The sequence below is a fragment of the Sturnus vulgaris genome, chromosome 2, assembly GCF_052056855.1.
Source record: "Sturnus vulgaris isolate bStuVul1 chromosome 2, bStuVul1.hap1, whole genome shotgun sequence".
NCBI classification, from domain to species: domain Eukaryota; kingdom Metazoa; phylum Chordata; class Aves; order Passeriformes; family Sturnidae; genus Sturnus; species Sturnus vulgaris.
The window spans coordinates 50,405,307-50,549,485 of NC_142244.1; the positions used below are offsets into that span (position 1 = coordinate 50,405,307).

The 144,179-nt window shown below is 42.6% G+C and overlaps 3 protein-coding genes, 1 long non-coding RNA gene and 2 other non-coding genes across 8 annotated transcripts; 5 read left to right on the top strand and 1 right to left on the bottom strand.

The window, feature by feature from the left end:
* Positions 1 to 44,948: 44,948 nt before the first annotated feature.
* On the bottom strand, positions 44,949 to 77,131 carry USP12 (ubiquitin specific peptidase 12). The gene is made up of 9 exons (XM_014879692.2): positions 76,982 to 77,131; positions 66,495 to 66,575; positions 61,004 to 61,217; positions 57,792 to 58,018; positions 52,741 to 52,817; positions 52,471 to 52,554; positions 49,996 to 50,193; positions 48,144 to 48,222; positions 44,949 to 47,595 (listed from the first exon to the last, which is right to left on the bottom strand). Exons 1-9 carry the CDS (start codon positions 77,027 to 77,029, stop codon positions 47,494 to 47,496), a joined length of 1,110 nt encoding a protein of 369 aa, XP_014735178.1. The 5' UTR covers positions 77,030 to 77,131; the 3' UTR covers positions 44,949 to 47,493.
* Positions 77,132 to 77,332: 201 nt separating this feature from the next.
* Positions 77,333 to 82,085, top strand: LOC148224773 (uncharacterized). The gene is made up of 2 exons (XR_015801395.1): positions 77,333 to 78,720; positions 80,532 to 82,085. It is a non-coding gene; the product is annotated as an uncharacterized LOC148224773 (long non-coding RNA).
* An 8,334-nt stretch (positions 82,086 to 90,419) lies between these two features.
* On the top strand, positions 90,420 to 95,288 carry RPL21 (ribosomal protein L21). Of its 3 annotated transcripts, none has more exons than XM_014879698.2 (6): positions 90,420 to 90,520; positions 91,890 to 91,968; positions 92,574 to 92,635; positions 93,631 to 93,743; positions 94,404 to 94,554; positions 95,158 to 95,288. In XM_014879698.2, the coding sequence occupies exons 2-6, from the start codon at positions 91,902 to 91,904 to the stop codon at positions 95,245 to 95,247; spliced, it is 483 nt and encodes a 160-aa protein (XP_014735184.1). In that variant the 5' UTR covers positions 90,420 to 90,520; positions 91,890 to 91,901; the 3' UTR covers positions 95,248 to 95,288. The 3 variants fall into 3 exon arrangements, with proteins under 3 accessions (XP_014735184.1, XP_088015645.1, XP_088015646.1); XM_088159519.1 differs by having other exon boundaries at positions 90,485 to 90,558; XM_088159520.1 differs by lacking the exon at positions 90,420 to 90,520 and adding an exon at positions 90,522 to 90,694.
* Positions 93,346 to 93,426, top strand: LOC148224774 (small nucleolar RNA SNORD102). The gene has a single exon (XR_015802020.1). It is a non-coding gene; the product is annotated as a small nucleolar RNA SNORD102 (small nucleolar RNA).
* LOC148224775 (small nucleolar RNA SNORA27) lies at positions 93,803 to 93,935 on the top strand. The gene has a single exon (XR_015802025.1). It is a non-coding gene; the product is annotated as a small nucleolar RNA SNORA27 (small nucleolar RNA).
* Positions 95,289 to 99,498: 4,210 nt separating the features above from the next.
* On the top strand, positions 99,499 to 101,069 carry RASL11A (RAS like family 11 member A). The gene is made up of 4 exons (XM_014879697.2): positions 99,499 to 99,674; positions 99,757 to 99,813; positions 99,891 to 99,970; positions 100,173 to 101,069. Exons 1-4 carry the CDS (start codon positions 99,554 to 99,556, stop codon positions 100,623 to 100,625), a joined length of 711 nt encoding a protein of 236 aa, XP_014735183.2. The 5' UTR covers positions 99,499 to 99,553; the 3' UTR covers positions 100,626 to 101,069.
* The last annotated feature ends 43,110 nt before the right edge of the window (positions 101,070 to 144,179 follow it).

Genomic DNA, 144,179 nt, shown 5'->3' on the forward strand with positions numbered 1-144,179 from the left:
ACTTTGGGACAAAGTTATCTCATCCTCTCACATCCCAGCAGGGCAGGGATGTAACACAGGACATTCCTACCAAGCTGGCATCAAACCAAAGGTGGGCACTACTCAGCCACTTTCTCAATAAATTTAGAAAAGAAATGGTTATTTGGATTCAGCCCCAAACTTCACCTGCCTCCTGCTCCAGCAGATGTTTTTAGTGGTGGATGAAGGGGAAAGACAAATGACACACAAGTGCCTGCAGTAACTTCTCAGGAAATATGGTCCAGTCTTTGCTTGAAAAAAATTGCAATAAAAAAAATCTGACAAAACTTGAACTGAGACAACAAAATACATCGAATGTGTTTCAAAACATTTTTCATCATAAGACTTCTGCTGAGTCACAGTGATCAAACCTGAAACCTGTTCTCTTTTGCATGACATTTTCGATGTGCAATTCTTTCCTTTTGATACATGTGAAAGCATTTTTTGGGTGTTTTAGATCCCTTCCCCTACCAAAGAAACAAGCAGTGGCAGGCATCCTTCCAAACCAAACAACACATAGTAAGGTTCTGATGAGAGAAGACTCTTCCTCTGTGTTTCCTAATCCATGTGTAGATGCCAGGGATACAGAGACAGAATGAAATGACCCAAGAAACTCGTCATTATGAGGGAAGGACAGACTGCAACGCTCTCTTCCAGCTTCTCTTCTTACCCATGGCTGTCCTGATTTGGCTCGTGGATGACAAAAGCAGTGGGGCATTTGGGCTGCTGCAAAGCTCAGTGGAGACACAACGAAACCTCAGCCAAAGTCTGAGAGCTTCAATTCCCAGATGTCTAGTGCCAAAGTAGAAGCCAAGAAAGGACAACACAAAATTATTTGCTGTCTGCCCCAACAGCAGGGCAAGGCTATTTTTTCTCTCTGATAAACTGAATGGCTTTGACCCACATTGTAACCTCTGGTTTGAATTTAGAGATAAATATCATCATAGCAGCCTTGTGCCAAGGCTCAGAAGCGCCTTGTGGCAGCAATGAAGTGATGTTTCACAGGGCTGCATGGGCCAGAGGAGGCTGCAGGATCTGGGCAATGTGGTCAGACAGATCAGGGTCAGACCCTCCCTTCCATGTTTGGAGGGTCCCCGCAGCAGGGGACAGTATAAATTCTAATGAAGCCGCATTGCCAGTGGCAGGAATAGAGCTATTTCCAGATACTCTGGAGTTTACAGCTCAAGAGTGGATTTAATTATCACTTTACTGGCTTTAAGTGAGCTGTAAGACTAATCTAAATTTAACAGGGTCGGCAGTTGCTTTACAAGCTTCCTCAACAGGCAAGTGTCAAATTAGGGCTATACCAATAGATAAAGGGAGAAAACTAAAGCCATTGATGGCCATAGATTTCCCAGCTGATATCTTTATACTCTGCTATAAAAGCTATCACCCTATTTCATTTAAAGAAAGTGAAAATTATTGACATCTCTTTCAAATGTTAATCGTTAGGAAGCAACTTGAACTAAATATAATTAGAATCAAATTGTGTTCACCTTTTATTGAGGACTAACAGCACTCAGTATCTTCTGCTATTTATGTTTCCAGATAACTAATGTTATGTGTCATTAGTTTGGGATCAAATGTTGGAGCCCCTCCAGCTGCTGCACGACTGCGACTCTGAGCATTGACAGTGCCATTTGACAGACCCAGAGATGCATCTGGGAGCTTGTTTTATAGCAGGTTCTGAAAACCACAATGTTTTGCTTGGCCACAAATGCTCCACCTGGAGCTAGGACAGCCCAGGCCTTGCACTTGGGTGCAGTGGAGCCGCCCGGATGTGGCGGCAGAACTTTGTGTGCCATAAAGGACTGAACTTTGGCAAAACTCTGCCCTTGGACTTTTAAGCACCTGCACCTGCTGACCTGCCTGAGAGAATTTTTCAGGTCACGGTGCCCTGGAACAAGCCAGACATGGTGCTCTGCTGGAGGGTTTCTCCAGGCTTTGGGGGACAGCTCTGAACGGTGAGAGGCCATCAACATCTTGGAAAAACCCTTCTCCTGCTCTGCTGACCAGCCCCACATGATGTCCCTTCCCTTCCTGCCCAAGGGAACAGGAGCCAAGGCCTCTCTGCTTGACCAAAATCCCTGGCAGGCAGCAGGAAATAGTGAGTTGCCCACACCAAATGCAGGAGTCTTGCACAGTCATCCTTGTGTTTTCTTCTCACAAGTTTATATTTTCTGATAACTTCTTTGCTGGACAGGACTCACTATATGTTACCCAGAGGATCCATCAGAATCATTGAGTCCACCTCCTGGCTATACACAGGACACCCCAAGAGTCACACCATGTGTCTGAGAGCATTGTCTAAATGCTTCTTGAATTCTGTCAGGCTGGTGCTGTGACCATTTCTCTGGGGAGCCTGTTCCAGTGTCCAAACACCTCCTGGGTGAAGAACCTTTACAAAATATCTAGCCTAAACCTCTCCTGACTCAACTTCGGGCAGTCACTGCTCATGAGAGTGAAGAAATTGGTGCCTACCCCTTCTCTTCCCCTCCTGAGGAAGCTGCAAACTGCAATGAGCTCTCCCCTCAGTCTCCTTTTCTCCAAGATGAACAGACCAAGTGACCTCAGCAGCTCCTCATGCAGTTTTCCCTCCAGACCCTCCACCATCCTCATTGCCCTCCTTTGGACACCCTCTTTTTATATTGTGTGTGGCTGCACACAGGACTCAAGGTGATGCTGCACCAGTTCTATAGTCTTCTACAAGAATAGCTCGGCCTAACACATATCATACCCAAACTAATCTGTGCTTTTATTCCCATCACTCCTACCCGTTGTACCCTCCTCATCACTTCCTCCCCTTTGCAGAACGTAGAGATGACCCCTGAACCACCATGGCTGTTTATCTACAGGGCTGACACAGAAAAGAGACGCTGGTGTTGCCCTAGATCTTTGCAGAGGGGCAAGCCTCAAGGGTTGGAAAGAGCTGAGATAGAATTTTTTCCTGAGTTATCTGAGACCTGAAAAGGTGAGCACAGCCCAGGCTGGAGAAACAGTCTGGGTGAACTCCATGCTCTCTGTCTATTTGCATTACTGAGAAGTACTTCTTATCTTCTGGACTTTCAAACCAAAGAGTTTGAAGAAATACTGGAATGAAATTATAGCTGCTGATGATTAAAGCACTATATTTAGGCTTAACTGTAACTTAAATGCCAGATTATGAACTCTGAAATATTTTTTACATAAACTCTCTCCCCCATAAACAGTGAGCCAAAGTAGTAAATTTGTTCCATTGACTTCAGCCAAGTGCAGCACAATTCCAGTTTTACATTAGTCCTAAGGGACAACCTCAAACCTTGAATTAACCAGGAAAATACAGTCAGAGAAAGCAGCCTGCTGAGGCCTTTGTTAGAAGAAGCCTAACAGCATTCAGATTGTTAGGGAGTTGCTGTTTGTTTCTTTTCCAGGAGGATGCCACAAAATTTCAGTCATGTGGGAACCACTACCTAAAGTGAAGTGCCCAAGTAGAAATCTGGCTTTGAAGGGATTTAGTCCTGGGTTGCAGGTAAATATCCTGGGTAAAACCATATGGATAAAGCCCTGCTGAGCCAGCTGACCTTGGGGAAGACAGACAGTGTGCCTATCTGCACTTCTCTTATCTAAAGTCTCCTCCTGTTTGAGGTGGGATTATTTTGTCCACCTCATACCAAGAGAGGGAATTCTGTGTGCCCTGATCAACTCAAGGTGCATGACCCAGCATCCACGGTTACACCTTGGGAAGGCAGGTGTCCTCCCCATGGAAAAAAAGTAGTTTGGAGATTAAAGGGCTGTATGATTCAGGCTGTACAGCTCACATGCAGTCACAAAGAGGAGGTGCACACAGAGAAAAGAAAGATGAAATAATTTTGTGGAGATGTTGAGGTACAGCAGTGGGCAGAATAGACACTGTGAGAAGCAGAGGTGCCTTGGGCAGAGGTGTCTTAGTTCAGGCAGAGCAAAAAGGGAGTGAGAGACATCCCCAGCAGCCACTGCACCAGGGAGGGACGTGCAAAGCCTACTGCAGGCTGAACAGCTCCAGTTACTACATCAGAATGGCATACACAGTCTTGTTATGCTACAGGCTCCCCATTCAGGCTGTTCACCTCCTCCCCATGCCCAGCTCAGTCACAGTCCTCACTAGGAAACCAGAAGCAGAAAATAGTCAATCTTCCCTGTCTAATAAATTGAGGAAAAATTAAAACTGATGACTTAAGGTGGAATTCCCAGGATCTCCAAAACAGCAGTGTACCTTCACTTGTAGGCCTGATGATCTCTTGTGTTGTTAAGAAGAGTTGCATGAAAAAAAGCCCAAAACAAAACTCTGAAGAACACTGAGGAATTATTTCTAATCCCTTTTGTTTGACAAAAAAAAAAAATCCTCTAAAACCCCAAAACTAATAAAACCATTTTACACAAACCACAATGAAAGAAACTATATGGTGTATTTACAATTAATTTACAGCTTATGAAATCACCTCTTGAATGAAATGTGTGTCTAAGTTGTTTAAGAGCCAAGAAGAGAGAAAAGAGAACAGATTTTTATAGTATTTGCTGGTTGCCTTTCATTCTCTGAACAGCAGGAGTAGATTAATGATACTGTCACAACAACATTAATGATGCTGTAAAATCATAAGGACAGAGAGAGCCAGGATTTGATAAAAGTGAGATTTACAGCTGCATCAGTCAATTTAATTATCTTTCACTAGGCTTAAACTAAGCAGTAAGACTAATCTCCATTTAACATGTTTTACAGGGTCTGCAGGCGCTTTACAATCCTCCTCCATTCAGAAGTGTCAAATTATGGCAATATTGATAAAAGAGTGATGTAAATGGTTGTCTAGTCAATCCCCAAACCAGTTAATATCTTTCTTTACTGCATTGTAAAAGCCAATTACTCTGAAGTTTTGGAGTGAAATTTGTGAAGGGCAATCTGAGTTGATAATGTTTAGAAAACGAATTCGAAGAAGATAAAGATCCGTGTCCAGCTGCCTGAGTTGGCTATAAAAGACGGTGCTGCTGCCTCGGTGCTGGCTCTGCTGCCTGTCCTCCTGCCCTGCTGGCAATGATCAACATTGTCTAGAGATGAGTGGTGAGCAACATGAAATATTTCAAACAAGGTATTCTTCTTCTCTGTAATTTTCTCAGCTCCTTTCTTAGCCACCAGCAGCTGCTTCTCCACATTCTGTTATTTGATGTTGTATTACTGGACCTGTAATATAACACAGTATTTGTCCTTACCAAGTCCAGCAAAAATATGACAGATTATATATATATTAATTTTCCATCTGTGTTTTTTAAAAAACAAGTCCCTCAGGTACTTCAGGTCCCTAGGCTTGATTTTTGTTCTCCATTGCTTCATGGAGTTACTTATACTTCCACAATAGAGGGGTAAACCCAGTCATCTCCACTTGATTGGCTACTTCATGGTCAATTAGCCCTACCCTTTAAAATAAGTATCTTCCTTTGATCTCTAGAGAAGCAAGTTTCTGGCATCAGGGACAGAAGCAAAATGCTTAAACTTGCACTTTTTTTAAGACTTTGATTTTCAGTGAGACTGAAGAAAACATATCACTCAAGCCAGACGGCAACTCTCAGCAAATTGCATGTTTCAAGCCTGGGAGAATCCCTTGTTTAGCCAACTGTTGTCTGACACGGCAGAATGAGAAAATCTAAATCTTTCCTAGTGAGTTCAGATGGTCTTTTCCTGCTCTCCAAATAGAGGAACACCAGTGTCTCTCAGGCCAGGTGTGTCTGGAAGTGAAGAATCCAATTGAAGGCAGGGTCTAGCTCTGAGCACCTGGTGATCAGAATTTCAAGCCCACTTCGCCTCTCTTTATTTTTTACTCTTGCCTGTATTTAACTGCTGTGGGCAAGCCAATTCTTTGACCCATCTCTTCTGCTGGTCAAAGTGGCTCTGAAGACAATTTCTGTGATACTTTAGTCTCACTAAGCCCTATTATTGAACATTTTTTGAGTCAGTAGTCAGGCTTCCTGGAAAACAAACTTCACAGCACAGGCATGCCCTATGTAATTCAAAGACAGTTGCTCTGCTCTTGCATTTAAAAAAAATCAACAAACAGAATGATTGAGCCCAGTGTTTCCACAGTATCTTATTTTTAGCTGCCTCAAAATGTTTTTGACTAATAATGAAATAATGCCCTGACAAGAAACTAAAAATATTTCTCTTCCCAGGCTTGGAAAAGAGAGATATATTTTTTTGACAATTACCTAGAAAGCTTACAGCAAAAAATAGTAACAGCAGTCAACTCTTAGGACATGCAGTTCTGTTTGAAGCACACTGCAGTCCTACCTTGTCACCCACTTTCTTTAGCTTGCTAGAATGTCTGACACCCTAAAGCTGGGAGTTAATGTGCTGAGTGGCCCTCTCACCTTGCAGCCTTCAGGTCCTGGGACCACAGTGTCCAGCTGGGCTGACAGTGCTCCTGGTGCAGGGGGTGCTAGCAGACATGCCTAGGAGAGACATCTTTTGTAGGACAAGCACTAACTCAAACCATGGCTAAGACCAACCCAGGACCCTCCCAGGGGTCTGCCTGTTAGAAAGTCAGATGTGCTAAACTCAGATGCACTAAACTCAGATGCTTTGTGTGTGACAGGCTTGGCTGGCCTCTGTCATGCAGCCCATGTTCCCAGTTGCTGCATCCACTGTTCTCAGCTGGTGGTCAGCAGACCCCATCCTGGAGGACTGCAGATGGAAGCGAGACAGGGCTCGGCCACGTGTGGAGGGACGCCTTATGCACAGTTGGGAATTTGGCATTGCATTGGGGATCCTGTCAACCCGACCCCATCAAGACCAATGATCCCCTTAAGGTCCCTCTATCAAGGGACTTTTGGAATAAGGGTTTTCAGTCAAAGTGGTGGCTCACCTTGTGGTGAGACAAGGGTCTCAAACTTACTGCCCATTTCATGGAATTTCCACTAAGCCTAGGGGAAGGGGTGTAGAAATTGGCAGGAATTTTGTCCAAACAAGGTCTTCAGGACTGAGCCTCTGTCAATAAATCCTGCAACGTGTTTGTTCATGCAGGAAACGGGGAAAATGTCAGTTCAGGATTCTTATCCATCTGATCTTATCAGGGTGGTAAATCTGGTCTTTGATCCTTTGTCAATAACGCACAAAGTTGGAGGCAGCTGCCACCACCCAGCTCAGCCATGCAGTCATCAGGGTCTCATAAAACATTTATGAAACCTGTCATAAACCAGCCTGATAAGGAACAGGACATCAGGTTTCAGGAGTCAGCAGCTTCTTGGGGAAGACCTTCCCTCTAACTCCAAAGCTCCTTTGTCTAAATAGCAAACACAAGCCACTGATTGTACCCTGCCATAAATGCTGGGAGCAGGGAATTTTCACCAGCCCTGCTGCCTGCTTAATTTTAGTGGCAGGTACTGGCCTTCATCATTTGCCTTTCCATTTGTCAGTCCTAGGGAACGAGGGAAAATATGGGGGAGGAGAGCAACGGAATAAAATTATAACCGAATATAATTATAGGAAGAAAAAATAGAAGAAAATTTTAACCAAAATCATGAAACCCACATTCTGTTCCCACATTCCCCAGTTACTGCAACTATGACTCATGTCACAGTCTCTGCCTCACTTCCTTTATAAGAAAATCAAATTGATCTGCCTTGTATCTCTTCTGTGCTCCTTAACATTTTTTCCCAGAAGACTAAATCCCCAATAGAAAATGAGGGGCCTCCACTATCCCCCAAGACACACAAAGCTCAAGAATAGGGCCATGCCCCAATGCTGTGCAGTGATTTGTGTTTCCTTCAGCAGCACAGTGTCCTCAGCAGCTCCATGACCTTTCTGAGCTACAAGTTAAGGAGCTGTGCCACATTGGAGACCATTCATTGGGATATTTCTTGTTCTTTGGAAATTTTTTGGCCTAGGGGATGTAGTTGGAAAAGGAAACTGTGGCTAGGAGCAGGTATTGCACAGGTATTGTTATTTACACAGAGGATTCAAACCCTTGGTTTTCTGAAAGCAGTGGAAGGTCAATGTCAAAATACAGCCTATGTTTGCAACTCAAGCCCTGGTTAACAGCAAGATCAAGTCCTTCTGCCATGAGGCCACATTTTCATGCATATTCTGCCATCTTTGATTGTGTTTTTGTTTTTTTTTTAAAGTAATGACACAAAATAGAGCAAGAAATACTACTTAGAACTTAGAATCACAAAATAATATCTCATAAATCACCAGTCTTATATTTTCCTTTTATTTGCTTATGTTTTTTGTGGTGATGTTCTCACAATGTTGAGACACAGGCCACTGTTTTTTTCTGGTGCCTGGCTTCACAGAAAGCTTAATTATTTCTTGAAAGTATTTTAAATCATGCAAACTATACTGCACCATAACAAGATATATTTATAACTACGTATTTATTTTATAATCTCCATGAGATAAGCAGCTGTTATATTTAATTGGTATTACTGTATTATTTACTAATCAAACTACTTAGGAGTTTAGTGGTGCAATCACAACTTCTCTAGCTGTTAATTTAGTCCTGTTTCAGTCACTAATAATAACAATTGTTCAGTACTGACAAGAGCTTGGTGTCGGAACAGTTCCAAATAGAGATAGATACAAAGATACCTTAATTGGGTGAGGGTTATCAGTTGCTTATAGTAATAAAGCACTAATTCAACACTGGTGTATAACCACAAAGCAGCTGTAATAAATTTCATATTTGGCAATAAAATACTACTATATAGCTTGATTAGGTGATAAAATAGTAGTTACATTTTAGAAATATATCAAAAATACAAAATGCTTGTTATCCTGAGCACTTCTTTGCAGGCAGCCTCACAGCTAAAGGTTCCAGGACTACCAGGGAGCATTTTGGATTTTCCCATCATCTGCGAGGGTGACTGAGAGAAGCAATTGATTGCGTTGGGTAGCCTGTGCCCCAGGCCATTTAAGCAACCCAGTTCTCTTTCTTGCTTCATTGCAAGCAAACACAGGACAGAAGAATCACTACTTGCTGCAGTCAGATGCAATTAGTCAGTTGATTGATCAACTACCGTCACTTTTTGGTACCTCTTAACTGTGTGAACTTGCTCTGCTCTGGTTTCAGGTTGTGTTATTCTATGGAAATATAGAGATGTTTTAAGTGTTTGCATTTCATGTGACACTCCTCAGATATGGGCAATGCACTTACCCTGTTGTGTGGCAGTTTATGGAGAATGCAACACCACGGGTGGCATTTTGTGCACACCACTGCCCAAACCCTGCGTGGGTGGCCTTTTAGTGAGCCTCAGCACTCTGGAGGTGACTGTAGGTCATGAAATTGCTGTTCCAGGGCTTGCTCTTTGAAAGGATTTGAATCAGCTAAAGTAATGAGAAGGAAAGGAATCTCCTGCTCCCAACTAGGGACCTCCACAGGGGAGATAATTAGGATGTGGGAACACGACATCATATCAAACTACCTGCACGAAAAATTCTGTGCACCTGAGTGGCAACGCATACACAAAGATCTGCAGACAGAGCAGGATGCTTGGAAAACTTAATTTAAATAGGTCCAAATTCTGGACTGAGCATGCCTGCAGCTTGTCTTTTGGCCACAAGACAAAGAGTGGTGCTGACAGTGCTTGTTCTGTAGAGGTGTCCAGAAGGCTGCACCCTACACCAGGCACAAGAGGCATCCTGCACAGGTGTCTGCTGCACCATGACTTGGGACTTCTGGAAAATGAAAGTGCTGTGTGACTAAGGGTTTATATGGGTCCTATAAATCAGACAGCTGGAGACTGCTGTCTGTTCTTCATTTCTATGTTCTTATTCAGCTCTTCTCTCCATCCCTGTTCTAAGAAAACTGCTACCAAAGTTAACCCTTATGCTTTCCTCTGTTTCTTTTCCTCTCTAACTTTTCCACTTCTATACATCTCATTTGTGTTCTTCTGCACTATGCCCTCCACTAACAAACATCAATTGCATCATTGCCTCCTCACAGATCTGTATCAAGGGAAGAGCAAACCTGCTTCACCTACACCTTCAGATGTCCAGCACAGTGTAAATTATCTTCTAACCTTCAGGAAGACCCCAAAAACACAATCCACAGAGAGCACATGGCAGTCAACACCTTTGGTGCACACTAATACCCTCGTCCCATTCATCAAGAAGGTCTCTTTTCAAGATTTAAAGACAGCTCCAGGGACAGCTAGGGGAAGGTTTTGTACCCTTTGTGTCCCCACTGGACACATGCTGCCTTTTCTAAGGCACCAGAAAAGCCACAGAACAGAGAGCTGCTGGAAGTGAGCTCTGTTCTTGCGTTCATAAAACAACTCCCAATTACTGTTCTTTTCTGGGCATAAAGTGTCTTTATAACTTATTGACTGCACAAAAATAGTCCTTTGCTGAACATATACATTTTATACCTTAAAGATTACTGTCTGGGATTTAGTTGGTAAAACTGAATAGAACCACAAGTGAATTACGATCTTTATCCCTAATGAGTAAAATTTGCTCACTGCAAACTCCTGAGTAAGGCCGAAGAAGATTACGGATACGTGATTACAAATACGCGACCAAAGTAATTCAGTCCCCAAAATTTCAAAGGATTTTGGGAATATTCACCCAGAGAGCTGGCTGTAAGTGATGAAAAGACTTTTGTCAATAGTATGTAGCCTTCCTTTTCACATCAATTTCAAGTTCCTGCACAGAACTGTCATTTCTGCAAAGTGCAGGGATTTGAACTGGTGAGCCAGCAGGGGAGGCTCAAAATTGTATTGGTCTTCCACACATGCAAAAAACCCCCAAAACAATACAGCCCTTTCCTGGTCCTGTGAAAGTCATACCTTTCCATGATTTGAAGAAAGAAAGATTCCCTCCTGACTGCAACACAATTTTCAGCAAGTGCTCAGCCGCCTCAACCAGAAAAATTTCATTGATCTGTCTCCCACGTAATGTGTCTGGTGCCATTCCTTAGAACTGGTGCAGGGGATCTTAATGAGTTTCTGGTACTGAAAATAAGGAACCATTTTCTTCATTTGTGCCCTCTTAGGAACAAAGACAAACTTCCCTGAGTGACTGCATGATCATGTACTTATTGTAGATTCACAGATCCATAGGATGGTTTGGAAGAGATCTTTGAAGAGTATCTCTTCAGTAGCAAGGCTACTGGGTTTGAATTCCTAATTCCACTTCTTTATGAATTTTTTTAGTGTGACACTTTCATGGGATTGGAAGCAGATGCCTACCCTGAAAGTCACCAGCCAGAAGTGACACACAGGATTCAGCAAGGTACTGGCTAATCAAAATGTTTGACAAAATGGTTCTGATTCTTCTTTGTTTTCAATTATTCACAGTTTAGGAGACCATGAATAGAACAACACTTAAATTCTTGAATTAATTCAAGCTTCAATTCATTTCTTGCTGAAGTTCAAGGCTTCAGCAAGTCATAAAAGACTCAGGAAAAGCTTCCAGAGACCTGAAAAAAAAATTCAAAAATAACTTAAAGACCTGTGGGAGAAATCTTTTCTGTGTGCATGAATCCTGTAAGATTTGGGGCTGAGATTTCTTGTGTTTGGCACAGCTCACTGAACACAGGACCTCTCCTTGCACCATCCCCAGTAACCTGCTTTTCAGTCCTGAATCCACGTCCTTGCAGATACCACATCCACGTGACCTCATTATCACCCAAGGGAAATTCACCTGGCTGCTTCCTCCTCACCCTGTGTCCCTGGGCTGCCCACTTCCCCTTGGCCGATGGAAGCAGGAGTTGCTCCCTTTTCCCAAGGAGAACAAATGTGCGGCAGTGCAAGGCTGGGTCTCGCGGAGCTCTGAACCAGGGCCAGCTGGCTGGATGTCAGCACGCAAACCAAACACTGGCCAAGGCTGTGCTGGCTGCAATAAACCCCTTCAGGGCTGCAAAACAGGTCAGAGATCTCAAAGAGTACAGCTCTGCTTGGATAATGATTAACAGCATGGTGGCAAAAGTCCCTGAGGCTTTGGCTGGCCCTGTGTGTGTGCAGGCACACACGAGCCTACGTCAATGGGAAACTTTATCTGTCCTGAGCCCAGAGAACCCTTTGCAGGGGCAGAGCCTCTCTCCTGGTGGGCTGCTCACTCAATCCTTATGATGGCCCAGTATTCCTGATTGTCTCTATACTGGCAGAGAATTCCCTGCTGCAGCATTTTAAACCAAGAGCAGAAATAATCCCGAGGGACAAGTTCAGTCTTCTTATAACTTCTGTAATGAACAAATACAGAAGGCCATATTCCAGTCTCTGATTCATGGGCATAAATCTGAAAATGGAGGCAAATGTAGTTTTCTTTCAGACCCCCTGAGAGAAAAATCTTCAAAACTGACCTGAAGAGCTAGAATGTAATCATGAGTTTGTTCTGTGCCAGTGAATGTCTTTCAATTCAGCAATGCTGTTAAATTGCTACTTTCCAAAGCAAAATAACTTTGAAATTACTTGTGTATCCTGTACAATTTCCCCCGTTCTTAATTTCTACTTGTTATTATTTAGAATCATAGATTGTAGGATTTTTCCCCCTGTTTTACAAAATACCTTATCATAATTTTTTGAAAAATAGATGTTTTTTTAAAAAATCCAGCTTTACTATGTAAGCTGATGTATAATTTCGTGCGTGTCTGCACGTATTTATATACTCATGCAGTGGATCTCTAATGGTATGTAAATGTGTTCTATTGCTAGATAGACAACTCTTTTTACAAAGAGTAACACCAATCATACTTTGGTTGAGGGGACCAGGAGTACCCAGAAGGGACAGTGCTGTTATTCATCATGAGCTCTCTTCTGAAGCTTTCTGCAGTAGAAATTTTCCAAGCACGGTGATAATAGTCAGTCTGCAAGTCACAGCAGACACCTGCTGCCAGCCTAAAGCACCTGAAGCAGCCAGTGAGAGGGCAGCAAGCCCTGCTGAGGGACAGGGAGCTCTGAGAGGAATGCCAGATCAGGTCCCTGGTAATCAAGGGCCGTTTCCTTCCTTTGTCAGGATCTTGACAGGCAATCTGATTTTAACGTGAATTTCCTCTATCCCAAGCCAGTGTCAATAGAAAAGCAAATGGATCAAATGTGAATGGAAACCACAAAACTCATGGGTAATAGCAGATAACACTCCTTGACCTTCCCACTCATAAAGTTACATTACTTCCTCCTCCACAATGAAGATTATTTTTTATGTAGTATTTACATTGGTTTATATGGCTACAACCTCAAAACCTTTATTCAGCTATGTAAGGTTCTGCCAGAGGCCAGGTGTGGGTTTGCAAAGGCAGTGAGAGCTGTGGCCTCCAGTTAACACAGCCAGCTCTGGTTTGTGCTCTTGCTCATGAGCTCAGGAGAGAGACTGGAAGGCTGCAAGGAAAATAAATGCCCAGTTCGTAGACAGGGATTGCAAACTTGGGTGAATTCAGCTCTGGGAAAGACCACTTCACTTAGCTTAAGCACAGTGAGTGGGGGGAGCAGAAAAGCAGCTGAACCCAATTTGAGCATCAGAATATTTTATGCATATTGTTAAAGTCTTCTTTTGTATTCATATGCAAGAGGAAGAAGACCAGAGCTGATGGAGCAATCACAGGAATCAGGACTCCAGCTTTCCAGGTGCTTTTGCCAGCTGATGAAAACCAATGCTCCTGAAAACAAGGGCTGATGTTGGTATAACATTGGAGGGAAAAACATGCTTTCCAAATGAATTTCCTTTTATTCTGTGCTCATCTGTTTCAGGAATATAAGGAAACTTCTTTATTCTGGAGAAATAAATTAAACACTGTAAAAGTTTCCCCTTTAAAATAACCATTCTACTAGGGACCCGTTTTTTTTTTTTTTAACTCTGCTGACCGCTTTATCTCTGAGGAGATAAATGGTTTAATTTGCTTTATGATGTTACTTAAATTAATTAGCTAGTGTTTACATGGCTCACTAATATATTTAGAGCTCTATAAATGCTCATACCCTTCAAATAAAAATGGCTCTGGGATCTTCCTGAAAGCCAGGTTTTAAACCTTGCAGTGTCTGATGCTAGGGAGCTGTGGGTAAGTCTCCTCCTTCCTTCCACAGCACTGCTTGTGTTTTCCTTTGCTGCCTGTATTTCACATTTTTCAGCCTCTTCTTAGCAGAACATTTTCAAGCCAACACTGTCTACACTTTTGTCACTGAGCCTCAATATTCATCACATAGAGACAAAACCACACAGTTTTGGGTTTAGCTGATCTCAGTGCCATGGTGAAGGAAGCAGCCAAGGGGGAAATATGAAGGGAGTGAGGCTGGGCCCCAAGGACCAGAAACCACGTCCCTGGCCTGTCTGATTCCTACCAGGCATCTATAATGGTGACCTTTTCCTCTGCCTTCCTTGAAGTCAGTCCACTGGGGCTCTGGGGAAGTGTTTGCCCTGTGAGATGAGGATCCATGTCTGAACCAGGGGTCTTGGGGCTCCTCCTGCAAATGCTTGAAGAGAAGCAGTCTCACCTGCAGTACAGCATACAGGAGACATCTGCAACAGGTCAGAAAAGTCATTCCTATGATGCCAGAAGATTTTTACTTTTTATATATTTTTCACACATTTGTAGCTCTGTAGACTATTATTGTATAGTTATATAGTTTCTTAAGCTAACTCCAGTATTTTGCTATACAAACACATTGCTGTAATCCTATCCTAGTCTTGCTTCTCCAGTGAACCAAGGCTGTGTCACTTTCCCATGTATTTAGACATAAACAGTGTGAGGCTAGAAGCAAGGTGGGAGGCTTCAAAGAGGTGAATTAGTTAATTGAATGTACTTCTAAATGGGGATTTTTGTCAATTATAATTTGCTAAACTTATCAAACTCTATATCATCAGCGCATTCTGTCATAAGTACACCTGAAGGACAGTCAATAAACAGTAGCCGCTTTTTATCATTTTAATCTTGTTTGGCTTGTGATTTTAGAGCTGAAAAGGCAGCACCTAAAGAAGGCTCTTTCCCCTTTATAATGGTCAGGTGACCTAGAACTGTATTTTGCATTCTTCTCCCCTCTTATGTACCCTGACTACTTGCACAGCAGGCAATACAGACCTCTCCTGGCAAGAAGGAGATGTGAATTGTTAAGACATGTTAAGACAGGGACTGGACTCACTTCTCTATCCTCAAGGTGTGTGCTAGCCATAGAACTGGGCAGGAAAACTCAGGGAAAGTATTAGAGGAAGGGACTGTGAGGACTTTGTAGTTCATTAATTCTGGTGTCACCAGCATATGGGGTCTGCAAAACCACCCTGAGCAGAAGATGTCACCTCTAGCTCTAGGAGGGAAAAAAGGGGCTATGATTTGTGTCAGTTTTTATAGCTACATGTTTCAGTGATGGATATTAAAGAAGAAGGTCACTGTTCCAAGGACTGTGCTAAGAATCTAGGAGGACCTGATGTTAGGATCTAGGCTGCCACATTATATGAACAGTGACACCAGAATCCACATATCTGCAGACATTTCCATGTACAACTCAGACCCTCTGTGAATTTAAGAGAAACACTCGAATGTTGCATTGTCCTGTAGCTTCCAGCACAGACTCTTTGTATTGCATTGCACACAGCTGGATACTGCAGAGTGGCTTAGCTCTTTGACTCAAGCTATGTCCATTGCTTGGTTCAAGGGAGACTCAGAAGTGTGGTTTGTTACTCTAAGGATGTGTCCAGCCCTTCCAGCGTTTCAGACATCTCCCTCCCGGGATTCAGCAGGCATTTTCCTGTGTTCTGTACAGAGAATTTTGTATTTGTTATCAAATTTGTTATATTTGTTATATTTGTTATATTTGTTATTTGAGAATGTTGTGTTTCTGTAGGTATGAGAATTTGCTCAGTCTCTGGTGCTGCAGATTTTCCACCTTCCTCATTCTGGTTCCCATTGTGTCTGTTTGCTCTGAATCCACCTCAGTGAGATACATATGCCTCCAAAGATTTCCCTTGTGCTTAATGATTGGCACATGTTGGCCTTACTTAGCATTTACACAGTGCTATTGACAGGTGACAAGGCATATTACTTTATGGCTGGAGAGATATGGAGAAAGCTGACAAAGGGGAACAAAGGTACAGAAAGGCTTCTGTGTGTGGAAAAAAAGCCCAGGTAGAGAGAACTCTTTAGCCCCTCAAAAGACAGGAAGTTATTCTGGCAGGTTGTAAATTATAAACAACAGGAAGAAGGTGAAGGAACCACCCATCAGCCTTTTTTAACACGGGAGCCACTCACACAAAACCAGCAGGCTGCAATTTCAAGAAAAACAAAATGAGATTTATTTTTATACAGTGCAGAATTTATGGAGTTGCACGGTGTTTACATCTGTGATGTTCCCTGTAAGAGGACTTCATGGGTGTAAGGTAAATGTGCATGGGTTCACATATGTTTTGGACACCCTCGAGGAGGTGAAATCCACTGATGTGTCTTAGGTCCCTAAGCCATAGATCACTGTACAATAGAAAAGATATTTTCGAAATTTCTCAGTATACTTGCTTAGTGCTTCTATTTTCCCTTGAACCACTTCCGTTGGTTTTCTCTGCCAGAGATGGGCATCAACACAACTTCAATGAGACTGAATTTCCTTCTTCTCTCTTCAGCCATCTGCTGGGGACAAGGTGCTGGGCTGGCTTGGTACAGCTGCTCCTATGAGCTCACCATCATCCTTGTGCCATCCTGGTTTAGTGACTATATGAAGGGCACTCTCTTCATATACTTTGAGAACTGCTCAAGAGATGGATCAGGTAACTCCCATCATACTCCAGATGCTGGATTTACACAAAGCTAATTGCAAACAATCACACAGTTGAACAGGAGACTGAGGTGTACTCTTGGAGCTGCTCTGCTGCCAAGAGCCTGGCAGTGCTCCTTGAACTCAGAGATGCTGAGGATTAGGAGGAGGAATGCAACCCCATCAACCTGCCCTTCCACTTCCTCACCTCAGGAAAACAAAGGGTGAATTTCTGACTGTGCCCTTTCATTTTTGCCACTCAACCATCTATTTTTCTCTTTCCTTCTTCCCTTCTTTCCCATTTTCCCTCAAAGCGAACAAGTCCTTACAATGCCACTAAACTGACGTGGTAATGCAGTTTTGGGGGGGCCCTGGCTGCAGTTGGTCCCCCAGCATGACAAGGTGCCTCAGCACAAATGCTGAATGCTTTGACTGGACCATGGTGGGCACAGACATGCTCAGCTGGAGAGAGACCAGATCTTCTATTTGAAGGGGTATAAGAGCCCTTCAGTGTCCCCCTTCAAGGGACACCCTGGCCTTTAGTTCTCATTCATTCACTTGGGCATCATATCTCAGGAGCAGCGAGTCATGGCTGTGGAGCTGGGTTTGCTCCCTTAGGATTTGCTATTGTTTGCACTGCTGACCACCCAGCAGCACACATGCCCTGTCCAGCAGAGCCATCTGCAGCATTGCCTCGCTACAGAGTGACACTTGCTGCTTTCTCTTCCTCTGGACCGGTGTGCTGCTTCTCACCCTGACTGAGCTGGGGTTAACCTGGCAAAGGAGGCAAAGTGGTTGTGAGACAGATTTGGGGCTGCTTCAAGAGCTGTGCTCAGCCCTGTGCCTCTCACAGTCTGCTCGCCTACAGACCTGCCTTGTGACTGACTTCAGCATCAATGGCAATAAGCCTGGCTCCAGCTCTGCTTTTGTCTGGAGGGTTCACAAGAGCTCTCACTTGTGCTGGTTCCTCAGTGTCTGACAAGCCACAAGCTCAGCTACAGCTGTTTTCTCAGAAAAGCTGCTGAAAAGTGTCCTTGTCTCTGTCTGGCTATATCTACTTCTATGACATTTATACAGACACAATTTTCTTTAAAAGCTCTGTCCCATTGCCAGGTCAGACTGAACTCAGCCAACATTTTACACTCAACATGGAGGGGACATTGCCAGCTCAATCTCTCTGTGCTCAAACCAAAGAAGGGAATAAGTAGCTGCCAACAATTAACTTCCCATCTTGGAAGGCAAGTGAAGAAAAGCCCAATATGGGTCTGCTCCAATTAGATAGATATCATTCCATTTATAGGACAAGGGGTAACAGTTTTAAACTAAAAGAGGGAGATTCAGGCCAGATACAAGGAAGAAATTCTTAACTGTGACGGTGGTGAGGCACTGGAAGAAGTGACAGGGATGGAGATGTCACAAACTCCAGTGGCTCCTGTGGAGAGGGCCCTGGCCTCACTGCTCACACCCAGTCTGGTGCACAGCGAGGCTTTGCTGCAGAGCAATTTACTTTTGAAAATAAGACACTTTTCCTCAGCATAGTGATGACTCCAGGGAAATTGTAGAATCCATTTGTATGTCAATTGCAGGCCCTTGAAAAACAGGTGAGACAAAGTTCGGTCAGAAGGCAGACAAGCCATTCTATCCAAACAGACAAATTATACCAATTAATCTACTTCAGCCTATTATTCTTGACCTTTGATCGATAAAAAATAAAAATCTTCACTTTTTTTTTCATAAAAGGACATAAGAACATCTGATCCCACCTCTTTCTACTTGACTTTGACTTCAGGAAATCATGATCATGCTGGGAACTTCTCTATTAATTCTATCAATGCTTGGAAACCAAATACCCTGAGGCCTTAAAAATGCCAACATCGGGCAGGATAAATAGGTAAACATGCATTCATGAATCAGAGAGCTGGGAGGATGCATTGGGTAGAAAAGTCTTTAAGGGAGATTCTCCTTTATAAAAGACAATTATAACAATGTGTGACCATAGCAACAGCAAAGCTGCATGCAGAATGGAAGAGGCAAATATTTCCTTTAGCAGATGGATGTCTCTCCTGCCTCCCATTGAAATGATGTGCTGAAAGGCTAACATCAAAAGTTTGTTCAGAAAATTGTTATCTCTGATTGCTCTGCGCATACACCGCTCCCCTGAGCCTCGGGAAAGCCTTTTTTTTTTTCATTTTGCAGTGCAAATGCTGTTTCATGGGATGGATTTGGATTAGTTGTTAGAGAGCAAGCCTGGGAAATCTATAGAACAGCAACGTTCTCTCCTGCTGGATCTCCTTTGGCAGTAATGTTGGATCTCCCCATCATCCTTGAGCTGATCCCTGCATTTCACTCCTTCAAGTAGTATGGCACCTCTAAGCTGGTGTAAAAAGAGGAAGGCTATGAAAACAGGGAGAGAGAATTCTTTGAGAAATAAATAAATAACTGCCTGTTTTTCTCCATGCTGCCTTTGTTCTTGGGGTGACAGAGGGCATAGGAGTTCCCCTTCCCTCTAAGAAGCAGAGCCACCAGCCCTGAGTCTGTGTCCACCATGGCCACACAAGCAGAGAAAAACCATCCCACTGGCAAAAGGAGGTCCTGACAGCCTTTGATTTTAGTATTTACTCTTCCCTTTCGATTCCCTGCATGAAGTATTTCCAGGTGACCCCGTGTGAGTCAATAAATAATATATCATCCCCAGGTGAAAAAAACCTGGCTACGTCAAAGGCGCCTCTCAGTCTGAGGCTGGCTGTAGTTTATCTCTTACCTTCAACTGGCAGTTTAGAAACATTACGACAATCAGATAACCAGAAATGAATAAGCACTTCGATGGTTCAATATCTCACTCCACAAGTGACAATAAAAAGCTCATAACTTTTCCAGTGGCACATTTGTGTGTGCAGCAGGCAGGGGAGGCAGAGTGGCAGGGGGTGCTGACGCCAGGGGTGTGGCACACACTGCCCACCCATGGGTCACACATCTGCTGCTTAAAGAAGAGCCCACATGTCCGGCTGTACACGAAATATTTCTCTCTCTCCTGTAGAGCATCATACCATGCCCCTGCACAGACTAAAGTTGTTTTTTTTTCCGTGGGAGCTCATTACACTGCAGACGAAAAGGGCTCCCTTGCTCCTACTGTTTTGTAAGCAGAAAAAATTGGGGTGACGTACAGGTGTGGCAGGACAAGGCTCGAATACAAAATTTATGAGCCCTTCCCCATGTCGTGAGCTTTCCCCTCCATTTGATCGGCCTGACTTCCGCTGGGATGCACAGCAGAAGTTTTACAAAACCTCAGGGAAAATGCATGTCTGCTTCTAATGGAAATGGGAGGTGGTGAAGTGCGTCCCTGATATAAACAATGGAGCAGATCTGCAGCTCTGCCAGTGGTGACTTCAATTTGCCTCCGAGTGCAAATGTGCTCCTTACAGACAGCAAGATGGGAAGCAGAGGGGATGGAAATCCTGCTACTCTTCAAAAAGTCTTCTCCAGGATTGTGCAGGATGCGACTTCAGACCATTTTTCTGTGGCGGGAACTTCGTTAACACCTTTTGGGTGCATTATTGCTAATTCCGTGCTAATCCTCCACCAGAGGAACCACTGTGCATGTCCTGTGAGCACAGACATTGCTTTCCAAGGTTTTTCAAGATTTCCAACCCTTTTCAGGCTTGAGGGAGTAGGACAGGTTAATAACCGCTTGGGCGGCAATGGGGACCGGATTTTGCCCATCCAGGGAGGGTTGAGCAAGCAGCTCTGCAGGGCTTGGTTGCCCTCCCGGGGTGAAGCCACGGCACCTGCCAGGCGGCTCCGGGAGGGGTTCAGCCGTGAGGTGACAGCGGGAGGTGGCAGCGGGAGGGGACAGCGGGAGGGGACAGCGGGAGGGGACAGCGGGCAGCAGCAGGAGCCGCGCTGTCCCAGCAGGTGGAGCTGCGACACCGGGCGAGCCCTGCCGGGGCCGGGCGGACCCCGCGCTCCCGCCTCCCCTTCATCCATGGATAGCCCAAAGCCTCCTGCGACGGAGGGCGTGCAGGACTTCCTGGGCACCCCCGGTTGTTTCCCCGGCTGGGCGGTGGGGATGGAGTTGGCTGTGGCCATCACCCAGGCCAGCCAAGGTGCTGTGGAAGGGACGGGATGTCCGGGACTTCATGGTTACAATTTGCCGAAAGGGAGGACAGTTAGGAAGACGGGGGGAAAAAGGAATTAGGAAAATATGACCATAAGGGGAAGGCAGAAAATGTTTCCTAAAACCGTCGGCTGGGGCCAAGGCTATAGGTGGGCATGGAAACATGCAGGAAGAGCAAGAGCTGGAATTGTTGAAGAGAGGTTTCCTAAGGCATGGGGGCAAAGCGTGTGGCTGTTGTTGGTAGTTTATCCCTCCTCTTCCACCCAAAAAACTTTATGCTCTGTGATAGTTCTTAAGCAAAGCAAAGTGCCAGGGCATTGGTATAGTCTGTAAGGGTTGAGATACTCTTCTTCCCGGGACACATGTCCCCGTGCACCCATCTAGGCTGCATCAGCACAAAATTAGACAAACACAGCTACAAGTGGAAGTGATTGAGAGCCCTCGTTTTTATTCGCAGAGACTGTGAGTCTTTTCCTTTAAAATTGAAAAAATTAAAAGACATTGAGAGCTGGCAGAGCTGCTGCAGATCTGCTCCATTGTTTATATCAGGGAGGCAGCCTATTGCACCTCACCACCTCCCATTTCCATCAGAAGCAGACATGCATTTTCCCTGAGGTTTTGTAAAACTTCTGCTGCACATGTCGAAAAGATGGCACATAGATGTTATAATCTGTTTTTCTGCCAGTGCTGAATTATTCTTAGTGAACACTCTTATAGCTTTATTTAGTTACATTTTATATGGCAAATAAATTCACTATCTAATCCATCTTCCAGAAAGCTCTGCAGATATAGAGCTTAAGCTCTCAAAAGCACTTCTTGTCTTGTCTTCTTTGAGATGATTTGGGCAAAAGTTAAAAAAAAAAAAAAAAACAAGAACAAAGAAGAGTAGGCTCATAGATCTCAGTCAGTGTGGACTTTCAATATTGGCAATAGACTGCTGCTGTTTAAGTTCAGTCTGGCGCAATAACTACCTGGCATACAGCAATATCTCTAAAAACATTCAGTGTTACAAATGCAGCCAATAGGAGAATGAGCAATCAAAGAAATAATCCTACTCTGACTGTCAGGTTGGTACTTCTTTGGGAACTTGCTTATTAGTGTAGAGATTGCCCTTTCTGTAGTACATTATGTACTTTGAAAACTTTGAAAAGCCTGAGAATAAATGGACTTAAAATTGATATGCTGAGGAATCCGAATTTGAAGAGTGATGTGAGAACTGAGAGCCTGGAACAGAACCTTCCTGGACAAGCAGACCCAAGCTAATGACTTGAATGACTTGTAGAGAGGATGAGGAGCTTGGCAGCTGCAGCAGGAGGGGATGTGCTCTAGGACTCTGCTCCTGGAGGCACTCAGGCTCGCCAATTAAAGCATGGGGTTACTCAGATGAGGAAGGAAACCATAAAGGGCTGTTCATTCTCTCTGAGGAATGGAGAGGAGGTTGCACGTGTGGTGGCATTTCCCAGGTGCTCTCAGTATTCTCAGCAATGTCTACTTTGTCATAGCAGAGGTCTTGTAGCATAACAGTGTGTATACAGCGTGCTCCTTCCACTCTCCCTTCCTTCCCTTTCCAGAACGTGTATGAGCAGTAATTCCCCTCTGCTGAAGCCCAGGGGACTCACTCAAGCTTTCTTTGGGCATGTGCCGCTGACTGCAGGGATCTGTGGCCAACAAGCTGCTGCAGGACCCACAGGAACACCCGTGTGCCAGTACCCGTGTGTCCTGACTGCTGCCCCCATGCCATCTCCTCTGGCTGATGGCAGAGATGTTGCTGGTTGCACAGGAATGTGGAGAGCTGCCAGTGCTGGGTCCTGTTCCAGGTTTCAAGAAAGGAGTGTGCTGTGCCTCTTACAGGCTGTTCTTCATCTGCTTATCCCCTCCGAGGTAACGTGACCCCTTCTGCCCCTGCTGCCTCCAGTCTGTCTGTCTCCTCAGGCCCTACTCCTCCTCCCTCCTACCTTTTATCCTTGAATGAACTTATTTCTGTTTGGCATTCAAACAAAGATATTTCCTTTCCCTGCTTGCTTCTCTGTGCCAGTGGAAGAAGTATCAACAGCAGAGGGCAGAGAGGCTTTCTGGCCTCTGGTCCAAGTCATCCAGGAGCTGAAATAAACTATTGCTGAGGAAGTCCTGCTCTGGCATTGCCCTGTGAAGGAAGCAATGAGTCACTGTCCCCTAGAGATGGCCAATGTGGAGGGCAGGCAGTGCACAGGGCACAGCAGGCCCAGTGTTGGTGTAAAGCATCCTCAGAGGAGCTGGGTCTGGAGAAGTCTCTGGGGAGCACACAAGATCTGAGAAAGCAGAGGCTGATACGTTTCAAAAGCATTAATGTCGTGTGGTGGTGTTTCGAGACCAGAACCTCTACTGTTGTGTCCTGTGATGTATAAAACAGTGATCTTCAAAACATTTCCACCTAATTTAGCTCTCAGAAACAGCAGAAACACCACAGTCCTGTTACTAACAAGGAGCTCAAGGCAGACTACCTGCATGGCAACACTCCGTTCAAATGGTGCCCACTTGGCAACATTGTAAAGCCACCAAAATCACAGGGATGGCATCAATGGAAGCCTGAGATACAGGTGGCACCACATGGAGCATGTTTTGAAGTGGTAGCCACAAGTCTGCTAGATAAGCTAGTACCATCATGTTCCCTTTTCCTTGATATCCACTAGGAACGAATCAGTAATAGCAATTATTTAAACCAAAAAACCTAACAACTAAACGATGTTTCATTAGGTCATCCAAAAAGCACATTTTCCCAAGTTGAGTCCCCAGCATGACTCTCCCTCTGACTAACAAGGTTCTCAGGCCACAGTCCCTGCCACAGCATCCCTGCTCCACTGATCTCTGCTGCCTTGCTCATTCCTGCTTTATCCTGTGCCAGCTTTCATGTGCAGTGACGACTGAAGCAGGGCCGAGGGAGTGATGTGCCTGCTTTTAACACCAAACATGGTGTGCTTTGGGGAGGCTCCTATCAGCCGGATGAGCTGCATTTTCTGGGCGTGACTGAGAAAGAAACAATAGAAAGAAAAGGCACCTAGTGCAAGCCTATGTCTGGATACTTCTGCAAATGCAGCACAGCTGGTGACTTCACCAGGGAGACGGGGCAGAGTGGCATTGCTGCATCTGCAGCAGTGCAGTTTTCTTCTCTCCCTCCTGTTATTTATGGACAGATGCTCCCCAGCTCAGGATAGTCCGTTTAGGCAAGGCTTAGGGACTTTCCCCACTGCATGGATATTTGTTGCAACTGAGGAGGTTATTTTTTGTCTAAATTTATCAGATTTAACTCTGTGCTGACTTTTCCAGGATAGGTATGAGGTTCAGTTGGACTTGGAACCTGAGCCAAAACAGCTGTACTCCTCTTGCAAGCATGAAATAAGGGGAACTACAAGAGTTTTGAGCATTAGTGGCTTCGGAGGACCTGCCTCTGGAGAAAGGTTTGCAAGGCTGCTGGCTGATATTTGGCATTCTCATGATGCTTTTAAACCCCATGCAGCCTTGGCCAGCTTCTAGGCCTCGGTTTGCTCTTGCCCCCATCTCCTCCTTTCCTGAGCCAGCTATGTTCAGTCACTTCCTGAAGCACAGCATCCCCACACACCAACTCACAGCCCAGTCTCCATCCCACAGGGCTGAGCTTGGTCTCTGAGCCAGCAGCTCCTCCCCTGCCACCCACGACTCTCTCAGCTGCTGCTGCTGCAAGAGTGAACTGTGCCAGCACTACCAAGGGCTGCAGGCAGTGATGAGAGGACAGCCCTGGGGACTGGGCAGGTGGAGGGGTGAATTGGCTGAATTCAGAGGCAGAAAATGCTGGAGACGTGAAATGGAATCACAGAATCATTTAGGTTGGGAAAGACCTCTAAGATCATCGAGTCCAACCAATAACCCAGCACTGCCAAATCCACCACTAAACCATGTCCCTAAATGCCACCTCTAAATGCCTTTTAAATACTTCCAGGGATGGCCACTCCACCATTTCTCTGGGCAGCATGTTCCAATGCCTGACCACGCTTTCAGGGAAGAAATTTCTCCTAGTGTCCAATTTAAACCTCCCCTGGTGCAATTTGAGGCCATTTCCTCTCATCCTGTTGCTCGTTACCTGGGAGAAGAGGCTGACCCCACCAGGCTGCCCCCTCCTTTCAGGCAGCTGTAGAGTGATGAGGTCTCCCCTGAGCCTCCTTTTCTCCAGACCAAACACCCCCAGCTCCCTCAGCTGCTCCTCACAGCACCTGTGCTCCAGACACACTTGTGCTGTGGGAAATGGTATCAAAGGCTTTACTACAGTCCAGAGAGACAACATCCACCTTTCCCACATCCACTGGGCTTGTCACCTTGTCACAGAAGGAGATCAGGTTGGTCAAGCAGGACCTGCCTTTCACAAACCCCTGCTGGCTGGACCTGATCCCTTGGTTGTCCTGCACATGCCTCATGACAGCCTTCAAAATGATTTGCTCCATGACCTTCCCCAGCACTGAGGTCAGTCTGACAGGCCTGCAGTTCCCTGTATCCTCCTTCTAGGCCTTCTTGTAAATGAATGTCACATTTGCTGACCTCCAGTACTCTGGGACCTCCCCAGTTAGCTAGGACTCTGACAAATGATGTCCCGTGATTGGACATATTCCAGACCAGGCTGGGTGGGCTTTTAAGCCATCTGATTAATGACAGATGTCCCTGCTCATATCAGGGGGGTTGGAACTAAATGCTCTTTAAAGGTCCCTTCTAACCCAAATCATTCTGTGACTTTATGATTCTATGAAAGTGGCTCAGTGAGCACTCCTTCCAGCTTCCTCAATATCTGGGATGGGCAGTGAGTATGGCAGTGCCTGGTGGCTGTGGAATACTGACAAGGATTGAGAGGCACAGGAGGAGCAGGAGCTGCCAGAAGCTGTTGGTACAGACAGCCGTCAGGATGATGGCTGCTGACTTTGTCAGGAACCTGAATGTCCTTTACCTTGAGTGGATTTTGGTACATGTTGTTTTTGTATAACAGTTTTTCCCAAATGGCCACTCAGGGTGTTTTCTTTCAGGCCTGAGTGTGGTGAGCTGAGTGCTCTTTAACAGGACCAGCTTTTTAAGGGACAAGATGTACTTTCAACTAATTGCCTCTGTGCTCAGGTTCTCTCTTCATTTCCCAACTCCCTGAGCAGTGCCCTTATCAGGAGGGCAGAGGTACTTGTTAGAGCTTTCAAGGAAATGATACAGAGAACAGACTGTCAGTTACCATCCACAGAGAACAATCTGTTTAAAATAATATCACTAAAGGCCCAGATTACTTATTACACTTTATTAGTTGCTTGATATGAATTTTCTGAAGAAGCAGCTTATGTAAAGGCACTGTTTATATCAAATCCAAGCATGAAGGGTTACTATAAATACAGTGTTATCAGATTAAATGTAAAGGTTGTCAGTGGCTACTGAAAATATGGCCTTTTCTGAAGACAGATAAATCTCCTTATTAGTTTTCACCATCTTTTTCCCCATTCAGTGGATACATCAATAGCAGTTAAAGATACAGGCACTGGGGTCTGCCTATGGAAAACCTTGACTGGTGAAAAGGAGATGGCTGGTTACTGAGGGTGCTAAATAAGCCCAGCATCTCATAAATAAATCTCTGTCCTTGTATGAATTAGTACTATTTTCCATATGAGTGAGAAGTGTACATCTTCTAGTAGCCTGTCATGCAATCCCAGAGACTCCTCTTTGTCTGGCTAAGGTCTGGGAGTTATGGAATGTCTGCATCTCATACCCTTCTTAGGTCTGTTTGCCTGTGGAAGTCTTTTCATCTGTTTACCTGTGGGGGCTGCATTCCCTGACTCCTTGTGCATCCCTTACCTTCCCCACATAGGCTGATCCAGCAGGGAGATGGGAGGCAGCAGTATGGCCATAAAGGTGGCTCTGGCTCCCAGGAGCTGGGAGAACCTAAATGGGAGGTATTCTCTTCCCCAAGGAGATGAGATAGAAAGTGGTGTGGGATGAAAAGCCCTACCAACAGCCCCTGAAAAGCCCAGCCCTTGCCCCCTGAAGGCTATTCTCCATCCTCAACCCCCTCAAATATGTGCCCCAGCATGTCCCCCACACTGCCCCCTCCCTGCTGCCTGCAACAGAAATGGATTTGCCTGCACAGCTTTGAGCCACCTCTCTGATTTCCAGAGCTACTGAGAAACCATTTCTTACTGAATAGATGTGCTTATGAAAATAAAACCATTACCTGAATCCCCAAGAGGTGAGAGACACAAGCACAGTTTGAAGTCCACTGGCTTGTGCGTGATGTGCTTCACACCTCCACAGAATGTGACTCTGAGCTTATTTCTGAACCCAGGAAGCTCAAGGGACTATTTTCTATGGCACCATATTCTTGCAACAGCTACATGCATGCTCATCCTGGTCTTAGCTAATTCTCTTTCGCCCTGCTGGTGAAAATCATTACTTAAAACACAGTTAAAAAAACCCTCTAAACAGATGAATGGAAGAAAAAGCTACCCATGACATCAACAAGACAGATACTAATAGACAAATATCAAAGGGATATTGCCTTCAGCTATACACTTGAAATACTCCTGACGTCAGTCTGGGGCACAGTTTAACCTCCTATGCTTTGCATTTAGGAAGCTGAAGTACATTATATATAATTGGTTCCACCTACATAGAATTTGTTGAGGATAAAGGCAACAAGATTGCAGGTTCTCACCACGTCTGTAGGCACAAGACATATTCCTGACACCCCAGCAGCCATCCTGTGCCCACGGGGAAGTACAGGCAGGAGCTGCCACAACTCCCAGCCATCACCTCCTGGTCCTTCCCCACCCGAGCTGCAGACAGGGACGGATTTAGGTGTGTGCACAAGAGGGACCTCAGCCCCATACCCTCATACCACATACAGCAGATGGCAAGGGGGACATAATGTTTTACAACAGCCTGTAGTGACAGGACAAGGGGAATTGGTTTTAAACAAAATTTGTTTTAAAACAAAGAGGAGATGTTTAGATTAGATATTAGGAAGAAAATCTGTACTGTGAGGGTGATGAAGCACTGGTTCAGGTTGCCCAGAGATGCTATGGATGCCCAATCCCTGGAGGTGTTCATGGCCAGTCTGGATATGGCTTTGATCAGCTTGCTCTAGTGGGAGGTGTGTCTTGTCTGTAGCCTGTCATGGACTAAATGAACTTTCAGCCAACCCACTCTGTGATCCAATGTACTTTCACTCACATTTTCAGCCCAGGAGCTGAGTGGGTGCTATCCTGAACACTACAGACTGCAAAAGAAGATAGTGATACTACTTCAAAGGGTATTTCTTCATACCTGTCCCAGTGCTGATGGCACTGACATGCTGACTCAGCTGGGCAGCAGGAAGCATCTGCAGGGAACACAAGACTGGGAAAGGAGCAAGCCCAGACACCTGAGCACTTGGATCCCAGGTTCCTGTGGGACCTCAGCTGGCAGCATTAGCCACTGAAAAAGTATGCTGAAGCCACTTTCTATGTGTGACTGCTGGCTTGATTGCTCTAATCAGAAAACAGGCTAATTGAAATAAATAATAGTGCTATTGTATTTGTAGCTGAACTAATAAAATCCCAACAGGCAGGTCAGGATCCCACAGGAGCTGGTGGGAGGAAAGAACCCAAGATGAGCTCTGTTGTTTGGAGCATGGTGCTAATAATGCCAAGGTTGCAAGTTTGATCCCTGTATGGGCCATTCACTTTATATTTGGACTCAATGATCCTTGTGGGTGCCTTCCAACTCAGAATATTGTGTGATTCTGTGAAAGGGAGGCAGACAAGAGCATGTCACTAGTCAGGTGGACAGGAGTAGCACAGCTGCTTGGCAAGAGTCTTGCTGCAAAAGTCTTCATCTGTTCACGGGCTGTGTCTGGCTTGCCAGAGCCCCCACCCTCCTAGATCAGGGCATGGATGTTTTTGCACCCCTCTGGCACCCTGTAACATCTCCAACCCTGATCCAGCAGCAAATTCGTGTAGCAAGTATTGTCCCTTTCTTGCTGTGCTGCCCATGCCCCTCTCGTGAGCAACATCAATGGGTTTCACAAAACCCTTCGTGTTTATCTCTTGACTTTAAAGAAACAAACACTCGGTTGTCTGAGTCAGTCCAACTGAAATCATTCCTCTAGAGAGGCAGGGGGTGCTGAAGGACGCTGTAGAGAGGTGGCATAAAGACTTCCTGTCTTCCCACTGCTCTGCTGCTCCTCTGGGAGGATATTCCACCTGTCCACGGTCTCGTTTTAATACACCTCTTCTCTCTTTCCTCTTGCCACTTGCAGTTTTTTCCCAAGAAGGCTTCTCCAAGCTCCCAACAGCCTTTCTTGAAGACACAAGCGAGGTGGTTAAGGGAACCCAGCAGGTACCAGGACTGAGCAGACAGACCCTAGTGCTCACATGCTGTTTGTTTCTCCAAGATACTCTGCAATCCCCACCAGAAATAACCCCAAAGGCCCACGACTGCCTCTCACAGCACCCACACCAGCAGAGCCAGCTGCTCCTTCCCTTCCCACTGCCCCTCCAAGCAGCAGCACATGGATGAGCACTCCTACACCCTTTATACTCTTTAGTGTGGCACAGCAAGAAGAGGAGGAGAACAAAGGGCAGCTCTGAACCAGTCACTGAACTGGATGAGCCTTTGCTCTGTAGGGATCTCACATCACAACTGATTCCAGGCTCTTGCAGACCTGCAGGGAAAGGCTGTGTGCCATGTGCTGGCACTCTGGTTCTTCACACACCCCAGGAGCTCCTGAACTTTGCTGGAGGCAGCAGGTGGCACAGCTAGGTTGGGCCTTTGGAAATCAGTTTCTTTACCATTAGACTGCATCTAAAAAGAAGCTGGCCTATACCTGAGGACAGCAGGCAGAGGAGGGACAGACAAAATTACATTTATGCTCAACCTGACCTACTAAATCAAACGAAATTACATTTGTGCTCAACCTGACCTACTAAATCAAACAGCCCAGTATGAGCGTTGCAATGTAACATTTTTGGTTCCTACAGACTTGGATTTCCAGAAAAAAAGAGGCATTTTGGAAACGTTCCTGTAGGTCTTACTGAATCTTTTACTTGGCTGTGCCTTAAAATGAGTGTGATGCTTTAGGACCCAGGCTGGGTTTGGCTGTGTCTTTGGGGAAATTCTGGTTGATCCTCCACATTAGCACTGCCCTGTCTGCTGGGGACATGAACATTCTTGTCCAGATGAGAGCTTGGCTACTGAGTCCTGGTCAGCTGGGGCTCTGCAGAGGCACAGGGGAGATGCCAAACAGATCCAGCCATGGCTGTCCCCAGCTGCCCAGCACTCAGCTCCTCAGGGCTTCTGTGGCTGCAGGCAGCACCTCCTGCCCTCCCACAGGGACTCATTGCTGCACTGTCAGGTCTCTCATTCTTTAATTGCATCTCTCACATTACATACCTGAAATGAGAATGTTTCATATGAGGTAAGAATAATTCACTGGAAGGTCTGCTAAGTGACTGAGGCGCTGCAATGAAGATTTCCAGCATCCCTCCCTTTTTATCTCTCATCCCCCTTTGGAATAAAATATACTACATGGTAGCACAGACAGAGCAGGGAAATAACTCTAAAAACCAGTCTTGCCATCTGAGAGTGAGGTGCAGAGAGAAGGGGACTTTGAGATGGAGGCCCTCTTCATATTCAAAGCCAGGGACTTTTCATCTCATTCCAGAGCAAGCATATCTCTGTTGAAGTTTCAGTGTCACTGTTAGGACTGCTTGCAAGCAGGTTTTAGCATTTTTAGTGCAACCTGAGCCTCAGAGACGCCCGAGCTAACATGAGAAAACACGGCTGGCAGCTGCTGTGCTACCCATACACCCACTGCTCATTGCAGCTACATGTACACCCACTGCTCAGCACAGCCCAGAGGCCTCTTCCCACTTTCTCTCTAGTATTACTGCCTTGAATAATAGCATCATCTTGGGGTCTACCAGTCTGAAAAACATCCATTATTATGTAAGAGACTGGTTAACCACATGGACCTGAGCCATCCTGATGCCAGTGTGCCTCTCTACTAGGGAGACTCTCACCTTGCTGCCTGGAGATTTTCTGGAAGCACTTGCCAGAAGAAGAGGTTATAACTTCCAGAGTTAAGGAAGAGGAGGACAACAAGCAGCATGCAGTCCTCAGCTGCTTGGGGAGAGGGGAAGAGCCCCAGTCCCCACTCCCTGCTCTCCAGGTACCCCTCCTCACTGCTGATGACAGTGGGATGAGAGACCAGCTGGCTTTCCTTGCCTTGTCAGACCCACTGGAGGGGCTGACACCAGCACTGTCCCCAGAATGGCTGGAGCAGACCGTGCTGGGAGAGATCCTCCGAAATGGAGAGAGGATTTGTTACTGAAACTCCAAGTCACTGCCTACTCCAGACAAGCAAACTGTGGCAGAGTGGGTGAATAATTCTTATTAAGTGGAAGGATATTCACAACACAACCACAAAACCTTTTCCATGGGTTTATCATCAGCTCTAAAAATAAACCGCTGCCTACTCAAGTTCTTTCTTGCCTTTGATGACAGCTGAAATATTTGCGGGACTTCAATACCTGTGTCTAGCCTCAAAGCAGCAAGGGCTATTTAAGGGCTTTGACGAGCACCTACAGAAATGCAAAACTGCCGAGCTCGGTGGATTTGGCTGAGCTGGCTCTGGCTTTGTGCGGAGCTGGAGCAGGGCAGCACAGCCTTAGGGCTGCCCTAGGGCAGGCTGCTCCCAGCCCAGGCATCTTATTTAAATTCCAAGGACATTGTCCACAGCAGAGGGCTTGGGCACCAAGCCAGTGGCAAACTCCTGGGGTATTTGTTTATACCAAGACTATGCTTTAGTTTAGGAGGTTTCTTAAGAGAGTTGCACACCAGGTAAGCACTGCAAAGTACATTGGCCAGAACTAAGGCCCTAGCACTGATACTGGGATTAATGCTTCCTATCATCCGTGGAATTAAAACATCCTGCCATTACTTAACCCTGCCCCACCTCTGGCCAACCTCCTTGTGCCAGGCTTTGAGGGTCCCTAAAGGAAACTTCAAATGCACTGAAGGACTATAAATAGCTAGGAAAAATGAGCCCTGATGTGTGTTTTGATAGAGATACTGGAAGAAGAATAATTTTTAAAATAGAAAATACAAACTAAGATGGAAAAAGAAAGATATTCAGCATAGAAAAATAAAGAGTCTCCTTGGTACAGGAGCAGTGCTGTTATAAAAACCTGAAGTCTCTGAGAAGCTTGGGAGGGTAGTAGTGTGAAGGAGACGTCCCTGGGATTTGGGCAAAGTCACTGACACTTGGCAGGGAGCTTTTTTTCCCATCTTCAGCTCTCAGAGATGGTTTTCACTTCTCAAGAGTGAAAAAACCTCAAGAAAACATGTTATGAAAAGTTTAAAAGAGACAACTAGTGGAAATAATTATTTGAGTCTTCTCTTTCACCCATCCAACATCACGAGTGAAGGTTGGAGAAACTTGATGACCTTTGAGACTGCTGAGCCTGGCATGGGCTTGGCTCAGAAGCTGCTGGAGAAAGAGCACAGGGGAAGGCTGTGGGTAAGGCACAAAACTGGGGCAAAGCTTTTTCACAGGATGGTCTCTCAGATGAGGAAATCTGCCTTGCAGTGAGGAGGAGGGTGAGGAGAGGATCCTGTGGAGCACACTGGGGCAGAGCTGAAAATCCAGCACGTCTCTGGGGATTGGGAGCACAAATCTACTCTCCCTGAAGCTAAAGAAACCCATCTGCTTGTCTCATCCCAGGTTCAGCACCTCCTGCCACCGCTGGGTTTTATTGTTACTTCTATGGTGAATGTCAGGTGAAGAAGTAAACAACTCCACCTCTGGTTTCCCAGCCTTCCAAGCTCTGGGCAATGTCCTTCTGCCCCAGGGCATTGCTGGCAGCAGAAGTGACAAGGGGAAAGGGTCCTGAGCCCCTGGCAGTGCACAAGGGAACCACAGGCAAGGATGATGAACATCCACACTCCCTTGTGTCTCCCAGTTAATCCAACCTGTTACTAGGAACAGGAATGCCAACTATCAGGATTTTCATCCTAAATTCCATTTAGGGATTTTTGAAAGACGAGACTGTGATCTAGAAAAGTGAGGATTTTCTAAAGAAAAGCAGTCACTTTCTCTTCCTCCAAGATCTCAGCAATAAATACAGCCTGCAGCCTTTGCAACATGGCCTGCCAAAAGGAGTTTACAGGGGTCTCCCCTGAGATGGAAGATAGGGATGAGGAGCAGAATGAAGCCCCTGGATTCCAAAAGGAAATGTTTAGTTATCCTGACTTGCTACACCACTTAGACACAAATCTGTGGGGCTGGACAGGACTCATCCAAGGGTACTGAGTATAAAGGGTACACTTGACCTGGTTCAAATGCATCAAGCCACTTTCCATCAGAGCATAGGTTTAAATTAAATATTAGGAAGAAATTCTTTACTGTGAGAGTGATGAGGCACTGGAACAGGTAGCCCCAGAGAAGCCATGGATGCTCCATCCCCAAAAGTGTTCAAGACCAGGCTGGGTGAAGCTTGGAGGAATCTGGTGTGGTGGAAGATGTCCCTACCCATGGCAGGGAGGTTAAAAACTAGATGATGTTTATGGTGCCTTCCAACCCAACCCATTCTACAGTTCTATGATTTACCAGCAATCCTGGCTCCCCGGGGATGTTCCAATTGACTGGAGGTCAGCAAATGTGATGCCCATCTATAAGAAGGGCTCAGGGAAGAAGGATTCAGGGAGCTACAGGCCTGCCAGCCTGACCTTGGTGCCAGAAGAGGTCATGGAACAGGTCATGTTGAGTGGCACCAGGCAGCACCTGCAGGACAAGGAGGGGACCATGACAGCATGGGTGTGTAAAAGGCAGGTTGAGCTCAATCAACCTGATCTTCTCCAGGCTTAGTAGATGAGGGAGAGGCTGTGGATGTCTGCCTGGACTTTAGTGAGGCATTTGACGCTGTTTCCCACAGCATTCTCCTGGAGAAACTGCAATGATCATGGCTGGGATGTGTGCACAAAAGGCTGTTAAAGATAGGACCAATGTCCAACATCTTCATCCCACCTACAAATTAGAAAGTGAAGTTTGCTTGTCTCTGCTTGAATTAATACAAGGTAATTAGCACATCCCTTCAGTAACACTGCACAGGCACCAGCTGGAGGGATAAATTACAGCTTTGGAGCTGATTTCCCAAGCAAGCCATGGCAGGCACACGGGTCAGGCTGGGGCTGGATTCCAGCCAAGCGAGGAAGCAGCACTACTGCCATAAGCTGTGGGGAAATAACAAGTGCAGTTTGCTGTAGCTGTTTATAAAAAAGATAGCAATATATTTTTTGTTTCAGTAATTGGAATGAGCCCTCTTGACTTTGCCAGAGACTGTTGGATGTTGGACAGCTTAAAGTGAATAGGTTTTGCTATAACTTTTTGTGATTATAACTGAATGTCACTTTATTCATCAGGGAGGAACTGGAAGGGGAGGGATACCACATTTTGAATTATCACTGGAGACAGAGGTGCTGACAACTGTGCTCAGGTTTTTAGTGCCTAATTAGCAGCATGCTGGAACTGCACCTCCTCTCATTACTCCTGATTACAGCCTCACTACATTTTGTAAAAAAATAGTTCAATGTTTATAAAACACTTTCCTCAGAGTTTGTGTCTGAGGGTTTTTGTGTTGCTGCCAAGCTGTTCACCTCCCCTGGGAGCACAAGAGCTCGTATATTGGCCAGGAAAAGGGAAGGGGGTGCTGGGGAGCCATATCCCCCCCTCAAGGAGTTGGTGCAGCTGTGGTGGGGGAGTCACTGGAGCAGCAGCTGGAGAAGCAGCTGCCACCAAAGGTGGGAGCAGCAGCGTCCTCTGCTCAGCAAGTGGCTGGGAAAACTCCATTGCTCTTCATCAAAAACCAGTGTGTCAAACCAGACTGTTGTTTGGAGGGATGGTTAACAACTTAGTCGCCACCAGAAGCACAAAACACAACTATCCCAGGGGTCCAGGTCCATCCTGCAGCCACTCATTACTTATGGACAGAAAATCAGAAATTCTCAGGGCTGACACGAGATCTTGGCTAGGCAGAAAGCAGCCCTGCAAACTTGGTTTGTCATTGCAGAACTGAGGAGTTCTGGACTTGCTGGTAAACCCAGGAGCAGGAAGACAGCTGAGGGCAGAAAAGCTGTTGTAACACAGTTTTATCTCAGAACTTCCTTCTTGCCTTACCTGGCAGCTGCTGGGTTTCAGGGTGGTGCAGTTTGGGCAAGTTGCCCTGTCCTGAGGCTGGGGGTCACAGCAGGGCAGCTGGAGCACTGCACCCCACTGCTGCCTCCCTGGGACCCCCTCATGTTCCCAGCTCCACTACTGTGGCTTAAACACAGCATCAGGAAAGCTCAATGTGTCTGCTGTGCAGGAAATTAAAATGGCAATGCATTACATGCAGCTGAGAATGAGGAATCCTATGGCAAACAGTAATTAATGTCTCCTGCCACAGATGATTACTGCTGTGGTTTACCTTCTCCAGCATATAGGGACCCAGCCCACTGGACTTAGGCTGTATAAACTGGTGGAAATAGCCCTGACTCCTCTACAATTTCAGGATAACACAGTAACTCACTGGGAGATATAAATGGATATGAGCAGTGCAAATTTAAAATTAGAAAATGAGAAAAAAAAGGATATTGTTAGCAGCAGACACAGTATCACAGATAATTTACCAGTGTTCCAAGGATAACCTTTCTTAAGAAGGAGATCATAAAGTGAAGTCATCTTTCCAATGCTTTTAGTTTACAAATTATTAAATCTTAGGCAGAGCCCTCATGTTACTTATAAAAGGAGATGAAGAAAAAGGTATTGTGACTTTGCTGGGAAAATGAAGCTGACATGGCTGCCCGAGCCAAAGTGCAGCTGGAGATGAGGAGCAGACCCCTGACAGGTAGGAGACCTTGGAACTGCAGTGTGTAGCTTTGTACAGAACAACAAAAGCACTGCAGAGCAGTTTCCAGAAAGCAGAGTAAAGGGTAATGTCCCCTCTGGCAAGCAGCATTGCCCAGTCTCTGGTGAAGGCTGCCCCCATGTTATGTGGACTACCTGGAGCCTTTGGATCTGCAGCTGTCAAAAGGCAGAATTCACGAGTCACTAATTAAATTCTGGGGTTAGGTTTGAATCTGCAGCAGAAATATCCTGCTGCTGAGCCCAGGCAGGGAGAGGTAAAGAACTTCCAGTCTGAATGCAAAGGAGCCAAGTCTCAGATCTACCCCAGAGGAGAGGCGAGAGAATAAGAGGAGAGCAGGACTGGAGCTGGTGGGATGAGTTAGGCTGGGAGTTGAGGCTGAGGAAGGCAGAGGGAGGAACAGAAAGCAGAATCGTGTGGGTGCAGACATCTGCCCTGAGAGGCAGAGTTCAGAGGTGGGGAGCAGGTCATATGGAAAATGAGACTTACACACAAACAAAGAAATTTGGAGAGTTAGGGAGAGTGAGGTGAGGGCAAATATGAGGAAGGAGAATTAGTCATATTGGGGGGAGGAAATCACTGGTTCAAACTGACAAGCTCACATGAAAATTCTGAAGGCAGGTGAACAGAGCTGCAATAAGTAACCTTGTAAGAAAGCCAGCAAGAGGCATCTTAAATGTGGAGACATTTGCCACTTAGAGGTGCCCCCCAGGAGCAGCAGGATGAAATTTATAGCTCTGTGATACACAGGGGTCACATTAAATAATAATAGGTCTTTGATTTTAGAACACAGAAGATGAAAGCCAGGCTATTCTCTGTAGTAAACAGTGGGAGGATGATTGATCATCATCATAAATTGAAGAGGGAGGAGTTCAGACTTGCAAGGAGAAACTTTCACAGCAAGCACAGTCAGGCAATGACACAGGATGCCCAGAGAGGCTGTACTATCTCTGCCCTGGGCATTTTCAAGATCAAAATGGACAAAGCCCTGAGCAACCTGGCATGACCAGAGACACTGTTTGAACACAGATTTGGGAAGGGAATAGCTCCTGGTGTTTCACTAACCAATTTTAATTCATCACAGTGAAAAGCAAACAAGAGGATGGCATTGAAAGAGAATTCCAAAAACTTGCCATGTGCAGACATGCAAAAGAGGGTTTAAGTGGGAAACAATCTCCTCCAGCCTGGGGAGTCAGAAGATCACTCCAAGGTCACGTATTTTCTTCAAAAGTCTCTGTGAAGCTCCCTTGCTATCTCATATGATTTTTTTATTCCAAAGTCTTCAGAAGCTAACCATCCTATTTCTCGCTCTATTAGCTCAAATGACAGGTTTCTGTACATATCCAAAGTTTTCAGTTCTTCTAGATACTGATAAATTATCAGCACAATAAACCACCTCTGCTTCTCCCTGCTATGTTTCAGTGAAATTCAGAAAGCCACAAAGTCAAGCATGCAAAGGTAGCCAAGGGAGGAAGGCAGTCTCAATCCAGCCTCTTAGTGCATGCATGTTATCAGGCTTATCAAATGTTTTGGCTGAAGCCACTGTATCTTGTGGAGAACTGAAACAAGCACAGCAGACTCAAGATATTTATCTTGTCTGAAACCCTCATGACTACCTTGTAGTGCTCCTGAAATTTAGACTCCCCATAAACCTGTCTGATGAGTTGGCAGGCGAGTGAATGGATGGCTGTCTTCATTCTGCAGCTATTTCACCAAAAACTGGTGAATTACACTCCCACAAAACATTTCAGTTTTCACAAATCATCGATTTCTAACAAAATGTTCTTTGCTGGAAAATTCCTACCCCGTTACAGCTCTGAAGACATAAGTGCACAAATACAACAGGCGTGGACCCTCTTCAGAAAAGGCCATACCCATTAGTGGATTTTACCCTGGCTTTTCATGGTTTGGTGATCTCCAGTCCATCCTGATTCAGGGAGAGACGGATGGGCTTTGAGGAAGTTGAGGCACATTCTGTTGGTGCTCTGAACACCAGGAAAAGCACAGTGGGTCTAAACCAGTGTCCTACTGGAAGCCAGCACAGGGCTCAGCGTGCTGGGGTGTTATGTTTGCTGTGACAAGTGCTGTGTGGTAGGTGCCCACTGCATGCTCAACAAGCTGGAACTCCTTCTACACTCCCTTCTGCAGTCCCACTGTCTGCCCAAGCAAATTGCTGGATTTTATTTTGATGTGGAAAGAGAAACATGTTTCAACAGAACCAGATTCCCTTTTCTCAGAAAACTGCTCAGGCAACCCTGCTTTTAAAAGCACGTATTTACTGGCATGAACACAATTGCTTTTCCTCACAACAGCACTCTAAAGCAAAAAATCCCTAACACACCATTAGTCATCGGCAAAATTCCTGATGACATTATTTAGTACATACACATGGCACTGCCTTGGCAGGACTGGTTTAATGTGTATGAATTCTGCAGCACAGTGCAATGTTTATCCTTCCACAAAAGAGCCAGAGCCACTCCCAGGGTATCCTGGGGCCCAGGTCCCAGGGTATCCTGGTGGGACACTGCTCTTCTCAGTCACAACCAGTGTTTCAGTCTGCCTTGCTCTTCAGCAAGATGGGGCAACACTAATGGCTGCTTCTATTATCCACAGTGGCCACTCTGCCTCCTGGTTTACCAGTCCCAACCCAGCTACAGGAACATCACATTTGGGTTTTAATGTCAGGGCACAGCAGAGGCATAGGGGTAGGCACATGTATACATCCAGCAACCAAAGAATGCCTTACAAAACAAAAAATCCAAACCCTTCAGTCAGTTGGTCATTCTGTAGCTTTGAATTGCACTTTATTAGTCAACATCACCATCATCATAATCAATGTTTATTCCAGTATTTTATGAAAGATATACAGTTTCACAGAATGGCACATATATATTACATAACTTTGTCATTTAGTTTATAACATATTCTAGGAGAGGGCTGTTCTTCTCAAATACTTGATTAAAAAAACCTACAAAAACTTCAGGTCAACAATATAAGAAAACAGACTAAGCACAATTTTCCAAGGCTTATTAATTCAGTATTGAAGGTTTAAAATTCTATATGGGATAAGTCAGCTATAATTGACAGGTGAATAAAATAATTATAACTATGTTTGGCTGCATACTTCGCTCAATTTTAGGCTGAAACTTATTCACATGAATTTATAAAAACATCCAAATTTACTGCAAATGTTTTTTCCAAGCCCCAAAGAGTATCTGAACAAGACTGAAGTTCTGGAGAAAGAATAGTTCATTAACTGAGCACACTAAAGTTATTTGCAAAGACTGCTTTCAAAAGCTTCTTTAAAATTGAACAGCTTTTTCACACATAACATGTGAAAGCTTCACTGTTGATGTTAGTCTTTTTGTATGAGTAGTATTGATCATCCATAAACACAAGCCTTTGCTCACACAGGTTTAAATACACTACAGGTAAGACACCCCTAACACTTTAACCATTGCTATTCCTAGCTCCAGTGATTTTAAAAAGACAAGGATTTTATAATGCAAAAATTTTTTCCATCACCAGGCACAAAATGGATTCTTTACCTTACGGAAAATTGCTGACAATTTCTATTAAAAACTAAGGCCAAAATTGCCAACTGTATAAAAATTTAAGCTTCCAACTCCACAGTAGGCATCTACATTGTAATGACCTTTCCAAAGACACTCAGATTATGTTGCTCCTTTTCATTTCAGAGGACTTTTACTGTTGACACTGAAAAAATATTCAGAAGATAAGTAGGATCTTAAATCATATTGAAACTATTAGTTTCAGGCACTTACATTTCAGTAGTTTTTGTTTTTAAATATGCAGCCTGATTTCCCCTATAAAAGTAGCAGTCTGAAAACATCCACGTTTAGATACATTTTAAGCATCTGCAGGTCTACATTCAGCTTACGTTTGCATGAATATGTCAAAATGTTTTTTTAATTCCTCCTCACACTTTAGGAGAAACATTCAAGAACTGACAGATTTGTGGGAAAAAACCCTCAAGTTGGCCATTAGCAAGAAGTCAGTGATTTACATATAATTATATAGACATCCACAACAGAGCAATCAGCCAAATAAATGGAATGCTAATGTGACAGCTGAATTCTAATCTCCACATCTTCCTTAATATAATTTAAAAATTAACAGCAACAATGGGAAACCAGCCTTGATACAAGGAGACTCAGAACTTAAATTCACCCAGCTTAATCATCTGTAAGGGTTCCAGTAAATCATTAATCACAAAACATCAAAATGATTTTCAATGAAAAAGACCTCAAGCCTCCAAAATTACTGTAGACCTTGCCTGCAGAGTAGAAAAAAATACTTCATTGCTCTTCATTTCACCAGAAAAGCATGTCATCTGTGCTGAATCAGCATATCAGATAATGCTCAGAGAGAGATGTTGCTTTTTGAGGGTCTATGTGCTCTTAGGGAGCACTTGAAAGGTTTGCTCTCTCAAGGCCACAAACTTTCATCACTCCTCAGTTCCACATGAATCATGCCTGATCTGTTGTCCTCATTCACAAAAAATATTTAAAATAGGTAACTTGCATCAAATTTAATGATTAAATGTTTTTTTGTAACCTTCCAGCATGTTGACTCCTAAAATCTTACCCAAACCTTAAGGGAACTAAACAAAAAACACAGTTCTGCTCTCAGTGCTTAGGTAAACAGCCACAAAACATCAGGAAATGTTTTCTATGCATGCCCAGCCAGGAATGGAAATTGGAGTCAGATCAAGGTTTAATGAGATAATCGCCGTGGGCAGATGCTAAAATGCCCCTCAGTTAAAAACCACTGAACTGAGCAAGTTAGAACAAGATGTCTTGACTATGAAAACCACTGAGCATATGCTAAGCCCTTGAAGCTGCTGTGCCTGTTGCACACAAGAGGAAGAGCAGGCAACCAGCTCAGGCAGCTTTCTATCCAGGCTTACCACTCATTTGGCAAGGAGTGTTTTAGAAGATGGAATTTTTATCGCACTTCACGGAGGTGGCTGCAACACCAGAATACAGCAGGACGAGTGCCAGGCAGGCCAGATCTCCTGAGATTTGTGACAGCTGTTTGAAGCACATTTTCTTGATGGAAAACACTGAAGTGGGACTGGATTGCTCAGGACTCAGCATCCCCATGTAAACCCAAGATTTACCTTTTTGTGAGGGGCACACTTGGCAGCTGCATTCTCACATTCTTCCTTCTCAGTTTCCAAAATGGAAGTTGGCATTTGTGCACTTAGAGACAATATTGCAGTGCTGGCACTGTTATCCCAGGTATGTTCCTTATGGAAGTTTCCAGCTGAACACACTGCTGTCTCTTCTCGTGTGTGTAGATGTATCTGCACAGCAAAAACACCAGGAGATGCCAGTTTTTGGACACACAGACTCACAGTGGAGGCTGATAACTGGTGTAATACAGACTGCCCCATCAGCCAGCCTGTCACTCTTTTCAGAGATTTCAAGGCTCTGGGGCTTTTTTCATCTCACTATAATCCCTATTAACAAGCTTTTGGTACGCTATTATTTTTAACATTTACCAAATTTGTCCAAAAGCAGTGTATCACTGCTTCATATTTTTCAAAATTTTCCTTACTCACTGAAACACAAAATTATCATGCAATCTACTTTTTTTTAATGGCCAAGTTATTTTTCAATTTTTTTTTAACCCCCACAAATATAGATTACCTTGCACACAATCCAGTAATGAATAAAGACAAAAGACAACTTAGGAACTATAGTAATTTTGTCTCCTTTCTCCTTTGGTGAATTATGAATTCTTCTACATGCAAAATATGGGGAAAAAGAGGCTAATTGGTGTTGTGGTATACATGTGCAACACACTTCTTGATCTCAACCTGTAGTATTTCCCTTTAATTCTCTCAAATTCAGGAAAATTTACCAGAATTAAAAACAAATAACACCCCCCCCCCAAAAAACCTACCAAAAAACCAACCCAAGAAAGAGTGAATACACAGCCTATATATTGAAGCTGTACATTTAAAATTATTTGTCTCTCTTTTATGGAAAAAAAAAAAGAAAATGAGCAGTGGTGAGTCTCAGAGTTTTGCATATGCAGCAAGTACAGCCCTGGTGAATGCAGTTTTCCTCCCAATATTCACTGAACGTTCGTGGTGGCTCCTCTGTAAAATTTGGGTCCTGTTAGACTGGGGTTAGCAATTACAGTGATATTTCTTTGGCATCTAGCTCCTAGATGCAGGTCTTCTCATAACCTCCTTCTGACAGACCCCTCTGTAACATTGCTATGTCATGCCATGAAACTCTAAACAAACTCAAAAATAATCGAAATGGCATCTTCTGTAAAACAAAGATTTTGTTTTTCAAATATGTTTCTGATTATGTAGCCATCCTAGGGAGAAACACTGCATGCCTTTCATAGTTTCCTTAAAAAGAAGAGGAAAAGGGTACACCAAGCTTGCATTTGTTCAGTCCCATTATTCCAATTCTTTTTTATACTGAAGAGTACTTTAACAACAGAGACATGACAATTTAGAAAACAGAAAGCATCAGATATTTTCAGTACAAATACCTTATATCTCATCTCTGGCATACAACCTAGTGATTTACCAAACATTGTCTGAGGCTGTGTATCAGCAATCTTCCTTGACACAGAAGATGCAGAGAAGACAGATGTGACATAACATTGGGATAATGAGCCTCCAGAAAGCCAAATAAATGTGTAAGCATGGAAGAAGGCAACTCGAGCTGAATTTTGTTAGCACATCTTGTAAGAGCTGACCATGGCAGCCACTGCAATGAAGCAACACCCAGTGAAACAGAGTTGAAAGAACAAGACAACCACACCTCAAAGCAGCTGATGGACATCAAGTTGTGTTAGGATGTGATGACACTCAAATTCAGCCAATGAACTCAAGAGCAGAGGCATCCCCAGATACTGAATCACTTAATAATACAACATGCTAATAAAATATTTTGAGATCTTCACTATTTTTTTTCCTAAAATCAGTTAGAGAAAATACACAAATGGCTCCTAGTGAAGAGTCAGAAAATCTTTGTAGATCAGACCACTAAAATATTTCACTCCATATATGCATAAATTGTTTCTGGAGGAGCACTCATTAATACAATCATATCAACCTTAGAAGTCTGTGTACAGACAGAAACTTCAAATAGATTGAAATAGCAAATTAAACAGACACACAAAGGCACAAAAAAGCCTAGAACGGCAGGATGTTTCGAGCACCCCTAAATTCTCCAAATACCAGAAATTTGCACTAAATACAATATTTTGTCTTTTGGGGGAATGCTGCTCTCTTATCTGCTGTGTCAGATAGATTCCTGCTGTTCATTCTCTCTCCTGCATTATATAACCTGTGGAATGCAGATCAAGGACATGACTGATGATCCTTCTGTAATCATCCTTAATGATGCCAACATGGGCTCCGTAACAAAGACCTGGGTACAAACTACCTTGCTTTCTTCTGAGCCCTTACAATCTCTTATGCAGACGGCAATCACAAGCCACTAGAGAGAAAGAATATAATCTATTTGTACTTTTATTAAGAAACTCAAATATATTATTCCGTTTATTTCAAAACTGGTGATATCTACAATCTTCCTTATATATCCCACACATTCTTACAGAAGTTCCCCAAAGAATATATTTTAACAAAGACCAAAGAAAGTTCATTACTGCCTCACCACACTGTCATTAAAACTGGAAACAATGGATTTCAGGGATCTCTGTATTTAAGAGATGAAGCTTGTGTTTGTTTGCATGGTAGTTGACTTGCACAGTCCATTTATAGCAATCAGTCAGTGGCAAAGCTGCTGCAAAGTGAACCATCTATGAATACAGATTATGTAGAATATTAATTCAGTAATAATTGAGTACTTGGAGGCTCACAGGTAAAGAGACTAATGCATTATACATCTCACATTATGCTGTGAGAGGTTAGAGGACTTTGAAGCCTAACAAGACCAAATCCATTAATACTGCATATTGCATTGTCAAGAGGAAAAAAAACCCCTGAACTCTTAAGACACACAAGCTTAAGATCAACTCAGACAAACGTGGGGGAAAAGTGGAAACCTTACACAGGAAAGCCACTCTTTGGAAGCAAACAGTCAATACCTGCACTGTTTAAACTTTTAGAAAAGTCACAAAAGTATTGCCAGTGTAATACTGCAGCCCACAGATAATGAACATGGACTGAAATGTTTTCTTCTTTTAGAGACAAAGGTAATCAAAGAGATGGTTTCATCTACGGATACAATTTCCAGAAACTGCTCTCAGACAACTTTAAAAACCCAAAACCAACAACAAAAGGAAGACAAAAAACCAAACCCACAAATGCAAACCAACAAACCACCACCCTGTTCCACAGGGAAGATACCAGGATGTCTTACCCAGCTTGAAGCTGTTGCTCCAGAAGGATACAGATCTGTGAATCTCATGTTAATCTGCCAGCCCTAGGCAGATGTCACAGACTGTAGTGGGGGATCTGAAGTGGCCCCAAATCCCTATTGTGCTACCACCACCTGAATGCCAACCAAGGAGATGCAATTTGATTTATGACTAAATTCTGAAAACACAGCTTGATTTAACCATTCATACATGTACCTCAACACCTAAAAGTCACCATTTCTAGGCAATGGAAGGCTACAGATACAGTCACAACTAAGAATATGGCAGGGTCTGAGCTGTTTGTGAAACCTCAAGTTTATTTACTTGCATTGCAAAGAAAGAGTGGACTCAAGTGAAGAATGATCCCAGATCATCCATGGATACTGTAACCAGCTACAGCTTGTATTTCTGATGCTGGACTCCTGTCCTTTGTCAGTCTCTCACATGTTAATGCTGTAAATACTCCCATTTGTCTTTCCTTCTGTTTTCCGTCCCACAAGGCGGTGAGCCAAGAAATCCCTTGGGTAACTTGGACTCATATTTTGTGGCAAGGTACACATTTGTTTTTAAGGGAGAAGAAGTCCAGGAAGAACAGTATTTAAAACTCCCTTCTCTTCTACCTCAGAGACCACAGACTTACCAAAAACTATTCCTAAAGAAGCACATCACCCAAAGCACAGCTGCCACCCTTTGATTTCCCTAACAACACATGGAGTGAGATATTTAATGCAGTGTATTTAAACACGCCTTTCTGCTCGGGGTTAATACAGCACGTTCTACATAGTTTTGTTGTCTGAAAACATTATAAAGTACAAAAGGCAATTGACTCACCATCTGGGCTCCACAAAGGATACAGTATGTATCTTTAGAGAACATAACTTTATTTAATAGAAGTTTTTTGCTCCAATATACAAAATAAGGGACTGCAATCCCAATTAACATTTACATAGTTACACAGCAAATAAATTCCACCATTTACAACAACTGACAACTTTCCCACACTCCTCACTGTATTACAGTCAAGAAAAAATCCTATAATGTTTTACATACCAATCAGTTATATTTCGTATTTCTGTCTCTTTTAATTCTGTTTCAAGTTGCAGTTTCTGACATCAGTTTAATTAAGAACTTACAATTATTTCAGCTGCGCTAAAAGAAAAACGAAATATATATAATTTGGAATACTACCTCAAAACCCCTATACAAAATAAAAGTCAGTATCTTATAAAAATACATAGCAGGAGTAAAACCAGTGAAACAACAAAAATGTTTTGAGTTTTGTTAAGGTATAAAACATTTATCAACTAGCCTCAGCTTTTAACTACATTAAAACAAAAGAAAAAAAAAGAAAAAAAAAGAAGAAAAAAAAAGAAGAAAAAAGAAGAAACAAAGACCAAACAACTTAGCAAAAGGTAATATGACAGTTGTTTTGCAATACTGTACCTTTAGTATGCAAAGGACTTCATCCTTCTGACATGCACCATTATTCAACTGATTTATCCCTTTAACCCTTTTTCTATTGAAAGCCGAAAATAGATGTTAACATTATTTGAATCCTTTCAGAAAAATCCAATCATATTTTTCTGCACCTCCCACAATATTTAGGCCTTACTTTACAATGCTGGTAGTTTAATCATGATACATAATCTTCTACAAAAGAATTCCAGCCAAACCAAGGCATTAGAAACTCTGCATCTTACAAAAGCGATTTGTTATAGTATGACAGCTGCTAAATAGCCCAATTTATTTAGTGACCCTGTTAAAGATTTGTTCAACTGAGTGAATAGGTGAAGTCATTTCCTGAGCTAAAAGATACAGGTAAGTAAATAGTCAGTTATAGCAGCAGACAGGAGACATTCTTTTTAAAAGTTGTAACAGTATCAATAAAATAACCTTAGAAAATTACAGTAATGTAAAAATCACTAGCTGACAAGGGAGTGACAAGGACATCCAAGACCTGATTGCCATTATCTGGAATGCACATCCAATGACCTTCCAGAAATTACATTCAGCTACTGTCAGACAATGTACTCCTAAGTGAAGAATGTCAAATAGTTCACATTTCTTACAGATCAGGTGTTTTGTCAAGATTTTAATTCTTAATGCTGTTTCATAAACCTAAAGCAAGGTAAACTGCTTAGTTTCAAAAGTTCCCACTATACAGGACTTAAATATTATTACTTTTCTAGGAATGTGGTATCTTCAGTCTCATGAAATTCCAAACCTATTTCTTCTTATTACTCAGACTTAATTTACGTTTAACAGAAGTTGATCTGCTTTTAGAAGAGGAAATAATATTCTTAAAATTGTTTCCTTCAATCCAAATCATTCTAATTTGCCTAGAGTATGAACCATTAATAAATCATCAAAGAACTACAAAGATCGATATACCCCCACTGCCCCAATATTTTCTTATTATTTAAGCCTTTTACATAATAGTTTGATCACTTTGTTTTCACCCCTTAATGGGAAGAGTCTATTCTGATTTAATTAAATAAAGTACCTGAGTTAGATACCAGTTCCTCCAGAAGGAAATCTCTCTTCTGTGTTATGAATTTTTTAGATATCGTAGGTGTCATTTTCGTAATTTTTGTTCTCTCCTTTAATATTTAAACATAATTAGTTTAAATTCAAATGAATGTATAAAATTTCCAATACTTGTTAGAATAAAGGACAATACACAACATCCTAAGTTACAATAATTTATAAATAAAAATAAACTATTATAAACCAAATCTTTCCCCATAGGGAGATTAAAAGCCATAATCTTGACTGATTGTTCCCGATCACACATTATAAATAATGTAAGCTTCTCCAGAGAAGCAAAGCATCCTTGCCTCCCTGACACCAGTTCACACCTCCAGTTAAACCACTTCCATCAAGAAGGCAATTGAGTTGGGCCCAGACATAACTTCTTGCTTACATGTTAACCCTCCAAACCTCATCCTTTCAAACTTAAGCACAGGAAACTCACTTCAGAGGGAATCCTTGACCTTTTATACACAAAGTCTGTATCAAATACAGAATTCTAATGCTCCTAACTGCACCAGTCTGGCAGCGTGGTGAGAACCTGGTTCAAAGGCCACTGAAGTCCATGGAAGGATTCAATGGGCTTTGAACTAGGACCACAGAGATGGTATTCCCCAAAGGAAAGCTCCTGCAAATGTGGCTGGTATCTCTTTTTTGCTTATGGGATGCAGTGGAGATGTGCAGTCAGCATGATACCTGAGCAAATAAAACGAAAATGATACAAAAGTTTTAAGAACCCCCAAACTCTTTACTTAGTTGTGTGCAAACTGTGCTATTGCCCCTAGAGCTCCCTGCTTTCCTTCTCTTCAGTGCTTGCTCCATTCCAGGATAGAGAAGATGTGAGACACAAAAATCTCTCTTCGCTATAGCTCCCCCTCAGTCCCGAGACTGATAGAAGAGGATGTAACCAGACTCAGAGTTCTTTGAGATGTCTGATGTCAACCCGTAGAATTCTTCAATAGCTTGTGCATCAATTTTCTGGATGTAAAAACACAAAAAATTGAAGTAGGAATGCCTTGCGTAACGTACACATAAAATTAGGTTCCACCCTAAAAGTTATTGTTAAACCAAATTAACTTTCACATAATTACATAAAACAGTAAAATCCAAATAGTTCTTAGACTTGTTATGTTTCAGCTTCCCCTCAGCCCTCAACTGCACAGAGGGCAGCAGCTATGTTTGGTATATATATAAATTTTCAAGTTCTGTTGTAAATATTGAATTAAGTTTCTATATATTGTAAGCTAAACCCCAATTTATCTATATCATTATTTGTCTTCTTGCCACAGAATAGTTTATTAACCAATGGTGAAAGACAATGGTCATAAACAAAAGAGGTTCTTTTAAGTATAAAAGCCTAAATGCAATTCAAAGTGTTGTACAGTCAAATTGTAAGGCACAGCTCTGCACACACAATTATTCCTCAATTAGACTGGGGTTGAAGCCTCTTTTCATCAGCACACCAGTCATTCTACTTTAAATAATCATATCCACAAAGGGGGTGCATGTGCTCTGGTTGGGCTTACCTCAACAATATCATCATCAAAAAGCAACCAAAAATCATGACTCTTCACTATTGCAATATAATGTCCTCTGTTAGGGCCACTGTAAAATAAAATTAGGAGAGAACATAAACCATAACATATATATATGTGGAGATGTATTCCTTTTAATTGTTTTTCTTGGAGAAAAGCAATACTTAACAGTAATTAAAATGGCTACCACTACAATTTCTGTTTGGATGTGTCTTGTCTTTTTTGTTTTTTACTCTCTACTTACATCATCCTCACAATACGGTCTTACTTATTATGCTAAATAAAGGATTATAATTTCAAATAAGGAATGAACAGCACAGGCACTGAAAATCTAAATTAAATCTTAAACAGAGACAGAGAAGTGAAATCAAGAAAATGTTCTGATATTTCATAGAAACAGAACAGATGCTGTAGAGCTGCTGCTCATCTACAGTCTCTTTATCTGGTCCACTGCAAACAGAAATTGAGTTAAACTGGCAGTTCAGGAGTCTCAAGAAGCTCAGCAACGAGAAGGGCTCCCAATTAAAACTCTTTTACAATGCCTCTTGTCTGACTCTTCAGTTATGGCAGGCAAAAAACTTCCTCCATGACTATGCCAGAGGAAACAACCCACCAAAACTTTACAAGTGTCTTATTTCTCATCAGGTTTCGAGTAAGGAAATTGTACAATTTCTGAAACAGCTGAACCTTAGAACTGAAAGTGAACAACTGAGTTAAAGCAGCTCTGGAACTGCCATAACTGGTTAGCAACACTTCTATAGTTTTGTGCCCAGACCAGGGTGGGAAGGTTGCCATCCCTGAGGGAGATGTCTGTGTGCCAGATCACCAGCACCATGAAATCAAGGGACATCTCCTGCCCATGGCTCTGAGAACAGACAAGTCCCCAAGACTGCAGCTTCAATCAAGGACGCAGAAATGGTCAGAATGGGCAGAAAGAATTTCCCTTATGATCCAGAACAAGAAAGTCCCAAAAACTATGGCACAAAGGCTCATTTTCCAAAATTGTCCAATTTGACATCTATTTATCTTACCTCTACTGTTTAGTCACTGTGAGAACACTGAATAATGGAGCAAATTGCCCACAGAGAAAGTGAAATTAGAATTCCTAGATATGAAACTGGGACCAGTGCAATGTAATCTAATGTCAAAGTTACTCTGCTTAGAGTTTTAGTATTTGACCTCACGACATAACTTATTCTTTGATTCTAGATGTCCAATTGTAATTTTCAGCTTTGGGACTTCTATCTACTCAATAAGCAGTTTGTAAAACAACCTGGTTTTAAGCCTTCAAGCCCCAAGAACATTTGTTGAATACAGCAAAATCAAATACAAATCTAACAGTCCTATTTTGAAAGCAATGAAAAAAAGTAATCAACAAAACTCATCATATATGGATATATTTCAGAAAATGTTGCTCAAGCCTTAAGAAAAACACACACCCTAAAGGAAATGCTTTATTAATTAATCTTCCCATAATCTCTTCCTTCCTAAGAAAGCTTTTTTCCTTAGAAACTGCTTTAAAATATTGATAATATGATATTAATCATATTGATAATATGATATTGTGCATTTTGTGTTGTTTTTTTTTAAAACATAATTTCATATAAAGATCCGTAATGTGAAATACAGTTACCACTTTTCACAATGATCTGTCAAAGCAACAAGGCCATAATTTCTGTCAGGACTGCTTGTTTCTCCCCACAACACTTTTTTTCCTAAAAAAGTTTTCTTTTTAAGAGGTCTTTAAATGCTATTAATTTATATGATACTGGGTGCGTTGTGCTGTTCTTTCAAGCACATTTATGCTTATAAAAAAATCCCGTGTTTAAAACAGAGTCATTACCTTCCACAATGAACTACCACAGCAACAAGGTCATACATTCTGTCAGGATTGGTGGCATCTCCTGAGGTGTTAAATAAACGAAGCTCTAAAGGAAAAACTACTCTATAAGAGAGTTTTGTGTATCGATGCAGCTGATCCATGTACTTAAATCTCTTCAAATGGAGAGCTAGAATCATAGGCAGCTTTTTTACTTTCATCCTGAAAAAAAGAACAAAAAACAGCGGTATTTCCAATATTCATTCAAAACATTCAGTAGCAACAAACTTGCTTTACTGAAGTCTTTAAAACCTTTGCAAGCATTAAAAGAAACCAAAATAATTAGCTGTTTAAAAGTATATTGTATTGCTAAACTATAGGGAGATTTTTAATGGAAAGAGAGAGAGAAATGAAAATGCTCTTGAAACAATAAGATATAGTATATAAAAATAGCTGTGATGAACTCATGTAATAGTTTAGACATAAAGATCACACCGCACAGAATTCAACTTTAAAGTGTATCTACTCATAGCTTTCCAGAATTCCCAAAAGCAAAACCTAGATCCCACTTGATATAGAGTGCAGGTATTGCAACAGAGCTATTTCAGATGTCCTGCTCCAGCTGACTTTCCCAGCAAACCAGCCAAGTCAAACAAGCTCTTTAAAATAAGCTTTGTTACTCCACTTTGTCACATAACTATTACTCCAAGTTTTCCTAGCCATTCATTAAAAATTTCCAAGGGACACAAATAGCCCACTGTTATTCACCTACCTCCTGCTATCCAAACAAGATAAGGCTGTGCTCTGGCACAATAATTTTGAACAAATTTTGCAGCAGTCAAAGCCAGAAAGTGAGCTGGTTTTACTGAGCCCCTTTCCCTAGCATGAGGGAGATCTCACATCAGTGCCTACTCAGCCAACCATAGTTGGCCTGGCAGCAAACACATAATATATTTAAACATATTTATGTTTAAATATGCAAATCTTTGGGCAATACATTTGCCCATCCTAAAAGAATGACCAAACCAGAGCACCCTGCTCCTTGGCACAGCCAAGTGCCTTAGATCAGCACAGTGCTGACTTTTCAAACTTTCAGCCCCAAAAGGCAGCTCAAAAGTCTTTGCAATATAGCCCAGGTTTCAGACATGTCTATTATGACCATACTTTCAGAATGTCAGGAAATTTGTAAAAGACAACCTTTTTTCAAAAGACAGGGGACTGTGGGCAAATTCCTTGATAACTCACCTGCCCACAAGGGAACTAGGAAGTGAAAATGGCTGGAGCAGGGCAGAAAGATGACAGAATCATCTGTTTTTTTAGGGAGAGTTACGTTTTTATTATATTATGGCTATAATTTCTGCTCTCTTTTCCAAACTAAGTCCTCTCCTTATAATGTAAGTGTGTTTGGTAATAGGAGCTCTTTCAATGGTGAAGAAATGTGGTACACCATCTTTGCTAGCTGAGTAGTCCCCATCACAGATTAACCATTTTATAGAGACAGAAGAAAAATATGACTGTAGTGAAACTTAGCTTACTTGTAGTGAACATGAAACCCAAAATATAAACAATCAAAGCTGTATTTTGCCAATATGAAAGTGCCTACAGTACAGGTTTATGTCAACTCAGTTCATATTGGTCAGAGATCACACTACCTCCCACACAGAAAAAGAGCTCAGGCAACAGAAAACAGGCCAGGCCTGGATTCACAACCTCCACCAGACACAATTAGTAAGCTTAGGCAACGTGTGAAGACAGACTTGCAGATGAGATATGCAAAAGCTGTGTGTGCAATCCATGGTAAACCAAATAACCAGCAGCAGTGGCATAACCAGAAGAGCATGTCAGAGTTCCCACTCCTTCAGCAGTACACAAATTGACAGGTTTTTCAAAGGTGTAAACAAGACTGGAATTATTATGCAGACAAGAATTGTTTTTAAATAAACATAATGATTTTCAGGCTTCCATAGAGTTTCTGATGATTTTCAGGAGTACTGTTTAGTACAACTGAACAGTTTAGCACAACTAATCAAACGTTTAAGAAATCAGAAACTCAGTAAACAACAACAATTACAAAAGGTGCTATCAAACTGATTCTTTCAGCAACTGGAAAATTATTTTCAAAACAAAACTAAGTTTAAAAAGTCACATGCAATCAATGACTTTTTCATCGTTGCCAATTATCTTTGATTGGTCACTAACAATTTGTTTGAACTTGGCTTTTTTAACTTGTTTTTGGTCTTAAGACTACTCATTTTCTCATTTGTGAAATAAATAATGATCAAAGGAGTCCCAAAATGCTTTCCAGAGATTCTCACTATTCATGGAAAGAGACACATGGATTTCTAGCAAGAGGAATGAAGACAAGTTACTTTTAAGTAGAAGAAGAGTAGAAAAATTAAGAGGAAAAGGATGTTCTCTCCTTGACACACACACATGAAATACCAGAGTATTCTCATTAAATGCATGGGTTATTTTTCTCCTTCCCTAACTGTGATGTACCTTTTATGTGCTTCTTGCTTACTGCGACATTCTTCACAGTAATACTTGTATTCACTGCACAGAGTTTCTGTGTTGCTGAAACCCCTGAGTAAAGAAAGAAAGCTGTAAACACCAGTTTTTCATATGAAATATCCACATAAATGTACAGTATCAACATAGCTATACACACTTAAATCTACATAAGATAGAACTGTCAGCTTTTAGTTTTATTTTCTGCTTTCTGGGTAACAGGTAAAGACAAATTACAAAAATTCGGATTTTTGTGCCTACCTTAAACAGTGAGTGATTGAAGTATTCTGCTCCACATCAACTGAAAGGTCTAGGAAGTCTTCATCCTTGCTGCTTACCTGCATGAAAAGAAAACCCAACAGAACATAGTTAAAACAAACAGTACTAATTTACCTCCGTTTTTCAGTACTGCTTTCTATTGACAGAATGTATCTTTTACCCTATAACATCCTTCAAAAAATTTTTGCAAGTGGCCTTTCTGTTTCAGAAATTTGTTGTATTTTCTGATTTCTTTCAGGAAGGGTGAAGTGTGTATGAGTTTCTGGGGGTATATAATGCCAGTTGTCATTATGCTGAGATTTCAGATCAACAATATTAATGCCAAGTTTCTTCTACACCTCAGATTTTTCAAAAGAACAGAATCACTGTGATTCTTCTGCCTAGTGCTCTCACTTCTGCTCTTCTCTGACTCCCTTGAACTGAAAGTTCCGTATTTGCATGTCATAGTGTACCTAATAAACAGCATGAATATTTTGAAGCCTCTTCCTGGCTAGACTCATACTCTTAAAAGCACAGCAGACAGCAAATTTGGCAAATGAGAGCTTGGGGTTTGGTCTAATAGAGGCAGAATAGTAGCCAATTCTCACAAAAATGGAAGAGTAACGAGAAAGTAAAACAGAACATTCTAGAAGCAGAAAATAAATTCCACCGCAAATCCTGACAAATGATTTTAAAAATCCACAGCTGGTCTGAAAACCAACTATGCTATTGAAGTTTTAAAAACAAGAAATGTGCAACCTTAACTTTTGCCTGCTGGCATGTCCTCTGTATCTAAAGATACTCACTCATGAGAATGCCCCCTGCCTAGATACAGAAGTAAATGCTTTTGGAAAAGATACCTGACTGCAGTTTCTTGATTGAATGCAGGAAAAGTGAAATGGCTACAGGGAAATAATGTAAGTTGATCTTATGAGATTTATGTTCCCTTTTCAACTCAGAATAAAAAAAAAAAGAAGTGGGAAGTTGTTCTCTGATAATCAAGAGATGAGAAACACATAGCTTCTAAGGACAGCGTACATGGAGAAAAAAAGAAAAATGCAGATGGTCAAGACAACTATATTTGAGAATTAATTCCACAGGGCAAATCCAAACACTCAGGAAATTAAGTTGAAAGCTTCTGTTAATACCTGTGAGAGGACTGGGCTCCCACTGTTCTGCTCCTAGTCTTTCCAAGAGTTAAGTGTGCATGACAAAAAATGTCACTGTGTCAGTACACATCATTTCTACTGCAATATTCAGATGCTCAAGTGTAGTGTTCATACTTTTAGAGAGATCACACAACACATATGGAAAACTTCCAAAATGTTTCGAGTGGGGAAAAAAAAAGGCACCTGCATCTTCAGTGTGCTGCACATTTCCTGTATTCAGGGATGTATTATGGTTTAGTTGTGTGGACAATTCCTCAAAATATCCCCTTGCAAATCACTCTGGGAATTATCAGACCTGTCTTTACAACACTAAGAACTCTGGTGGAAATCATCGTAACTGGGGATTAAGAATGGCTCAGAGAAAAGAAAAGTCAGCTCTAGAAAATACTCTGCTGCTGCAGCCTTCAGCTAGGGCAGCTGGAATTAGGGAGTCATGTGATCAGTGCTATTCAGACATGCAATTAGATAATTCTTTCTCTTTTGGTCTAATCAAAGAAAATTATGTGAAACAATAGAGATTTCCCCAGCAGCTTTATCCCACACAGAAGCTGTAAGGGCAGAGAGGATCTGGAAAGGAGGGAAGGGATGTGTTCCACTTGGTTAAGAAGATATTGGTCCTGAAACCAGAAGTTCTCAAAAGAACATCTTCCATTCTCTGTGATAATATGGCCTTAAAACACCTCACTCATGTTAGCCAGCCCACTGTGCACTTAGGATCATGAGGCACCATTAAAGGTTTTATTGCAAGAATAGCCAAGTGGATTTTTTCCATTTATGTTGGTGATTTATAAATTGCTATTCTTAATTTTTAAGATTCTTTGAGCATTAATATTTGAACAGATTTTTTCAAAATAAACTTCTACAGTTTTAATTAAAAAAACAAAATTAAAAGCCACTCTGGAGTCTTACAAGCCTCCCCCCTCCTTTTGTAAATGTTCTGTTTCAAATAAACATTACTAAGCTTCTTAGACTACAATCAGCAATATATATTTCAACCATCTACAGAATGAAAAAAAGATGGGTATGATCAGAAAACCTCATCACTTGCAGAATCGAGCCCTGATGTGCTCAAAAAGCTGAGCGCTCTTAACGGGAACATTTGAGTAATATTGAGGAATTTGGATGTTCCAGTGTTCTGGCTGAAGAGGATGGTGTGCTGTTCTCACATCAAGGACATAATCTGCACCCACACAGCTCAGCTGTACTCTGATGACCAAAGCTGCACAGAATACAGAGCTCAGAAGGCTGACACTCACAGAATCCATTCTTTCTTACAGTTGGGAATTTCACTGGCAATGTGAATCTGCTCAGTGGCACAAGAGCTCTTGCAGCTATAGACTGCCATGTGTGCTAAAACAGGAAGCAGTTTTAAAAGAAGCTGAGACAAAGTGTGTAATTTATCTTGGTTTAAAAAAACAAGAGAAATGAAAATTAGAGGCATAGCTACAGACTTTATAGTACTCATATGAGAGAGAACACTGGGATTTTCCTTTCTCTCAGTCCAAAGCCAGAATTGAGCCAAATAATTTTATGCCTTGTAGAGTCATTTGAAGCCAAGAGCAAGACCATCACCTAGAGATTGATATGGTGGTTTTGATAATTTCCTATACTTCTCTGTAGAAGTACTGTCCACATTTAGCTGTTTGAAATTTCATCTCAATGAAGCAAATTACAATACTTTCTGGTTTACTGCTATTCTTCCTTAAACAATGAGAGAAATCTGTAAAACCAATTAACTTCTAGATCATTTCTACAAATTAGCCATAAAATTTACATTCCCTTCATCATTCTATCAAGGAAGGGTGAAAGCATTATAAAGAGAAATCACATCAAAAACATGTCAAAGCAACTTACAATCCTTTTGTTAACATATTCATTTAATAATGTGGCTTGATTCACAACACAAATCTTTGTTAAAGAATCATATCAATGTTCCTCATACTCCACTGCCCATACTTAAACTGGGGATTCATATTTAGCCATCTTTAGTTCAATTTTTATCTTTGATCTTAAAGAATGAAACAGTGTGTCTGGAAAGATGCTCTTTTCCACAACCAGTACAACTAAAATTAGAATAAAATTTTGCTCATTTTAGGAACATTGAGGACGTTTGTCCAATTAGAAGATAATGACAGTTACTTTGAGCAAAGATATATGTTATGCTTTATGTTTAAATATGCAATAAATTTCCAATTTAAATTAAAAATATACTAGGGCTATTGTCTTGTCATTAGGAAGCAGTAACTCATCTGCTATTGCTTGAATTCTTGTACATGAGCTGTTTCCAAGTAGTCCTAACATTTTAACTTATATTTCTAAACACTGAAAGAATCAAAATGCCAACAGCTTCTAATAAACATCAAAACAATCATATATACTCAGTATTTTTGAAAATAAGACACTATTCACAGTAATATTACCCATTTAATATATCCAAATGTGTTTCTAAGTACTTATTTTCAGGTCACTGTGTTTTAGACATAAGGTGATATACTAAAAAGACATAAACTGATAAAATAGCTTCCAGATTACTTTATTATCTTGTTCAGCAGTAGCTGAGTATTTCTATTAGCTGTAGCTAATAGAAAAAAAAAACCTGAGCAGTATTAGTAGAATTATCAAAATTGTGACAGGCATGATAACTAATAAAATATGCTGGCAAAGAGCATATCAGTGTTTTAAAATTGCATTTTAAATGGTACCTAGATGGTACCTAGATCAAAATCCTGACAGCAGTAATTCATAATGCCACAGTGAGGAAAGGTAATGATGCCAGTTGTGTCAAAAGACTTAGGCTAAACTCACATTGCAAGAAAAAAAAGACAGCTCAAGAAGTAGAAGAGGAACAACTGACAGTTGCCAAGAAATACTTATTAGCAAGAGGAAATCTGCCAGAAAAAATATGGTAGCATGGAATCAGCACCTAAATTACTCATAGTCTGCAGTTACACTATACATGACATTATGAAGCTCTTTTCTTTGAAATAAAAGAGGTGGGTATTTCTGGAAGACTGAGAAAATTGCACCGAGAAAATCTGTGAAATATACAGATTTCATTAATTCCTCCTTTCCAACGTCATGCTGACATATTTGCCTTATATAATTAAGTTAAAGAAAATTGGTAGGAAGAGTCATACAAAAATCACAGTCATTTAGCTTTTTTACAATCTCTAAGGAATAGACCATGACAGAATTACTGTAATTTTCAAATTGTGCTGTTTTTACCCTTTCTCAAGTTGGTAAAATCCTATTTCAAGTTTTTATGAAATACATTCTTTCTTTTATTGTAGAACTTTGCAAAAAATATTTTAGTATAGCACACTCAGAGAAAGAGTTTATTTCTCAGGGTATAGTATTAGAAGAATTCCTATTGACAGACATTCAGGAAAAGATTACTTTTCATGAACATGAAGGTATGTTTTTTGAGAATCCCAGTCTACTATTAAAGTGCCAAAAGCCAACCACTAGTATCTTGACTTCAACGGCTTTAAATTTAAAAACTAGGAATCCATGGAATCTGATTCATAATACTTATTTATGAGATGTATCTCTAAGCATGACATTATGTTATCAAGACATAAAATTTGAGAAGAACCTCACACCGTCAAATCACAGACTTTATTTTGTTTAAGAACACACCACTTTAGAATTTTCTGATCTAAATTTTGAACATGATTATGATCTCACTGACAAAAAATCCAATTGGGCATTTTCCTAATATTGATCAAATGTCTCCTCCTACAATTCATGCTATTCTCACAAATATAAATACTACTAAGGAAAGAAATGAATTTGGTATCTTGGTCTGCTGGGATAAAAGACTCATGAAGCATGCAGTTCTGAAGCACAGCAGAATTTGTGTTTACAAAGCACATGAAGACTTACAGTTTCACAGGTAAGACATCTGGTTTCATTAGTTAGTGTTCCCTGAAAGATTTCGTGCACCCAGGTGGGGTCTGGTGGGCTGTTGTTTTCACTCTCCACGTTGCCATTGGGCAGGCGCCCGTTCTGCTTCTCCTGCTTTCTCTCCTCTTGCAAGATGTCGGCGATTGTATTCAAAAGGTAGTTTAGGAACTCGTGTGCATCCTGCTGCATGTAGTTATCAAAGAGTTCTGTGACATAAAACAGAAGGTTTACTAATTGAACAGTTAGTGCTACACTACAGAAAGGATTTTAGAAGAGTCAGATTTCAAAACCAGTCCTTTTTTTTTCACATCTTGAATCATTCATGGCAATACAACACCAACCCAAAATGCCAACTTGATAAACTAAGCCAAAAAAATAGGGGGTGGGAAGAGGAGACAGCAAGTCAGCTTGCACTGGCAGAAATCACTCAGCTAATTGGAATTACCAGAAAACTGAACCATACTGCAATAAAACCAGGACACAATTCAATGGCTTGAACAGAGGTGTATGTGGAGTGCCACCTCAACTGGCATAGGTCATCCTGCCCAGCCTCCAGATGCCACTGGATCTCCTACAGGGGTTGTGCTATCTCTGCCAAGCTTAGGTCACTGTCTTGGATAACAGAGATTTAGCAATAGTTACTTCTTTTCTCTCTGACCAGGAATTGCTAAGAGGAAATTCATCTGCCTATTTAGAAAGCATTCTCTATCCCCAGCTAATATAGGTCTTTTAATGTGCAATTACTTCACTTTGCTGGCAGTCCAAGAATCCAAGAATTTTCTAAGAGACAGGCCTTCAATGTACAGGAATGGATAGATGAATGAAAAAGATACTCAGTGAAGTTCAAGTTTTGGAATGCATACAGGGACTGCAGGGAAGCTTTCCAGCCATTCACCTGATGGCATCCAGGAATAAACTTCAAATAGAAAAAAAAAAAAAAAAGGTCTAGGGTTATTAGTTAAGTAGGGAAATCCTGGTGCTAATCCAGGTCATTTGGAGAGGTTAAGTAGTGCAATAGGTCAAAAAAGAATATGAACCATGCAGTTTATTTAACGACCTACTAAACTATTTTTGAGACGAGTGAGTTCAATCTAGCCAATTGCAAGGTCTTTATTAAATCAGGTAAATCAAGGCAGAACAAGAGCTACCTCAAGTCTCTTGAGGTAAAAGACTTGAGAGGTTCTTCCCAGTGTAGTATCACTGGCCTGTCAGGGCTATGTGCTCAGTCAGTAAAAAGCAATAACTACAGCAAAGTGAAAGCTCCAGATAGTTCATTTTACAATTAGAAGAACTTTATGCAAATGTAACAGTACACCTCCCATGACTTCAAGCCAGCAGCTGCTTCCCAGGCAATTAAACTTCAAGGTCATTAACTGAGAAACATAGAATTGCTTGGGTCAGATGGGATCTTAAAGATCATTGGGTTCCAACTCCCCTGCTCTGGACAAGGGCACCTTCCAAAAAGACCAAGTTGCTCAAAACCCCATCCAACCTGGCTTTGGACGCTTCCAGGGATGGGGCATCCACAGCTTCTTTGGGCAACCTCTTCCAGTGCCTCACCACCACCACAATCAAGAATTTCTTCCTAGTATCTAATCTAAACCTGACCTCTTTCAGTTTAAAGCCATTCCCCCTTGTTCTGTCACTACAAGCCCTTGTGAAAAGCTCCTCTCCAGTTCAGAGATGCATAATATATGCATGTTGTATTCAGACATTGCAAATAATGATGGAGCAGCACCTTTGTAGTCTGCAACACATTAAGACTGTGTCCTCAGTTATCACCCTGGTATTGCTGGATAGTGACTGAAGAGACTTTAGATTGGTGTTGCACACCTACCTGGTTCTTAAACTAACTCTTCTTCAAGGCTCAAAATTACATACCTTTACAAAGAGCACTTAATAGCATATATGATACCCATGCAATTGCAGCCTGAATATAGCTATTTATTTGTAGAAAAGGTGAGAGCATCATCATTAAAAGAGACCCAAAAAGACAAGGGTTGAACTTCCACATCTGACTTCACAACTGAAGGTTTTCCAATTGCCCTGCTCTGTGAAGAACTTTAGTGGCATGACATAATTACACATTACAAAGAACATCTTCTATAATGAACTTAATGGCTCCTGTGGTTTGCTTTCTGCTTTCCATCTGAATGATTCTCTGCATTTGTTATAATGAACTGTTCCTATAGTGCCAAAGAAGGGAATGAGTTTTCTACTTTGCACAGGCAACTGATTGTACAGCACCCAAGAGCTTTTTTTTAACAATATCATTACAGCTCATGGAGTGCATTTGCTGGAAGAGCCATGTCAAAATAGGAATGTCATCAAAATATTTTATTTCTTGTTTTTACTACAGAGATAGTCATCATACCATTTAAATGCTTTTTCAGTCTGCATTCGTAGTCTTGGAAAGACTGCAACAGTATGAACATATCTATTGCAGCAGTGTTAAGTATGGTACCTCACACAGTTTATTTAAATACAGTAATTACAACTTAAGGAAAAAAAGTTGTATTTTTATAAAAATACATCCAAGTCGAGTAACAGATTACAAGGCTTCATTTATATTTTAACATCAAATAATTTTCCAAAACATTCTGACCAATTAGCCCTGCAGGTAAGAAACAAGAAATGTGAAAAATCCCTATAAATCTCTTGAAATTTAGGAAAATTATGACATTTAAAAAACAATTTGCCAGAACTACTTAGAGGTTTTAAAAGTAGGTCAAGCTACATATTACATAAATTCTAAATCAATTTTAAAAGGTGGGGGGTTTTAATCTAGATTCTTATGGGCAACTCTTTCCACGGACTCAGTTTGGGAGACTGATTCCTCCATTCAAAAAATTTTTTTAAAAACAAAGAACAAAGGTTTTACAGTGAATTTTGATTACAAATATTAAGCTCCCAAAGAAACAAAACCAGAGAGCAATTTCATAAGCAGATAGTGACAATATGACAATACACTTTAGCTCTATATGAAGAGAGAGACAAGGATTTTCTCTCTAAACTGCTCCAGGGTTACACTCTTATCCTGGGGCCACTTCTTATTTATACCACAGCACCAAGAGCACTTTCTATATAGGTACACTACAGAGCACAAATATATAGGTATTCCACTATGTCAGCTTCACAATTAAATCACAGTTGTTATAATTATCACAGAAGAAAGAGGAAAAAAAAATTACCATTTTCTTTTCGTAATCTTGTTATAAATTTCTTGGGAGGTATTACTCCAACTTTTTTCTTCTGGGTGGCTATACTGTGGAAGAGATCAGCTAAGCACGTAAGGAGATTCTCTTTTTTCCTTGGCTGACTCTTGTATGCCAAGACTTTGTCGCGAAATGGTCGACAAAAATAAAGTGCCTGGAGAACTGAATTGCAGTAGCATGTATTCCCAAACTACAAAATAAGAGAGAGATGTGTGAGTTTGCATGTATTACTGTTGAGAGGTAAAATTAATTCCAAGGTATAAGCAGGGACCAACTTTCTGTAAGTCATTTCTTCCCAACTTTAAGGTAGAAAAACGTCCTGATGTTGCACAAAGGATTACCAAGTACACTGCATGTCAATGCACAGAAAACCTGTGCTAATTTAAACAATACTATTTAATTTTGTCTCACTTAAAATTTAACTTACTGGTAATATTTTACATCTATTTGGGTCAAGATGTTCAAAAAATACCCCCAATGTCACAACTCCCAAAATATGTTCAGGTAAAAATATCCGTCTACCACACATCAGTCATAACAGCAAGAAATATGCACAGCATGAGCTTGTACTGTGAAGAAATCCAGTTGAAAATGGAGAGCATTCTCCACTCATACACTTCAGGAATTAGATTCTCCAATTCTTAACAGCTGTCACCGAAGTCCAAAATAAGTATTTTAACCTGCTCCTACATTTTCAGTTCTCCTTCCAGGGTGACAAGATTTGTTTAAGAAAACTCCTGAATGCCAGTGTTACATGGCCTGCTTAGGATTCAGAGCTATGGCAATTGGTAGCTTGAAATCAAGACTGCAGGGAAAAGAGAGCACAATTGGGATGTGCACACTCTGAAAGAGACAAGCCACAGGACTGAAAGAGGAAAGCAGAATCAGCAAGAAAAGCATCCATAACCCACTTTGCATCAGGACAGCCCAGATGTCCCCCTTCCTCAGACTCCTTTAGGCACCTGAGGTCACTGACACCATCCCCACCTGTGAAGGCATTGTGAGCCATTGGTGGATAAAGCATTTCTAATTTTATGCTGCCATTCTGACTATATGCTGCCCTCCTCCAGTGTAATCTATTATCCAACACAAAGTGTGGGGAAAATCTTTACCCTCAGCAAGTAATCCAACCTTTCAGCTGCAGTCACACAACCTGCAAATTGAAGCATGTACCTACTACACACATTCTGCAAAACGTGGAAATAACATTCAGATTTATATTATACAGAGATAGCAGATCATATAGAAAGCAAATTGTGAGATTTTATCATTGTGGTGGGAAGACTTATCCAGCAAAGACTGCCTTTGAAGATATTTTAAGAGCATGCTCCTTCAATAGAGAAAAAGAACAAAAAGCTTTCACATCTTAGGAATAATACTTCTTGCTCTCTCCCAATTAAGACAAACAAGAGCACCATGTAATTTAATTACAAAACTTAAAAATGAATTATTTTCCTCTATTTTAAACTAATGAAATATGAAGAACTACTTTCTAAGTAGTCAAGACATACTCAAAGAATAAGTAAGAAGCATATTTTAAAAAATATTAAGATGTAATTAAAGTATCCATATTAAAAAATGATGAATTTAAAATCCATTATTTTTCTTTATTTAGGCTAGGAAAATGCTTATATTAGCTTTTTTTGTGGTCCAAATCTGAAAATAAGTAAATGAACTTAAGAGGAAAACTGGGGCTTTTTAACTTAAAGGAAGCTGATGAGATCACACAGTAGCTTCTGTCAAAACATTTAATATTGTAAGCCAACTATTTATTTATATGAGTTTATACTTAGCCATTAAAAGAGAACTACATTAAAGTGTTAAGAAAGTTCTTAAAATTTAATCAAATTGGAAAACTGCTAAAATTTCTACAGCAAGTGTCAAAAGATGAAAAACAAGCAAATTCAAATTTTCATAAGATTCCAATTTTAAAAAGGAGCAGTCTGATGATAAATTAATTAGAATGGCAACCATGCGGTGAGACACAAAGAAAATATGAAGACCTCAGAACACTGAACAAATGTTAACCTACATGCCTGTGAGTATGAAATAAAAGCAACCAGATTAAATTCATAAAAGGCTTTCTCCAACCAGATGCAGAAACACAACAGGCAACAGAAGAATGTCTGAAAGTAAACTCCTGAAGAAAATTTAATTAGTTCACATTTGTTTTATCTCTAAAGCATCAGTCTTTATCACTTCAAAACTCAAAATATTTTTAAAATAAATGCTAAATGCACTAAACAAGTGGGAAATGGTTGGGAGGTTTCTAGACTATGCAAATGCTCAATTTGATAAAAGAACAAATGCTGGTCTTACCACCATTATTACCTCAGTTCCCATCTTTAGAGAAACACCCAACCCCTTGTTGCAGTGTCCCCAGCTCCCACCACCCACTCAACACCTGCACTCTGCTTTCTAACCCTGGCTCATCAGCACTGGGCTGTGCTGCCAAGAGGCACCTTCCTCCTCCTCCTCCTGCCCACCTCGGCCAGCACTGCTCACAGCCACGACACCTGGAGTAGCAAGCCCTGCCCTCTGGAACTTCATGCTTGTCCAGCCTGCCTCAGAGCAGCAGTAGAAAATGTAAGAAAGAATTTGTTGGGAACATCTGACGCTGTGCGTGGCTAGGAGATGTAAAAAAAAAAAAATCCACATTTTTTCCCTTTATGAGCTCATACTGGTCTTCTGCTCTAAATTCTGAGAAATTGGATTCCTTTCACAAAAATACTGCATTTGCTATGTTTTACACGTATGCTCCTTTTCTTTTTTTCTTTTAAATTCTGAAAGCAAAGTTACAACATTCAAACCCATATGGAAAAACGAGACAGTAGGCAAAACAAAAACACTACACACCCATGAACACTTCCAGTCTTAAGCTCATGTACAACTGGAAAGAAATGTGGTTGTTGAACCCCATTCAACAAAGAGATTTACAAGAACTTAGATGTGTTTGGAACACAGCAGATCTAGGGTTCCTCCCAGCTCTGATGCACTGGCAGCTCTAACAAATTTTCATTGTTGCAATGGACCATTCCAGTGAATAGGATTTCTCCAAAACATATGGCTCCACTGCAAGAGACTGAATAACCAAACCTTCTGCTCTAGAAATCTGCTGAGGAGTTTCCAGAGCAGCTCTCTGAGATGAAAAAACTTATTTCATCCTCACTGGATAAAATTATTGATTAAATTCGTGAAGCACATAGATTTGAATAGTTTGCATTACTGCACTGAAGAGGCAAAGAAGAGTGATAAGCAGGCTTGATGCTCCTGCTTGTCCATATGCACGGGACATCACACTCCTAACACTTTCACCTTACCACACAGCTTACATATTTCCTGCTGATTTAGTGAATGATACTTTCCCTTCAATTCTAAGCTGAATTTTCCATTCCCATCAACCATCTGTTCTTCCATATGTTTCCCATAATTGCCCTCTCTTAAGTCCTCTTTTACCTCTCAAATTGCTCTTTCAGCACATCCTCTGAACAATCCCTAGATTCTATCACAAAGCTGGACAAGAGGTAAGACAGTGTTTTTGCCTCCTTTTATGATACCTCTGGATAAATTGACAGATCTCTGTTTCAGGATTGTCATCTTTATCTAAAATGCTTTTCTGTATTCTAGACACCTCAAATGGCCACCTATCACACAGTCAGAAGAAAACCACCGACTTCCACATTATTTCTCTTTTTCCCATTACTCTGGAGAAAGTTAGGACAAACGAAATCAATAAATTAATTAGAAAAACTTAGCAGTAAATGTTAATGAACCTCTAGGAGATTCACTTCTTGTAATTGCTACAAAAAATTAGAGAAATCAATGAAGGCAAAAATTGTGATTTCTATCGCTTCTCAATCTAATACTACTAATTTATTGCCTAATTATCTAGTATTTGTTTTCATTATCTCTGTCATTCTTTCTAGTCATTTGCCATAGTTTGTTACTTTCACTTTTCCTGGAAGATTTACATGCTACAAGTTTATTACACATTTATGGTGTATAGGCGCTGTGTTAGTAAATACAACCTGCAGAACAGATCTGAACACCATTCAGGCATCAACATCACTGAATTTCCTATACCTGAAAACCAGCACCAGTGTGCCATAAACATAATGAGATCCCATTTTATTATTTGTTACAATTCAAAGAATATTAATCCATGAAATTTTATTGTTTGAAGTTAAAATAAGCAAAATTCCTGTGGTAGACAGAAAATTAAAAGCACTCTGATATATTGTAGCTGCCTGTCTCTTATGTGCATAGTTGAGGGCAACGACAGACATCCCCCCCAAATTTCTACTCCCTCTTGAGAACAAAAAGCCAGAATTTGTTGATCTTCATGACATATTAGGAAGATTGTCCTTTATTAAACCTTCTCTTAAGGGTACAAACTATGTAAAACTTCAGGATAAGGGTGTACAATACAATTTCACTTTTAAATCTTAAATCGTCTTTGGACTTGGACAAGAAATTAGGAAAACAGTTTATCTGTCAACAGAGTAACAGAATTGCCAAAACCCGTCATTGGAGAAATGGAAAGCCTAAGCTCAGCTGCAGAACTGATGGGTATTGACAGTGAAACTCTGCATTTCCACTGCTGAGAGAGGACATGGCATTCAGAGGGTGCTCCAGCTTTCATGAGAAAGGAAAAGAAATCACTTGAATTTAAGTGATGGTGTTTTGAGATGCATGGAAGTCAGCTTATCAGTGTTTACTGACTCCACAGTGCATGATCAGATTGCAGACCCTGGAACCAGGTCAGTGCTAAGCACCTGGAGGTAGAGACATGTTACAGTAGCAGGACAACATTTAAATAATCAGTTTCATTAAGAAAAAGCAAGGCAATAGCTCTTATTAACTCAACCTCCTTTAACTATGTAGTTTCTGAAGCCAAATAAAGAGAATAACTTAATATTTCACGTCAGTATAATGCAATTTCTAACAAGATATACTTTTCATCAATAACATCAATAATTAAAGTTTAAATAATTCCTTAAAACGAATTATTGATTCAAACAATCCAATATATTTTTTCTGCTTTCCTCTTTGGGCTGTATTTTTTAAAAATCTTAATATAAATAGTAGATATAAATATTTTATAGCATCATAGTCTTCAGCAATGTTTTCATTTTAATGTATTTATTTTACTTTATTGGCATATTATGAACAACCTACATATTTTAAATAGCTTTCTTTAAGACTTACATATTTTAATAACATGAAAGTGATGTAAAAATTACCCTATAACTAATAAAATGAAATAAAAGTATTCAATAGAGAGTTCATTTCAACAATTCAGTAGCATATTTCAACAAATACACTAAATACTGAAACACATTTCAATAGTATGAATATTCAGTGATTATATCTTACAGAATTTTAAGTAGTCACTCAATCCCAGTCTTGTAATTTAACCAACCCATTCCTGTCCTTTCAAAGCAGAAAGTTACGGTCTGAAACTCACATTAACCAAACCAAAATAGTGCTCATTGACTGGAAATTGTTCCGGACCAATCTCTTTCTCCAAAGCTGAGGCATTGGCGCCCTAGAAAAAAATCAAAAGCAGCAAAATATTAGTGTGGAAACAGTGAAAGCAGATGAGGGAAAAAAAGATTTTCAGCAAGGATGAACAATCAAAACCGACTCACCATCCATAAAAAACTCTGCAAAACACCTGATTACAACTAAAAATTACCTTAGAGATGCTTCCAAACATGTGCTGTTCAAAAGTATCTCAAAGTTACATAATTTTCATGTATTTTCATGCATTTTCATGCAATTACACTGTTTTGATGTTCTGTGCTCATTATTTCCAGAGCTGAATTACTTTAATAACACTTGCACTAATACAGGATGCAAAGCAGATAGATCATACAAGGCTAACTGGCGAGCTCCTTCTAATAAGTGTAATTTTCATACTGTAAAGCACATTCCAGAAAAAGTTAAGAGATGCAGATTGTTCATAGGAAGCAACGAGACTGGTCTGTTTCACTTACACTGAAAATAGAAGTTGTTCAAAGTGCTTTGCTAAATACCTTGAACTTTGTAAAATTATAAGAAAATGCAGTACAGCTAGAGATGGTGTGCATTACAAATGCTGCAGTCTTTGCCCAAAATATCTGTTGGGTCCAATCATCAAAAAGAAGAGAGTGGTACTTTGTTTACTCTGGCTGTTGATGGAACTGGTGCAGTAAACACTGGGTTTCAAAGAAAAGTGTTGTTTCCTTTTTCATTTAGAGACAGAAAAACTTGTATGCTGGAAAACTCAGAGAACAAAAAAACCACCTAGCATTGGATGAGCTCCTACACTGATTGCTTTTAGAGAAATGGAAATGTATACAACTTTTTGCACTCAACAAAACTGGTATCTATATATCTATATCTAGCTATATATATCTATATATATCCTCAATGAGACTAATACATGAGCATGAATATTTCAGCAGGTCTAAGTGCAGCTAAAATAGAGCATAATATACAGCAAAGAACCTTAAAACCAGAAGCAACTCCGTCGCAACAAGTTCATTCTTTACACCAAAGAGATAGTAAATAGCCATTTGCATTTGCATAGGATATTGCAACAATTAAATCAAAATCATGGACTGCACTAAAAAAAGCACACGGGATTGCACAGATTAATGACAGACGGGGAGCAGTGGAACAGAATGGATGTCAGAACTGTATCAAAATGTATACAATTAAAATGAAATCATGATGTGGCATCTGCCACTGTCTGACCGAGGTACTGCAGAACTTCACAAAAACTACCTCAGCAGTTCTGAAACTGGCAGCACATGCTCAAAGGCACATTAGGGGGTAACAAATTTAACCAGAATAGGGCAAAGACAGGAAAACTCCACACTTGGCACTCCACAGCTCTGCTCCATTCACAGCACAGCCCCAGCTGCTTCCATCACTCACATCCCCTCCAATTACCCAGTTTGATAAAGCCTCTCCTTTACTGGGGATTTAGCTGCAGGGCTTATTACTTTAGAAGGTGTACTCAAACAGAGATTATAGTAGTGAGGAAAAGGGGTATAAACTCTCGTTTAAGATTAAAGCACTCTGTGACTCGGAATATTTAGTTTTGCAGCCTTATTTAAATGCAGCCACAAGCTCCAGCAAGGTGAGTATTACAAATAACCTAAGAAAAAGAAGGAACTGTGGGGCCTTTTATGCTATTGTTAAAATCTCTACTTCTTTAAAAATAAAATCAAGAGCAAGTTTAAGGAAATTCTTTTCTCTTTTCGAAGCTAGGGTGGAGTAGCTGCTTTATTCCTTTTTTGAAAGGAAAATACTGTGATATAAACATTGATGTTTCTGTTTGTACAGACCTAAGCACTGTATTTAGTTTTCTAGCACAATAAAGATCTGACTTGGCAATAAGAAAGACATGCTGAGATACTACAAGATCGTCACAGTCTGCTGATTATTCAAAGATGCTTCATTCAAAGCTCAGACTTTCACAGGATTTCAAAGCATCTGTGTTTAAATGCAGTTGTTTATGAATGTTAGGACAAACCAGCACGGATGTTTTACACCAACATAAAACCCCTCGAGCTACTCAGACTTGGCTTTACAGCTCACTTTTTGTCTGTCATAAAGGATGTTATGTCTCCCTCCAAAGTCATCACTTACACTGTGCAGCGTATTGGCTGCAAAGAGCAGAAACACAGGAGGAGCACACTAAAATGCGTGTTCACAACTGACCCATAAAAGCTATTTTAAAACATAACTATCCCTTGCTTCAAAGTATTTCCATGATTACAGTCCACATTATCAGTCCTAGCTGACTCTTCCATTATGCAAATACAGATGCAGAAGGGGAGCACTGCAGCACCACCAGCTATTATGGTATGTACTGTATCATTCCTTGGACATGAGGACAGAAGAGGTTTAAGGCAGAAGCGGGAGTGCCTCTCTTTTCATCGGCCAAGTTGGAGTTACTGGACTTGGGAACTACACTTGGGAAATTTCAGGCTGTGCTGTAGGCTGTGGAGCAGAGAACTTATTCCTCTGCCACTTAACTGGAATCCCCAGTTTAGGGAAATCCTCAAAAAAACCCCACTTTTTTGGGGAGCTCACTTAACATACACAACAGGCGTTTAGTCTCCACACTGCAACCTGGCTTTGATATTACACAGGGGACAGAAAGGAACAGTGTTAAATTTGGTCAGCACATCCACCTCCAATTTCCCTTATCCTGTGGGGAAGCACACGTGGTCATTATCCAGAAATGAGAAGCAATACAGGCACAACAGAAGTCCAAGAAGATGATAATATTGCAACCATATTCAAATCAGTTGAACATCAATTACTTTATCTCCTCCATCAAATTAAAGAAAAAAGCAATACTATTGGATTTATAAATTTCACCTTAAATGCTAATTTCTTAATGAAGGGATAAGAATCTGTGTTTGCCACGAAGTCCCTAATTAAGTTTCTCAACTTTTATTTTTAAAAGAGCTTGAGTTTTGTACAAACCAAAACATTTAACACTAACTAGATAAGGGTTTTATTTCAGTTTAGTGGAATCAAAGCCCAGGAAATACAGTGCAATAGGAAGGTGTATTATCTTTGAAATGTGTACTGTTCTATTTTCCTGATTTTCATGTTCTACAAATATATATCCCAAATTTCTAAAATAAACTAAAAAGCCTACTGATGTCATATATTTCAATGGAAAAGGGCAGAAAAAAAACAAAGCACAGACAAAGGCAGATGCCTTTATTGTTTGTTTAGTTTTTCACTTGCTGAAACAATATCATTAAATGCCAGCTATTATTGCCTTTTCTCACAGCCTCAGAGGCCACACTGTTGTGTTGTTACACGTTGAACTATTCCTCCTGAGACACACCAGCAGCTGACACAGGGATAAGATAACTGGAGCCAATCTGTAAAACAAATCAGTTCGTGCTTAGGGTCTGACATACACACCTTGGGTTTCAGAGCATTCTTGCCAGATTAGTTATAGGCTGGTTTTGTGACTGAATACCGGCTGCAGCTGATCTGTGTTGTCTGATGTAGTTTCCTCCAAAAGTCATCTAATTTGTGCACTCCAAAATGCAAACCAAATCATGGTAAATTGGGATGTCACCCTACATTTAAAATACTGTGTAAAAACATGTCAGCAAGCAGGCAAACAATTGCAGTTTTAAAGTGTCCTACCTTGTCATTAGCATCCAACCTAGCAGGCAGAATTTCCCTTACAAAGGCTTGATTCATAACCAGCCAAACGTGCTTGGAAGCTTACACACCTTACTGGCCTGGGATAAGGGGGTTTGATCTATCCTTTTCTAAAATAAAGATCTAGAAGTTGATAGCTTGGTGGGTCGTCTTTTCAGTTGTTTTAACTGCTTTACCTTCTAGTTTGACTAAGCTGTAAATTTCCTGAGTAAAATCCAATTTCCACATTTAAAACAAATTTCTTGTCTGAAAACTTATATTTGTCACCACCCTCCTGAAGATCCATTTCTCCCTTCACATCTGCACTATGCTAGAGCCTTCCCTACAATTCTCTCCACCTCACTCAAGAAGCAAGGAACAACACTGATTAAAGGTGACTCAAATAAATAAACCATGTTGCACAGGTATATGCAAGACAAATTTTTTAAACATAGGTAAATGAACAATACCACCACATAACACAGAACTATTACTCCTTTTAGTGACAGAAGGGCATTACAAGTAAAAGTTGGAAACTCAGTAATCAGGAATAACAATGTTCCTGTACAAGTGTAAAATTAATGGAATTATTTATAATTTGCAAAAATAAATCCTAGTACAGAAGCACTCACGAGTGCTTTAACTTTTTTTTTTGCTATCAATTAGAAGATTCTTCCTTGTCCGTGCCACTAGTGAAGATACACAGAATTTCACAGCCCAATGCACTAATTAATGTACTGTGACTGAAGGAATTCTCTGTTAAAGAAGAAATGCAGAATTCTACTCTTCCAGTTACCTTTTATCAGAATATGTGAATTCATACATTTCTGTGTATTCCTATGAATCAGGATTAAGAGCAAAGAGAACAGCTATCTTAAATCAGCTTATGTTTGTTGCTTCAACTGCAACCACAACTGAAACACAATTCTTTTGATACTGTTTCTAGCCAGGAAGTAGCAGCGAAATATGAGTGGGATTCAATAATCCTTGTTGTTCATTTCTTTGCAAAAGAGCATGCATTATTAATACATGAAATATTTGGATAGTTTCAGTTAATGCTTCTTAAATACATACAAATAGTGTTATTTTAAAAATCAGTCTAAGACATAGTCCTGTATACTCTTGCTATGTGCAGCTAAAACAAAATATTTTTTGAGTATTAAGTAAAAACACCTCTGCCTGGTTAAGAAAAATGATATCAAAGCATAAAATTAATTTCTCTTCACATTTGGTATGTCTACCAAACCCATCTTTTCAGAGCCCCACTGAACATTCACAATGTATTTTCCTTCACAGCAACTAGATATAGTTGCACTTCCTCGTATATGACAAGTGTATGATGGTGTTTACTTTTGAACACTGAAGTCAAAAACAAGTTAATATTTCAGAAGAATTAAGACTCACCTAACTACTCTAAATGCAGGGCGAGTGGGGAAAACATATTTGCTTAATCGTTGTTTTTGATAAACTGCATCCTGTGGTGTGTTTCATATACTTTTATTACTTACATTATTCCAGCTTCAGAAAACAAATATGTTGCTTTTATAACGTCTCGTTTTCATGGAATCATAAAAAGAATCTGAGTTTATAAGAGATGATAAAAATGTTTTCCTATCCTGGCCTACTTACATTAATACAACCTTCTGGTTTTACACTACAGAAAAGATCTAGATTCTTTTTTTCCTCAACTGAAAGATCAGAGACATCTTACCGAAATAAACCATTTTTTAAAAGCATTTTACTTCAGCAATCTTCCTAAGCTACGAAAACAGAAGCTACCTCTTACACAGGGCTTTTATACGCCTCTTCCCCTCAAGAAATTTGAAAAGAAAAGCCCCTTCTGCCACATTTTCACAGAATTATTCCTAGAAGTTTTAATGCAAATTAGTTGCTTCAGAAATGTAAAAAGTAAATACAAAGACAACATAACTGACCGATCTAAATATTCAAGCGTTGTCTAGTAACGGGATCAGTTATTCCCACTGACACAGCTAAAAATTCTGCTGCCAAGACTAGAGTCCAAATTTGTATTTCATTGTTTCTTTGTGCTTAGAGCGTGCAAGATGAATATATGCACATGTGAGGGTAAAAAGAAAATGGAACACTTACAAAAATAAAATCACCCAAATAAGTAATACATCAACTAAATAATTCCCTGTGCTGGTATTTATACCAGATTTACAACTATGTAACTTTGAGAATATTCTCTTTGTGTTTCATATTTGACAATTACGTTAGAGTCAAATTCCTATTTTGATGAAAACTGAAAACAAATTTGTCTAAATTAATTCGTATACTTAACAGTGCCACAAACTCAGTATTCTAAAGACCAAACATAAATACTCATCTTTGATTACCACATTGTAGCATATTACAGCTAGGAAAATTATGATGACAAATGCTTGAACCTTAGTGACATATTTAGCATCGAAGTGTCCTGATAAAAACTCCAACAGAGAGTGAACCTCCCCACTGTGGTGTAAGCTCCTACCCCAACTGCCTAACACATACTTCTCCAAAATCCCCTGTGCTTGCAACAGAGCCACCAGAGCAGAACACGTGCCTGAGCACTCCAGTCCCCGGAGCAGATCCAGGTCATGGTGCCAGAGTGAAATACAGTGCCAGAGACACAGCACATGTTCCTTCTTGCCAGCTGTGCTACACGAGCAAGTCAGACAGTCGGATAAAGGAATGTCACAACACTGCTGCTTCCTCTGTGCAACTTTAGTCCTTTCCTTCTCTGCTGTTTTTTTTCTGTCACCTCCTCATTTTGAAGCTGTTATCCTATAACTTTTCTTTCCTTGCTGCAGTTCAATTCTCATTTCTTCCAGCATGGGTCTTCTGTATAATTTTCTGTGGAATCTCTTAAACTGATCATCAATTAATGTTTAAGTATTATAATTTGTGCTTCAGAGGAGACAGTGCAATTGGAAGGAACAGGATTGGGTACATCACAGCCATTGCTGCCTGGCTGCAGGCTGGCAAACATCAATTTGCATTAAGTGCAGATTTCACAATCAGGTTTGAAGCCTTATTGTAAACAAACAATTCCTGAAGCAGTAAGAAAGCCCAAAAATGCACACCTCTCTCACACTCAGCCAGAAAATTTTCCTGCAGTTGGGAATTTTTATAAAGTTACTCTGCTATGACATTCAAGGTAGGCACACTTCAACCTTCTCTCAGCTGGGCACTTCCAGGCTCTGTTTCCTCTAAGATTCCTTTTCCCACACATGCTTGTTTGAACTCTAGTACCTCTGAAACATCTTCACCCTTGTGAAATGTGACTGAAACTGGCAAAAGGGTGCTCGTGACAGTGCCCCTCGAGAGGAGGGAGGCAGGAAAAGGACAATTGCCAGCCATTCAGCAGACGCCACATGTCTTAATCCTTTCAAAAACAAAACAAAAATTTGGATTGTAAGATAAGCAAAGGTTCTTATGTAGAATACACTGTTACATCACGCAATCAACATCTAACCACAAACTATGCGTTTGATGTCAGTGCTGGGAGGCTGAAACAATCCCTGAAGACATTCAGTGACAGACCTTACAATACATAGACAAATACCCAAAACATGAAGATTTTGATGTCTAACGCTACAGCTTCTAGATTACCATAGTTTTAAAATATCATCACAGTTTTTCAGGTTGTGTCAACATCATCAACCACTTTTTAGAAGAAACACTAAAAACAATTACTACTACCACCACAACTTCCTTGTGCATGTCTGAGACTGACATCTTGGAGGCTTTTCATAGCTTTTAAGCTACAAATGTAACTGCTATCTTCTCTTTGCTTCAGCTACTCAAAGACTTGTTGCCCTTTGACTGCTGGCAAGTATCTCCTGGATTCTAGACAACAGAAGCAGAAGTATTAGATGCAATATGAGTATAGCATGGGGCACATCTTCATTGCAGTTACCCTAAGTTACTTTATCCCTCCTCAGCCATGCAAAAAAAATCCCATATAGTTCAGTCAAGTATGACTTTGATTGCAGTTTTACTCATGGATGAGGGTAAAGACCAAATTCTACTTTTACTGCAAAGACTTTAAAAATAATTTTAAAGAGCAGACCACACAATTTTAACCTCATCCATTTTGCAACAAGAACAGTGGCTAAAGCACTCAAGGGCAAAGGTATTTTCAGTGCTTTTCCACAATCTCCAGCCTTGTAATTAGGACTTATTACAGCACAAGGAAGCATGTGAATGGCGATATAGAGCAAAGAATTTTAAGGAAGTGGAAAGGCGATACAACACTAGGACACATTACTGCAGAAAGAGCTCTGCTAATATTGGCGTGGACACTGGGGTATAGATCAATGAAATAATGCAGCACATACAAAGGTACCAACCAACACAGATAGAATGTCCTCTTGGAAGATCATCCCCAAAAGGGACCACAGATAAACTAAACATACTGGTTATCACTCTTCACTGTACCCACAACAACATGATATACTGCTTGAACAAGGGTAAGGCGCATAAAATATAAATGGGTCAGCAGAAGCAAAACCTGAAATCATATTAAGAAAAAGAAGTCATGAATGCAGAATTGCAATGGAAGAGTTTCTTCAATATAGTTCTAGACTTCTCTGTTACAGATTGTAAGTGTACACGCATGCTCGGTTTGTGTAGGCACAAACTGCATCTTGACAAAAACTGCCTGTTACTGGTTTTGTACTAAGTAATCACAAGAAGACACAGAACAGTCTGGGAGTTCTTGTAAGAGGAATGGGAAAAGGCGAGAAAAACTTGTAAGAATTCTTAGGTAGCTGTCTGGCACTTTATCAAAGTGTGTTGACACAAAGCATTGCCAGAAAAAAAATAGCATTACTCAGCAATTATATCCTCCTCAATTTTGTAAAACATATGCTTAAACATTTTTGACTCTTGTTAGAATTAAAAAGATCTGCCTCACCTCAACCACATGGTTCTGAACAACACCACAGTAAATACCAGGTGCTCCTTCACACTATCTTTACAGATATACTTTTAAGCACAATCATATATTAACTGCTGAAAAGCTTTTACAGCTGGTATCCTATGCTGGGTGTCCCATATCACAGTACTATTAAAGCTCACGGATCAGAAAGGCCCGGCAAAAATCTTATGGCTGGAGTTTATCCACCTCAGTGCACATGACAGTGATTGGACAGATAATATCTAATTGCCATCAGAATTTCAGCTTTATGGATACAGACACTTAAGTTAGTAATAAGAAAAATTTTAGTTGAGAATTTTGTTTCAGGATTGACCTAAATCTCAGTGACATAACATCATTTCTAATAAACATACATGTGGAATAATCTTAAACTCTCTGCTTGTCCAGTCGAGACCTATGGTTTGTGTCCAGAAGCAGAGCAGTGAGGTCTCACACTTGACCCAAATCAAGAGGCCAGCACTGAATTTATGCTGACACAAATGCCAGTGGCCAACTCTGTGTGAAAAGACGTCAGCTAGAATTGCAATAAAAGATCGCCCCAGCTCGGGGAACAATCACACTGATTCCTCAACAACCTAAAACCTGCCTTTAGAGAATGGAGACTCCTGAAGCACATGGTACATGTCCTACAAATCTGGCCACATAAAGATGACAGTATGACACCTGATAACTATATAGCTGATAAATTCAAGAAGTCAGACTCTTCCAATTCGAAACGAAAAGATGTTGTCTCCCATGTCAAAAAAACCCCATTATTCCAGTGACTAAACACCACCTGAGCAATGGGCTTCATATGAGTACCACCTTCCTACGGGCTTACAGATATTCACTCAGAATTCTCACTTGCCACCTCTGAAATATCTGTTTGAGACATTAAAGCCTCTCTGCAGCAAGATTTATGAAAGCCATAAATCAGTTTCCAATAATATGAAACGTAAGCATTCCCCACTGTTTGATGTTATGAGACATTATAATGACAATTCAGCAAATTAAAAGAGTAGATGACAGAGCATGTTCTTCCTCTTATTCACCTCTTCCCCCGTGGAAGTAGATTTGGTAACAAGAACTTTCACATGGCCATGGAATACGTAGAAGAGAGCACAAATGTAAGAACTTCTGCTATAAACCATCAGCACATCTCTTCCACGACAAGCAGTAACTTCTACTGACTAAGGGATATTTCCTTCCTTAAATTTATCACTCCTCCATCAGCGAATCTACTGAGCTCCCCACCCGTCTTTAAAACAACCCAAGAGAGCCTTATTACATCTGCGCTTCTGCTTGCGGCTCTAATTCATCACGAGAGAGAGTAATGAGAAAGCAATCCCAGGGAGAAGGCTCCTGTGGGTACCTGGAACGACGCACAGCAGTCATATCACAGGGATGGGATGGGATGCCCGCACGTGTCCGGGTACCCTGGGCAGCACCCGCCCGCGGATGGGCGATTCCAGGGACACTACCGAGAGGGTCGGGAGGAGGGGGGCGCTTCCAGAAACCCGACCGTAACCACCACACGTCTGCAATAGGCAGCCCCGGACCGGAGGCGATGCCCCGGAACGCTGTCCCCGCTTTCGGCACACTTTGGGGAAGGCCGTGCTCGGTTCCGCCGCGCTCCAGCCCCGTCCGCAGCCGGGACCCCGCTCCGCCGCCCGCCCAGCCCAACCCCCTCGGCTCCCGCATCCAGGTTGAGTCTCCCAAAGCCGATTAACCCCGCTCCGCTGCCGACCGCCGCCCACGGCAGCGCTCCCGGCCCCTCCGCGCCCCCGCCCGGCCTCCCCCGCACCGCCACCGCCGCCCGCGTCCCCACCCCCGGCGAGCCGGCACAGCCCCGGCCCCTCGCTCACCATGGTACAGATGGAGGCGATTTTGGAGACTGTCATTAGGATTTCCATCCGCCCAGCGCCATCTTCCGCCCAATCACAGCGCCGAGCCGAGCGGAGCCGGGCCGGGCGGGAGCAGGGGAAGGGAAGAGAGGGGAGGGAGGCAGGGAAGGAAGGAAGGCAGGCGGCGGGGGCAGCCCCCGGCCCCGCCGGCGCGGGGCCCCCCCGGCCGGGCGCGCAGCTCGCACCGCCGCCGCGCAGCCCCGCTCCCGCCGCCGCGCCCGCCGGCTCCAGCGATCCCGCCCCGCCCGGCACGGCCCGGCCCCGCCTCCCGCCGGGTCAGCGCTCGGCTCCCGCCCGCCACTCCGCCCCTCCGCCCCGCCCCGCCCCGCCAGGGCCGGCCGTGCTCCACTCGGCGCCGCGGAAGACGCGGACGGAACCGACGGGGCCGCCGGTGGCCCCAGAAAGCTCGAGTCATGGGATCGTCAAGGGGCAAGAGATCCCTAACATCTTCAGTCCACCCCAGCACTGTGACCCCTAAACCACCCAACGCCGATGGAGACGCCTCTTGAAACACCTCCAGGGATAGCGACTCCACCACCTCCCTGGGCAACCTACTCCAACACCTGACCGCAGAATCACAGGATGGGTTCATCAGGCTGGAAGGGACTACAGTGCCCCAGCCCCAGATATCTGAGAAAATAAAGCTGGTATGTAGAGTAGTCATACCAGGTAATTGAGGGACCTACTTGAGAAAGAGCTTAGCCATATTGTTTGTCTGCAGATTGTAAGAAGAAATCTGGATGACGTGTTCAAGATGTTGATACCTGCACTAAAGAAGCACAGAGCTAGCCAATATATCTGCCACCCTGTCTTTTTTTCATACAGAGGAAAAATCTAGTAGATCAAGTATTATTAAGAAGAATGTCAATGCACACAAGGTCTTGATCATAAATACATCTATTCACTGTAAAAAAAAAAGGTATTTTAATATCTATAGCATTAAATCACTACAATTTCTACAATCTTCAGAAGTAAATGTTCTTTAGCAACTAAGTTAATGGAAGAGTAAATTTTCCTTCAGCTGAAACATAGAGAATATGACTTTTGAAAGTATTATAAATGAACTCTACTGCAACCTGAAATATCACATAAAACCACTTTATATGATACCTGTCATCTAGAATTGTGTATTTCAAAAGTATAGTAGTTGAGAAAATGAACACCTCTTGGATGACTACATTCTGAAACTGTTGCCACAGAAACCATGGGGGAGGACAGCATCGGGGAATGAGAAAGAATAGAAACAAAAGTAGCGGATTGGCCATTTTTGAGAAAAAGAAAGCAAGAATGGGTATTTAGCAGGATAGACATGTCAAACCTTCAGATATCCAGCAATTCATCTACTGAAATACATTTGCTGCCAGAAACATCTCCAAAACAATTCCTTACAGCATTAATCAGACCCACCACAACAGACACTAGACACTCTTCTATCATCCAGAGTAGACCAAATTTCAAAACATGACGTGAAAAATAAGGCAGTGTGCTCTCTCCCTGAAGCAGAAACGCACAAAAAGCAATTGCACTGTTGGAGAAGCTGGTACTGTTATCTGGAAAATAATTCAGTTTGGAACCAATTATGTCGCATCAAGTGGAACTGTACAGGCCAGAGAATACCGCAGGAAATTTTGAAAGGCACTCAACTGGAAACTCAGAGATTGCCTAGAAGTTTCTTCCTGCCCATAAATTAGAGAAAGAAGGTAAAATATACTTGTTGTGAAGTGCTCTTTCTGTCCCTAGTTCCAAGGCAAAAATTCAGTTCTTTTGGAGTTATTTCAGTTATTATTGGATTACATTTCAAAAAGCGTGGAGAATGCTTGGCTGTGCTGGCCTGTATCTGGCAGGTGTGCGTAATCGTGGTTGGAGACTAAACAGAGCAGCTGGGAAGATGCTAAATTAGTAACATACAGAGAGACTAATTTTGTTCTGTGTAAACTTAGTTGCTGTGTTATAAGCAAACTGAACTCACACCACATAGAATGAAGGGAAATACAAAACACTTTCTATACAATCAACCATTAAACTAGAGTAAAATATGAGGAAATGAGGAATAGAATTGAAAATCATCCCATAATTGTCATCATCAAGCCCTTTGGAGCAACTGCAATTATTCAAAAATTAAGTATATTTGGTGAGCTAAAGAAAAATAGGGTGGGTAGGCCAGGACTGTGCATGTGTTTGTGTATGCTTGAGGCTACAAAGTTATGAAAACAGAATGACTGTAATTCATATAGATCAGAACGGTAACTGACCTGGTCTGAGAAAAGATATCAGTCATGTCTTGCATCGTTGCCTGACAAAGGGCAACCAGAGAACCTTTGCCAATCTGCTGACGAGAACTTTAATATGAAATAAGGAAGTTTCTTGATCACAAACCATGGGTTTGGGGATAATTTTAGTCTGTCTGGTATCTGCTGCAAGTATAACACATTAGGATGCAAGCAATCAAGGAGATTTCTGGAAGGCATCAAGGAAAACTTCTTGATTGTGGCTGAGCCACCCAGGAGTGTTTTGCAGCTGGATCTGCTCTTTAGTACCAAGGAGGAACTAGGGTAATTAATCCCTTGGTTATCAAAGCCTGGGCTGTAGTAACTGAGGAGAGGAGTACATGATCCTGTGCAGGCTGAGGAAGGAGAGGAGGAGACGATCAACCCTGGATTTAGAGGATCAGGCAAGTTTATTCAGGAAACTGGTAGATGGGATGCCATGAACAGCAGCATTGAAGGGTAAAGTTACTCAGGAAAGCTGGCAGGAGAGTGCCAGGATCCTAACAGTGGGAAAAACAAATAGAGGTATTAGAATTTTCAGCACTGAGAGAGCAAAATTGATATGCTGTCAAGATAAAAAGAGTTGCTAACTGAGAAATTAAATTCAGTCTGCAGTTATCATAAGATCTGCATTGTTTGGTAAATTCATCCCATTCAGATACATTATATTTCAATAAAAAAATCAAGTAGAGTTACTTAAAAATACAGTGAGCAGGTCCCATCTTCAGAGACGAGGGGCTTTGTTGTGCAGAGCAGCAAATGAAAAGAAATTTAGAGTGGCCAGGGACCAGTCTAATCCTATGGTATAAGCAAATAAGGGAATCCTTGCCTATATAACAAGGGAACCAGGGATGTGGCAAGCAGGAAGTTACATTATTTTCCCTTCAGATATGGCATTGAACATTTTTGTGGTAATGCACTAGCCTCTGGTGTCCTTGTTGTCAAAAGCATGCTGAGAAATTATTTGAGGCAGAAGAAAATTCTTTGTATTGAGAGACTTAAAGAGCACAATCTGCTTGACTTTTCAAAAAGACTGGAAGTTGTCTATAGTGATCTTTAATCTTGCACAGTGAGAGGCATAACACAAAAAATACCTATAAACAGAAATGAAACAAATTTTAATTATAAATGGCAGACATTTTTTAACAGTGGGAGACATTAATGGTTGGAATATACTGCCAAGAGAAATGGCACCTACAGTATCTCCTAAGGGTTTCACTAAAGAATGGATTTTTTTCTTACAGAGGTACATCACTTGAACAGATAGAATTATTTTCCTGCCCTGAAAATCTCTCGGAGCATGCAGCTGTGGTTATTGCATAGCATTTGTACTACCACAACATCTAAGAATACAAGTCAGAGGCCACAGCACTTTGCCTTCTCAGCCAATATGTGAGACACGAAGAGACAACCCCATTCTATCTTCTGAAGAACTTACATTCCAAATGTACAGAGACACAGAGGAGCAAAGAGAAAATAAAACAAGGGTAAACTGCTGCTGCTTAACCTGTGTCTCTCCTTGTTTCATAATCTTGTGGTTTGGCAAGCACCCAGCTTACTCTAGGCTGTGTGGGTAGGTTGGCTTCAGAAACTGAAGAGTAGGCACGGTACAGGTGTGTTTGTACCTGTATCATCTATCTGTGACTATAGATGGTTTTGCTGAATCTGGGGTATGTCATGTTTTCATTAATGCTGCTTGACAGCAGAATTGGTCCCACAAGTCTATTTACCCCTCCACAAGCCAGTGAAACCACCAGCTGGTCAGACCTTTGATGCGTTACCTGCATGCAGACATACCACACCTGTTGTTGGGCTACTGTACAGAGTGACTGCAAGAATATACTATAAAAGGATAATTCAGGTTGGACAGGACCTCTGGAGGTCTTCAGTCCAACCTTCTGCTCCTAGCAGAGTCAGATCTGAGGCCAGAGAAGGTTGCTTTGTGTATATGGCGGTTAGGGACATGGGCGGGTGTGGACTTGGCAATGCTAGGTAAACGCTTGGATTTGATTTTAAGGGTTTTTTTCCCAACCTCAATGGTTGTGTATAATTCTGTATATCTCCACTTGTTCCAGAAACTCTTAAATTTGGATCCAGACATAATAGTAGGGGTGGAGGGGAGACAGTTCTGTCCTTGCAAGAAAGCCATCTGAATTCACCACCTGTATTTTTACTAACACATATCCCAGTGAAGGTCATCCACCATTCTCATAATAGATTAACCAGCCTTGCTATGGAAATGCATCTTACTTTGTGGACAATGGGTGTTCCAGGATTTGAGCTATGAGGCAGTAGAGAGTAAGACATAAAGGAAATTTTCCCCAACTCATATCTCATAATTCCAAGAAAACTTGGTGCTGCATAAATTATAAAGAACTGTAATCTTTACACAATATGAAAATTGAAATTGGATCCTCTTGGGGAACTGAAGAGACAACAGGAAATACATTTCAAAAATATTATTATCAAACCATCTTGTACTAGTTGACAGATAGTGAAACGTCTGTATTAGTAAGTTACTTTTGTAAATTACATTGAAAGTACATTTTCAGAAAATACAACTATTTTCATAACAGTTGTACATGCTCTCTGCCAGCCATGACATGGGTGGTGGTAAATGACTTGAATATGGGAGGATCTGAGCAAGTAGTTAGACAAGTGATGTATTTTATTCATAGGTTCAAAAGCATGAGTTGTCTTTGTTGTAATCACAAGCAAGATATGAACAAATTATTATCATAGGAAAGTATATAAACTGTGCAAATTATGACGTATAATTATACTATAGATAAATATTATTTTATTTCTTAGCATTTTTTATCAGTAGATCTCATAATATTTTACAAAGCGGTATGAGAAATAATTGTTATTAGACCAAATCCGGTCAGAAAATAGATTAGGCAAGTGTTCTCTGGCAGGGTAAAATCTGCTCATGATGATTTTCCCCTTACATTCATTTCAGAAGATCAAAGATTTCCTTGGTAAGGTGTTGAGTTTTGTTGGTTTTTTTGTTGGTTTGTGGTTTTGGTGGGTTTGGTTTGTTTTATTTTTTTCTTTTTAAGCAGAGGATAATATCAGTTTCTTGCTGAGTTCACACATGGAGATATTTTGATACTTTGATTTTCACAGCTCAGCTGATACTGGGCATCTTGCCATATATGTATAGCTGGCAAACAATTAAACTGCTATACAAAGGATAACCAGCATCTGAGAAGTTAAAAAGGAAAATAAATGTCATGCTACTAAACTGAATATAAATTTCTACAAATATAAAATATACATCAGTTAAGAGAGATTTCCAGTGGACTGTAAAATGTAAGAATTTAGTTGTGTTGAAAATAACAGTAGATTTCTAAACTGCTGCCACTATTTGAGTCTTTAGACTTCTAAAAAAAAGGTGGAATTCTAACTGCAAATAAAGTTACAATTTTTAGAAAAAGAGTCCATTTATAAAATGGCAACTATTTTGAAAGATGTTATTGTATTCTGCAAGAGAAGTGTGCATAGCTTGGGTCTTGGTGATCTTGATATAAAAAGACGTGGGCTAGGCACAAAAGTAATAACTGTGTGCTTTTTTACACTGTTTTGAACAGAATTTTTTTAATAAATAAGGCCATGAGAATATTTAAAAAGAAAGGGGGGTTAATACTGTAATTAAATGCTCTCAATAATGGAAACTGTTTAAAAATTAATGGCTTTGATCCTTGACCCAGGCACTCGAGATGCCATTGTTTCAGTAACTCCAGTTTCTCCTCAGTCTGAAACTTCGGTTGTCAGTGACAGTGTCTAACACTAACTGGGAAAATCCATTATTAGAGCTAAAAAGTGCAAGATGCTCCCTCAGTCTCTGTGTTCTCTACCAGAATACCAAGCAACGCTTCCCACTGCAGTCAGCAAGGTTTTATTTTTGTGATCTGCGCAGCAGTTTCCAAAAAGCAAGATTAGCTGTCATGAAATAACAACAGTGACGCACCATCTGACAACAGGCAGCCTCCAGGTGAAGAGTTTGTATCGTTACAGTCTCCCCCACTAATCAGTTCTCTACAGTACCAAATTACAAGGGAGGCTAAGGAGGAATATGTAAACCAGCATGGAGATAGATATGCAGTAGGAAAAAATATCCAATAAGAAGTAGAAAAAAAATACAGGAAACTGCTGTGTGGAGATAATAAATTTGTTAAAGAGCATTTACTGTTAATAGCCTGTGTCTTCCATGACACTAACGGGTAGTGAATTACTTTTAGTTTTAATTGAAACATATGTCACAGCAATATTTTGTGCTTCCGCTGATCTAAGGCTATTGTTCAAGTCCTTGTTGCAATCAGTTCTCAAACAATGCTCTCTTTGTCAGCAGTACAGAAGTAGAATGATTTTGATTTCTTCTCTTGAAAGATTGATACCCTGGAGAACCCACAGTTCCCCTCTGTACTTGCAGATGGTCAGTTAAATACTCCCATCTGGTTATACTTGGTTTTTTTTCTGGTTATACTTGGTTTTTTCTAAAAACAAAGCTAAATAAAACCCACAAACAAACAAATAAACAAAAAAGGATAAACCAAACAAAGAAAAAATCCAAACCCATCAACCAATTAGAAGTTATTGCATGAGCAGTAGAACTAATAAAGCTCCATTTCATACAGTTTGTGTCTTTATACTGCAGTAATCCAAGCATCACCTCTTTGTCCTGTATGGTCTCATTTCCTCCTTCCATTTCCCCTGCAATTTCATTTCTTTCTCTCTCCCTGCAGCACTTACTGTCATTTGCCCTGTGGGAATTTTTCCTTGTTTTTTCCCTTCTCGTGCCTCTCTCCCTTGGATAAGTTGCAGCTACCTTGGAGAAGCCCATATGCCGATTAGCTAACATTGCTATTTTGCATATTTCAGGAAGGACTCCACAGCATTTCACAAATATTAATTAACTGATCCTTAACAATAACCCTGCTTCATATATATGTGCTATTATTCCTATTACATAGGTGGGAAAGTTGGTCTAGTTTATCCTCGGTCAAATTTTGGTCAAGTCTATGCTTTGCTAATTCTCTGTTTCACTTCTCCTTGACTGACCATTAATTTGTTCTTTTCTGGCTGCAGTTTTTGTTCAGAGCCACTATTGTTGTCTCATTGACAGCGGTTGTCAGAGTGTAGCCAACTCTCATTATTTTATCGCAAGCCTTGTGATATTTGATAGCTCCCTTGCAACTGCAGCTCCTGGGATCAGGTGATGAGGATTACTTGAGAAATTCACCTTATGAAAACAAGTTTATGGCTCAATCAGCTAGAAAGCTGGAAAATGATGGCAAGATTGAAAATGTTCAAAACAGGGTGAAAATAAACGCACGTGTACTTTTTAAAAATACAACTGTTTTAAGGCATTTGTACCTTGTGATGTCAAGGGCTCTGTCTCAGGTTCATCGTTTAAGATACAGGTATGTGTAAGACTGCAGAAGCTACAGACCATTTCCCACTTTGGAAAGGAGGCAGAAAGCAAATCACTCAGTGAAGGCTAACATTTTCTAACCACAGATCCAAACTCTGCTAAAGCACCTAGGAAAGAATACATAAGCGGAATTATAAACACATGTTAAGTGCTCTAATGCAGATAACAGTGTGCTTTTTACTGCTGTAGTTTCTGGATGTGATCCTTCCTTCCTTCCTTTTCTTTCAAGAAGATACTATGCAGGCAGGATAGGAGTTTCTCTTGGCATCCAGAAGATATTTAAATCTAGAGCCAAGACAATAATGTTTACTGAAAGATTGTTACAATGAGTTTGCAATAACTCTGGTTACTTCATGCATTATTAAAAAGAGCATTTTGTAGCGCTATTAAAATCGTAAACATTCTACTTTGTCTTTAGGCATTCATACAGAAAAGCAAATTTAATCTGGCATAGTTGGAAAAGAAATTTAAATTTGTGCTTACTGGAGTTCAGCTAACACTAAGTAGAAAACATTCCTTTACCTGAAATGAAACTAGCAATATTTTATATAGCCCTTTCCTTCCAGCAAGGTTCTTTCCCATTTCGTAAGTAATTAAAAACAATTACGTTAATAGCTGTGATCAGAACAATTAAAGAGAAATGCAAATGGCTACTTCAGATGCCAATTTGCTAATAGAATGCCATAGAGTATTTATAGATTAGGGAGCAATTCCACACACATTTTTACTTCGTGCTGTTACATCCATCAGACCTTTTTAAACTAGAGCACCTTTATTTTGTTGATGATTTTGATCATCCTCAGTAACAGCAGAAAGTATCTCAGAAGTAATGGGTGCATAGTAAGCAAGTTAAATTAAGACTATTGTGTATAAATTGGATCCCTGATAATCAAGAGAGGTGTGTGGGAATGGGAGCAAATGCACAGAGCCTGCTAAGTGGGGAGGCTTCAATAGCACAGAGCATTTAATTTGTTAAAATGAAAGTATAAAGGAGATATTCTGTGCAAATAATTACAGAAAAAGGGCAAGCATTACTCTTCCAGCTAGAAGTACGCATAAGATCACGCATAAACAAAGGAAGAGAAAATAGCATCCTAATCATTAAGCCAGTTCTTAAACTGTAGTTAGTAACTCCCAAGAGAGCTAGCAAAGGGCTCAAGGTTGGATTGCGAAAGATCGGATTTTTTAAAAATATATTTGAATATTAATTCTACACTTATATTCCGTACATTATCAAAAGAAAATCCCCACAAACCCCCCCACACACACATTATGCAGATTTGCTACTGGCAGCAGCTGAGTTCCTCCATGACAGAGGAGCAGAATTATCTGTAATTATCAGCTGTATCAGTGTAGGAGTGGCTAATCTTCTTTAGCCAAAACAAGTAAATATACAGTGAAGCTGATGGTGATGATATAAAGAGTTACTTGTTTTTGGGTAACTGGTTTGGACCCAGGAGAGGTTACAGAGAGACAAAAATGTAGTAACACAAGAAGTTTGAGAAAACACTGAATGATTATAACAGTTGAATAACTGAATAATGGATACATTGAATAATAAAACCAGTAGATTGAGAAATTGCTCTGTTAGTAAGGAAGGAAAGGGACCTTAATTGCTTTTGAAATTAAGTCTGATAAATGTCTTATATTTTTTGGTACCTGTAAGAAGATGGTCACAGTTACAAAACAGCTTCCTTGCAAGTTCCTGATGATTTCTGTATGGGTAGAATGCCATGTTAATCAAATAAGCAGTTGAATGACAGAAATGGTTCAGTATTTCAGATTTCATGTTGCAGTCTAGATAATGATGGAAAAAAGGCCATTTGTTGCACTCTGGTGTCAATCCACCTGCATCGAGGAACACTTTGAATTGGCAACAAATTTGTAAGTACCATAAGTGTAATGAAAACTTCCACCCATGTGTGACATGCTGAGCCCCATCACAATTCTTGGTCTACAGCATTTTTGCCTTTTCATTCCTCTCAAAGGCAGGCTGTCATTTTTCCTGTTCCTTTCCCCATGATATGCCTCACTAGCAATGCAGCCACCTGTACTGGCACTTCTGCAATTCCACAGTGAGTCCTTTGAAGAAGTTTGTCAGCACTGTCGTTTTTGGAAGGGAGTTGGTTGATTAGATACTAATTTGATTGATTTTAACTCCGATGGAACTAGGCTCAAGCTTTTATTTACAGAAGGGGTTTTGTGGATAAGGAGATGAACTAACAACAGAAATAAAAAGGTTGGTTTTTAGGGCTAGAATCATGATGGAGCTGAAGAGACCATAAAGGGGGACAGAAGCATTACTCTGAGATGCCATATAACATGATCCTTTTAGAAAGGGTGAACAATGGAATAACTGGGTCAGTTGAGGAGGTGACACAGATTACTTTGGTCAGTAACTTTTCAACCAAAAGCAAAGTATAGATGCTGCACTTCTGTGGATGGGGTACCAATTGACTTCACAATTTTGATTTTCAATTTAGGATGTTGGTTTTGCAACATTATTACAAAGGGAACTGCAAATTTTAATACTCTTTAACACATATTCTCAGTTATTTCTCTTAAAATTTTACTCCAGTCCTAATCAGCTATTGTTTTTTTTCTTTTAATGTAATTAATGCATTTTTTGAGACACAGGAAACCTATACCCTAGTGAAGGGGAATATTTTTCATTTTTCACCTCAAGGCCTTTTACAAACTCTTATTAATTTAAATTCCCTCCACAGACCTGCTGAATAACCCAACACAAACAGAATGTCACACTCAAGATCTCTGTGTGTATCACTTGATCTGCTAAGCATAGAAGCAAGCCAGATCCCACTGTGCATTAAAATCTCAGTGACGGATTCCTGGCAACCCCATGTGCAGAATCTTCACAGCACATTTATTCTTTACAGAGAGCCATCATCCACACAGATGCTGCAGAGAAATGTCAGAAGCAAAATAGGGCTCTCCCAGAGAAGATACCAGGATCCTGACTGTGGGAGCTTGGGAATGAAAATGGTTGGGGTTTGACATGGTACTTTCCACTCTGAAAAACAAAGTGGTGTTTATCTGTTCTCCACTCCTCTGACTTCTAATGAGCCCTCCCTTTCAAGCTCCCTTCCCCAGCAACTTTTAAATTCGCTCCCACTGAAGCTGTTTTCCCTATCTTGCTCTACCTCCATCCAGGCAGAGTGGGAGGGAAACAGTTTATCATGGTGCAGAAAGATTTTTGAAGTACATCAGTGGGTGGAGCACCAGTCTGGGATCTTCATGGTGTTTTGGATCTTTGTGTTAAGATGTGCACTGCTACTTGTGTTCACTCCTCTTGAGTACCTGGTGTTTCTGGAGCAGAACTGATGTGGTGCTTGCCTACAGCCTTGGAGAAATTGGAGTCTGGATCCTACAACTTGCAGTTTGATCAGGGAGAAGCAGTTTAGGCTGGGTTTTTGAGAGGGCAAGGCAGAGCAGTAAGGGGAGCACACATCGTCCAAAATGTAGAGCTGCAGGTCTCTCCCACATCTACTTGGCTTCTAGCTCCAGTTTCCAGACCAGAACTCACCCCACAAATTGTGCACCTTTATCTGCTGGAGACAGCCATTATTAAGAAATCTTGTTGTGAGCAACATGCAAAGGCTTTGCAGTCTTTAACCCCTCATCAGGTGTCAGTTTTGGGAAACCATGTATCAAATGTTGGTAGATAGGATGGACTTCTGGATCAGACTCAGCATGCCTAGGGAATAATCCAATGGAGACAAACTGTGCAACATGATTGTTTCTTTGAAATGTGGAGTGAAGGAAGGATCCTGGGAATGTGATAATCAAGGTAAATTTATGAATAAAAACATTACAGAAATTTTGAATCAACCTGTCATGCGATTTATTCAGGAACAAAAATGAAGCAAATTCTAAATGTGTTACTTGGCCACAAACAGAGCAGACTTCAAGTAAGCTCCCAGTTACCACTTCCTTATGGATGACACTTTCCATATGTGTATATAGACATGGGTTTGAACACATGGTGTTTCTTCCCCATTCCTTCCAGGTCAATGTAGAGATTTGTCCTCCACGTAAATCACAGGTAAGATTAAGCCATTCAGCTCACTCACTGCAAATGCCTAGCTTCCTTTATCCAATAATGCCTTTTAGGATTTGGCTTCCTGTCTTTGCTTGATATCTTCTCTGAAATCTGTTGCCAATGCACTTTCTCACCTAAGAGCTGTTCAGGCTTGTAATCATCCTCATGCTTGGAAAAGTTTCATGGTACCTAGGCTGAATGCATATTGAATTATATAGATTTTTCTCTGCATAGATAGCAGGTGCTCTAAATTCTAGATTTTTAATGGTGAAGGGATGAAGTACAGACACATTTTTCTAAATATAACACTTTACTCCAAAAGGTTTCATGTGGAGACAGGGCCTGTCTGTCAGAACACGTCCTGCAAGCCGAACCTGACAGTGTACTTAATCCTCCATATCCATGCTTGCGATCCATAAATATTAAACTTGCTTTAAAGTGATGATTGAAAAGGCTCAAGTTTTGCAAGACATTAGTAGAACTGTAAAGTTACTCAGAGGATCAAGTATGTTTTTATACCCCACTTTAAGTAATCATTCCTCCCCTAAATCAAATAAGCGCTTCGTTCATTCAAAACAAAAAATTTCTGCAGTAGGGCAACTCCTCGCTGAGACAAGTTTTGAGCCGTCCCTGCATGTTTAGCTTGGGGGAAGGAGGCCTTCTCTTGACTCAGTGCAGTCAGCTTCCCATGGTGTGATTCCATGGGCCGGATACTGGAGATGCACAAACACGGTGAGTCACTGCCAGCTCGGGAACCTGCTCTCTATTCCCTTCGCTCTCGCAGCCGATGCAACCTATAAGAGCTCCTTGTGGAGAATCCGGGCGGATTTCCTGGTGGAAATCTCTGCCGCACCAATTGGAGATAATGGCATCATAATACGAAGAAACCTCATTACAGTACCAAGAAACCCCAAACCTGCGCAGCCTCTTAGACTCTGGTTGTTGGCATGCTTCTCGCACCCCGCTTCCCTGCCCGGGAATCCGGGATTTCCGGTCAGGCAGCCGTGACTGACACACAGCAGCGCCAGCAGGCTCACACTGCCGCCAATTTGAATGTTGGTGTACGACTTCCATGTCGTAAAACACCCTGCTGGCTGCTCATGTTCTACATATCCCAACTTGACTCCTTATGGATGGCGGGCCAGTTGCTCACGGCAGGGCTCGCTCCTCGGGATCCCTGACAGACACCTCGCTCGTCTTCCCTGTTCCCCGACATCCCGGCTGCCAAACCTCTCCCACCCCCATCAATCACAGAATCACGGAATGCGTCAGGCTGGAAGGGACCACAGGGGGTCAATGTGGACCAAACTCCCTGCTCAAGCAGGGCCATCCCAGAGCACATGGCACAGGATTGCATCCAGACCCTTCCTGAATAGCTCCAGTGAGGGAGATCCACAGCCTCTCTGAGCATTCTGTTCCAGTGCGCGGTCACTGAAGAAGAAACAAGTTCTTCCTCAAGTTCAGCGGGAAACTTCCCGTGCATCCCTTTCTGCCCGTTGCTATGAAAACACACGCACAGCCGTGAAACCCCGGGCACCTGTCCCTGCTCTAGCAGAAGGGTCAGACTTGTGCCGCCGCCGCTTTTCGAGATCAGCATGCTGGGTGTCCGGCCCCTCAGGGCACTCCCTGCTCGTCAGGCGCGCCGCGGGCAGCCCCGCCAAGGCCCCGCTGTTAAGGGCGGGCGCGGCACCGCCCCCTTCTTTTGGAGCCGGGGCGCCATTTTGTGCGCACGCAGGGTGAGGGCCCGCACCCGTCTGCCGCTCCGGGAGACGCGGTGGGGACATGGGGGGACGGGGATAGGGAGGGGGGAAGCGGTCGGAGCGGTCGTGCTGCCGGCAGGGGCGGGCGGGGGGCCGCCGGCTCTGATGGGAACACCACGGCCTTCCTAGAGCAGGGAATGAGGGAGCGAGGTAGGCCGCGGGTTGCGGGTGGCCGTGCCGGGCGGATTGTGGCGGGGCGGGCAGGAGGGAGGTTGCTGAGGGAGGAAGGGGCCGCCGAGGCCCGCGGCGGGTGCAGGTGCGGAGCAGCAGCGCTGCAGCACGTGGCGGGATGTCGGGCGGGGAAGGCGGCACAGGGATGGCTCCTAGGCCGCTAGGCCTGCGGAGCATGTGAGCCTTGTGTCAGATGTAATAGTGACCGATAAATGTTGTGGTGGGGATCCTGCCTTATAGATGCCTTGTAAGGAGAGGCTTTGGGAACGGGGTAGAAGTGTCATCGGGGAACATCTCGTAGCGCCACGGTCGAGAGGATGTATCCTAGTGCCTGGAAAGGGCATGTGGAAGGAGTATGGAACAAGCAGCTAAAGTCAGAAGGAGAAGTTCAGACTGGATTTAAGGGGAATAACGTTAATGGGAGCAGCCGGGCCTCCAAACATACTGCCTAGGGAGGCTGTGCGGTAGGGTCTGGGTCTGGAGGGAATGTCATACAAGGAGTAGCTGAGGTCTCCTGGGAGACCTCATCACTACAGCTTCTGCATGAGTGGAAGTGGAGAGGCTCTGATCTTTGTGGTGACCAGAGACAGGACCTGAGGAAGTTGCATGAAGATGTGTCAGGGGAGGTTTAGTTTGGGTATCAGGGAAAGATTCTTGACCCAGAAGGTGAAGTGCTCAGAGGGTATTTGGGCACTGGAATGGGCTCCCCGGGGAAGTGGTCACAGCATTAGCCTGAGTGAGTTCAGTAATTTTCTGAACAATGCTCTCAGGTACATGCTGTGGCTCTTGAGGTGTTCTGCACAGAACCAAGAGTTGGTCTTGGTGGTACCTGTGGGTTCATTCTAATGCTGAATATTCTTTCATCCTTGAAGGGTTTCAAGACCTGGCTGGAGAAAGCTCTTGAATAACCTGGTTTGATCTCATAATTGACCTTGCTGTAAGCAGGACTTAAACTGAACTAAACTTGCTGGCATCCATTCTAACCTGAGTTATCCTGTGGTCCTATAAGCTCTGATTTCTTTGGATGCCTAAGTGAATACCATTGCTTGAATTGAAGCAGTGTCATTCTGAATAGGCTTAAAGACTCCATTAATCTGAAATACCTGAAAATTCCATCAGCGTGGTGATGGTGAGTGAGCTAGTAGTTCTGAATATTTTGCCTTCATTTTTACAGTGATCAGCCAAGATGACGAACACAAAGGGAAAGAGGAGGGGGACACGTTACATGTTCTCCAGGCCCTTCCGCAAACATGGTGAGTGTTCCTTACAGTACCAGCACTGCATCCAGTTACCGACCTGATGGATAGCTGCAGTCCCTGGGGATGGACTGTCAAACAACGGCTTGTGCCAAAAGATTTCTGACAACTTGGGCTAAAAACTGTAGAGCTATGCACAGAGCTCTGAGCTCTTACTGCAAATGCATTGGTATTCTGATTGCTTGGCAGTAGCCACAGTGCTAATTCTGTCAGTGCCTGAAAATTAATTTGAAGGTGAGGAAGATCTTTCAATAGTTGCTTAAAACATAGAGGATTTTTTCCTCTGATCAATAAGCAGTTGCATTTACATTGCTATATTTTATATATATATATATATATATATATATATATATATATATATATATAGTTTAATGTCTCTTCAATTTTGGCATTAGGAACACAGATCTAATTTTTCTTCAGCTTCATATTTTAAAAATTTGAAGTGTGTTAGGTGTGTAATTACTGCTTTAAAAAAGTAATTTGTTTTTTGAGGTATTTAGGAAAATTCTATCGAATGCATAATCTGTGTCCTCCATCCTTTTTTTTTGTGTGTATATGCAATTCCGGGCTTCCTAAGTATCCAAATTTGTATCTCTTAACAGGAGTTGTCCCTTTGGCTACCTATATGCGGATCTACAAGAAGGGTGACATAGTTGATATCAAGGTACTTTCTGCAGTGCTGTGTCTGCTAAAGCGGTGTCATTCTGTGCGGTCTCCAGTTCCCTGGGGTGGATTCTTTTGTTGTTGGGGTCACGTGTGCCAACACAGTGCCTGTTGCTCACTTTGGGAGCAATATTGGAATGACGGTGCTACTGGACCAGGAGTAGCACTTCAGTGTCATGTGCTGGTGTATGTGGTGTATCTACAAAACATATAGTTTGGCTGTGCTTTGTTATGCTGTGTTCAGCTGAAAAAGGGGAGTAAAATATGCCATAGCCTATGTTTGAGTTGGCTACTGGCACAACTTTCATAGGAATCCCAGCTGTCACTTTCAGTAGATGTTTTGTCATGAACCATGATTTTATGGTGGGACAGTTCACAGTTATGTGATTGCAAAGCTATACTAAAACCAGAAAACAAGAAATAAATGTGAGGATGTATCCTATATTAATAAAGGGGTGGGGGGAAGTAAAGCAGCTTTTACTGTTGCTTGGTATTTTTTAGAACTGGTCTTTTAAAGTCAACTGTACTTTCTCAAACTGAGTTGTAGTGAATGCAAAAGCCTTTCATCAAGGATTCCTACTTGGTTGAATCCTTTGGTTTCATTTGGAATGTCATGTTCTTGTAGCAGTCACACGGAAGGTGGTGTTTAATTTGCTAGTTGGTTGTTTGACTTGGAGAATGTATTGTTCAGAACTGACACTTATGCACTGGAGCTTGATGATGAATGTCTCTTGTGATTGCTTGCTCTTTCTGTAAGCAAAGTGATCCATCATTTCACCGACACTGAAAGCTGCCAGAACTGACAGCAGAATTTGGTAGTCTTCAGATGTAAAATGCATGGTTATAAATTGCAACTTTAAGATAAAATGGGCATATTTTAAAATTAAATCTCAAATAATTTGAAATGTATGCTTTAAATTGCTTCTGAAAGAAAAATCCTTGATGCTACTTCCCCCTCCCTTTTTTTTCCCCCCTTTTCTTTTTGCTTCTTAACAGGGTATGGGTACTGTTCAAAAAGGCATGCCCCACAAGTGTTACCATGGCAAGACTGGAAGGGTGTATAATGTTACTCAGCACGCCGTAGGCATTATTGTTAACAAGCAGGTTAAGTAAGTAATAAAATTCTTTGTATTGAAACTTGGTATTTGAGAAATTTGAACTGTAATTGCACCCTCCTTTCACTTTGCCAGTTAGACAGTTCTTGTCTTGATTGGTCATTCAAGGTGGGTAAAGTGTATTTCCTTTTTATAACCCAAGCAAATGATGCTCATTTGACTTGGATCCTGTCAGAGGAAACAGTTTTTGTTTTTCTTACCAGCACCTGAAGTCACATTACCTAGCAGGGCTTCTCAGACAGTGTGCTGGTATTGAAGCTCTTTTTTAATACTAGCCTGTAGCTGTATGCAGCTGAATTTTGTACAGCTTAGTCAACAAAAGACAAGTTTTTTTTTTGGTTCCAGGAGCTGGACACCTGTGCATCGGTAATAAAATGACTTGTTTGTATGCTTAGAGGCTAAACTTATGTATTCTCCACAATTTTAACTTGAAATTGTCAGCACATTGTTAAATATTACATTTTTATATAATAATAAACTTTTAGTTATATTTAAGTTATATCTGATGTGCATCTGCAGCTGGTTTTTGAGGTATTGCCCTTTAAAGAAAAATGACTTGTAATTGAGCTTATGGAGTTACTTCTGTAAGGGCTGTAGGTCTTGATTTAAAGTGACATTTTTCAAGTGAGGATTAAAAACTGACTCCTTTCTTAGGGGCAAGATTCTGGCCAAGAGAATTAATGTGCGTATAGAGCACATTAAACATTCCAAGAGCAGAGACAGCTTTCTGCAGCGTGTGAAGGAAAATGAAAGGAAGAAGAAGGAGGCAAAAGAAAAAGGCATTTGGGTTCAGCTGAAACGTCAGGTAATGTTTCTGTTGAGGTCGCAATCCTTCTGCAGGAGATGACTGAATTCTTGGAGTAGTGGCCTTGTGCAGTGCGTTGGAATCTGGACTCTGGGATGTTTGGTGCCAGAGCAGAGCTGCTCTGTGCTGGATGGAAATTGTAGTTGTAGCTCTGAACAGAGGGTTGGATGCTTCCTGTGCTGTTGCTAGTCTGCAGCAGCAACTCTGTGTTGTTTTATGAGCAGTAAAGCCTGTGGTTTAGTTCAGTTTTTAGTTACAACAGGTTGTATTGTAACCCTTGAAGGAAAGAATTAATAACCAGACTTCAAGGAAGAGTTAATAGCTATTGCTTCTGCAACTGCAGGATACATTACTCCATGTTCATTGGGTTGATGAGCTACAGGGAGTAAAGGTTTTGTAATTTGGCAGCAAGAGTCAGGCACACTTCCTGCCAGATCATTTTCTTACTGCTACTCCTTGAATCAAATTTATGGGACTAGGAATGGTAAAATTGCTGTAATGTTTATATAAGGCACTAAATGGTTGACAAAATGTTATTTTCTGAAAAGTTGCCTTTTGAGCTGTATTGCCATCAGTTTTCGTTTTTTATTTTTCTATTTGCAGCCTGCTCCACCAAGAGAAGCACACTTTGTGAGAACTAATGGCAAGGATCCAGAGCTGCTGGAGCCAATTCCTTATGAATTCATGGCATAATGTACGTTTAAAAAATAAAGATATGGTTTTGGACAAGTGTATGTGATTGTGGCTGATTCATTTAGTTAGGTTTGGGGCTTTTTTTGTTCGAACAGATGCTTCAGAAACCTTCTTTTATTGAAATGTGTTTATTTAGCTTGCATTTACCATGTTGCTTAGTCATTTAAATCATCTGCAGTTGTTGCTGTTGACTTTTGTCATTTATATAGATGATAAGTGCTAGGAACACTGAAATTCGCTAATGCTTGGTAATCATCATGAACTATTATGAGGGGACATGAAATATTTTACCAGCAAACTAAGAACTTGTATCGAGAACTGCTCAAGTGCCACTTGAAGGCTTGATTTTTTATTTTTTTTTTTTTTTGTAGGAAAAGAGATAAGGGAGCTTGCTAGAGACTGCTGAAGGGAACCTGCTTGGTTAGCCTTGAAAACATACAATGCCACGCTTAATTGTTCTGTAGTTAGAGATAGACAATAGTTTACCTTGAAGTGTCAGGTCAGGCATTGCTCAGCTACCTTGAGTAAGTGATGTAAAACTAATGTGTGCATGTAGAGGGAAAAGTACTAGAGAAGCAAGTGACCTCAAGCTGTTTGTAGGTGTTGACTGTTGAAAGTTACTGAACAGTGAATTGCAGGGCAGCTTCTAAGTGTGGGAGTAAGGAACAGAGAGATGATGATGTTTGCTTTTTACCTAACTCAATCGTGGGTGTTACTGTTCTGATGGAATGTAGGTTTTGGACCTTGAGTTCAGAGTCTGGCTTGGGCTGGTATTTGAAGGTGATGGATTTTAGGTGCTGGAGTTTCCAAGTTCCAGTGAGCAGATTGTTGAGGTTCTCCAAGCTCCCATCTCAGAAGATGCAGCAGGCTGTGTAGATGGAATAACTTTGGAAGTTACTTAGAAGAGCTTGCCCCTTAGCAGGCTGTTCCATGACAGTAGTGCTGTATTCTGACACTGGAGGTGTTGAACATGGAGTGCACCACTGTATCCTGAGCATTCACTGTTGCACCTTATGCACTTAGCTTTTATGGTCAAGAGAGCAGCAAGATTCATGCAATTTATCAACCTCTTTGGCTCGTCAGTTTCCACAGCCATTTAAGATTGGTATTTGCCTTCCAAGATAAGCATCATTTTCCACTAGGCTTTGTAGGAATTAAGTGGGAGGCTATTGCATAAAAACTTTGGTGATGGCTTTTTAAACTCGCTTCTCATGCATGCATGTCTAAGCTATTTTGGTTCTGTGTTTGGTTTGTACTCATCTTTCAAAATCATGGTGGATTAGCTGTAGCAGCATGATGAAATGATTAAACATAAATAGGGCATAGTTCTAAACTTTTGAACTTATTTTCAACGATTTGGTCTAATAAGACTAGACAGCATTACAGTGGTCTTGTTTAAGAGCTGTGCTCCCAGAGACACTGCATTGCAACACTTCCCAATTTATTTAGAAAAACTGTTTTTAAGGTCACTATGCCAAGGGTAGTTGGTTGTAAATACATATTTGGAAGCCCTCTGTGGGCTGGGAAGAGAGGGAGGGAAGGCTTTCCTTGGTCAGGATTCCCAGAAATGACTGAATATGAAGCTGGGTTTGTACAGGAAGAAAATAACCTTTTTTGTTGTTTTTAATGTTTGGAAACGTGACAGATAAACTAAGGTGTAACCTGTCTGTTGGTTGCACACAGTGCAGTGGGGGTTTTCATGCTCATCTGAAGTTTGCAGAAACACAGCTCAGACACTTAGCAGATCTCCGTGCTGCTGAAGTTTGCTGCCTTTGTGTTTGGCTGCCCTGTTTTTGCACAATTCTGACGAAAGAGGGAGATCTGTGAATTGGGAAAAGCTGAAGAACTGCCTGTCAGATCTCCAGTCCTGAGCTGAAACATGGAGCATTTATGTTCCTTACAGGGTCTGATGTCACCAGTTTTGACTAAGCCCATAAGCTGTAACCAGTTCTATGCAGTCCTGTTCTGAGGCTCCTTTACAGCCACAAACCTTTACTGCTGGCTTGCTGCCAAAATCTCTCGTTGTCTCCTAGAGAAGCAGCAAGGAAACTGCCTTCTGAGCTGCCGCTTCATCTTTTTAAGCATGTTGGCAGCACCAGGATTTGAAGTTTCCTGAGCACTGTGTAGGCAGTGCTAGGCAGAGAAGGTCAGTGAAAAGGCAGGAAGGACTGGGAAGGGGGAGGAGGAACATTGCTCCCACCAGCAGCACCCATACAGCTTAGGAACCCAGAAAAATTTAAAAAAAAAGCTCCAGATGCTCTCAGGGTGTCCTCCCTGCCACTGTCACAGGAGCAAGCCACCTACTGTCCCCCCAAAACTCCTGCTGTTAAACGTTGCCAGAGCTTGGAATAGGTGTGTCAGGCATCAGTATGGCATACCTGGCACTGCGTGGTGTTGCTGTGGGAAAGGGGATAGTGATGGGTCATTAGGATAGTGGCCTAGGCTGTCTGCAGAGGGTGGGTGGAAAAGTACAGCCTGGCACTTCCAAGTGGGGTCTGCAGAGCGGAGAAAGAGCCCTTGGAATAGCTTTGAGGCCCACACATCCCAGGGGTGCTTAGTCTGCAGAATGGCGACAGCTAGTCTGAGCTCCAACTACTCAATTTACCGAGCTGCTCCTGTTGCACCTGGGTAGGTGTTGATGGCGACATAGTCCATCACACCCTGGACATTAATTCCTTCACGGGGCTTCCTTCTACCTGGGCTTGGGCAATGTTATCTCTCTGCTGGGACCACCCCCGGTTTGCCCTTTGGGGGTGCTCCCAGCAGCAGGCAAGGCAGCTTGAGTTGTACAGCTGCCCAGAAAGTGCAGCTCCTCAAGGTTGGAGAAGGGCAGTTTGATACTGCTTTCACAGCTCAGCACCTGGGAATTATCTGCCTGGAACGGGCTTGTTTAAGTAGCATTCTTTCAGAGGCACACTGAATGTGCTCTGATAGCTCTTTTGTAAAGAAATGTATAAAAATAGCTGCTGCTGGCACTGTGAGTGAGGCCGAAGACAAGCCATCCCCTGACAATAGGAACAGATGACAATAGCAGGACTCTGGAAACCAAAAGCTTTTAGTGATACAAGAGAAATCTTGTTTCTCAAAAGGAAAGAGCTTGCTGGCATGATGGGGAATAAAGTAGAAACTTTAGGGGCAATAGGTTTTGGAAGTTAAAAAATGCCCTGGAAGTTAAAAGGAAAAGTTAAAAGGAAGTTAGAGGTTCATAGGCACTAGAGTAGCACAAATAACAGTGCTTCTTCCACCATGCTTTTCTGCAGGTACTACTTGAACTGATGTTAATTAATATTTTCTTAACTCAGCTGCCTGTGTGTGAGCATCCAGGGTCAGTCGGGCTGTCTAAGCATCAACCTGCATCCAGGGCCCAGCAGCTCTCACGGTGGTTCTATCCCTCTGTGCCATGAGATTAGTCCATTTGAGTGCCATCCACTGTCCTCTTCCGTGTTGTGTCCTGCTGGCATGTGCTATCTCCCTGATAAAAATTAAAGCAGCCTCTGAATGGATTATTCCTCTTTTAAGCACTTAACGGAGTTGCATGGTAGCTCACAGCAGAAGCAGGAGCCAGGGCAATGGTTTGTGGAGACTGAAACATCCACACAGCTGCTTGCAGGTCTGAGGCTCATTTAAGGGCAGCCCGTGATGGAGCACCACATTCTTCTGCAAAACTTTTCTACTTCAAAGATCCAGAGGGCCCAATCAAGACCACTTAGGTTTCAGGGCTGGCTGTTGCTTGATCGACAAACTAGGTTTTCAATACTGGCTGTATAGGGATATGTTCAGGTGTGGGAAACAAAATAGTTTGAGGTAAAATAATAATTTCCTTTCTTTCAAGACTGGAGTCCCTCACTGCAAGGGAGGGTGGTGCATTTGCCCGTCTACCTCGGGCGGGGGGGGATACCCAGCAGGCTGCTTGCCCCAAACGTGGGACGCAGGTTGCCCAGGCTGTCCCCCAAACCCCTGGTGCCTGTGCGCGCCGGGGCCACCCTAGGCCCTGGGAGCGGGGAGGGTGGGAGAGATGGGAATGGGTGCAACGTGGATGGGCGAGTGCGGAGAGCGCTGCAGGGGCCGCCCGGGGCTGGAGGGCCGAGGGGCGGCGCAGAGGAACGGGGCGACGCCGTCGGGGAGGCGGTGCCGCCGGCGGTGCGGAGGGAGCGGGGCGGCCCCGTGGGCGGTGCGGAGGGAGCGGGGCGGTGCCGCGGGCGGTGCTGCCGCCTGGACCTTTAAAAGCCACCGGGCCAGGGCGCTGCCGACCGAGCCGAGCGGAGCCGGTCGAGCTGAGCCCTCCGGCTGCCGAGCCGCCTCTCCCATGCGCCTGCCGGGCATGTCCCAGCCCTTCCTGCTGGCGCCCATCGCCGAGTGCCCCCCGGGGCCGCCCGGCGCCCAGGTCCGCCTGGCCGTGCTGGGTGCCCGCGGCGTCGGCAAGAGCGGTGAGTGCGGGGCTGTCCGTCCCCTTCCCCCGTCCGTCCGTCGGTCAGTCCGTCTCCCCTAACGCGGCGCTCTGTGTTTCAGCCATGATCGTGCGGTTCCTGACCAAGCGCTTCATCGGCGACTACGAGCCCAACACAGGTGAGGCGGGCGGGGGGCGGCGGGCACGGGCGCGGCTCGGCCCCGCGGCTCCGGGCTCACGGCTCTCTGCTCCCCAGGCAGCCTCTACTCCCGGCTGGTCCATCTGGACGGGGACCACGTTGCCGTGCAGATCCAAGACACGCCGGGATGCATCCAGGTACGGAGATATTTTGTATTAAGCGGTTCTTCTCTGCTAGCCAAAGGCTCAGCCTTTGAGCCCAAATTTCCTGCATGCCTAGATTCGTCTCTTGAGACAAACTCAGGCTTCCCTTTGGACCCGTTTGATGATGCTGTGATACAGCCTTTATATTTTCATGTATAAACGCGATGCCGAATCTGTGCTCTCTGTTGTACCACAGGCACAGGAAGACTGCGTGCAGGTGCTGGACTCCCTGTCCAGGTGTGTGAAGTGGGCAGAGGGCTTCCTGCTGGTCTACTCCATCACAGACTACAGCAGCTACCAGTCAGTCCAGTCTCTCTACCAGCACATCCGCAAGGTGCACCCTGATGCCAGGACTCCCATCATTATTGTGGGGAACAAAGCAGACCTCCTCCACGCCAGGCAAGTGCAGGCAAAAGAGGGACTACAGCTGGCAGATGAACTGGGCAGCCTGTTCTTGGAAATCTCCACCAGTGAGGACTCCCAAGGTGTCTGTGATGTCTTCCAGTATCTTTGCAAGGAGGTGAGCAAACTACAGAATGCGGGCAGCACGGACAGGAGGAGGTCATCCATCATCCCTCGGCCCAAATCTCCCAACATGCAAGATCTAAAGAGACGTTTCAAACAGGCTTTATCTTCCAAAGTCAAGTAAACCACCCAATGAGAGCCTGTGGGACTCAATAGAGTTTATTTTTGTAAACTAGTTAATAAAAATCTTTATTTTTGTACTAATGCCAGCAGTGTAGAAGTAAGTATGTCAAAGCTTACAATTTCCTTGCTGTTCTCTCATTTGACTGGTTGGGTTATTTTTGAAGAAAAAAAAAAGGCTGCATAGCAACTAAATAGAGGTAGTTGGAAAGGGGATTTTGCCAGGAGGCTTTGATTCCATTTCTTTTTGAGGGGATTGGGATTTTCTGTAATAAGCTACTCATATGATTTTCTTTGGAGGCCTCCATTTCTTGTTTGTAAAATGAGAGTGTTAATGATGTAAATCATTACCTGCCTTTATACAATGCTTGGAAAGCCTTGGTGGAAAACTTTGTAGGAGACAAAAAAAGCTGTATTAAACATGAAAAGATAAAAGTGTCTGTAGGAATTCTGATTATAGCAGAACTGCTTTCTTCCCTCAAAGCTGCTGTTTTGCTTCCACCTGTAATAGCCTGAATGCTGATAGGCTGTTAGGAACGAGCTCCAATTTCTGATGTGCCTTAGAGATCTGTTCTACAGAATTAATCATTTGAGCCCCAAGCATTTGACAGGAGGGTTGAGTTGCTTCTACAGATTGCTGTGGAACAAAGTGCTGAGCAATCCACAGCAGAGGAGTGTGTAGGTTGGCTGTTGCTTTCTCTGGATATGTGTGGTAGGAAGGACTGATGCGTAGGTTCCCTGGACAGAAAATAGCTACATTTAAAAGGCATCACACCTTTTATCTTCCACAGAGTAATTTTGTAGCTACTGGAAACATTAAACCATACTAGAATGAGTTTTATTAACTGTTTGCTGGATGTCTGAGCATGGAATATAGGTATTGAACTTGCAGTATGCCTCTGAATTATGTATGTAAGAAATAAAACTACTCCATGCTGAGTAGAAAATGTGGAAGTGGATTAATCTGTACAGGAGAAACTCGCTGTCCGTGCTCAAGCTTAAGTCCAGTAAGGTTTTATTTTATAAAATACTATAGATTAAGTCAAAAGACCACTTCCTTCTTTCTTTGTGTTAGGAAAGGCAGGTGGGTCCTGTGCCTTGCAGTTAGTGGACAGTCCCTGTTGTTCCTGATCCCTGGGTCTTGAAGCTTCCAGGGCCACCTTGGCTCTTTGTCTGCATCTGAGTCTTCCTGATAGTAATTGAGGGAAGGGTGACTGAGGAAGTTAAAGACGATGCTCTGTGCAGGAGCACCAGAGGCCTTTGTGAGCACTAGGTAGGGGTGTGGGGTGCCAGCAGCACTATTCCCCACCCAGGGCTATGTGAACATCTCCAGTCCAGGCATGTCACCTGGCGTGTCTCCTCCCTGAAGGCCCTGAGCTGCCTCCAAAGGGCACAGGAGAGCTGACACCCAGACCTGCAGGATCAGACTGAAACTGGGACTGCAAGCTGGGTCCAAAACTCTTGGAATTAATTCATGTTGAAAGCATGGTGACAACCTGAACAAACCAAAGTACTGTTTAAATGTGTTGATACAATATTTAACACATGATAAATATTTCTTCACTGTGAGAGTTGGTTTGCCAGGCTCAGGACTCTGGGCTTGAGGGGAACAGGATGATGGAGTTGGTGAGAGTGAGCTCGTCCCTGGAAGACTTGAACTTACCATGTGAACCATATGTCTGTGGGGGAAATGTGAAGAGGAATTGAAAAGTCACAAGTGAGATATTTGTGAAACATTTCACCACCTTGAAACCAGGGTAACAAATTGTTTCCAATAGAAAATACCACTCTGGTAGAGTTTCAGTTGTTTTTTAACCTCAGCTTTTGTCTTTGGAAATTATTTCCTACTCATGTATCCAGTATAGAGCTTCACCAAGCAAATTGCTAAAGATATTCAGTGCACATATAGTACAAAATATGCTAAAGGGGCAGGTAATGTGTCCTGGACAAGTTGCATCTCCCCATGGTCCTCAGCATCCAGGTGAAAAATCACATTAGGCACTGACTTAGGTGCTTCCCGCTGCCCCTGGCAAAGCAGGAGCTTGGGTCCCCACTCTGGTACAAGGTGAGGGGAGTTTGTGCAGGAACCACTGGGCACTTGAGGGGCAGGGATGGGCAGGAGCGGGTGATAAATGCAGTCATTTTCCCCATCTCTCTCTCATGGTGAAAAGCTAGAGGTGGCTCTTGCTACATAGGCACTCATACTCAGGTCAAGGAGCAAAACCTCCTGTCTCCACCCTGTGTTTCTCATGCTGTTGGGCTGCTTCAGCCACATCTCAGGAGCGGGATGAGCCCCTCAGGGATGTAATTGGGAATCTGGATGACTGGAGCATGCTGATGGCAGAGAGGGAGGGCTGCTCTGATCTGCCTCCAACTTAAGGCAGCAGCTGCTTTGGGCCACTCTGGGTAACACTTTTGGGTAGAGGTACATAAATTAGGCATTTATGCTGTTTGTCTGAATTTCCCCTGGCTGGCACAGATCTACTCTCACCCAGAAGTTTTCAACTCTGAGCTGACAGGTAAAGCACAGAAAGAACCTGCTGGTTCCCAGCACATTTTACCTCAGCATTTTCTTTAGTCCTGAGTGAGCAAACAGGGGTACGCCAGGGCAGGGAGGGCAAAGGATGAGCAGAGCAGCTCCAAAGCTTTGTTTCTCCTGGGCCACGGCCACTGAATACTTGCCATCCTCAGTCCCTAAGCCTTTCACAGAGGGGGCAGGGTGGCTTCAGGAGGGTAAGTGGTGTATAGCCTGGCCTTTCTCCTCGATCAGAGGAAAATATGCATCTGCCTCTTTCCTCCCACCACCTCCGCTCTGAAATGGAATAGAGCAATTTTCCCTGACAAGACAGATGAGTGGGTTTTCAGAAGCAGGGATGTGTGCAGCATCACGCACTATTATGGCTGCTACGACATCAGCATCTCCCCCCTGCTGGACTATTTTGTCTACTTATCTCCAGGCTCTGAAATCATCCAGTAATGCTTTAAGGCTTCATGAATTTTAAAATAGCAGCTGCCATCAACCTGTTCTGTGCACTTCAACTCAGGAGCTGCACATCACTAGACAGATATAGGGATGTTTTCTTCAAAAAGCTTTATGGATGTCCCCTTTATTTTGTGCCCACTCGAGCACCTGGACCTAGGCTGCTTCCCCACTCTCTCTGGATGGGGGACTGCCTCTCAGCACAGGAGATGGTCAATGCAGCAGGTTCATGCTGTATCCTGTGGTTTGTTTGTATGAAGGACTGTGGACAAAGCAGACTGTGAACAAGGACTGTGTTCGCACCAAGGGCAAGAGTTGGGTTCAAGCTTCAAGCAGGGAGCAACAGTGATTGAGAGATGGATGGATGGATGACTGGAAACAAATCTGCATCCCATTCATGGATCTCCTGTAAAATGATTTTATTCCTGTGGGGCTTCATTAGCTTTTGGTGAATGGAAGGTCTGAATAGATTCAGGATAAAGTCCTTTAGGCAAAGTTGACCTTTTATGACAGTTGTACTTGGCACATGACCACCGGTGATTCACATCAGTATATCAGCAGGATCTCTTCAGTTTCTCCTGAATTGAGGATGCAAAGTCTCTTGTGCTTATAGGAGCAATATCTTTGAGGGTGATGCTGTTGTTGGGTGACTGCACCAAACTGTGGGCAACTCCCCAAAGAGCTGTGTCCCTGAGGTACCTTTAGTGACATCCCTGAAAACCTTGTTATGAGTAGAACATGGCTCACAAAACAGCAGCTCAGATTGGATCTGGCCTAATTATTTGCGATTCAGATTTCCTTATTGATTCTCAGGCTTACTCTTCCACCACTCTCCTCATTTCATCTATCTAAAAAGAAGGAGAAAGAAAAGACTTTTTATTGAAAATTGTTTTCAGGGAAATGGTTCATGAAGTTTTCTCACTGCATTCAATGCTTGATGCTTCTGACTAAAAGAATAATAAATGTATATTGTGACTTGTTATGCCAGTGTATATGCTGTGAAGCATAATCAGCTATATACTATCTTCCCACACTACCAAAAGAAAAATCTGGATATAGAGATTGAGCTTTGATTTCAGTGCTCTATGAAACTTGATTTACAACTGAAAACCTACATAGCGAATTTTGCATAATGATTCTGAGCTTCATAGATGCCATAGCTGCTTTTTTGAAAAATGTGCTTGGTTGTTTGCTATCCACGTTTTTCCTTTGTGACAGAAAATAACCAGCCCTGGGAGGAATCCTCACCAGGGACCCTCATGGTGTGAGCTGCTATGTAGAGGTGGCTGCTTCATCCCCGTGCTCTGCCCTTTAGGCTCTGCTGGGCAAGTGTTTGGGCAGAGGTGGTACCCACATAGCCAAGCTGGTGGGGTCATGGTTCAGCAACTATATTTTGCTCTTGACCCGTGCACAATATTTCCATTAAAATGTGTCTGTCTGGGAAATTGCACAAGGTTATTTGTCAGCTTGCATTACTGGGAAGCCGTAATTAATTCTTAAAGCTGGAATATTTATCTTCTAAGGTATTTGGCTCTTTCCTCATTACTAAAAACATCCTCTCCTCAGGTTTCAAATGGTCCTTGTAAACATCTCACAGTAATTTTATCCCTTGGGATATTAAGCCAATGTCAACAAATATTGTTTCTGGGAGCAGCTCAGAGAAGAGGGGACTACACTTTCCCCCAGCTGGGGCAGTGAGGTGAATTACAGATTCCTGTCCTTTCACTCCTGCAAACAAACCCCCGAGCAGGCAATGTAATGTGCTTGTTGTTTGGGGCTCAGAGCCTGACCTCTTCCACGAGCATTCAAGAGCTTGGTGGTTTGATCTGAACCATGCCCAGCAAGCAGACCTCCCAATGCTACCTCTTCTTCTTGGTATTGGAAGTCCAAACGTCTCTTTTAACCCTGGAAGGCAGATCTGGCAGAAGCCCGAGGAGTGCAGAGATCATGGAAAAACCATAGCGACAGCAGTGTGGCATCGGCAGCCCCTTAGGATCTGAAGCAGATAAGGAGGTGTCGCCTTCCTGTAACAAAACAGCAGGCAATGAATATGGATGTGATTAGGCTGATTTGGTTGAAAATTCATTAGTTGCACTCAGGTGCTGAGAAAGAAAAGGCCTGGCTGTCACCCCAGCGTGCCCAGGGCCAGTGACGAGGGCACTGCCCCAGCCCCCTGGAGTTTGCTCTGGGTCCTGCCCGTGGCTGAGACTTCTCAGCAGCTTCTGAGTAAAGCATGCACTGCAGCCCAAGGAAAGGGGATCTGCCTGCGATAGACTATTTTGCTCCTCCACGGGGAGAAACCACCCTGCATGATGCCCACATAGTGGGGACACCTTGGTTTGTGTTCCCCAGCAATGAAGAGATAAGTCCACAGTCCAGACTTACAGTAGTATTTAATTCTTCACCATCATTGAGACTCTGAACTGAGCTGGGGAAGAGTTGGCCTGGGCTTTAGACATGAAGCAACCATTCCATTAGTACAGACAGGAGGAGCATGTGAGGATTTTATATCAAAATTATGGGTTTTTTTACCCTTTCTCTTATGCCTCATGTCTCAGGCAGCATATAGAGGCTAAACCAGAGAGCTCTGCTTGAGTTATTGCATTGTTCAAGGTGCCTAGTGTCCCATCCAAGTGGCAATGTCCCTGCAGATTAAAGGTACTTAAAACACAGCATTAGCCAAGAGGGAGTGTTTACATCTGCCCGAGTGCTGCTCACATATGGCTTATTGAAAAGCCTCCTAATGGGCTGGTTTGTGGCTGTTGCACAACAAGGCTTTGGCTGTTATTAGAATGTGCAGATGAGCTACAGCACCTGCTCTGTGCTAGGGGCTCCCCATCCCACAGCCACAGCAGAGGGAAAGATGCTGTATTGTTTTAAGGAAGGCCTGGGGGAAGCACTGGTGCTTCTGCAGTGAGCTCAGTCAGGTGCAGGTGGGCTCCATTTCCTTCAAACAGGTAGCAGTAAGTATTTGCTATTAAAAAATGTTTATAAAACGTCATATCTGGATGTTCATGTTTTTCAGCATATAGCAAATAGATGGAGATGGAATGTTACTTCTGGTGATCTTTTAGTATTTAAACAGGAAGATGCAAAGATAAGAGTTAGTCTGAGTCTTACGTGCCTCTCTCATGCCCATTGATCCTGTTGTAGAAGAGCCTGTCTAGAATTAAGGGTTATTGGCAGGAGGCAGAGGTCTGTGCTAATTCAGGCTCATATCTTGAAGATAAAATATGCATCTGGTTGTTGAGGTGACTCCTAATTTTAGCTCTGGTGTTGAATAATGGAATAGCATTAATAATAGTCTGATGTAAATCTGTCCATATTTCTTATGCAAAATTATCATCTCGGTAGTGAAACAGGCTTCTTTGATTTTGCCTGGATGCTGAAGAACAGTGCACCATAAATATGCATTCAATTAGCTTAATGTGGGTGAACAAAGATATATTGCCTAATATAGCTACAATTCCAAGAACTGATGCATCAAATGCAATTAATTGTTTTCCCAAGCTTTTGATTGTTTCAGGGATTTCTGATCAAGCTTACTTAGAAGGCATTATAATTTGTTTATCTGTTAATGAGACATTCAGATATGAAGCTGATGAAATATAAGAAAGGCATGAAGCAGAACTGTGTTATTTTAACCTGAGCAGTGAGCTGTTTTGCTGGCTGCATTGCCCTCTTGCATAGTGAAGCAAAAACAGAGGAGGAAACTGGGAATTTCGGGGGTCCATCCTCATGTGGACAGAGCAGAGGAGAGGTAAGGAGATGTCAGTTCAGCTTCCAGCCACACTGCCTGTGCCTGTGCACTGTACGATGGGAGCTGGTAATTATAAAAGCTTCTTGCTTACCTAGAGGCAACACGATGGGCTCCTCCCACTGCTTTTGCCCTTCCTGATCTTCAGCATCCTCCCAGTAGGAAGCTGAGCTGGCAAACATAACTTAGACAAGTTCCTGGGCAAACATAACTGGGTAAGTTCCTCCTGGCAACTGCCTGAAAATCTCCACGGTTGTGCCTATGCTTCCAGCTTAAAGAGAGCTGGAGACTGGATCCCAGTCCCAACACCCAGTGGAGTCCACACCCACTCTGCTTAAAGCTATTTGCCCCTAGATTAGGAAGGTCTGCATGAAATAATATTCAGTCCTGGGATTCTTCTGAGCCTTCTGGAATACTCAGGTCCTCAATGATTTTTTTTCTCTTTTTCTTTCCCTGTGCAGTTCAAAATACCCCAAATTATTTGAGAGCTGTGTTTGAGCCCGTAAGATATTATGGTATTTTTAGCATGCAAAGCAGGCTTTGTGTTTTCTTGCACGAGGCTCGGGGAGGTATTTTGGAGTGCAATGCCCAATAGGTCCTGTTAAAGGCTTGTGGGCAGGACCTAGCACTACCCCATCCATGCTGTCTTTTGGGAGACAATTTGCAGGAATGAGCTGTTCCCAGGGCAGTGCTTGGAAGGAGCTGGCTGGGGCCACCCACAGAAGAGATAGGCAGTGTCAGCTGGGGTAGGTGGGCAGAATTCCACCACAAGAGTCCACTCAATAACCTTCCTTCAGACCCCTGAAGAGACAAACCTGTTCACCTCAGTGAAGATCAGGATTTTTTTCTATAGCTTGCCACTAATGTAAAAAGTTTGGCTCTATTACCTTTGCCATTCCCCTTCATGTAGATTCAGGCTGATTTTAGACCTCTCCTAAGCCAGGAGGTAGCTGGACCACCCTAATCCATGTCCCTCAGCATCTCTTTGTGGCTCATGTGCTCTAGGCCACTGACCATCCTGTGGAGTTTCTCCAGTTTCTCAGTGAACTCCTGAACTGCAGGTCCTGAATGGGACAACACTTCTGGGGCAGATTTACTAGCACTGAGTAGAAAGGGAGCAGTAACTACCCTGCAGCTGTGCTGAAGTCTCATAGCAAAGCCCAGGTCCTTTCCTGCATGGCTGTTATGCAGGCAGAAGGATGCCAGCCTACACCAAAGCAAAGGGTTTGCACTGCTCTCGTTAAACTCCGTGGGACTTCTATTGTCACACATCCCAAGTTTCTCAAGGTCCCTCTGGACTGCCTCTGCCAGCTCTGCCAAATGGAGATGGCTGTCATTACTTCTAATCTATTACCATCTGTAAATGTGCTGAAAGTGCCCTCTGTGTCATCAGCCTGGTGACTGATGAAAATATTGAACAATATCAACTCCTGTGTCATTCCCTGGGGTCCTCTGTTCATTACTGGCTGCCAGATGGCCCATTACAGCATTGATTATTATTCTTTGACCTAATGGTCCAGCTAATTTTTTGGTCCAGCTAATTTTGAATCCATCTAACAATTTGTTCATCCAATTCATGTTTGCTCAGCTTTTGCGTGAAAATGCTACAGGAGAATTTCCAGCTGTCAGAGCCGTTTCTGATCACTGTAACTTTCTGACAATGGACAGTAGCCATGAGGTCACATCAACACCCTCACATGAATCCTGCCTGCTCACCTGAATCCCAATACTAACAGCTTTTCAAGGCAGACCTTCATCTGTTCTTCCTCTTATTGCTTATTCCCCTTCTTCTCAAATCATGCTGGATATGTAAGATGTGGGAGTAAGCCTTGCCAATGAAATGTATGCAAAGAAAAACATTAAATGCTTTGGTCTTTTTGCTTATCATCTTGTCAGTGAGTTGGCTCACACATTTGTTGAAGGACTCACAATTTCTCCACGTTTGTTCTTGTTGCTAAGACACGTGTAGCATCCATCCTTCACGTTTCTCCTTGTGCCATGCAGTCTAAGCTCCAGCTGAGCTTTGTCCTTTCTGATTTCATCCCAGAGTGAATGATCAATGCTTACAGGCTCCTTTCTGTTGCCTGCCCATGATTCCAGCTGTTATCTTTTATTTTGCATGTCAGTTAATTGAGAAGGCACTTGCTCAGACAAAATGCTGTACAAGGGGATGATTTGCTCCTAAGCTGTATTTTCATACTTGCTGGGCCACTGTTAGTCTTCTCTGATCTCCCAGGCCTTCAGCTGGATTTAGGGTATCAGGTCACAAGCGTTCCTCCTTGGCATCCCACCTCCAGACTGCAATCCCCCGTGTGTTTTCACTTTGGGTCCATGGCACCAGCTCAGATCTCACCTAATTTCTGAGGAGCACAAGCTTAGTGCTGAGGAGCCCTCCTGCCCTCAGGTATTTTGATAGTTCAGCTCTATCTCTGTGGGGCTTGTCTTGTCTCCTTCATGTCAGCAGTAGAGAAGACAACAAATAATGGATAAACTGTAGCTGGTTTTAGGCCAAAAATCTGAGCATAATTTCTAAGAGTCTGGGTAGCTAGGTTTGGAAAAAGAGCACATCAATCCCATACAATCTCACCCTTCAGAATTTTTTAAGAAGAGGAGAGCAGTGGCTCTGGAAAAGCTGGATTAATTCCTAAACCCTGCTCAGCCCCAGTTTTTCTTCATCTCTTCAATCTGCTTTGTTCAGCCATGAATCTCTGCCCATTTCAGATCCTTTCTCCACACGATCAGGTCCTCAAGGGCTCTCTCTGACTCTCCCATTTTATGGTCCAGAAAAATGCATTTCATTCCTTCACTTTCGGGAGCTCTATTTCTTCATGGTCAGCAGATCCATGTCTTCATGGTTTGGAAAACAATGGAGCCATGCTAGTGGGTGCCTGTGAGCACAGAGCTCCTTGGGGAAAGGGGCTGTTATCCTCCCCTGGAGAATGGGGCTGAAGGCTGCCTGCCCAACCATCATCTCCTTCCTGGGGGACCCAGAGAAATGCAGGGAATGTGTGCTGCTGATGTTGAAAGGGAGCTGGAAATATAAACCAGAACAAGTCTCCCTGCTGCATGGCTCCCCACCACCAGCACTGGGAATACTACTGGGTGAGATGGAATTGGAAACCTCCCTTTGTCTGTTGGAGCAGCTCCCATCTAGCAGGCAGCCCATGCTCTCAAGCATGGCCATCAGCAGTGGCCTGAACATTGCCAGGGAACATTTAGATGACTTAATTTAGAGACTCTGTCAGCAAATACCAGCAGAAATCTGGTATAATTGTCATAATTTCCTCTCTCAGCAGTAACTCCCTTTTGTCCTCCCCTTTTTTGGTCAAAAAGCAGCACAGCTGTGCCCTGTGGCACTGTGGTCAGGACACTTTCTCCATCTCCAGCTCAGCAGCATGCCATGGAAAGGTTGCACCTTTCCAGAAAAAAACCCAATGACATCTAATCACATCCACTCTTCCCCAGCCCTCCTGCAGGTCAGGTTTACCCCACGGGAGTCACAGTTAAGGATATTCATAGACATCCCAGGTCACAAATCTCTGCCCCAGTTAACTAAAACAAGATGTTATAAAAGCAAAACCACCCCAAATCTCTGCATTACCTAATGAAATCAGCCTATTCCTTGATGAGGTTGTGCAATGTGCAGTTTCACAGCTCTTCAAAAATGGTTTATAAAAATATTAACCCATGGATGTTCACTGCTCTGTGCATCCATTTGCAGTGTGGGGATGAGGAAGATGATGTCTGATTTGGGGGCCGAGTATTGTACATATAACAGTGTGCACTCAAGCAGTTCAACACAACTGTTGTGATAGTTTATGCTATTTAAACAACATCTAAAATGGGGAAGATTCAAGAGGCCTCTTGAAGTTTGTCAATACCAGTTTTAGTCCTAAGGGCACTTTGTGGCATCAAAGCCCTTAATGAACGATTTCCCAAAGCAAATGGAAACTTGGAAGACTTTTATATCTTGTATTTTTTCTATTTCTTATGTTCCTTTTCTTCTCCTGAAAAACTCTGTATGATCTATCCACAAGCAGGTAGTCTGAGAGATGTTATTACTGACAACTACAGACAGTTTCTTCTGTCTGAAAAATAAATGATAGATTTTTTTCTGCTGCTCTCAAGAAAATGCCACTTTCCTCACCAGAAATCAAAGGCAGGCTAGACTTTTCTTACCAATTTTTCTGAATTATTTCTAATGTTATAAATTTTTGCTTTCACAGCACAAGTCCTGTGGTGTGACTTTTACTTTAAAACCCTTGGCTCTTGGAGACAAATCTCTCCTGTCATTCAATGCAAATTTCTGACCTTCACACACTAAAAGAAAAATAATGGGCTATGATCTAATGTGACCCAAAGGTTCAGAAAATTAGAGAACATCCTGAGCTCCAATGCTTATCTTTGAAATGGTATGATTTTTAAATTAATCTACTAATGTGGAGACAGAATTAGGAAAGAAAAAGGGTGCCTTGTGGTGATTTTTCTCCAGCTTTTCTGTACTTCAAGAAAATGGTCGTGCAATCCATTGGAGTGAGCTGAGGAAAGTGGTGCCAGCCAAAGTCATTGAGTCATGGAAACCTGGGAGCTGCAGATCTGGAGAGTTCCAGACAGGGGTTGGTGTGCTTTGGCAAAGGAAATACTGGCTACTGTACATCATCTGCTTGCTCTCCTGTTGCCCTCTTCCTCCAGGATTGAGGAAATTTGATCGGTTCATTCCTTATACTTGTCGGAAATGTTGCTCACTGGGGACTTTGGCAACGTTGTTTAACCTTCCTGGGGCTGTGCTGGGAGGTTTGAGCAAGTTGCTGCTATCGACAGCTCTAATTTGAACCAGTCCCTTGTTACTGTCCATCAGCATGGGGCCGAGGGTTGTGCTCAGCTGGGAGAGCCAAAGCAGACAGCTGAGGGAGGAAGAGGGAAGAGAGGAAGCAGAAGCCTTGTGTGCACAAGTCTTAGCTGGGAGATGCTGCCTAGGGCACATTGCACCAAGGAGGAGGAGCTACTGACACCACTTAGCCCTGATTCAGTGAAACAAGCCTCTAGAGAGGGTGGGATGTGGGCATTAGTCCTGTCTCCTAAAATGAGCTCAGTAAGTGCTTATAGGCATCAGTGACATGTGAACAACCATGGGAGGCTCTTACTCCAGGTCTGGTAGGATCCAACTCCACCAGAAATTTTTAATGCTCAGAAAAGTCTTATTTCCCTCTGTGCACAGGTAAACACTGAGCCCAGGAACCTCACTGCACCTGAACAAGAGCTTTTGCCTTGGCAGGGAGTACCCTTGGCTGTGTGGTGGCCAGTGTGGGATCTTGCTGTCTGTGTCCAACCTCACAGAGACCAGCATGTGGCTGGTCAGCTCCAGCTGAGCACGAAAGAAAGGGCACAAGAGAAAGTTACAGGGTCTTTTGTAAGTACTGGGTTTTTTTCCTGTTTTCCACCATATAACAAATATATAGTCTCGTTTTGTGTGTATAATATGGTGTTAAACCTCTGCTGAATTTTGTGTAACGTTTTCTGCTGAGTTTCTAAACAAACAGAGGCACTGGCTCCAGGCCTGCTGGGGTCAATCCCTGGTCCTCTGTGGTGGGGTGCAGAACTACACAGCCTGTACTCCCTGCCCATCCCTGTCCCTGACCCCATCCCTGTCCCTGCACCCCTTGCTGGGGTGCTGTCTCTCCTTCCTGCCCTTGTTTTTGCCAAGAGACCAGACATCACCTCTCCAGCCCAGGCAGAGCAGAGTATCCCGTCCTCCCAATATTCCCAAAGGAGAGCTACTGGGGCAATGGTGGTTTTTGCTGCATAGGTTGGTGTGGATGTTTTTTTCCCCTGCAGAAGGAGATGAATGGAGGCACTGGTGGGTTAGCACATAATTGGATTTGTCTCTGCTGCAGTGGCCTGAATGGGTGATGGATGGTCCAGCCAGGTGGAAAGGAGGTGCTGTCATCCCCTGCTAACAGATCTCTCGTGCTCTTTCAGAGGGAAGAGGTCTCACCAGGGCATCCCTCCAGGAGCCTTCTGGAAGAGAGAAGCATTTTGCATGCATCCACAGAGACATCCTCCACATGTGCCCAGCTAGGACACCAAGGTTTGGAAAGCACCGGGTTTACTCAAGCCTTCATGCTCTTCTCCAAACACTTCCCAGTACAGTCTTGAGTGCTGGCCAAAATTTATTTCTTCCTTCAGAAACCTCATTTGCATTAGGCAATCTCAAACACCATGTTGCAAACTTCTGTGTGCTTGACCTGGCCTCAGAGCCACCTCTGATATGCCTGGGTTTCTGCAGCTTGCACTCCAGAAATTTCTGCTGGTCAGATGAGGAGAGAATCTAATTTGTTGGTTTAACTTCCCTCAGATTTCTCTGAAGACATCAGTCAAGTTGAAGCTGGCTTGTGGCTTCTAAGAAAAGTGCCAGATGATTCCTGCAGTGTGGCTGGTGAGGCTTGGCTGAGCCAGAGAAGATGGGAGAGAGAACAAGATAAACCAGGACAAAATGTCGTGGGCTATTTTGCTTCCTCACAGAGCCAAACACTCTGTACCCTCCAGCTTCATTTTCTGGCTTACCTGCACCCCAAAAGGGCCTGCAAGGACATCACGTGTGATGAGTGGCATTACAAGAAGCTTTTTCAGTTCTCAAGCTCCCCTTTGTTATCCTCTGCTCACAAGAGTTACAACGATGGCACCAGTGACCACAGATGTCAGTTCCTGGCATTCTCCACCCCGTGCGGTCTGCTCTTACATAAGAGTCGGGGGAAGATGCTTGACAAAAATATTTTCCACTTAAAGCAATGAAACAGAGTCTTGATGACATCATTTGCTGAGCAGCTGCAGATAAAGAGCCTGGAGCTTTTTTCCCCCCAAAATGGGGTTACACGTTCTTCCTGCCAGACCCAAGTAAACTCAACGCCAGCACTGAGCTCATTACTGGGGGAGATGAGGGTGCTTGGGGCACAGAAGGCATGATCAGCATCAGCATGGCTGTGCCTGGTTCTGCATCCTGCCTGCTTGGCAGTGTCAGCAGTACCCCAGCTGGTGTGCTGATACAGCCCCACGCTGCAGGAGGATTTGGCTGCTTTCCTTCCTCAGAAGAAGTGCAAGCAACTGGTTGAGCGGGGCTGTTGAATCTACTTCAGTCTGCTTCTGTTTGCAAAGCAAAACTCCCAAACTTCCACACAACCCATGGGAAGAATATGTAACTACTATAAAATACATAAATCAGAGGAATGGGCCGAGAGGTGCCATGAAGGTACTTTTCACAGCTTTTACCTTCTACCTGTTGAAACCCTGATGCTCCTTAAGCAGACGCTTTGACTTTCCGATATCCAGGCAGCTGCTATTTGGGCTGCTAAAATCAGAACCAAGCACTTTCTGAAACGGTGGTGAATTACTTTGTTTATCCTGGATTGCTCAGTGTTCCCACTGTTTCATTGAGCAGTCTGCCTGTGAGCTGTGATGACAAACCTTTCTGGGTGCCACGCCTTTAGCCCCCAAGACCCCTGATACACTTTGCAGAGAGATGTTCTGATGGTATTGCATCATTCCTGAAAATTGCAGGTTTTTCTGCAATAAGAGCAGAATTACATTTTAGGGTATGAAGCTTTATTGCTTTTCAAGGGGGCTTGAGAGGAAAGGCATTATTTTACTGGTTGTGTATTTTATCTGATCTTTATCAAGTAGGGAAAGTTGTACTGGAAGAAAGAGGCACGGTGAAGATCTAAGGGCTAAAATGAAGATTTCATTGCAAATGCATTCCTACATCTTCTGTAAAGACTTATTTTTGAATAAAAATAGAAATATTTTGGTTTGTGCTTAGTGTGCTGGCTCTTTTTTAAAAATTATTCTTTTCAGATTATTCCCCCATGCAGTCTGATAGCTATGCCTTGTCTTCTTGCAGTCATTGGCTAACTGCATCATGAGCATCTCTATTGTGTAGAAGTGAACTGAAAACCAGGGTTTGACACAAGGAGGTTGTCAAAACATGGATACAGAAGTCAATTTCTTTTCATTTCATTTTTTGAGAGTAAAAACTGCCTTTATTTTTCAGGAACAGCAAAGTGGTAGTGTTTCTTTTATGACAGTACAAATAATAAAACTTCACTGATTATGGTTAAGAATGAAATTCAAGGAAAAAAACCCATTTAAGTAAAAACTTGTTTTTATTCTACTGCTTATTTCACAAAAGCTTGATGAGTCACGTGCTCTGAAGGGTACCTGAGGGGGAGAGGGATTACATATTCCACACCAAGATGACAGAAAATGCTTTAAATTTTTAGCTTGGGGTTTTTTGAGAACAACTAAATCTTCATTGATTTTTCTAGAGATCAGAGCTGAACATACGTAACTGGAAAAAACAGCCCCCAGGGAAAGCAGAAAAAATAAATGTATGACACTTTACATTGATTTAGCCATTATGTTCCACTGGACAAACGGAATATAGCTGGAAGAACCATTACACATCGTTGTCTCCAAAGATGGCCTTGATATTTGCAAGTACTTACACACAATTACAGCTTTAAGTACAGTAACAAGTGGTAGAGCTTTGCCCTTCCCTCTTTAAGTCACAAAATTGCACACAGTGGTTGTGAGTCATCCAAAGGAGCCTGAAGAGGTGGGCAAAGCATCACTATGTTCTCTAGGGAATGGATTAAGAGGATGGAGAGAAAAAGAAACTTAAGCAGCCATGAAGAAGGAGGAAGGCTTTTCCATGCAGAAGAGATGCTTCTCTGGGTCTTTCTGCCTGTTGGGAGCTGAACTTTCCAAAATCCTTTTAACTCCCAGTTCCTGGGGAACACATTCAAGGTGTTGCCTGAACATCAGAGAAGAAGACTTTGAACTAGGTTTTACCATTTCCAGTTTCACATTTTGGGCAGTGAAACGCAACCAAATCAACCAGCTGTTGAATATGTCTGAATGAATTGTTATATGACTATTACTTAAGATCCAATCAGTGATTTTAGAGAAGTTGCCACCATCAGATTCTCATGTCACTTTTTGTTCCCAGTGAAGAAGGAGTGAATTCAGGTTGCCTTTGACTTGATCAAAATGTACTCAGAGGTTAGAGATTGGAAACACTGCACGTATCTCCCCAGACAGCAATACTTTTGCTTTCAGCCCAGAAAACCTGGTTATTTCTAGTTAGGACTTGCTTGAATCACTGCTTCTCAAACTTTTATGCAGGTACCCTCACCTCTATTTTTACTTCTTGATTCCTTTATGGGCTTTCAACTCTATTCCATTTCCAGGATCATGAACAACTTTGTTACTTCCTTACTTCTCACTCCCTTTTTTGCTGTGGAAGTCTAAGGATATGCTCATGACTTGAGGATAGATCTGCTATCCATATACTGACTACCCAGCTTCTGCACAGCTTTTTCCACACTGCTAAACACAGTGGAGACTGGATGAGTTATTCTGGAGACTAAATCCTGCTGGAGACATACCCCAGCCTCACAGCCATGCTGCTCTGGGTGTTCATAATGCTCAGGGCTAGTGCTTCTTATACGAGATTTCTCTTGAAAAGAGATAGCTGGAGACATCCAGATTGGAGTCAGGGAATGAGCTCAGTGTGGACAACTGCTTGGGGGATTCAGTACTTGAGCTGTCTCTCTGGGTCTCTTCTACTCAGTAAAGTAGGTACATCCTTGGAAAACTGCTTGTTCTTATACCTTTAGTCCACTTACGTGTTTTTCACATAAACAAGCATGGCCCCTGGCCAGAAAAGACATCTGTGTCTTAGACAAAGATAGCAAGTTCTTACTGGACAGCCTGGGCTAAGTGTAGAGTCAAGCAGGAGTTACTTGAGCTTGAGTGAAAGTACCACTGGGATTCAACTTCTGCCAGGGTAGAAGTCAGAAGACAAGGGAAATCCCAGATTTCCACCTGTCCCCTCTCCTGATTGACCCAATTCAAATATGCCCTTTTCTGTAGACTGTACCTAAGAAGGAAGGGATGGATGGATAAATGGATAGATAGATAGATAGATAGATAGATAGATAGATAGATAGATAGATAGATAGACAGAGAGGCAGAAAACATATTTGATATCTTAATTGCCTGCACTTCAATATTCTGTGAGTTGGTTCCTGTCCTTCTTAGCTCCTCTTGAGCTTAAGCTGTCAGAAAGACAGCAGAAAATAAAGAGAGCTAAGATAATGTAAAGTTATGGTCACAGTGGCCACAGCTGCCTTTGGAATGGATACCACCAAACAAGTGGTGTAAGTGTAGTAATGTCTGGTACTAGTCTCCAGGACTTTCTGTCTAGTTGGCAAGTCCCACCAAAATCCATTTGACTCAGTAAAATCAGTAATTGCTATCCCCACCAGCATCATACTCAACCACCTTTTGGCCAGCAGTGCTTCCACAGATATTTCCCAGCAATGCACTGTACACGTGCCTCCCTCTCTTTTCCAGATAAATGAGGACTATATATCTCTGCTTCATTCTGGGGACATTTGTGGGGTGAACAAGAGGACCCTGCTTATCAACTCACCTTTAGCCAAGGACTGTATTTAAGATCAAGCCCTTGCCCACGGTCCCCACCCAAGCCCCAGACAGAGAGTGCACACACTCAGGACACAAAAACAAGAAGTACTCAGGATATTTTGACCTGTTTGCTGATGTGAAGTATTTGCAGGAACAAAGAGTTGTCCTAAGCTTTGTCTCCCTGATGGTTCCCTTCAATTATCTGCCCTGGATCCTGTGACACCTCGGCTTATGTAATTTCCTGAAGGTATATACCTGTAGGGCTGCAGTGCTACTGAGCTGCTACTCCTCTGCCACAGCCATGGAATCCTGCTTTTGTTGGATTGCTGTGTGATAAAGGCTTCATTCACTCTGTAGTGCTGTTGTTCCTTTCCAAGTGGCTCTTATGTTTCCTCTCCCCGAGTGCACTGCTGCAAGATCTTTATAAAAGATAAAACATAACAAATTCATTGTTTGCTAATGACTCCCGCTTGTGGGGCAGCTGAACACTTGGTCTCCAACACTCTTTCATCACTGTGGGCCTGGCTTGGCCCTCTCTGGAGCCAGCAGCACTTTATCTTGATGTGAATTAAACCTCAGATGCTGTGACTGATAGCAGTAAGTAAAAAAAGGACAAACCTGGAGTTCAGAAGTATTGTATAGAATGGACAGAAGCATGCTTGCTTCAGAGCTGGGGATTAGGTATTCTGGTCAGTGGGGCTGATCTTGATGTTCACAGCCATGGGTTGTTCTCCCAGAAATGATGCTGTGGATTAGCACACTCTTTTCCTGCTGGGTAATGGTCTCTGCCATAGAAGAGTCACGATGTGATTCATGAGCAAGCAATTGTATGTGATATTTTATGAAACTGTAGTAAATTTATCATCACAATCTTCTGAAGGGAGTATTGGGCAGGCAGTGACAAGGGCCAAGGAATTGATCTAATTCTGCAGCCTGAACTGCTTGGCATAACTTTAACTGGAAGTGAGAGTTTTGGTATTAGTTCCCTCTCCTGACAATGTCACCAGCTGTAAGGTTTCTATGGCAAGCTACCAATCCCTATTTATTCGGATGGCTGGCTTCTTCCTTGGGCAGGCATCTCCTGAGTTCCATGGTTAGCTTCCCAAGCTTGTTAACATCCATAAATTCCTGACAAATGGCCTTTGTGCATATACAGTGAATCTGCTGCTTCCCTGACATTGGAGAGCCACTGTGCTAGTGTTGGTATATGGAATGGTTTGAGATGGGTCCCCGGCAGTCTTGTCTGCAATTGCTTTGAATAATTTAGTAAAGCTGACCAAGATTTGGGAAGGACATCTACGTGATTTTTAAGGTCCCTTCCAGTCCAAACCTTTCTAAGATTCTGTGATTTCCATGCAGTTTTCAACTATTTCATCCTTCTTAAGTCTACTTCATTGATTGCAAAGCAGGAATGTCCATTGATTTGACTGAATTGGCCTGTTTCATAAACAGCTTGTGGTTTTGGAAGGGCCTCTGTCTTTTAAGGACTGTTCTGTGTTTCATAGCTTCTTCTCCTGGGCTGCTGGGCTGCTCCTCCAGCCACTGTTACTAGACCTGCAGCAGTTAACATGCAGCACCTGCAGAGATGATCCAGTGACTCTTGGACAAGGAACCCGGTAAGGTTTTGCTCTCAGTTTCCCTAGTGCACCTCTGACCATGTGAGTTTCTTTTTTTTTTGCTGTAATTAAGTGCAATCATAATAAATACATCAGGTTTAAAACAATCTCCTACCTCATAAAAGGTATCCAGTTAAATTGCCCATGTTTGCGTGGGAGTGTTTTCTTTTTCACCGGCAAAGTTTCCTTATAAGGAGTAATAATGAAGATTCTGTTAAAGAAAAATGTGCATTGAAGGTTTACTATTTCACTGGTTTTCTGTAGAATCATTTACGCAAAGCTGTGAGTCACCAGCTGAAGTTCAGTGTTTGAAATTGCTGGCAGAGTAAATTAATTTTGTGCATGAGAAATCAGTAATCTGCATGTATTACAGTCAATTCATAATTGCTTTAAAATCACATGGCAAATGATTATAATTAGGACAGGAGCTATTCAAATCAAGAACAAAAGAAGGCCAGAACCTAAATCTATTCATTGCTACATTTCTTCTCCTTGAAGATTTATGAAAGATGTCCCAACTCCTAACTGGAAAGCACAGTGGAAATCATCACTGCCCCTTCCAGCTGCTGCTATGTTGTCAGCAAGTTTGGCAGAAATGCTTGTGAAGTGCAACATTTGCTCTTAGTACATGTCACAGAGACCTAGGCCTAAAATAGGCAAGCTTTGAGAGCAGTAACTTCATTGTCCTGCCTGGATAGTTGAGCCTACCTGGAAAATTGAAATGACCTCTGTCTATGACTGTTCTGTCTGCTCAACACTTAGGCTCTGCAATATCTATCACTGCAGACCTTCCTCTTAGGGGTTCTCTCCTTAGAAGCAAGGAAGAGTCATCTCTGTATAAAGGAGATGTCTCCAAGGGTGAATGATGCCTCAGGAAAGTACATGTCATTCTTGAAAGAGGCTACTATCCATTAACCCTTCAGACTGCAGGAGGACTGAGACCATGGCTAAGTGACTTGAAATAATCAGAACAGAATGAAATTTTTAGAAGAGATATTCTGCTGATAGAGGCTAAAACCAATACAGAGACATCCTACCTCCATTCCCAGGCCTCCATATTGATAGTGCAGAGACAGGGATATGAGCTGAGCCTACACAAGCCCCAGAAGACTGACAGGGAGCTCTTGACACAGTCCACATCTCACTGGTGGTGCAGAGGCAGTTCAAGGTGCTCAGTGCCTCAGGACATGGTGGGAGATGGCAGATCTCCTGGCAAGGTAAGCAGCTGAGGGAGATAGGGGGACAACCTCCAACACATGTGAAGAGGTGATGCAGCAGCATCTGCAATATTACCCAGGGCTTTGAAATGAGCAAAGACAAGATTTAAGAGCGACTTCACTGTGAACTGTGGCTTTTGCCTCTGGTTATCTGTGCTTCATCCACGCACAATGGGCCAGGTGGGAGGCTGTGCCCACACAAATGATGGGCTGTGGGACAGCACAGCCCCTGCTGCCAGCAGACAAGCTCCCCCAGCCCTATGGAAGGGCAAAACTTTCTGAAGATAGCTCTCTGCAGGAGAAGGATGCTGACTCCAAAATGCGTAGGCATAACTGAATCAAAGGAGTGAACTCACCCAGTTTACAGCAGCTGGTACAGATCATTATTTAACTGAATCAGAACAGAGGAAAAGCTTCCTACTCCATAAATCCAGATGAACGTGATTAATTCCTGTGAAATTTGATTACCAAGAGGTTATATTTGGGCTCCATTTGAAGATTTGTGTAAGGGTCTATTTTGGCAAGGTCAGCAGCTGTGCCGAGTCTGCTTTCTCACCAGTCTAGAAATCCCCAGCACTCTGTGCACCTTGACACACACACACACGACACAGAGCTGCTGTTTTGGCAGTCAGTCCATGGGCCATCCCCCGCCTAAGAAGGGGAGCATTGCCCACCCCACTGCTGGTGTATGCAGGAAAGACCCACTGCTCTGCCTCCCAGAGATGCCACGATTGGCATCTCAGTGTCATTTCTGCTCTTAACCACAACTTCCATCAAAAACATACACCCAAGAGAGAGCTATTATTTTCTCTTCACAGGTGAGAGAGAAATAATATCAGCTGGCAGTTTCTGCTGCCAGAAAAAATTGAATCTTCAAGCTGGGAGGCTGCTGAAGTCCCTCAAGCAAGAAAGTTTTCTCTCTTCTAATGACTCCTGGATGATATAGCAAACCCTCTTACCTAATAGCCTGCAGTTTACACGAAAATTGCTGCAGGATTCCTCTAATGTGTGTTTAAGATGAGACTGATCTGAGGAAGAACCCTTGCTTGTCTTGCTAAGCTCTGACCAGAACATATCCTAGATGACACCATCCGTTTGCTCTCAGCAAGCCAAGGCAGACAATGCTCCTGCCAGGTTTTTCCTTCCTTCTTCCATGCCCTCCATAGCAAGGGAACACGAATGGCTAATTCTTGCCTGCATGAGGTGACCCTCTTCTTTTCCTAAAATTAAAACACTCTTCAGATATCTGGGTGGAGAATTTAATAACTGTCCTGAATGTCTTGGAGCAAGAAGCTGCAAGGCCCAGAGACCATATTTAATACTAATAATCAAGCATGTTATCATGCCCAGATTTAGCCTCCCTTTCAGCCACACAAGAACTAGAGGAAAGGAACTTCAGCAGGATGAGCGTGTTTTCACTTATAACAAATCCAGACAACACAGGATCCAGATTGATGCTCTTTCAAGAGCCATGTGCAAGTCACTACAGCTGTTCCCAGGACATGAAATGTTTGGAGTGATGACCAGAGGTCAAGGTGCCTTCACTCTGATGCAGCTCAGCAGCATTGAGGCTGTGCCATGTGCATCATCTTGGCAGACACAGCTGACAGGACAGCCATGGAGACATTGCTAGTTAGGAATAAATATATGTGCTGCCAATCACTGGTGTATAACCAGATGTTGTGAGATTGCATTTGTGACTAGCCAGCTGAGAAAGTGACAAACCCTTCATCTTCAGGAATAAGAGAGTTTGGCATAAACATCTTTCTTTAGAAATAGCAAGGAAGAAGTCTGATGTGTCTCAACTAATTGGTTAAGAACGGGTTAAGGCCAAGGGAGCAATGGACCTGAGATCAAAATCACTAAGTAAAAAGAGGCAGTTTAGATTTCAGGTGCTTTGAATTTGTGCATTTGTAAATAATTAAGACAATCCTTAAGGGGTTGTGATAGTGTTTTTGTACATCCCTAGATGAATGTAAGGGAATCTGGCTATCAATTTAGCCTTTGCACACATATCATGCTCTGGAAAACCTTCAAGTACCAGGCTGAAAGGGGCCTACACAAAGGCTTCAAAAATAAGTCCTCTGAACAGCTCCTGAGCTGAGTGAAGGGAACAGATGTGAGTGGCTGAGTACCAGCTCACCCTTCTGCCATGAAGATCTGTGAGCTCTTAAGACGGTTTAAAGTCACATGTCCTAAAGAATTGTGATTGAGTTGATTGTTTATTGCTGGGATCACATGGCTATCCTTTAGGACCAGAAAGGCTCTTTCCATTGTGGTCTTATAAAATCCTGCTCTGTTTCTCAAGCCTCCCTTGCAAGCCAGATAATGCATTACATTATATTACAATTGTGCGTTTTTTCCTCTTCTTTTTCCTAGGTCTAGAGCAAGATTAGTCTTTGATGAGGTGTGGTAGTTCTGGAAGAAGGAAATAGTAGTCTAGGGCAGCTTTCATCCAAAACTCACGAGCTTATATGGTCTCTGTTCATCTACTGGAGAGACCAATAATCAGCATAACAGGCACAGACAATGAGTTTCACCACACTATCTGTAACAGGCAGGTACTTGTGAAGTCTAGCCATGTTAACAGCATGCACTGGAAAATGGGCTTTTGGTTTCTTCTAGAACAGAGCAACAATCTGCACTACAAATGAATGGGATGGGACATCCACACCCCATGTGACAGCAGCTTAGCAAATGTTCAAAGGGGCTTCTTACAATCTCAGCTGCATCCTTCAAGTCAGTTCAGTGTGGCTCAAACAAACTTGGGCAGGACATGCCATTATTCAGAGGAACATCAAGGCTGTCATGGGCTGAGGAGCAAGGAAGGTAGGAAGCAGCAAGAAATTCTGTGGAGCACTCTGCAGGAGATGGACTTTGAAGGTTGAATCTGACTTAATTTTCTGACTTCCTTTTGATTAGGGAGAAGATGGTTATGAAAAGAAAAGCCAAGAAACAGCCAGACTGGAGAAGGTCTAACACTGTCTATAGAACCACTGGATGTCAGAGTGCAGTTGGACTCTTACTGACAGAGGGTGGGGGGAGACATCAAACATCATGGAGATTTTTGTCAAGGAACCCATCTCATGAGAAGCTTATCCTGCAGGTGCTCCTAACATTTGCCTCTTCATACTTGGCATCTAAAAGAAGACTCCTCAAGGATATAAATTATCAACCATATAACGACATGGGCACTCAAAATGAAGTTCCCACCCAGAGCATCATCAGTTGTGGAAGAAGATGCAAGTCCAGATGTTTATTCAAAAGGCACACCATTAGAAAAAGCACAGAAAACAGTGCTTTATGCAGCATCGTGAATTATTAGTCTGAGTTATGCAGACTTACAGTCAACTTCCCTGTCTCCTGCCAGCAAGCTTTCCGGTCTTACATACCAACACAGTTCATGTGCAGGGTAGATTTATTGAATTTCTCTCAGCTAGAGACTGCTCAGTCTCATTCATTTTAGTTTTAGGTTTTCTTGGGTGGTAAAGGTGCAGATTTCTACATTTTTGAAGTATGCTTAAGTAATTTCCAGGAAATAGATTCATATCTGTACGTGCTCTAGTGTTACCTAAATGGTCCTTAAGAAATAGGCAGCAGATATTTTAAGGCAGAAAACTCCAGCATTTCGCAAACAGTCTCAAGTTCTGTTTATTTAAAGAAAGTACTTAATAAGTCCATTGTGAACATAATCATAAATAAAGTGAAATGGATGCATTTGCTATGACACTTTTAGCTGGAACTCTTCCGGATTTTTTTTTTCTTCGGAGTTCTGAAAGAGCTGAAGACTCAAAAGGTGACCTTCATAATTCATTAATCATCACAAAACAGTTCCTTGAGGGAAAGAAATATGAAAGGTATGTGCAGTGCTGAAAGAGGGCAGCTTGATTCACAGCAGATTTGAGAGTCTGGGCTCTGAGCCAGAGGATGATTTTTCTGAAAGAAAAGGCCCATCCAGCCCCAGGTGTGTGGTGGGTCCGTCCAGCCTGGTGTGCGTGGCTGTTGCCCCTCTGGCCTGCCTGCTCCTTCCACCCTGACACCTCCTGCTGGCTCTGCAGAGGTCAGGGCTCCCCTCTCTTGGCAGCTCAGCTGTGTGGTGTGGTGCTTTGGCTTGTTACTCCACCTCAGCTCTTACACTGTCACCTCTGCCAGAGACTGTCCTTGCCTTGCTCTTCACCAGCACGGACCATCTTCTCCTGGGCCTCCTTTTGGTCTCTGGATACATCTATGCAGGCTAACTAGGAAGGGGTATGACACAGGCTTCCACCACTGGCCTGCAGCTGTCCTGCTGGAATACTTAGCACACTCCTGGCATGGCTTTTAGCCCAGCAGCCACCCTTTGGTGCAGCAAACACCTGGGCACAGTTGAGCTCCCAAGAGACTCAATGCACATACAAGTGCAATGGACTGTATGGACCTACACCTGAGCTGTAGGTGCAGGCAGGTTATCCAAGCAAATGCACACTGCCAGGGACATGTTCACTTCACACGTACAGCTGCAGTCAATGGGGTTCTTCCCTCTGCACTCTCCTCACACTTGGTTGCTCTACAATCTGTTCTAGGTCAAAAGAAGAGTTAAAAGGAGCAATCAGGCATCCCAGAAGAAAATTTCCTTGGGCTCAACAACACAAGATTTGTGAGATCTCAGTTAATGAAAAAATAAGCCTGACAGACAGTAGAGCCCAGGTCGACCATGACCTTGGAGGTGAGACTTGCTGTGTATGGGTATTTGCTCCACCAGTGCTGGTGTCCTCACCATGAGTAGAGCCATGGCTGCTCATGCCCTCTGTGGCTGGGGCAGGATAGCAGCTCCATTGGTACACACCATTTTCCACCATAGGCCTGTTGGATGCCCTTCACTCTTCCCCCACACATCTTCCTGCTCTCTGAGCTGTGCTTTTGGCCATTTCACTGTCTGAGTACCACAGATGAAGCCTCTGGTTGCAACTGCTCACACGGTCTCCTGGAGCTCAAACATGCTGATACTGTTTTACCCTCACACCACAGGTGTCACATCTTCAAGCTGGTTCTATCTGAAGCAGTCACCAACATCTGTCTGCCTTACCAGTGCAGCGTGCAGCCAGACCTGGGGAGCCTCAGCTACAAGATCTGTAGGAGTGGCATTACAGACTAAGGCCCATACTTGGACATATAAATAAAGCAGATCTCTCTTTAAAGGCATTCGGCATTGCAGATCTCCCTGATTTTGTCAGTTGTTCTCTTAAAAGGAATGAGAATGTGATCAGCATGGCACAACTCTCCATAACTCATCTGGGATAACTCCTTGTTTCCTCAAGCAAGTCTTCTTTTAGCCAGGCTTGCTACAGAAATTAAGCTCTTGCTATACCATGATTTAGGCAGAAAAGCATGTGTGCAGGTGTTCCTTCTTATTCCTGTTCTATCAAACTGTGACTGACACAAGCCAATGTGTCCCATTGTTTTCACGAAAATAAATGGCTACGTACAGGAGAAAAAGAGATGCTGGGAATGTCTGCATGGGGAAGCAGGAGAAAAGGACCAATGTCTCCATAGATACCAGGGAAGTTCTGTGATGCAGGTACATTAGGACATCCACAGCCACTGACAAAATCTTGGAGCTGGCACAAAATAATCCAGTGACTCAGCAGAAATCCACCAGGAAACCACTCCACCTACATTCCCACCCTAAGTCATACTTTCTCGAGGCAAACGCATCACCAAAACTCTCTTCATCCCTCCAACTGCCCAAGTGCTCTTTTTAAGCCAGACAAAAGATAATAAGAATATGACTTGGCTTAGAGGAATGTCAACTTGTTCAGGAAAGATATATGACCCCCAAATATTTAGGGAGGAGAAGCACAGGTACAAGAGTACATCCAGAGACACTGAAGTGACAGTGGGCAGCAAATCAAACGCAAGAAAACACACCCCAAACTATTCACACACATGCATTTTGTGATGGAAAAATGAGTGGAAATACCTTTTTAATGGGCTTGATATAGAGCAGAGCCCTCTGGTCCCAGTTCAGCACAGCAGGTTTTATTTTAAGGGTATGTGTAACCTCAGTAAAGCAAGTAGAATTTCTTGTGTACTTAGAGTTAAGCACGGGTTGAAAATTGCTTTTCTGGCTGGGAGAGGGTGTTTATCTTGCAGGTCTTCCTTTATGCCTTCACAGCTTCTGGGAGTGTACAGAGACCACTGTCTTGGTTGGATGACAGAATACAGAGCAAAGCCACAGTTTCAGGAGAAGACCAGATTGATCAACTTCTAATTTAAAATTATAAAGCAGAATAAGGTTTTTCTGATGTATAACGCAGTGTTTGGGCAGATGTAAAAGTCTGTAAATAGTTGAGGAGAGTAAACACTGTTGATAGAAAATAATTACTTAGGCAAGCACACTGACAATGCAATTAGGGTAAATGAGAGAAAATTAAGAAAAGGAAAATTCAAATTAAATACTATGGACATATTGATGAAAGAGTTTAGGCTGTGAAACTGCTATCTACAGTTTTTGCTAACTTTCACAGTTCTGCTTCTCATAAAGACATTAGGCTGGAATTGGGAAAAATTAACATCAATACTGTGGATTTTTAATTTGTTTTAATTTTAATTGAATTGTCTTTGCATCACTCAGTGTATCTCTATTACAATCAGGCCACTCAATGCCACCTCTACAAGAAGAAAGAGACAAATTATGCTCAGAATATTAGTAGCAGTCTTCTTAACTGGCTTTGGGCAAATGATGCTAGAGCAATGGAGATCAGATGCTGTTCCAGGCTGTTCAGATTTAAGTGATGTACTTTGGATGTCCACGTATTTTTCTTCTAATCATTCAGTGTAAAAGAGCTTGTTATATATTTACATAGTTACTTCTATCATCTAAAAATAGTTGACATTTATTCACACAGCTCTTTTGCATGGTGAAGCTAAAGCACACTGGGATTTTAGTATGAGCAGTCTGCCCAAATCTTGTGTGTCAGCAAAGGAGAACCAAAGACTGGTGCCACAGCCTGCAGTGAAGGCAGGCTTGTCGTTGCTGCTTTTGTGTTTCAGATAGCTCAAGGCTTCACTTTCTCAGAAGATGTGTTGCTGGTTGCTGCTGATCAGCTGCCTGGATCCACATCCATGAGACAGTTTGGTCCCGGTGGGAGGATTCCAAACGCCCGTGCTGAGCACAGTGACAGAGACAATATGAAGCCATCCTTGTCCTTTGGCAACATTGCATCCTGGCTTTAGGCAGGGCATGTCTTGCTTCTGCTGCTGTCCTTGTCTTTTCACTCTGCTGTTGTTTCTGCACAGAAGGATGCTGTAGGATCAAGGGGAGCCCAAATAAACATAACCCAGGGTCCAGACCCATGGGCACAGGAGCCTAGCAGAGCAAGCTACCACAGCACCTGTAGAGGAATTGTTCCCACTGCCACCTGCTTGTCTACAACCCCTTGTTGCACCAGAGCTGGATGGGAGGCTGGTGCAAAAACACAGTGCTCAGTCAGGTCACAAACCACACTCCCCCTACCCGGGAGCTGGTGTGCCAGGGCGAGGGAGAACCGAGCCAACCCTTGTGTGCAGTCCCCTCCAGCATTCCCAGCCTGCTGCAAAGGCAGAGGGACAGCAGGTCCCCATTCTGACAATGGGGAGGCAGAGCAGCGAGCTGACCCTGGAGCCACAGATGATCCTCCTCCCACCATGGCAGTTACAGCATTAAAAACACAAAGTGTGTTTCATGGCTTGATCCTTGGCTGCAAGTAACTTTTGCTGCTATTTACCTCCTTGGGGCTGCCAGAAGAAGCTTCCATGAGAGATTTGAGGCTTTGCTTTTCTTCCGTCATGATTCTTTTCTTGGCAGAAGTGCCTCCATCTACATGAGCAGCTGGTGGCTGAGAAATAATTTCAGGGGAGCTCAGTTTCTGTGGAAGCCTTGCTTGTGCCCCTTACTGTAAATCTCCATAAACACTGGTGTCACTGTGAGATCGGACGGCAGCTATTGCCGTGTTTCTTGATAAACACAGATGGTGTTTATGCTTAAATATGCCAAATGTGGTAATGAGAGCAAACTTTCAAAGGATTTATTTTTATGTTGTTTCCATTCTGTCCCCCTGATAATTAAGACTGCTGTGACCTGCCTTTTGAAGGAGGAAAATATATTTATGCAGTGCTATTCAGCTTTCTGAAATAACTAAGGAGGGTTCTGTTTGGTTTTTGCTGAAGGACACTGAGCTCCTGTTTCCCGGGAGCTTTTTATTGCCCTGTATTGAAAACTGCAGATGAAGGTTTACAAGGATAATTTGGCTATTGCTTCATGTACATATTAATTGCTTCTAAAACCTTCTCTATAAAATTAATATTTTTCTTTCTCCAGAAAATGACATTAATGTAAGAGTTGGAAAAGTTTTACTCCGTTCTGCGTAGGTCATGCAGTAGCATTGACCACCAGTGAGGAGGAATGTGCTCAGACATGTGTCTGTCTTCTGGGCCATGTCTCTTCTCCCATTGCCTCTGGAGGTGAGTGTACTGGGAAGCCCTGTTTCTGATAAACACTGACACGTGCAAGCATGAAAACAAATGTTAATGCTAGAGGCAAGATCTGAGGAAGTCCTACACTCTGTGAAGAAGGTGACAGGTCTCCCTACACAGCTACAAGCATCCTTGCTCTCCTTGTCCCTATGAAAAGAAGCTTCTTTTCCTTAGGATAAATTTCTTCTGAAAGGATGGTCAGGCATTAGAACAGGCAGCCCAGGGAAGTGGTGGAGTAGCCAGCCCTGGAGGTATTTAAAAGATGTGCAGATGTGGCACTGAGGGGCATGGTTTAGTGGTGGACTTGGCAGTGCTGGGTTAATGGTTGGACTTGATGATCTGAGAGGTCTTTTCCAACTAAAATGATTCTATGATTTTTTTATTCCTCCTGCAGGGACCAGTTGAGGTTTCTTCCCACACACATCTGCCATCCCTCTTGGAAGAGAGCCTGTTTCTCTGCAACACAAGCACAAAACTTCCCTCAGATTACAGTGCTGAAAACCTGGGATAAATCCAAGTAAGGCTGCTCTGAAAGGTCAGTCTGACTGACCAAGCTGGAGCATAGAGCACCCTTATTTATCTTGTGTTTTCAGGTCAATGCACAGGAAATCTTTCAGAGCTTATACAACCTTGTGCCACGAGCATTGGCATTGGATTGCTTGGGATTGAATAAATGGGCTGTGACATTTCAGTGGGGTCAGCATGGAAAAGATGCTAATGTGGCATATCAAGCAAGCTATGACAGACAGCTCAGAGATGCCTTTCCTCCAAGGGATCAGCACCAGCCATGCTTGTTGTGGGTCCTCAGGGTTTAAGTTTTGATCCTTGTTATCCCACTGTTTTATTGCACTAAAGGTCACAGACTCCGTGGCACCTCTGCTGTTATCAAATACAACCTGTAGCAGAGTCTCTTACACCAAGTTCTTAAATAGCTGTGCCTAAATGTCACTGTTACAGAAGGAAACTGCATGCACAGAGACTCCTATATTCTATATTCTATATTCTATATTCTATATTCTATATTCTATAGGCACAGAGCTCTTGCAGGGATAGCAAACTAAGAAGAATAAAAGAAAAAAGTATACTTTCTTTGTATTATTTTAAAATTTTAAAATAATCTCGAGATGACTAAATAATACAAATAGCTTTCTAACAATTTGACCTTCCATGAATACCCGTTTCTTTAAGGAAAGATAGAGTTTCACCACATATTTTGTGATTTTGAGATAAAAATAATATTTTAAATTTGTATTCTCCCTTCCCGTGGCTTGCAGATGCAGTGAGGAAGACGCTAGGATGTTTTTTTCTGCTACAGCTGTTACCATTTAAATCGTGGCCAACAAGAGCTGTGTGCAATAATAGTTTCAGGAGTCTATAAGGCAGAAGCTATGTATGAGACAGCTGTATCTGTTTTCTTCTTTACTTCATCTTGGCATCTGTAGCTGTATTTACAGACTTTGACAAGAGGCCTAATTTTCTGCATTGCCAGGCATCTTCAGCTTCCACCTTTTAAAATGAGAGTGGATTAGGGGGCTGAACCCTGGAAGCAGGAGATACTACCTCAGCTTCACAGCATCAATTGGCAAGATACTCAAATGCAGATCATAGAGCAGGAATTGCTGATCACACCTGTTTCTCTCTCAGGATTACACACAAGTCTGCAGGATGCTTCTGGATGCTTCTGGAGTCTGTTACCATAAAAGCTGACCCAGCTGATGACATGGATTTATTCTTCTTGAGTCAATGCAAAAATTACTGTTGAAATGATTATTGGATCACCTGAAAGATGGTGGTGTAGATATAGAGGTTTTACATACGTTGAGTGAATAACCTGTGATAAAACCTCGGCTAAAAGTTAACATTTGCAGAGGTGGAAACCAATGAAAAAGGCCTGGCAAACCAGATACTCACAGGGACAAACTTAAAACCAAGTCCAAGTCAGTTGCTAGAGCAGCTGCTAAACACTCAAGAAACTCAGGCTTTCAGTCCTTCTGGTCCAGACACTCCTACAACTTTCAGAAATTCACCTCATAGGAGATTAATATAGCCTAACTTTAGGTATTTAGGCTCCCTCTGTAATCAGAGAGAAAAGCACTTCAAAGGTATTTAATCCTACTCACGTACAGGAATATGTCTTGATGACCTCTGCCGAATTCTCCCCATCATCATCTCTTCTATATTGGGGAACACAAAACTGGATGAAGTATGTTATGTGGTATAATGAAAGGTAATTAGAGGGGATAATCCCTTCTCTTGATCCACTACAATGTTCTTTTTACTTCTGCCTGTATGAACAAAGGCTGAGAAACAGTCCATGTAACCCATCCTTTTGCCCAGCTTGTGTGAAATGATGGAGCTATAGGGTATTTCCCTGTCCCTGTTACCACCCCATGGCAAGACCAACACTACAGCTCCACACTCTATAGACCTCTGGGCTTCCTCACAAAACTTTATATGAGTTTAAATTCAAGCAGGATTTAATTTTATATGCAGATTCAAAGATGGGAAATATCATGACAACAGTTTAACAGGATGTGAGCAATATCAGCTCAGAAGAACGAGTCTGGTACACAACCTAAAATGACTGATTTCTTAAAAGAAACACTGGAATTTGATTTTCCCCATGACTAAGTAACAAAAATAGTGGCAGTCAAATATTAATCCAAAAGGAATGAGGCATGAAGGATTAAGTCATAGAGATCGCTAGATTTTCCATATAGTTTGATTTTAAACCGTTGTTAGGAACCTAGGAAAAACAACAGAAGTGCTTGGCTTTTTATAAAAAGGACATTTTTGAGGGCATGCCAACTGCTCTTCAGCATTCTGAGCTGAATCTTAAAATAAGCTTCTGAAGTGTGGCTCAAAAATATTAAAAATATTTTAAGAGCAGCTGGAAGGGATTGGGATTGAAGTCCTCAGATAGAAACAGAGAAGAGGTCCCGGGAGTCATCTCATCCTCAATCCAGGCTGATTTCCCCGAGTCCGTCCTACTCCTGTTTCCCTGATTTGCTGGCACCACCTGGTGGCAACCCAAACAACGTGGTGTATCCAGAAGCTGCCAGAGCAATTTCTTCCTCTGCAGGAATGGATAAATCTAAACCACAGCGAACTCTATTCCGACACTCAGAGCATGATTATTAGGAACTATCAATCAAAAAAAACTTGCCCTAATCTCCTTCGAATCCAAACCAGTCATGTTGCACTTACATCCAAATTCCTGGCAGTATCATAGCTGGGCAGGTTTCCAAGATTTTCACATAACTGGTATTTTTACAGAACAGCACTGACATTTATACAGCTGTAAATTCCAAAGGACTTCAAAAGCAATAATTGTGAGGTACCATTAAAGGGCTGGAAGATGTCAGCTGGGGGTAGGTGAGCAGAACATCGAATAAGAAAAGAGAGAATTTTGCCAAAGGACATCTGAGCTAATCATGTTCTTGAAAAAATATAAGTGCAGGATGTTAACATGCAGGAGATTTCCTTATAGGAGCTTTCTTTACAGATCTTATCCAGAAGAGCACCAGAAGATGAGCTGCATTAAATTTCATCCAGTCTATTGTTGGAGATTGGACATTAAAGCTGCTAAACACTCTTCTTCCACATAGTTGACAATAACAAATCATTTTCTGCATGAATAATTTTCTGCATTCTTGTATCTCTAGAAGGAGTTTATTTTTATAATTCACAAGACAAAATATAATACTAGTCATTTGCATCACAAGTGAATTATACTGTGCTTGCTTTAAATAATAGAGTTCCAACCTTTAGGGCTGACTGCTGGGGAAGCAGTGACTAATGGATGAACTAACACTCTGCATTGGAGCCTGGGGAAGTTTTTTTAATGATCAAATGGAGCTAATCTGGAGAGATTTAGATTAGAAAATATATAAATGAAGTAATAAAGGCAATTTATTAACAGCAGGAGGTGATATCTATTGATATCCAGAAGATATATAATCAAGACGGACTGGGATGAGGTTACTCAGAAGGAATATGGGAGACAGGAAATATTTATGGGTTAGAAGTAACATATATGTAACACTATATGCCCATGAAGGGCTGAATAAGGAAATCCAAGGAAGTGGATATAAAACAGGAATGAAAAAAATAGGGAGAACATTGATTTAGAAAAGGTAGGCAATACCAAAGAACCCTGACACCTTTCTTCACAGGGCAAAATTTGGTCTCTGTAGGTATCTGAAAAGCACCTCACTGGATGCCCTCCGAGAAATTATAAAGCTGCTTTTAGAAAACGGGATTCAACAGAGCACATGTATAAGGCTGGGCTTTCAGGTCGCAGCAGGTTCTTCAGGAACTGGTCATGGGCAGAATTTCCTCGGTGGTCAAGGCAGAGAGCAGAACTCCAGGATTGCACATGGAGATGTCCAGTCAGGGCATAGGAGGATTGGGACATTGTAGGGGAAGAACTGGTGGCCTTGTGGACTGGACCAGGTGCTCAGCTGTATTGAATGGAAACGCACAGTCTCTGGAATAGGTGCTAAGAAATTCACAGTAATTCAGCACAGTAATTCAGTCCTTTGGGAGTGGCTAACAGGGAAAAAGAGATTTTTATGTTCAAGGCGGAACTTGAAGCTGCCTTCTCCCAGCCTGAACCCGTTTCCCATCACTGAATGAGTATCATAGAATGATTTGGATTGGAAGGCACCTTAAAGATCATCCAGCTCCATGAGTGCCATAGGCAGGGATGCCATTCACTAGATCAGGTTGTTTGGAACTCCACCCAACCTGGCCTTGAACACTTCCAAGGGAGGGGCATCCACGGCTTCTCTGAGCAACCTGTTCCAGTGCCTCACCACCCTCACAGTAAATAATTTCTTCATAATATCTAATCTAAACCTGCCCTCTTTCAGTTTAAAACCGTTGCCCCTAGTCCTGTCATCTGCCCATATAAAAAGTTCCTCCTTTTTATAAGCCCCCTTCAGGTACTGGAAAGTGCTGTAAGGTCTGCCTGGATCCTTCCTTTCTCCAGGCTGAACAGCCCCAGCTCTTTCAACTTGTCTTCATAGGAGAGGTGCTACAGCTTTTTGATCATCCTTATGGCCCTCCTCTATACTCACTCCAACAGCTCCATGTCTTTCCTGTGCTGAGGACCCCCGAGCTGGACACAACACCCCAGGTAGGGTCTCACAAAGGCAGAGTGGAGATGCAGAATCCCCTCCTGCTGGCCATGCTGCTTTGGATACAGCCCAGGATGTGGTTTACCTTCTGGGCTACAAGCCCTGTTGGCTCATGTCCAGCCTTTCATCCTCGAGAACACCCAAGGCTTCTCTGCTGGGCTGCTCCAACGGGGCTCATTATTCTTGCTGGTGCTCCTGAGCTGCTCTGGTGCTTTAGGAGCTGGCTAAAGGTGTGAAGAGATAACACGAGGAAAGAGGACAAGCTGGATTAACATTTATGGTACTGCAGATACTGCAGTGGCTGCGGGTGCTATTCTACTGTGGGAATGCCAAGGTACTGCTTGTATAGTCTCTACCACTGCCTCACCTTACCTAAACATTCACAAATTAAATGCCAGGTGCCAAAATAATAAAAAAAGCTTAAAAATAACAGTATTTGAAAGTATGAGTGTTGTTTACTTTCTATTCACCTTTGAATTTGACTCTTTAAGTAGTGTATTTACAACTTTTTTCTTTATGGCTGCATTGATAAGAATTTGCAAGGTTCACCTCATGCAAGAACCAGGATGTTGAGCAATACTGCTCCAGCTTTCTGGCTGGTCTGTGCCCACAGCCAGGCACTTGGTGAGTTGTATCCACCCAGGGCAGTTTGTTGAGCATGGATCCAAGTGTTATAACCTGGGGCTTAACTATAATATTTCATCCAATATCAAAACAACAAAAGCCATCAGTCTGGAAGTGTTTCTTTTAAAAATGACACAAGTATTTAATTTTTGAAAATATGTGTTCGATTAGTTATTATTCTGGTTTTTGGTCACAGCTAGGCAGGTGTTTTTTCCTAATTTTACCTTCTACTCTTCGAAAGGTAAAAAATATTAGAGAAATTACCATTATTTTGCCATTCTCAAATAAGTGACAGCAATTTTCTGTAGAGAAAACTTCACTTGTATTACTTCATATTTTTAGTTGTGCTTTGGACTGGTTGTGAATTCTCAATGAAAGAAACAGATCCAAAATCTAATATTAATTTCCAGGGAATAATCTCCATTCATGTTTCAAGATATCCTACAGCTTTGCACTGCTTCTTTTGAAGTCTCAGCTTTTTGTCAAACCCCAAAGGAGGTCCGCGGCATGAGACACACAGCCTTCACGCAGTTATAAGAATAATGTTGGCTTTGACCCTGGCACAGTTAAACGAGCAGTTAAAACAGCACACAGCCTCCAGCGTCACTTCTCTTGGCACGGGTTTTTTAAGTCGTAAAAGCATAAAACGAAGCTGAAGGCATGGCCGGTAGATGTCACCCATGCACCAAGCACAAGCGTGCAAACCTCACCCCATAGCCACCCAAAAAGCCACCCTCCCACCGCAGGCGGCAGCCAAGGAGGCTGGAAAGGAAGATTTACCTCAAACGCACCCCATGGGCAGTACAGGGCTGTTCAGAGGGCATCATGGGCATCCTGAGCGGGAAAACTCCTACGACCCATGCTGGACATGGGGAGCACCCAAACTTATGCCTCCGCTGCTGGCATCTGTGCCGGGGTGAGCCCTAAAGGGAGGAGGTGTTGCTGTCAGCTCTGCCGGCACCTGGGGGAGCTGGTCTCCACCATCACCTCGTCTTCATCACCATCTTCATCCCTTTCTCCTGTCACGATTTCTGAGCTGGGGGTATCCCTGACAGAGTGTCCCCCCCCGCAGTCCTGTGTGCTGAGGGTCTTGTGCTCCCCAGCGTGGCAGGTCGAGACTGCCAGCCCCTGTCACTCCTCTTTACACATGTGTGTCATGGAAACGAAGATTTCTTTCCCCCTCAAAAAATCAAAGCAGCTTGGTGCTATCCAGCTTAATCATTAATTAGCACTGTGCTGACTAATGGTGCTTGTTAAGGCTTTCTATAAAACACCTAAGACCAAAACCCTACAGTCTTCCCCAAACCCTATAACCAAGAGTCTTGTTAATCCACACATACTGATACTGTACAGTTCCTGTCTTTTTACTGCAAAAGGTAAAGAATTAGTCAAGCTTACACCCTGATCTGTTTATCAGTAGGGTATTTGGGCACAGCCTGGGGTTTTACTGCTGCTTCTCTGCTCTGGCAGAAGGCAACTGCTTTAGCTGAGCACCTCCTGCCTCACACCAGTGTCTGGTGCTGGTGGGGAACTTGGCTGTCTCACCGACTTTCACATCTTACCAACTAATAATGATTTCTAAGCAAAGCATTAGGAACTCCCAGCCTGGAGAACTGGGAACATCAGATATACCAGTGGCTCTGACTTTTTGTGTGCTGAGGAGCTCTGTGCTCTGGTGTACCAAGTCATGGGCTTTTAAAGTCACTTCTCTGGCTTACAGGAATTTGGGCACTGAAACATAAGATAGAAAAATATGAATTTAGTCGAGCAGTGAGAGATATGATCATCTCTAATTATGGCAAATGGATCAAAGAACATCACTGATGTTTGTAGGAATTTGTGTGTGTCAGCCAAATGAAAATAAGACTTTTTATCTTGCTGATTCTGGACAAATAATCCCTCCAGGATCCCTAATCACAAACACTGAGGGCAGCAGCCACAGTTATATGTTGGCTGCAACAGGTAGCTAAATATAATTTTTTTCTAGAGAGCATAACGGGTCTTGGGGGGGCGAAAAAAAAGGAGAAATATCACTCTTCTGACCTGTCTGGCATTTTGCAATTCTGAGTCTTTGGAAGATGGCAAGTTCACCTTATTTTCCTGACAGGAACAAAAAACTCTCAACAGAAATCAAATTTATCTGATGGAGCAGCTTCAATCCTGCACGTCTTTGCATGGGTGCAGGAGTTCCTGACTGGTTCCTGTGAGTGGCACTGGATAATTATTTCAAAGCATGGTACCCTTTGGTTCAGTGCCACAGGACTTTCCTGGGGGGCTTCCAGAAGGTGGAGGAAATTGAGCTGTTGTTACTATTCCACTTTATGTATGAAAAACATGGGTAGAGATCACCTTCCCTGAGTACAGGTGGGAAATTAAGGAGAGGGCCATTTCTATATCCTGAAACCCAGCAAATACAGGGCTCAAGGAGCTGCTGACTTGCAGCCTTTCCTGGGCCATACCATCCTTGCTTGCTGAGCAGTTCCTCCAGCCAGTGCTCTCCTGGCAGCTCACCTGGCTGTAGGCAACCCCTTGATCCCTGGGGCTCCTCTGCCTGAATTCCTCAGAATCCCACTGTAATGAATAAAACCTTTTTCTTCTCAACAGTAACACAAATATCATTGCCATTCACGTGGGCTGTACAGAATATCTTGAGCTATGAGAGGAAGACCCAGGCACCACCCCATGCCTGCACTGTGTGTGGTGTAACTGTGACTGACACTGAGATAAAACCTCTTATTAGACTAATTAATGTAGCAGCAGGCAGGATGTGAGGCATGAGGTCATGCTGGGTCTCACAAGCCAACCTACAAAAGCCTCTGGTAAGCAGGGCCTGAGGTTGTTTCCACGAGGTGGGGCTCTGTCCCCAGATTTTGCAGCTTTCCCTGCTTTCCTGAAGGCATGTGCAGCTTTTCCCTTTGAGGTGCTGAGGGTGGTGGCAATGGTCCTGGAGATGGGAAGGGAGAAACATGGGATGAAATTTTGATGGAAGGGTGGTTTAAGGCGTTCAGCATGGGGATGCTCAGTGCCAGCCCCCTGAAAGATGCTGATTCCTTGGAAGCTTTTAGCACCTCTTGCCTCTGCAGTGCAACACTGGGGGCAGCTCAAACCTGCACCCAAAACCCAAAGCAATGATATTTTTGCAAATAACCACTGAGCTGGTGCTCAGAGGAAGCCTGTGAAGGCCGAATCCTGCAACATGCTGAACACCTTTTCTCCCCAGGAACCGAGAATGTTCAGTCAAGACAAGTGCTTTTGCAAAAGGGTTCTCCTAGCAGGAATTATTTGCTTCAGGTGGCAGTTTCACAAACACAGGCATTTTCGCCGTTTCCCTGCACTTGATACAAGTCATGTTAACATCCCAGTAAACATGTTTTCTTTTCAGCTACAGTGCTTGTAACAGTATTTGCCTGAATTAGAGCGAGTTTGCTCTGCAAACGGCATTCACCTTTCCCAGATACAGCGCAGCTGTTCCCTGTACGTTCTCGCAAGGCCCTTGTTTGCACAGACTTGTGTCAGCAAATACACCCCTCTGAACAAGCCACTCACTCTGACTGCCCAGCGCTGATAGTGGAGCTGTAAGTCCTGCAAGACACCTTCATCCTTGTCTTCTGCTTTCATTAAAAGGCACCTGCCTTCCAGACGGCGCCAACAAGGCTTTCCTCACACCATCAATCACGGCGCTGGGGTTGACCGAGTCGTGCAGAAGTGCGAAGGAAAGAAGCAGACATTATTAATTCTTCCTGCAGTGAAAGCTCTTCAATAACACAGTGCTGACACTCACTATGTTTCCCCACCAGCACAAACACAAAGGTCACCCCCTCCCGTCAATACTCAAGAGAAAACATGTCCTACATGCCTCCTCCATGCATGACAGCATTGATGGCTACTCGGGTGTAATCATGGTCTGCAGAAAACACCAAAGCAGTGGTGCCTCCTGTGATGGTGGAGGCACAGGGAGCTGTGCAGGGGCCTGGCTGATGCCAGAAAGCAGGATTGAGGGCAGAATCAGGGCAGGCTGCAAGCTCTGCAGTAGCAGGGGTTTCCAGCCTTGAGCATCAATCTGCAGGAGCCAGAACATTCAAGAAATACACTCCTTTCAATGATGTGTGAGCAAATGTCCATCAGATCTGACTGCGAGGTGCTGCCAGCTTCTCTAGCAGGCTGTGAAGCAGCCTGGACTCCTGGGCTCTGCTGTCTGTGATACACTGGGGAATTGGTGACTTCCAAGGCTTGTGGACCTGGAAGATGTAAGATGGAGCCAAGGCTCTGCATGAGACAGAGCTCTGGTGTCCAGGAGAAATCAACCTGAGCATGTATCTTTCATGTGGAAGGGTCAGTGTGATGGTGGGAGGTATGGGAATGCTGATGTGCTGGTGTGTGCTGGGCTCCTCATTGCTCCCATGGTTCTTGCTGCATACACAGGAGTCTGTGCTCCTGGTTCTCAAACCGGCTTTCCAGTCCCATCCATGTCTGCCTGGGCTTCAGCCTGAGATATAACCTTTGAGGAATGTATTGATCATTTGGATCTAAGGGAAAGGGATGAGCCACCAGAGAGTGTTGCTGGTTTCAAACAAATGTTGTCTTCACACAGCTCCTGAAGAGAAAAAAAATTCATGGATATATGTCTGTAGGGAGGAAGATACAGAAAAGTGAAGAGGGCAAAGACAACTACCAGGGGCTTTCCACCATCTGACATGTCCTGAGATACACACTGAGCTCCCAGAGAAGGCCTTCTCCTCCCTTCCACCAAGGTCAAGGACTGTTGTTCTGGACACCTCTGGGAAGAATCACTTTAGCTTTACCATCAAGTAAGTTATCCAGCCACTTGGTTTCCTATATTTTTCAAACTGCCACTCAGTTCTTATACAGAATATTTCTGTTTTGAGGTGGACAAAAGCTGGAATACCAAGCAGGTATTCATATCATGTATTGTGAGCATCCCAAACTGAAATTCAGAGCATGTGTTGGAACCCGTTTCTTACCAAGTCTGGGATATAGGTAGCTGAGGATCTGGCTCTCATCTTCCTAGTCATAAAGAGGTCCACAATGACTGCTTCTGCTTTCAGTGGCAGGTACACCTACAAACTTACACACCTGTGCTACTCTGACCCCAACCAGATCTTCCAGATTGCAGCATTTCTGTAAACTTTATTTTAAAACTTAGTCTTCATCACAGCCAAGATGTTGCCTAAAATAAGAATGCAATTTATTACAGCATCCACATTTTCATGCCTATTGCAACTAATTTAGTAGGTTTCTCAGAGAGAAAAAGTGAGTGTCCTGGCAGATGAGTGCTTGAGGGAGATCTTCTGGCATAGCTCCAGCTTTCAGGCAGATGCAGGCGGTCTGCACCAAGCCTGACAGAGTTCAGGAAGCATTTGGACACTGCTCTCAGACATAGAGTGTGATTCTTGGGGTGTCCCGTGCAGGGCCAGGAGTTGGATTCGCTGGTCCTGATGGGTCCCTTCCAACTCAGCATATCCTGTGATTCTACAATTCTAGGTCTGCCATTCCATACAATCAGTACCCAAACAATCTTCCCAGAATGCTTTTTTTTTTTTTTTCGCTCTGAGTTTCCTGTCTCTGGAGATCACCACTGCCTTTTAGCTGGAGGCCTCACTGTAGCTGCCATTAAACTTCAGAGGGGATGAAGGCAAGACATGATTCTCTTCCCGTAAAGTGCCTGCAGCAGCTCCACCCTCCAAGCTGGCTTGATACCATCTGCAGTCATTTAAGCAGGCATTGAATGAGTAAAGACTTTTACACATCAACCATGCACTAGAAGAGTCTGAGGAATGGTATTTTACTTCATTGCCAATATCTCAAACTGCTGTTCTGAGCTTGTCCTGGTCTGGGGACACATCCCTATCTCCTTGAAAGCAGTCAGGCACAAAGCTGTTACTTTAGTGATTCAGGTCCTCAGCTAATTCCACTGTCATGTCCAGATCCAAGAGTATGAATCTGGACTTTTTAACTGGCCAAGGCTATCTGAGACACCTCCTCTGATCAGGATTCATTGAGAGATGAGGGTATGGTGCTCATTACAGACCTGGATGCAGTTTGCAGGTAAGGGCTGTGGTCCGTGATGCTACTAAGAGTTGGGCTGCTGTATCAAGAGTTGGACTGAGCTCAAAAGTGCAAGTGCTGAGGGCAGAATGACAAAGGCTTTCTGTCTGTACTGATCGTCCCGTGCCAGGAGGAAACCAGTGGCGACTTTGCCCCTATTCAATGAGCTTGAGCTGGTATCCAGAGCCATTTATCACTGGGCAGTCATGGCTCAAAATATTTGGGGTCAATAAAGAGGGATAATTTTTGCTATCTGATGAAAGTGGAGTAACTTCAATCCAGTCCCCATGGGCAAGTGTGTACTACCACCACTGACATCTGCAAGTGATCCAGCTGGCTTTCCACACAGGCAGATTACTTGCAGAGGCTTGCAGCTTGCAGCTCAAACTTACCTGAGACCCCCTCAGGGCTGGAAGGTTTTAGCAAGGACTCACTCTAGTTCACGTATCTAAATCTGTCAAAGGATGCTTTTGAAGCAGCACAGGGAGATTGCATAAAGGTTGTGTGACATCTCTTGCTACTGAAAGGTTATCTCAGCTGGAAAACTCTGAATTGGTGCATTTCCAATGAATACACTTCTGTGCAAGAGATGTAACAGTCCACTAGATGAAGTCTAATTTGTTACTCATCTTGGTACCTTTTCAAGGAAGTTTGAGTTCAATATTAAGAGACATTCTCTCTGTTGTTATTATCAGTGCATTCTGACTATGCAGACCGAGCACCAGAGAGACATTAAAACCAAATGACCATGACAGGGAAATGGAGCTAATCATAGTTTAAGGCTGTATCAGCTGAATCAAGCAATCTGTGAAAGAAGCATGAAACCTTCTTAACACGCTATTGCTTCTTATCAGACTGGGATTTGCTTTGATGCAGCAACTCATCATGATAGTCAATGGTGGAAAAAGCTGGGACAATGTGAGGACAATCACATTAGCCTAGAAAGGTATTAAGATAAACCAATGAAAGAAGAAAAGGAGAATAGCAAACTAGGGAAGTGCAATGTGGGAACCTGAACTGTTTGCATGGTCTTTAGGAGAGTTATATTTACCAAGTAATCTTGGTTATCTAATGTACATGGGCAGGGCACGTCTCTCATTATGTGTCTGTACAGCAACTGGATAAATGACACATAAATCTAATTGATGGTAATATTATACCAATAATTGCAAGAATAAAAGCAATGGAAGATGAGATCTTTATGCAAGAAATCCTTCACAACTGCAACAGGTGCAGTTCAAAGCCTGCTGTTCACAAGGATGTAGGCAGCATTCAAAAGAATATATGGAAGCCATGCATTGGTGTTAACTTACAGCATAGCTGCAAAAAACTTAAAATGTGTATCAAAAGATTTTAATTTAAAAAGAAATAGGATCCTTATCTAGAATGGAAAGGAAATTAATCTTTTTTCACTCATTTTTGAAAAGAAAAAAACAAATTGCATTTTTCCTAGTAAAGGGAAATTTTGTAGTTCTGTATAGTGAATGTCAACACAGAATCATTTCAGTCCAGTAAAGGACTTTAATGACCAGACAAATTCAATTTCTTTCATGTAAGTGTAAGACAGAAAGTATCAGAAATATGACTATTTTTTATTATTTTCTTCGTTTTTTATGACATCATTTGTAGAGAGTGACTAGCTATCAAAGGATATTTCGGAAACATCACGAGGGCAATATTCAAGCTCATCTGTTGATCTCTTTCTGATAGCTTTCTCAAAGTGGGAAAAGCTTTCCTGGGTTTTCAGTAGGTAAAGAATTGCAGTTGCCATGCATAGATTTGTCTAATCTCAGTTGACAGAGTTTATAAACTTCCAAAGTCCTTCCTTTTAAGAACTTATGGTATGTGCCAAAAAGAGACAAAGACACAACCGAGGGATTTGAGTCTTTAGGACTAAGGTTAAAAATTGAGAAACTTAACATTTATCACCCTCCTCCTTCAAAAATCTGACATATCCACATAACAACTTCCGTCATTCTCAGATCTGCTGGTTTAAAGAAAAAAAACCACCAATCTATTCTAAATACAGCACTGTGATTGCTTTCCTGTGCAACAGGAGAAATAAAGTAGTGCTTGGGTGATCCTCTGAAGAAATCTAGGAAGATGCTTTGTAAGAAAGGGAGCTAGCTAATGGAGTATCAGGTTGCTACCAAGCAGACAGAGATATGATGTTTATGGCCAGAAATAGCCTGATTTCTTTTATAGAAGAGCTTGAAGAATGTAGGTCCTGGATACCATCATCTGAAAGGTGAATGAAATGGTGGCAGCCTTCAGTGACGATCATATAATCACTTAGATTGGAGAAGACTTCTGAGATCATTGAGTCCAACCCAGCACTGCCAACTCCACCACTAAACCATGTCCCCAAGTGCCACATCTACCTGTCTTTTAAATACCTCCAGGGATGGTGACTCTACCACTTCCCTGGGCAGCCTGTTCCAAAGCTTGACAACCCTTTAGGGGACGACATTTTTCCTAATATCCAATCTAGATCACCCCTGGCACAATTTGAGGCCATTTCCTCTTATCCTATCTCTTGTTATGTGGAAAAGAGACCAACACCCACTTTGCTAGAATCTCCTTTCAGGAAATTGTAGAGAGATTTTTTTACTAGCTAACAAGTGCTAGCCCACGTATTTACACTTCGGTTTGCAATTAGGCTCCTAACTTTTAGATACTGTGGAGACAGGACTGCCTGACATGGTCTGAGTGTCCTTCTCGGGAAGTGAAGGCACATGGCAGTTCAAGGAGCCAGGTCCACAGTGAGCTTTGCCTCTGAGATGCAATGGCTTCATTCCCTGTGTGCTGTGTCAGATGCTTGATGCAAGCAGGGATCATAAAAGAGATAAGTGACTTGTCCAAGCACATTAGAGTCTGAAAGGCAACATGACTTTTATGCAATTAATTTGCTTTCAAACAACTAATAAACACTGATAAATATTGGCCCAAAGACAGCAATGAAATAAACACTATGGGTCTGGGCCCTGTCCTAAAGCCCTTGAAGTTTGTTCTCAAGTTTCTTTAGTTGTAGCAGTACAGAATGAAGCCCTTATATTGCAGGGCAATTGTGCTCATGAGCCTGGAGCTTAGACTTTTTACCAAAAGCTGTTTTCTCCCACTGACTTTCTCTGAGCTGAATACAGCATGGCATCTATGATGTCTTAAGGTGTCCAGCCCATCTT

What these genes read in the sequence shown, in the direction of transcription:
- USP12 (XM_014879692.2), bottom strand. Translation starts at nt 77,029, where the DNA reads ATGGAAATCCTAATGACAGTCTCCAAAATCGCCTCCATCTGTACCATG. An exon ending in ACTATTTTGGTTTGGTTAAT is followed by an intron (nt 61,218 to 66,494) that starts GTGAGTTTCAGA and finishes CTTATTTTGTAG; the next exon opens with TTTGGGAATACATGCTACTG. An exon ending in TTGATGATGATATTGTTGAG is followed by an intron (nt 47,596 to 48,143) that starts GTAAGCCCAACC and finishes TTTTACATCCAG; the next exon opens with AAAATTGATGCACAAGCTAT.
- RPL21 (XM_014879698.2), top strand. Translation starts at nt 91,902, where the DNA reads ATGACGAACACAAAGGGAAAGAGGAGGGGGACACGTTACATGTTCTCC. An exon ending in GTGACATAGTTGATATCAAG is followed by an intron (nt 92,636 to 93,630) that starts GTACTTTCTGCA and finishes GCTTCTTAACAG; the next exon opens with GGTATGGGTACTGTTCAAAA. An exon ending in ATTGTTAACAAGCAGGTTAA is followed by an intron (nt 93,744 to 94,403) that starts GTAAGTAATAAA and finishes CTCCTTTCTTAG; the next exon opens with GGGCAAGATTCTGGCCAAGA.
- RASL11A (XM_014879697.2), top strand. Translation starts at nt 99,554, where the DNA reads ATGCGCCTGCCGGGCATGTCCCAGCCCTTCCTGCTGGCGCCCATCGCC. An exon ending in CCGCGGCGTCGGCAAGAGCG is followed by an intron (nt 99,675 to 99,756) that starts GTGAGTGCGGGG and finishes TCTGTGTTTCAG; the next exon opens with CCATGATCGTGCGGTTCCTG. An exon ending in CGACTACGAGCCCAACACAG is followed by an intron (nt 99,814 to 99,890) that starts GTGAGGCGGGCG and finishes TCTGCTCCCCAG; the next exon opens with GCAGCCTCTACTCCCGGCTG.